The sequence below is a fragment of the Porites lutea genome, chromosome 6, assembly GCF_958299795.1.
Source record: "Porites lutea chromosome 6, jaPorLute2.1, whole genome shotgun sequence".
NCBI lineage: Eukaryota > Metazoa > Cnidaria > Anthozoa > Scleractinia > Poritidae > Porites > Porites lutea.
Genome location: NC_133206.1, coordinates 6,524,920 through 6,658,652, shown reverse-complemented (window position 1 = coordinate 6,658,652; position 133,733 = coordinate 6,524,920). Strand labels below are relative to the sequence as shown.

The 133,733-nt window shown below is 39.9% G+C and overlaps 2 protein-coding genes, 1 long non-coding RNA gene, 1 other non-coding gene and 1 pseudogene across 7 annotated transcripts in view; 2 read left to right on the top strand and 3 right to left on the bottom strand.

Moving 5' to 3' along the window:
- Positions 1 to 6,599: 6,599 nt before the first annotated feature.
- Trnar-ucg (transfer RNA arginine (anticodon UCG)) lies at positions 6,600 to 6,672 on the top strand. The gene has a single exon. It is a non-coding gene; the product is annotated as a tRNA-Arg (tRNA).
- An 8,630-nt stretch (positions 6,673 to 15,302) lies between these two features.
- On the bottom strand, positions 15,303 to 27,328 carry LOC140940864 (uncharacterized). Its single transcript, XR_012166375.1, has 6 exons — positions 27,156 to 27,328; positions 26,699 to 26,757; positions 24,564 to 24,647; positions 16,850 to 16,909; positions 16,371 to 16,441; positions 15,303 to 16,165 (listed from the first exon to the last, which is right to left on the bottom strand). It is a non-coding gene; the product is annotated as an uncharacterized lncRNA (long non-coding RNA).
- Positions 27,329 to 52,397: 25,069 nt separating this feature from the next.
- On the top strand, positions 52,398 to 114,083 carry LOC140940610 (polycystin-1-like). Its single transcript, XM_073389605.1, is given in 27 exon segments — positions 52,398 to 52,516; positions 52,626 to 52,674; positions 59,658 to 59,753; positions 59,756 to 59,815; positions 60,249 to 60,584; positions 62,882 to 63,150; positions 69,956 to 70,109; positions 71,164 to 71,486; positions 71,966 to 72,065; positions 72,938 to 73,564; positions 74,216 to 74,587; positions 75,226 to 75,945; positions 76,986 to 77,143; positions 77,833 to 82,994; positions 85,892 to 86,112; positions 88,060 to 88,448; positions 93,337 to 93,525; positions 93,807 to 93,944; positions 99,069 to 99,212; positions 99,468 to 99,713; positions 101,561 to 102,196; positions 104,092 to 104,316; positions 105,087 to 105,270; positions 105,635 to 106,854; positions 108,112 to 108,283; positions 109,169 to 109,399; positions 109,570 to 114,083. Coding segments are annotated over 27 exon segments (15,216 nt in total). The 5' UTR covers positions 52,398 to 52,468; the 3' UTR covers positions 112,317 to 114,083.
- A 1,889-nt stretch (positions 114,084 to 115,972) lies between these two features.
- LOC140940863 (enoyl-CoA delta isomerase 1, mitochondrial-like) lies at positions 115,973 to 120,208 on the bottom strand (annotated as a pseudogene).
- Positions 120,209 to 124,445: 4,237 nt separating this feature from the next.
- Positions 124,446 to 133,733, bottom strand: part of LOC140940853 (lipase maturation factor 1-like) — a 15,573-nt gene continuing 6,285 nt past the window's right edge. For 2 of the 4 annotated variants that reach the window (XM_073389819.1, XM_073389822.1), the window contains exons 3-9: positions 133,678 to 133,733; positions 131,119 to 131,286; positions 129,784 to 129,961; positions 127,985 to 128,138; positions 127,070 to 127,259; positions 126,067 to 126,180; positions 124,446 to 125,157 (exon numbers count right to left, since the gene is read on the bottom strand). The exon at positions 133,678 to 133,733 is cut by the window's right edge and continues 97 nt beyond it. In XM_073389819.1, coding sequence (XP_073245920.1) covers positions 125,098 to 125,157; positions 126,067 to 126,180; positions 127,070 to 127,259; positions 127,985 to 128,138; positions 129,784 to 129,961; positions 131,119 to 131,286; positions 133,678 to 133,733 — 920 coding nt within the window. In that variant the 3' untranslated portion in view covers positions 124,446 to 125,097. The remainder of the gene's footprint in view (positions 125,158 to 126,066; positions 126,181 to 127,069; positions 127,260 to 127,984; positions 128,139 to 129,783; positions 129,962 to 131,118; positions 131,287 to 133,677) is intronic. The other 2 variants (XM_073389820.1, XM_073389821.1) reach the window with 2 other exon arrangements.

Here is a 133,733-nt window from a genome sequence, read left to right as displayed (position 1 = left end):
ATATTTTAACCATGTTAACACAGACTGACTAATAATTTCCCTTTTAAATACCTTCATTGAAAAAAAATTAAAGCTCGGAAAACAAAATGTGAAGACAGACGAGTGGCTGGGTAACCTGTGCAAAGCTCTCAAGACGAAACACAGGTGTTCCTCACACATTTAGTCGGCATTTTTTAAAAACAAAACTACCCAAAATACATTAGCGATGTTGTATCGAAAATTCTTGAGGAAAAAAAACACAATTATCAGATGTTTTGTCTGAATTCGTGATCTTCCTGAAATTGAGTCTCCTTTGGTGAAAGTTGAAAATCTTTATTTCCAATTTTTCTTATCTTTCACCGGACCGATTTTGGCGGACTTTTAGTATGCTGTTAAATAGCCATCCAACAATTAAATGGCCTTGAAAAAGGTTCTGTTGCAATTAGTTTGATGCTAAACTACAATTTGACTGGACTAAACAACAATATTATAAGTTTTATTTGCATATAGATCCCGAAAGTCCACCAATTTTTCCATACGTTTGTTGCTTGCCTCAATACAAACGTCTGTAAAATTTTGCGACTTTAAGAGGCTAATATGTTTGTTCTTTTTCAACAAATCGTTCAGAAACTTCGGGCAATATTTTTCTTCCTTAGCCCATTTTTCACCGATGTCGATGGATTCTCACTAACTGTTCCAAGTCAACAATTGAAAAAATCGTTGAAGAGTCTATTGTGGAATGAACTTCCATTCGCAGAGCTAGTCGCTGATCAACTTTCATTGATATTTTTTTAATCGAGGCCGAAAATATTTTTAGCTAAAGAAGTGATAGTTTTTGTATTTAAACACGTTCGAATGTATTTGTATAAAGAGTGTACTAAGAATGTAACAGACACGCAGGTGTTTGTGTTAATGTTAATCCCTAAAAAAAGGGGTGTTTTTTTTTACAATCGATTCAGATAAACGACAGCTTGCGCTAGAACAAATAACCAATCAATTGCGACAGTTTTGTTAAAATAAAATACGACGGAGCTATTAAAAAAATTCAAAAGGTATAAAACAATTACTTTTTGACAGAAAGTGTCTATTATTCACCTTCTTTTTCCCACCCAATTTTGGTCGCGACAGTAAGGAACCTAACATAAAAAAAATTAAAAGCAATGTACCATAATTATCATACATTATCATACAGTCCAAGTTAAGATACAGTGCACGATATATGAAAGCTATACGATATATAACCGAAATATGAAAGTCTGAAAGTCAGTAGATGTGCTCACATTGTGGGTGGCACCTCCTAAAACGTTCTACTATTGGTGTAGGATGGAGCCGAAACAAATTGCGGACTTGCACACATTTTGGGCATCCTACTGATGAACAGTTACGACTTTTAGATATGTCGAGCAACAACAATTTGCCGTCTGTCCTCTTTGAATTGAAATGAATGGAATCATCGAAAGGACTCGGTAAGCGATAACATACTCAGAGCTCAATTTCATGATGATCCTATTTACACTGCCGCACTGTCCAATTTTCTTGTGGCGCACTCTGCAGTTTGCAGTCATTCTAGTTGTCGAGTTTAAATCAAAATTAATACCACACTATCCTTTTCTATTTGCTTTTATTTTACGGTTTATAGTACACATAACTCGTGAAGTATTCAGTAACCCATTTGATGAATCAACGACCGTCGTTACCTTATATGATACTTAGCATGTTTGAATAATTTAAAACGGTACCGTTGTTCTCCTGTTTACTCGGAATACCTTCTATCATACGTTTATCTAAAACTCGTTTGAAAATAGTCCCGCATTTTCAGTGACACGCAATCTTAAATCAGTTTTCCGAGGACAAAAATCATTTACTGGTTGTTGTTGTTGCTGCTGCTGCTGTGGTTTTTGTGTTTCTTCTACTTCTTCTTCTTCTTGTTTTTCATCTTCTTTTTCTTCTTTTTCTAGTTCCTCTTCTTCTTCTTCTTCTTCTTCTTCTTCTTCCTCTTCCTCTGCCAATTCTTCTCTTTTTTCTACTTCGTTCTTCTTCTTAGTCTTCGTCTTCGTCTTCTTCTTCATCATCATCTTCTTCTTCTTCTGCTTCTTCTTCCTCTTAGTCTTCGTTGTCTTCTTCTTCTTCTTTCTTCTATTTCTTTTTCTTCTTCTTCCTCTTCTTCTTCTTCTTAGTCTTTGTCGTTGCCTTCCTTTTTTTCTTCTTCGTGGTCTTCTTCGTCTTCTTCTTGTAATTATTATTATTATTATCGATTTCTTTCAATCGTTCTATTTCTAAAAACAGCCAACAAGCAACAGTTTTAATTACAAGCTTTTCTTGTTCAGCTTTCCTGTCTAAATCCGCAGTTGCCGGCAGTTCTCTTAGTTTTGAAAGGGTTTACGCAGTATGTCTATCATGGCTTGCCGAATGCGTCTCATCTTCCAACAGTAAATCAGTGGACTCAGAGAGGAATTGAGTACAAGCAAATTCGTAGCGTGGAGGTTTACTTTATATTCCAAATTAGGTCGCTCAATATCAATTATTTTTGCGGCAATATTGAAAGAAATCTGTGGTAGGTAACAAGCCACAAATGTGAGATAGACATAAAATACGCCGAATGCAGCTTTTCTCTCTCTTGCTGCATTTACCGCTTCAATCCTCTCTCCGCATTCAACTGGCACGTTTTGAACTTGGGCTGCGTGCTGTCGCAAGGCTAAAAAAATCTTGAAGTAAAACAGGCCTGAGATGATGAGACAAATGAACTGAATGGTAACAAAAAAAATGAAAATCTTGTTCTCTGGGAACCACCCAAGAAATCGAATCAGCGGAAGGACGGCACTCAAAAGCCAAAATGAAATGACCCCAGCGATGGCGCGTTTATGAGTTACCGCATCCTGGTACCGGAGCTGAAGACGTATAACCAGAAATCTGTCAGCACTCAAAGCCACGATGATAAAAAACGAAGCATACGTTAGGACGTTGCCCACGACTCTGTGCGCGTTAAATATAGCATCATAGTGATCAAGATCAACATAGGACTTAAAAAAAAATTTTATGTTGCTAACAAGGACATAAATGTTTAGTGGCTGCGCTACTAAACCAACACCAAGGTCGGAGACAGACATACTCAGAAGCAATGTTTTCAGAGTTTTTCTTGGCAAGGAAGGAATATTTCTCAGCGCGAGAATTACTAAATGTTTAGCACTGCGGCGGTAAAAGCCAAGATGGAACCCACGATGCAAGCGACCAGTGTGTGGTAAAGTTCCGAGGACATTCTTTATCTTGGAACCGAGCGCTCTTTTCTGTCTCCTCTATTAGTGAAAGTTCATTTTACGTTTCAAAGCGATGAATACGTTTAAAATATATGATTTGCTTGTTTTCAAAGACTCAGCTATTTGAATGCTTCGTTGTTTCTCCTTTTCACTTCCAAATGTTTGTACTGATACGCTCAAACGCACTCTTCAACGATGAAAAGCGGTTATTTTTCCCACTATGATTTGCTTGTTACTATGCCTTTATAGATGTCCCAAACCACGTGATAGCGCAGAAAAAAATGACTGATATGATTATTAATGATTATTTGATCTGACAAGAAAGGGAATGGTCTTCCAAATTGTCTATGATGGTCCACCAGTGAAAAGCGAGAAAAATAAGAACCGTCAATTTTCGGAGTGAGTTTTGTCAGCATTGGCGTTGGTCATACTGTTTTCCTCTGCACTTATAACAGAACTAGAAAATTAATTCGATGATAGAGGGGAAATTGAGCCTACATTTAATAGCGACGCCGAACAAATTGAGGTAAAGGATCAAATTACGACCACGTCGACACAAATTTCGCCCCTCCCTGCTTAGATGGTCCGGCAGGTGTCTTTTCTCCCGTTTAATGTAAAGAAAGAAGTTAATTTATGGAGAAAAAAAGGAAAGCAAACATTTTCGAAAACTATACGTGCCAGCAAGTTAACATGGCAAGGAACACTGCACTGCAGATAATGAACCCTCACCTCGATCGTAGCCGATGTTGACAGCATTTGCAAGAAACGAAAAAAAAAAACTGTCTCATTCACGGTGCAGAGTTGACAGAAGCAAATAAAGCTCTGTGTTTCTTCTCGGAAAGGGGAGTTATTTAAACTTGCAACGTTTTCTTTTCAATCATTAATGCTAAAGTTCACAAAAAATTAAAACTAAGATTTGCCATGTTTGAAAATACAGCAAATATCCAACTGTTGTGCATCTGCTGTTTACGGCTACATGTTCACCCGTGAATCAAACTGATTGTTTCTTTCACGGTTTCCTTTCTGATTCTGTTGAGATCACTTTGTGTGCATATACTAAAACAATTATTCACCTCAGGCTCAGTTAATATTCCCCGATTCTGATTGGCTAAAAGCACACGCATAATTCACCATAACCAGTTTCTGATGACCAAATTTGGCAGAATTTTGTGTTTAACGAGGAAATGACGTCAAAAATGCAGCGTTCGTGCAGGTTAAGGCACCGTTAACCGAGGAGACCTGGGGACGAGGTTGAGTTGTTTTGCTTGTGAACTTGAAAAATGGCGGACATTTCACTCGTTTCAAGAGTAAGAACTAGGCAAAAAATAACTAAAAACATGGCAAGAACAGCAAGAAGACAACTCGAAGGGCGACATCTTCTATTTGGAGAATATTTGCGGAGCTGGACAAACCTAAACGTGTACTATCGAAGATGAACTTAACATCGATGGATCGATGGAGGTACGGTAAGCATGTTTTAGTCATGTTTTTAAACTAGGAATTATTTTGACTGAATAACAAAACAATTATTGAATTCGGCTTTCGTATCATATGAAGAATTATGGAGATCTGGGAGGGTGCCTACGGCCTCGACGGATAACACCCTCCTCGATCTCCATAATTCTTCATAAGATACTCAGCGTCATTCATTAATTAATTGTTAAATATTGCTCCATACACTACAAAAATACAAAAAACCTTATAGTGGCCAGTAACTAGGGTGCTCACGATCACTAAAAGGAAAGCTGACTCTTGGCACGAGATTGGTTCCGTTCCACTTATAGAAAGAGATATGATTTTTATGGAACCTGCGTTATAAGTGGTGAAGTTATGCTAGTTTAGTTTGACAGAAAACCTCCAATCAACAAGCAGAGGTTTCGTTGAGGCCAGAGGCCAGAAGTAGCGTCCAGCTGTTATCGTATGTATTAGGTCCAGTACTATCACTTTCTGAAGTAAATTAATTCAGATGTTTTTGTATTTCTTTACGTAAATAGAGTTGATCCTTAGTTTTCTCACTTAAAATATATAACTCATCCGGTTCATCGGTCTAATCTCAAGAAAATTCCCATGGAAAGGGGGAGGAGCAAAGAAAGGTCTTCCCTAGAAATTTGTCCCTTTTGCAATCATCTGCGCGCCTATCTATACGGTACCCACGTCCGCTTGTTTCCAAACACCCTGAGCTCGATTTCGCCCCACATAAGGTAATTCAAAGGATTTCGGGTACTGGATTCCGGACTCGTTCCGGATTCCAATCGTTAGTGGGATTTCGGATTCCTTGAGCTGAATTTCCGATTCCAAAGTCCAGGATTCCGAATACCACGGGCAAAACTTTCCTGTATTCTGGAATTTGAATCATGAGGCGATCCATTCTCCTGCAGAAATCAGCTTAATGAACTGTGATCCTCATGCCGATCTAACCCGGCTTTAACCATTGATTTCCGGTAACATTCTGCTGCTGTCTCTGTGACTGCCGCATTTCCAAGACAACTTACGATAGTAAAAATGACCCAGAGGAAGACAGCGACTGCAGCGATGTTGAACAACTGGTTGCCACTCCCAAACAAGGACATGGAGAAAAAGTGTCGACGAACGGCTTTACTCCTCAAAGGAGTAAATTGGGGACCACAGGACACGAAACGGGGAAAATGAATAAAGGTTTTGATAATGAAGGGGAAATACCTTCCAAGAGTGATAATTGGAGGGGTACACCTCGTGTTACGTTTTCACGGCAGCCATAACCATGATGGAAAAGAGTTTGAAAATCGATTAGCAAATAGCGTGATATAAATGAATGAAAAGACGCTAACAACTTACGTCACAACGAACACAGAAATTCGCCACTTTCGCATTGCTCCGTAATAAACTTTTTGTGCCCCCTCCCCCCAGACCTTCCCTAAAGCAACATTGTTTCCAATTTCTCCCGGCTATTACAGGGGGGACATTACAATAGTCCGCTCCCTCCCCCCAAGAAAAAATGAAGACAGTGCTTTTGCAAAATTTGGCGTTGGGGCGGGGGGGGAAGGTTGAGGGGCAAACAGGGTGTATAAGTGGGCAATGCAATAGTCGCGAATAAACGACCGACATTTTCTTGTAAAAAAAAAAAAACCTTAGTTAATACGGCCAAATATTTTTGGCCCATTGGTGATCGTAACAACGGAGTTCCACTTTATCGAATGTACTACGTGTGCAGGCTGGAGTTATTTAGGTCACTAGTGTCCACACGCTGCCCATCGATGAAGTGTAGGCTTGTCACAGTGTTGACCTCAAACACAGCATAAACTGAAGACAAGTTAGAAAACATAGCACAGGGGGTATTTGTACTTTACGATTGTCAAATAATAAAGGAAATTCGACAACAAATGTCTTGGCCTCGTGGCCTAATGGATAAGGCGTCTGACTTCGGATCAGAAGATTCCAGGTTCGAGTCCTGGCGGGGTCGTGCACGCTCTTTTTCAATATTGGTTCTTCGTTTGACACGATGCATTTACTTTTGTGTTAAGATAAAAGAATAATTTTGGCGTGAAACTCATCAATTTACTCGAAAGTCGTAATACTGTTCAAAATCTTTTTTTCTTTTTTTCAAACTAGCTTTAGTCTATGTGCAACGTTCTGTTTGTAATCAATTTCAATCGTTTCCCATATTTCTGAAGAACAGCTCGAACAAAAATCAACCTACAAAGAGAAAATTTCAAGCGATATTTTCTAAAAGTTTTCTTCGCACTGATCTAAAGTTTTCACTTCAGAGCTCATGAAGACTTATTAACCAGCTAAACACGGAGTTAATTTCACTATTACAGTTACCGTAATAAGTTTTTAACAAATAAAATTTCCATCGATAGAAAATAAAAAAGCCTTTTTTAGATCCAACAAAATACATTCCTCACGGAGCATTGTAATGTGTACTGATTTTAATCAACATTGAATCTAATTCTTCGATGACTTAAATTGACGAAAGAAAAATCGTTAGGGATTTATTTTTGCTTTTTCGCAACTTTTAAGAATAGAATCAGAAACGGTACTTTTCTCCAGAAGTATCTCATTTGACAAGAGTCCTAAAAATCCTTGAATACGATTGGCTAATCGTACGTTTGTTACAGGTTCAGCTTCGTTTTGCGGTCGGTCCGATGTAATCGGTTGTCAGGGTTGTGTTTTCTCTTACGCGCACAGGATCCAGAGGAGTTTCGTGTGAATAAATGAATTACTTATTTAAAGTCTCACCTTGAAAAATGTCTATACCTGTCGCTTAGCACGATTAATTAGCCCAATGGGATCTTTATAAATCTACTGTAAACGATTTCTTCGCTTCTTATCTGACCCAGATCGACTTTTGAAAATCAATAACCGCAAGCCATATCCTCGCTGGCGCACGGCACGTCACCCGAAGGGTGACCGAAGGGCGACGGAGGCACGTAGTGCCGAGTAAAAGAAAGGACAAGGGAGGAAACTTGTACCACGTGACTTCGTTCGCCGTGAACCGCATCACTCGGTGACGGAAGTGAATGAGACCGGAAAAGCAAAAGCAACAGACCGCTGCTAATTCGAGAATCAAAACATCAGCTGCAGAGAGAGGTTTAAAGATCTCAGAGATCTATGCGAAGGCAACAGAGTTTTAATTAAAGTGAAGATCTTTCATGACTGGACATTTGTTGTACGTTTCAACAGTCTTCGATGTCTTAAGCAGGTTTTGCTTGTGCGAAGGCTTCCCAGTAGTCGCAAAACGCAAGAGGTAATATAGTTGGACCACCGAAGAATGGCACAGTCGTGATGATATTACCAGGGCGGATAAAGGTTGGGCGGTGAAAAGAGCGCGTCCGAGCAAAAAGGTGTGATGCAGTGGACTGGGACCCTGCTTAGAAATGTGGCTTGTTTTCGACTTCGGTCAGGGCCTGCGATGTGGTTTGACCATTAGACACTGGCGCTGTCACTGAATTATGGCAGCTTGATTTGTTTTCTTGCACTTCTTCCTCGTTCCTTTGTGCTGGTACGATGTCTCCGAGAGGCAAATGTTGCTATTTTTTGCGGGAGGTGTAGTGGGAGTAGACAAACATCTCTTTCAAAGGGTTTCTCTTACTTCCATGACTCTACCACTGAATTATATTTTCGTTCTACTACTCGCCAATGTCGATGTTATTCTAAAACCAAAACAACTAAGTACTGTCTAAAACACGAGGGAAAATCTCATCCATGTCATCCATGGCAAAACTAAAAGACAGCAGATCGTGTTTCATAACTAGATGGCGTGTATTTTATAAATGCGTGCAGCTCATGCAAGGTGAAATTATGCTAATTTCAATCACCATCATTTTTTTTTAATTTTGAAAAAAACATCTCATACGTCTTTCTGTTTCTTCGCAACTTCAAAATTAGTTTCCCCTCAGTTTTTACTGTTTACCTTGTTTTGTTTTAGAGAGAAAAACGGAGAAAAAACCTTACAACTAACCTCAATAAATTTTGTTTACATGCGGTTGCCGGATTTGCGACGCATTGCGCGAATCGCCATGGCGCGTTGCACCCGAGAAGCAAAGTTTGAAGCAGTACAACGCCACTATATCAAAATATATCAATCTAATTTTTTGTTATGTTATATAAAATTTGTCCCCCTATAACATATGTAAAAATTAAGGTTAAGAAGTGTTAAGCTTTTGCAAATGAAACGGCGAAAGACGATTAGGTGATATTTTGTGGAAGGAGGAGGTGTTCAACAGTTTCAAATTAAACTCAAATTTTAACATTACACCATAAACAAGTTTGACTTATAGGCATACAGACACAAGCTTATGAAACTGTTTATTGATATTGTTACGAAACAAATTTATCTATTTAACACTGTAGCCTGAAATTACAGAAAGAAAATAGGATTTCCGGTTTGCAAAAAGGAAAATTTCGCCGGTCTTCTAGCGCACCGGAAGCGCGGAAAGAGGGCTCGTGCCAGTCCTACTCCGCATCACACATTGGAAATGTCAAGTATCCACACGGGAAAACATACCAAACAACGTTTCAAATCCAAGCGCCGAAAGATCGTAAACGGCAAAGATTGCGTTACATTTCACAGAACGACCGCTTACCACTGTTGTCACTCCTTTTTTCGCTGGAAGCTACGAGGAGTTTTCATTCCGTCATGAGTGATTCTTGATCAGCGTTTCCTTGAAAGTACGACCCCGGACAGGTGATAACTGAGGACGTTTCGTCAAGACTCCTGTTGTTCAGTCTCAGGCTTTAGCAGGTGCGTAGTCAGGATTTTTCCGGAGGTACGCCCAACTTTTTCTACATGTGGATGTGGATGTGGTCCACCCAGTATTTCACGTCTCTTTTAAATGAGAGGCAGCACTTCTTGTTTACCGTTTCGTTATCAGACAGCGCTTAGGCTCTTAGCCTTTCATTTAATTTTGATCAAATTTTTATCATTTAGTTACTCAGTATACGTTCGATCCTGTCCTTGTAAACTTATACTTTTATACTTTAAGGGAGCTTCATACCTATATTAATTTTTTCTTCGTTTAGTGTCGTCCAAAAGACCCAGTTTTTTGGCATTTTTTAAAAAGGCAAGAAAAAGAGTTAGCATTATAACATAATTTCGAGGCATAAAACGTTCGGTGGTGTATCCTCTTTGCTTTTTACCCTTTTTGGGCCTTTTTTTATGAAATTGACCATCAAATTTTCCGCCATATTGAGTTTGTGTCGATTTGGTGACCATGTCTTGTTGTTTTCAGTCTCCACGGCAATGATGCTGGTGTTTCAGGCCTCCCGTACTCAGATTTCTTGTGATTTTTTTTTCACCCCACGGACCGACCCACCCAAAACCAGGAAACCTATTCGACGCTAAACGAACGAAAAGGGGATGACCTAAGCCTTATCGTTTCTTTTTGGGCTTCCTCACCACATTGCTTCTGCGTGTTTCTGTATACTTGTCTTTTGCTTTGTTTTGTTCTTTTTTGTCGGTAAAAAAAACTGAAACTGTTCAAAGACCCTCAATATTCCCTTTGGAGGTTCTCGAACGCGCATAAAAAAAATGAAAAACGCGATGATTTATTGACCGCAAGGGCAATGGGGTGGGGTTAGGGTTCGTTACTGCGCTCCGGTTCACTCGTACGCTGTCAAATGGTCCCGAAATACAAAATGAAAAATATCTTTGGACAGACTATTCACTTCTAGACATCAAGCATCTTTTAAGATGGCACTTATCGCCTCTCCCTGTTCATGGAGTTGATTCAAGGTGTTGACGTTAATTTCGTGATGCCCTGCATGTTGCCTGGACATGTTTCAAAAGGGCCTTTCCAAAGGTACGGAGTCCGCCGTCACCTTGTCAACCGTGCGAGAAATGATGTACTTCACAAAAACAAAGAGAAGTTATTTTCGATTTGCCCCGCTCCCTACCCCCGAAAGCCCCCGACAGGACCGCTTCAAAGTACTCCCCATGTGGTTGCGCGGGGGATAGTAACAGGTCTACCTAATTGCACCGTGCATCAATGACAGTTTAGCTCAATCAGAGGCCCCTTTTCCCTGGCTAGTTCAAGGTGTGTGCACCTCCTTTAAGCTGTTGTTTTCGGTTCTTACTGAAATTTTTGATTTTGAGGAAATTCACAACGACAGGAGCAGGTTATGGGCTTTTTTCCTAGCCCTAATCCTACATCACGGGAAATCCCTCAGGTTAGGCAAGAATTCGATAATCCTTCCATAATCATCCATTTTTTCACCGCGTGAATTTGGCATTTTTAGCTTATTTCGAGGAAATACTTTTTGCTTCAAATCCAGGGTGGGCTTTTAAACACATTTTTTAAGCCAAATGATTTTTGCGAGAATCTGCTTACCCGAACTTTTCGCATAAAAAACGACAAATACCCGAAAAAAGCTCATGTTGTTGGTGGTGGTGGCATATTTCCGATAAATTCAGCTCAATGTCTCGTGAAGAAGAGTTCAGATCCGTGCCGCGCGCCTCTCGAGGCAAGCGTTCCGTCGAAATGCGAGCCCAAAAACTGGTGGTAAGCGGTCAATCTGTGAAAAGTAACGCAATCTCCGTCGTTTGAGAGCAGCCGAAGATGCTCTTGCCGATGCTGTCCTTGATGTTTTTTATTTCCAGTATCTAGGAAACCCATGCTAAGGTATGAAACATACACTCGTAGGCATTATTCTGTCCGCTAAAGTCTAATTCCTGGACGCAGAAACGTTGTGCTTTTTGAAGTTTATTATTGTGCTTTGCCCTTTGACAACCTTACGTCACTCGTGCGTTTGGAAGCAGAAGATGGCTAAACTCTGCTTTTCTTGTTGGAAAACGGCTTTAAATTTTATCAGATCGCTCGATAAACACGTGTTGGTTTCTGATAGCTGATAACGTTAAATCACTGTTGTTCAAACTGATTTCTTATTGCATTTTTCTGAGTTTTTAGTATCGACCCGCTGAGTCTGGAAAGCTCAAATTTCAGAAAAGTACTACTAGTATTTTTTGGCCTCAAACATTTTCTTTTAAGTTGCCCGTAGTTTTGAAAACAGATTTTGAAAGAAGAGATGACGCTCTTTAACGTGGTATAAGACTCGTTACTGAAATCGAGGTACCAGTCGACGATTTTGGGCTTTGAAATTTGCCATTTTTTCATTGAACGAAAACGTTCAAAATATTGAAAATAATGAAAAATCTCCAAAATATTACACTTTCGTTCAAACTGAGTAAATGACCACTTAGAATGTGTGCAATTAAGTACTCTTCTGAATAAGTTATTTGTTGTCCGCATTAGAATGGATTTGAATTTTAAAACGATTTTTTTGCGACACATGGTCTCGGGCCTGGAAAACCCGGTCCGAGAGCCGCAAAACCAATAACCCCCCGTACGTGGAAAATAATTATCGGATCGAAGTAAAAATTACATTTATGTTCATAGCTTACCTAGTGCTACTAGCTTTGTGAATTTTTTTGAGAATTTTCGATTTTTCACTTTTGTAGACCTCTGGTCGATATTTACTGACATCCGCTCTTAAGTGTTTGCTATAGCGCGCGTTCGAAGTAATGGTAAGTGTCTCTGAAGATTGACGCAAGCCGAAGTAGTCAATGATAGTGGTCGAAAGTTACCGAAATTACCCCGAAGGATTGCGAGGGTGTTCACTAACATTATAGTGTTCACAAGTTGGCGATAGCGCGCGTTCCAAGTAATGGTATAGTTTTCTATGAAGATCGACGAAAGTCGAAGTAGTCGACGATAGTGGTCGGAAGTACCCCGAAGGATTGCGAGGGTGTTCATTAACATTATAGTGTTCGCAAGTTGGGGATAGCGCGCGTTCCAAGTAATGGTATAATTCTCTATGAAGATTGACGAAAGTCGAAGTAGTCGACGATAGTGGTCAAAAGTTACCGAAAGTACCCCGAAGGATTGCAAGTTTGTTTGTTCGCAAGTTGGGGATAGCGCGCATTTCAAGTAATGGTATAATTCTCTATGAAGATTGACGAAAGTCGAAGTAGTCAGTGATAGTGGTCGGAAGTTACCGAAAGTACCCCGAAGGATTGCGAGGGTGTTCATTAACATTATAGTGTTCACAAGTTGGAGATAGCGCGCGTTCTAAGTAATGGTAAGTCTCTATGAAGATTGACGCAAGCCGAAGTAGTCAATGATAGTGGTCGAGAGTTACTGAAAGTACCATGAAGGATTCCGAGGGTGTCCATTAACATTATAGTGTTCACAAGTTGGCGATAACGCGCGTTCCAAGTAATGGTAAGTCTCTTTGGAGATTGACGCAAGTTGAAGTAGTCAATGATAGTGGTCGAAAGTTACCGAAAGTACCCCCAAAAGATGGCGAGAGTATTCACTTTGACAAAGGTGTACAGCCATTTACGATAGCGCCGGTTAGTAGAAATGGTAAGTAAACATGAAGATTTAACGCAGGCCGAAGAAGTCAACGATAGTGGTCAAGCGTTGCCGAAAGTATCCCCGAAAGATGGGGACAGTGTTGATTTCACTGAACGCAATTTTGTAAAGGCATTTAAGCGTTTGGCATAGCGCGTGTTCGAAGTTATGGTAGGTTTAGTATATGAAGATTAACGCAGGCCGAAGTAGTCAACGATAATAGTCGAACGTTACCGAAAGTACCCCCCAAAAATGGCGAGAGTGTTCATTACAGTCATTTAAGCGTTTAGGAACACGAAGATTAACGAAAGCCGAAGAAGCCGAAAATAGTACTCTCAAGTTACCAACACTGCCCCAAAGGTTGGCGAGAGCCCATCATATATTGATAACGGCGACGGAAGGTTAACAAGAGCGCAAAAACATTCATGAAAATACAAAGTGTTAAAAAGAAGATACACCATTAAACAAATCGGTATAGATTTAGTTTACAACATCACGGTGACAGTTAGAGGCCCTTTATAGATTTACAGGAGGTCGGTTATGCGCGAAGCTCGCAAAGTCATTTAAGGGTTTGCTATAGCGCGCGTTCGAAGTAATCAGTAGCAAGTTTATAATGAGGATTACCGCAAGCCGAAGTAGTCAGTGATAGTGGTCGAAAGTTACCGAAAGTACCCCGAAGGATTGCAAGTGTGTTCATTAACATTATAGCGTTCAAAAGCTGGCGATAGCGCGCGTTCCAAGTAATGGTATAAGTCTCTATGAAGATTGACGCAAGTCGAAGCAGTCAACAATAGTGGTCGAAAGCTACCGAAAGTACACCCGAAGGATTGCGAGGGTGTTCATTAACATTATAGTGTTCACAAGTTGGAGATAGCGCGCGTTCCAAGTAATGGTATAAGTCTCTATGAAGATTGACGCAAGTCGAAGTATTCAACGATAGTGGTCGAAAGTTACCGAAAGTACCCCCCAAAGATGGCGAGAGTATTCATTTTGACAAAGGCATATAGCCATTTACGATAGCGCCGGTTCGTAGAAATGGTAAGTAAACATGAAGATTTAACGCAGGCCGACGAAGTCAACGATAGTGGTCAAAAGTTGCCGAAAGTATCCCCGAAAGATGGGGACAGTGTTGATTTCACTGAACGCAATTTTGTAAAGGCATTTAAGCGTTTGCCATAGCGCGTGTTCAAAGTTATGGTAGGTTTAGTATATGAAGATTAACGCAGGCCGAAGTAGTCAACGATAATGGTCGAAAGTTACCGAAAGTACCCCCTAAAAATGGCGCGAGTGTTCATTGCAGTCATTTAAGCGTTTATTAACTCAACAGTTGCAGCTTGGTATAAATTTATAGAATCAATAGCTGACAACCCACTATTCCTCATTCTTTATGTGGCTTATACATTATCAACTCCTTTACATTACATATTGGGCTTATTATTTATAACGTTATATACATTAACCAAATCTCATTCACGTTAAACGCAAAGCAAATCTCTACCCTCTACCCTCAAGGTAACCAAGACCACAGTTGAGGATCGAGAATGAAGAGTTACAAGATCGGATACGTTCGGCAAGTGTACGGAATCGCGAGATCGAAAGCGTATTAGTCATGGACATAAAGGTTACTAAAGCACTCTACACATAACAAAGCATAAAATAATTGATAACGGCGACGGAAGGTTAACAACAGCGCAAAAACATTCATGTAAATACATAGTGTTAAAAAGAAGATACACCATTAAACAACTCGGTATAAATTTGGTTTACAACATCATGGTGACAGCTAGACGCCCATTTTAGATTTACAGGAGGTCGGTTTTGCGCGAAGCTCGCAAAGACATTTAAGTGTTTACAGTAGCGCGCGTTCGAAGAAATCAGTAATAAGTTTATAATGAAGATTGACGCAAGTCGAAGTAGTCAATGATAGTGGTCGAAAGTTACCGAAAGTACCTTCTCAAACTCATTAATAATTCATTAAGAAAATACAAAGGAAATTAATGTTTAATGAGTGTTTGGAAATCGGATGAAACACTGCTTAGTATTTGCATCCTTAATTTCTCCTTCAAAAATGATTTTGTTTGAGAAGAAATATCAAACATTCGACACAGTGTTTCATCACCAGATGAAACACCTCGAAGTTCGTCAAAAATACTCCGCTGCGCGTCGTATTTTCAACTCTCTTCTCGGTGTTTCATCTGGTGATGAAACACTGCATCTCATGTTTGATATATTACCCGAAGGATTGCGAGGGTGTCAATTAACATTATATTGTTCACAAGTTGGCGATAGCGTGCGTTCCAAGTAATGGTGTAAGTCTCTATGAAGATTGACGCAAGTCGAAGTAGTCAATGATAGTGGTCGAAAGTTACCGAAAGGACCCCCGAAAGATGGCGAGAGTATTCATTTTGACAAAGGCATATAGCCATTTACGATAGCGCCGGTTCGTAGAAATGGTAAGTAAACATGAAGATTTAACGCAGGGCGAAGAAGTCAACGATAGTGGTCAAAAGTTGCCGAAAGTATCCCCAAAAGAAGGGGACAGTGTTCATTTCACTGAACGCAATTTTGTAAAGGTATTAAGCGTTTGCCATAGCGCGTGTTCGAAGTTATGGTAGGTTTAGTATATGAAGATTAACGCAGGCCGAAGTAGTCAACGATAATGGTCGAAAGTTACCGAAAGTACCCCCCAAAAATGGCGAGAGTGTTCATTAAGCGTTTAGGAACACGAAGATTAACGAAAGCCGAAGAAGCCGACAATAGAACGCGCAAATTACCAACACTGCCCCAAAGGTTGGCGAGAGCCCATCATATTTGTCGATCAACATTAAAGATATTTTGAATAGACCTATCCTTAATAATTTCAGAACAAAAGAAAAGCCATTGTTGCCCAGTAGCAGTCGTTTCCGTAAGAAGGAAAGTCCTCCTTCGAAAATGTTGACTGCTACTGTAGCAGAATTCTACAAAGTTTTATTTAGCTTTTACATTACTGGAAAATTATTAGATTAAGTTTCTAAAGTATTTCATCTTGATCGCTACATCTTCACTTTAGCGGTATTGTAAGACGCAGGCACTTCTTCTGATGTCCAACTTGAGAAACACGTCCTAAAACAGAAGAAAGTGCAATGTTTATCAGTAGACTGTAGAAAAGGAGAAATTTGAGTACTGGTCATTTTGTGCTCTTGTTTTTCGCGTTGGTTAGTTATGTAAGTGATTTACAGTCTAATAGCCCGCTATTTTTTGGACCGCCCCTGCTCGAACCCAGTTGTAAAAACTGGGGCTATCCAATTCTTCTCAAGAGATAACGTACCTTTCATTGTTGGTGTTGTTTCATCAGGTAGTACAGGTTCCACCAGATGACGATTTTCCAATCTTGGTACACTATAAAAGTGTAATTTGAAAAAGACCCTGAACTCAGTAAATATAACGACCAAAGTAAATGTCTGTTAGCAAAATATAAATAAAGCATCTCAATGATAAAAAATTCAGGTACTTCTCCCACACTTAACACCATTTTCGGGTTTAACCGTACTTTTTGCAATAAGCACATTAATAAGAAACTTATATTACTGATTGCCGTTTGCAATAGGGATAAATGAGTTCATTTCAGTCGTTCACTTCTTTGTTCTCTATTCTCTCACTAGCAAACGACGCCGGATACTACTCTTACAATGTTGTGCTCTTATTCTAGAGTATATCAATCCGACCTCCTCAAGCTCCTCGTGGTGTTCGATATGTAGGCCTAAGGAGAAAACCGGGGATTAATGCAAAGAAACATATCTATTATACCTGAAGCGTAGAAAACGCCTCCCCACGTGATGAACAAATTCAATCTAGAAAATAAAAAAGCTAAAGAAAAAGAAACAGGCGCTTAGAGGATGTTAGCAACAGACTTAAATTGACCTAATACAACCTATTTTGATTTGCACCGATAAGGGATATAGATAAGAAATGAAGTTTAACGCCCACTTAAAATATCTGACCATCAGCAGATATTCTTAGTGGGCCGAGACATAAAAAATCATACCAATAAAGACAAGTCGACTCTCACTGAACCCTCAAACAGCATTTTCCATGTAACAACAACTGCGCAAAATCGTAAAGTTACACTATAAATATAATAAATTCATTTCCCACGTCTCCACTTAGATATATATAAAGCGTCCAGCAAAAGCCTTGTTATAACCTGCAAAGATGTAACAGTGGAGAGTCAAGCACTTAAATAATTTCAAGGTTCAAATCTATGTTTACTAAGTGAAATATACAATTTGAATCATTACAGTTATTTTCTTTTTATGGTATCTAATAAACCAATGGTATATCAGTAATAATACTAATAACAATAACAATAATAATAATAGTAATAATTCTATTAATAGTTTATTTAACAGATCCATGAAGTGTCTCTTCCATGTCAAATGAAATTAGACGCAATTAAAAATAAATTAAATTAAAGTGAAAAAAGTTCTCTCCTCAAATGAAATGATTGTGACTGCAAATCCCATTGGCCCTAGTTAAGACCAGATATCAGGCAAAGACATTACGGAGTTCTCATATCTTCTCAAGTGGAAGCTTTCTAACGGTATATCTCATTGGTCCTAGTTAACAGCAGATTTAAGGCAAATGCAATTGGGTGTTCTTCTTCTCAGACTAGGAAGCTCCTGTCTCCCTTGCTTGCTGGGTTCGAATCCCAGTTTATCTAATTTTCATAGTAAGTAATAACTACGATAGACTGAAGTATCAGTCCAGGGGGCTCCTGTCTCCTTGCTTGCTGGGTTGGAATCCCAGTTTATCTAGTTTTAATAGTAAGTTTCATCTATTATTGACGGAAGTATCAGTCCAGAGAGCTCCTGTCTCCCTTGCTTGCTGGGTTAGAATCCCAGTTTATCTAGTTTTAATAGTAAGTTTCATCTATTATTGACTGAAGTATCAGTCCAAGGAGCTCCTATCTCCCTTGCTGGCCGGGTTGGAATCCCAGTTTATCTAGTTTTAATACTAAGTTTCATCTATTATTGACTGAAGTATCAGTCCAAGGAGCTCCTGTCTCCCTTGCTTACTGGGTTGGAATCCCAGTTTATCTAGTTTTAATAGTAAGTTTCATCTAGTATTGACTGAAGTATCAGTCCAGGGAGCTCCTGTCTCCCCTGCTTGCTGGGTTGGAATCTCAGTTTCTTTAGTTTTAATAGTAAGCTTCATCTGTTATTGACTGAAGTATCAGTCCAGGGAGCTCCTGTCTCCCTTGCTTGCTGGGTTGGAATCCCAGTTTATCTAGTTTTAATAGTAAGCTTAATCTAGCATTGACTAAAGTATCAGTCCGGTAGCTCCTGTCTCCCTTGCTTGCTGGGCTGGATTCCCAGTTGCCCTAAGTGTATATTACTTTGAAAATCAGTGATAATCTTCTTAGAGCAACAACTCTTTCCAAGAAAATCTGAAATTATACCTAAAATAACTGAGATTTTTTTTATTTAAACAACAACAACAAAAAAAATTTAAAGGCTTGAAAAAACCTGTTTCGTTACAGAAGCTGAGATATGGCATGACCTAAAGAAAAGGGTGTATGGCCTGTGCAGTATCCGAGACGCACGTGAGTGCAACGGCCATATAAATTGGGGGACCTCCGCTTGCGTCCAGACCGGGACACCTGGGCATGAGCGCTTACAACAGACTTGTTTCGTGACAGAAGCTGAGATATGGCATGACCCGATGAGCGGTACACCGCTACGGCCCGTGCAGTATCACTCGTAAAGCTCTGCACCACTGCAGAATGAGTTGATAAGCACTTGAGTGCAACGGCCGTTTTCTTATCAGGCGCCCAATACATCACCTGTCGGTCAGAGGCAACCACCCAGACCTCGGTGTAACTGATGGCTCAGTACCACTCTCCACGCGTAAGTAGACAAGCACCCTGTGGAACGCACGAAACCCTCCACCTGGCTTGAGGCCACTGTATTGGCAACAATAGGCCAACTTTGTTTTTGGAATCCCCTTTTTCTACTTACAGCTGCTACTAAATTTATTGAAAGAATTGCTGCTGCTCAAACGTAATAATACTATAAATAATAATTAAAGCTAAGATGTAATGCACTTCATTTAGTTCTAGAATTAAGGTATTAAAGGTTCCACTACATGCATAATAGACTGTCGTATCAGTCCAGGTATTACTTATCTTGCTTGCTGGGTTGGAATCCCAGTTTATCTAGTTTAAATAGTAAGTTTCATTTATTATTGACTGAAGTATCAGTGCAGGGAGCTCCTGTCTCCCTTGCTTGCTGGGTTGGAATCCCAGTTTATGTAGTTTTAATAGTAAGCTTCACCTAGCATTGACTGAAATATCAGTTCAGGGAGCTCCTGTCTCCCTTGCTTGCTGGGTTGGAATCCCAGTTTATCTAGTTTAAATAGTAAGTTTCATTTATTATTGACTGAAGTATCAGTGCAGGGAGCTCCTGTCTCCCTTGCTTGCTGGGTTCGAATCCCAGTTTATCTAGTTTTAATAGTAAGTTTCATTTATTATTGACTGAAATATCACTTCAGGGAGCTCCTGTCTCCCTTGCTTGCTGGGTTGGAATCCCAGTTTATCTAGTTTTAATAGTAATTTTCATCTATTATTGACTGAAGTACCAGTCCAGGGAGCTCCTGTCTCCCTTGCTTGCTGGGTTGGAATCCCAGTTTATCTAGTTTTAATTTTAAGTTTCATTTATTATTGACTGAAGTATCAGTCCAGGGAGCCCCTGTCTCCCTTGATTGCTGGGTTGGAATCCCAGTATATATAGTCTTAATAGTAAGTAATAAGTATGATAGACCAAAGTTTCAGTCCAGGGATCTGCTGTCTCCCTTGCTTGCTGGGTTGGAATCCCAGTTTATATAATTTTAGTAAGTAATAACTATTATACACTGAAGTATCAGTCCAGGGAGCTCCTGTCTCCCTTGCTTAGTGGGTTGGAATCCCAGTTTCTCTAATTTTAGGGTAAGTAATACCTATAAGAGACTGAAGTTTCAGTCCAGGGAGCTCCTGTCTTCCTTGCTTGCCAGGTTGGAATCCCAGTTTATATAGTCTTAATAGTAAGTAATAACTATGATAGACTAAAGTTTCAGTCCAGGGAGCTGCTGTCTCCCTTGCTTGCTGGGTTTGAATACTAGTTTCTCTAATATTAATAGTAAGTAATAACTATTATAGACTGAAGTATCAGTCCAGGGAGCTTGTTTCTCCCTTGCTTGCTGGGTTTGGATCCCAGTTGCTCCAATTTTAAAAGTAAGTAATAACTATGGTAGACTGAAGTATCAGTCCAACGAGCTCGTGTCTTCCTTGCTTGCTGGGTTCAAATCCCAGTTTCTCTAGGACTCTCTAATATCAATAGTAAGTAATAACTATAATAGACTGAAGTTTCAGTCCAGGGAGCTCCTGTCTGCCTTGCTTGCTGGGTTCGAATCCCAGTTTCTCTAATATTAATAGTAAGTAATAACTATTATAGACTGAAGTATCAGTCCAGGGAGCTTGTTTCTCCCTTGCTTGCTGGGTTTGGATCCCAGTTGCTCCAATTTTAAAAGTAAGTAATAACTATGGTAGACTGAAGTATCAGTCCAGGGAGCTCCTGTCTCCCTTGCTTGCTGGGTTGGAATCCCAGTTTCTCTAATTTTATAGTAAGTAATAACTATAATAGACTAAAGTTTCAGTCCAGGGAGCTCCTGTGTCCCTTGCTTGCTGGGTTGGAATCCCAGTTTATCTAGTTTTAATAGTAAGTTTCATCTATTATTGACTGAAGTATCAGTCCAGGGAGTTCCTGTCTCCCTTGCTTGCTGGGTTGGAATCCCAGTTTATCTAGTTTCAATAGCAAGTTTCATCTATTATTGACTGAAGTATCAGTCCAGGGAGCTGCTGTCTCCCTTGCTTGTTGGGTTGGAATCCCAATTTATCTAATTTTAATAGTAAGTAATAACTATTATAGACTGAAGTATCAGCATGAGGAGCCGCATAAAGTCCCTTTACTAATTACGCTGAGTGACGGTTGCTATGCTCAATTTCCTGTTATAATTTTACCTCCGATCTCGTGCAGGCTAGCATGGGTCAGACTGGCTGTCATCGATAGGGATTTTCACAGAGGCGATGAAACAATCCTAAATTTCGCAACTGTCTGGTAATATGGTTAAAACAGTATTAGCCGGGGTAAATATAGTCGAGCGCGGTCTATTCAACTATTCTCCGGATCGGATCATCCCAATCAAGCCATCATTGTATGGAGTATATGTGAATTCTTTTTTAGGGTATCCCGGTCGAGAATTTCTGTGTTGATTCAAACTCATTTCCCTTAGAAGCTTGTTGGTATTTGAAAGAAAATTTTAACAGATCGAACAGGTTAGCAGAGTTCCAAACTGAGATGGCTAGCCTTCCTTCGTCACATTGGTTCACTTTCAGAAGCGAGGCCATTTCAGCCTTAAATCAGTAGGTTTACCTTGCGACACATTAATTCTGTTTTTTTTTTATGACTTGCTTAATCGTAAGACACCTTGAAGGTAAGGACAATGTTCGATTTTTTTCCTTTAATTTATTTATTTCTGCCTCGAATATATCCGCGCCAAAACCTCCTAAATGCCCGCCAAATTTAATGTGGCGCGCTCGGGAGTGATCGTACAGTGTTTAGGAAGAAACAGGCCCAGCACAACTTCCACTGGAGGCACTTTTGTGTTACTGCAAGAAGTACCCTTATAAAGAAGTCGAAAAGCTTTTCTATTATTAATTTCGTGCTACATTTTCTGGATAAACAATGGAATGTGTTGAAAATTGTAGACATCCGTGTTTCATAATACACGTACACACGTAGCGGCCAAATTGCTACATATTTTATCTTTTTACCGCTGTTTTGCTTGTTGCCGAAGTTTAAATGCTACATCATGATCCAGTGCGATTTATTGTTGTCGTTACACGCTCAGATCTTTAATTTGTTTGAATTAATGAGAAAATTATCTTGTAGTCTGTAATTATGCGTAGTATTGCATTGTTGAATGCGTTCACTGCCTATGAAAACAATCGTTTTCCTAGTAGTATATCGGATAGGCCAACTGACTCCCACTGGTGGCAAATTGTGCTACAAAACCATAAATAAGGGATATTCGAAGTATAAACCTCACAAAAGCTTTTGATTTTGATCAACAACGAAATGAGTGACTAAAACGCGTTAAAAATAACACATGCTCGTGTTACAGAGAGGGGGTTGAGTGTTGCTCGTTATTTGTAAGTCTCTGAATCTTAGCAGCTTTCTTTTTCTTTTCTATAATTTTTACCGGGGAATCGAAATGAATTTTAGTTGATTGGTTGCGTTCATCGCGGTTCCCCCCTATTTGTTTTTCAAAAAAAAAAAACACCATTGCAAGAACCTGTACGGTCTCTATTATTTTTCATTAACAGCCAGAGAGCTTTAATTCACCGAAACTAAAACAGATTCATAAAATGTACATGGTTCAGGGTATTCTGTACGTGCCTTTTATGTTGGGTGTGTCGCCTGATTAAAAGCGAGCGATCGGGTGAGTCGCCTTCGCTTAGTGCAAGAAGACTTTGTAAAACGTGTATATTTAATGAATCTTTCTGTAAAGAACGAGGCGGCCTAGAAAGCTTGAAAAATAGTTTTTGAAACGTCTTGCCAAATATGTTTTTATGTTGTTTGGGGGTTGTTAAAATTGCGTTTCAACTAGACGCTGTAAAATTCGCAATTGAACTTATTCTTCGGATTCAAAACAATGACCAAAGTTCCGTCTGCACGTGTTCTTTTGGGTGAGTCGCCTGAAAAAGCAAGCGATCGGGTGTGTCGCCTTCGCTTAGTGCAAGGGAACTTGGTTTTTATTGGTTATGGCTCGCAAGTCCGTTTTGAACGAAATAAATGGTTTCAGTCATAATTAATGAACATCATATAGGTGACCTTACAAGTTTGTATTATAAGAAAAATATAAGAGCCTTTTTACGCCGCGAACAGGATGAAATAGAAAACTTCACCGGCCTTTTCTCAAAAAAAGGGAATAGTCCCGCTTTAAATTCTGCTCCCCAGAAAAAGCTACAATGAAAATTATTTAAATTTATAGTTTAAATTCCATTAAATTTTATTTAAATCGCTGCACTTCGTTCATTTGTGGTAAATAAATGCATATTGATTCTGAGGTATCCCCGGTTAGATAATTTGTGCAAAACTCCTCTACACCGCCACAAGTTTTCCGAGTGGTGCGCTGTTTCGGAGTGATTTTTATTTCACCAGGTTCTTTTCTTTAGTTGTGTACGTCTCATCAGCTCAGCTTTATTATTTCTGTAGTGTCTGCTAAAATGATCCATTGAAAGATATGTCGAATAAAGCTTCAGTAGGAGGTCACGAAAGGAGATTCGCATTTCACCTCAAGTATGGTTTCAAGCTGTCAACGGTCTATGCTTGGCTGAATTTAAACAATGGCTTCCTGGTCAGATGGGGGACAAATTTTCCCCCATATTTCGGTCGCTAAGGCTTGCGGCTCGCCATGAAAGGGAGCTCCTGTCTTCCTTGCTTGCTGGGTTGGAATCCCAGTTTCTCTAATTTTATAGTAAGTAATAACTATAATAGACTAAAGTTTCAGTCCAGGGAGCTCCTGTGTCCCTTGCTTGCTGGGTTGGAATCCCAGTTTATCTAGTTTTAATAGTAAGTTTCATCTATCATTGACTGAAGTATCAGTCCAGGGAGTTCCTGTCTCCCTTGCTTGCTGGGTTGGAATCCCAGTTTATCTAGTTTCAATAGCAAGTTTCATCTATTATTGACTGAAGTATCAGTCCAGGGAGCTGCTGTCTCCCTTGCTTGTTGGGTTGGAATCCCAATTTATCTAATTTTAATAGTAAGTAATAACTATTATAGACTGAAGTATCAGTAGAGGGAGCTCCTGTCTTCCTTGCTTGCTGGGTTTGAATCCCAGTTTCTCTAATTTTCGTAGTAAGTAATAACTATGATAGACTGAAGTATCAGTCCAGGGAGCCCCTGTCTCCCTTGCTTGCTGGGTTGGAATCCCAGTTTATCTACTGAGGTTTAATAGTAGGTTTTAACTATTACGGACTGAAGTTTCAGTCAAGGGAGCTTCTGTCTCCCTTACTTGCTGGGTTGGAAATCGAAGGTTATCTAATGTTTTTAAAATAGTAAGTTAAAAATAGTAAGTCCCATCTATCATAGACTAAGGTATCAGTCCAGGGAGGAGGATTACTTTCTGTGTGTTTTCTGTATAGTATCTGGGATAGAACCTTTGTGCAAAACCACTGCCAATGGGGAGAGTTTATTAACTTTATATAAATATTATGTATTATGTCATAGTTTAGGCAGCGCCTGTCTGCCATTTTTGCTGAGTCAGAATCCCAGTTGACCTTATAGAATCTGATGTAAATTACTTTTTATAAATATCAGAATTGTTACGTATTCTAATACTTCAAAAAAGATCCTTAGGAGCCATAATTTGTTAAGTCACTAAATAAAGATTGGGATTTGGGTTGTTACAAGCTCCAAGCTCTTACCGTTTTAAGAATATCCTGGTTAAGATGGGTCAGCACTGAACAATTAATGACTGTACTTCTGTTAGACTGTTATTAGATTGTTACCTACATGAGTGAAGAAGACAAAAACAATTAGTTGAAGCATAACAAAAACGACGAAGTCAGATATGATTTGTTGAAATACTCTTTATCTGGGAGTCAAAATTTTATTGTGATAGGTGTTTTAAATCACTGATTACCTATCACAAGTTAGATTCCCTAGCGTTAGCTGGTACATAATATTCCTAACCATGATTGCATTATCTAATTTAAAGCGAGGAAAATTACTGGCACATAATTAAGATTTTTCAAATCATTTTGTTTTGGGGGCCTGCACGTTTTAAACAACTTTAATATACCTGCACTTCTCTTAGATTGAGTTATCTACATAGAGTAAACAAAACTTACGTGCAGAGCAAAACAAAGTACCCAATAAAAAAGGAAGCTAACTCTCTCTCTCGGTGATTCACGCATAGCCCAAGTATTTAAACCATGGCTTCTTCTTGGTGTTATGTACTACCCGAAAGTGACTGAAATCCTCAGAGGGGGGTGCTCTTGGGAGTTCTTGGTAGGAGTGTGCCCCCAGTTCTCTAAGTCGTGACTGTTTTTAGACCAAAAAGGTGCAAAAACCAGTAATGCTCGTAAAACTAATTAAAGTTTGTATTCAATTGTTCAGAAAGCTGCTGCCTCCCAATTCTTTGCTGAGTATGAATAACAGTTGAGCTGATGTATATTTCCTTATATAATCAGACTTTGCATGTTATAGTTCAGGGAGAATGTGTATCCCATTTCTTTGCTGGGTTCGAATCCCAGTTGACCCCTAAGTATATATTATTGTTAAATCAAAGTTTTTATGTAAAAGTTAGAATATATCATAGGGCATCAAACATAATGCACTTGCATCCTAATTGTTGCTCTGACAGGTTTAAAACTGGAGTATTCCTTTGTATTTTTGAGAGGGGCAGCATTATGTCTTATGCCATTAATATTATCATGCAGTTTGAATTTTACAGTGTAGTTTGTTTTGACCTTGCATTCTGGTATCTTCTACACTTTGTTGCTATCTAGACTGCTTAAAGGAACAGTATCCCATTATTGCGCATGTACCAAACTTTGATTTTTGGAGAGGATGTTGCAAAATCAAAAGATGCGAGGAGATTAAGAGAACCTTGAAAAATCCGTTTGTATCGCGCTTGGCAGAGTCCAATACTACACTAAAACTTCTCAGGATTACAGATCAATGATATATTGTTCCCGTTAAGTTTCGATTTGGGCGAAATCTGGATTTTTTGGGGTTACTTTTACTGCCGTTGGCCGGAGGACCACATGATGGGAAGTGCTTTGGTGCCGATTGAAGGCTTATTTCTCCTGCTAGCTTCCATACAAGCTCAGATAATTATGAAAGGAATACACAGAAATGAAACAGCAACAATAAAGACTATAAGAAAGAAAACATTGAGACATTGATGTGACTGAGGAGATCTTGTGGAGGGGAGCTTCGTGAAGCAGAATGTTTTGTAACGACGCATTAGTAAACTTTTCAATAAACCTCCCTACGGCCGACAAAATCAAACACACAGGCGCTATATGTTTAGAAAAATTAGTGGCATGAAATCATAATATAATATTTGACTAACCTCTGCGATGATTCATAGCATTGAGATTACATTTTTATTTATGTCTTTCAAACGTTTCAGGCCATAGTTATTTCAGGCTAAAACGCAAACAAATCTGGCGATTATTAATTACTGGACTTGGAAAAATTGACCTCTGACACCAGTTTCACATCAGAAAAGCCGTTTTTAAAGTGAGCGGAACGAGATTTTCGGGTCGCGAGGCGGCCCTGCAAGCGATAAAATCGGGACGAGTCTTCGTCTGCCACGAGTCAAATTTTAAATAAGACGAAAGACTTCTTCGAAAGTCTAAAATATTACTTGAGAATATAAACAACAAATCTCCGTCGGCGGTGGGTCCAGAAGGAAATCTTGTCGCGTCAATATGACAGTTCTATTGTCTTTTGAAAAAAGAAACAGATGACGCTCGCGCGTGCGCATGATCGGGACACTGTCCCTTTAATGTATATAAACAGAATAAAATTATTTTAATATTGTATTTACCTTTCTGTTTCTTGTTGGTCAAATCTTTTAAATTGTGCCTCTGACCTCTTGGTATATCTCTAGGTGATAACGAAATGAACTTAATTAACTTACGGTCTCATACTTTCAGGAAAATAAAACTGAAGCCCTTGTAATTTCGAAAAGCCTCAAGTTCCCCTAGGATGACCGAACAGATACAAATTTTATAGCCCCGCTTAGAATGCACTTCTAGAGATTTAAAAGTACTGTAGTCTACAAGGTTCTCGTTAAGTGCCGGCAGCCGGCTAAAAACTGGCTTCTTCGAGTTTTGAGCCGCCTACTTTTTGGGGAACTACAGGAAGGTGCGAAAGATAAAGCCTGAAATCACCACCTAGTTTTACATCCTAGCCATCAACTCGATAATGAGAATTCTTTCATAATTTCAATGCAATTAGGAGGAAATCCGAATCCTTGTTGGGTGCCCCGTGTAAATATATACCTTTATGTCTGTCCTGACCTTCTAATTCTATTGACTTCTTTGGTATTTTGGTTTTTATACTGCAGAGTCCTTTCTTGAAATTTTTTTAGGTACTATTAAGCTTAAATTAGGTTTGCACTGCTACACTGCTGACTGACTCTGTGAGCGATGGAAGATCCATCCACGCCGCCATATTGGCCGGGATACCAGTAGACCCTGGGACGAGGATTCCTTCGTGGTTTATACCACAGGCTACCCACACAATCTGCTTTTTGGTAAATGAGTTCTTTACAGTAAGCTACAGTCTTGAGTAGCAATATATCGCCAACTATGTATACAGGGGCGGATCTAGGGGGAGGGTGCAGAGGGTGCGCATCCCCCCCCCCCCCGAGATGACCTGCGGTTTTCTAATACAACTGGTATTCTGCCAAAAAAAACTATGTGGTTTATTGGTGTTGAAGCAGAGCAAGAGACGAGTGCACCCCCTCCTAAAAAAAATCCTGGATCCGCCCCTGGTATATAGATTAATGTTAAATAAACAGTGTACTACCTTACCTAATGTAAATTGTTGTCTTTTTGCCTTCAAAAAGGTATTTTCAGCGATTTTGACTGATTTTGAGTTTGCCAGAATGACTGCGTAAAAAGTAAAGACGAAAAGAATTACCAAATGAGCCATCTTGCAAAGTCTGTCGTCTGAACTTTTGAGTAATCAGTTCACAAAGTCCCTAACAAAAGATCGCGATCGGAATTGTTACAAATACTTACCGTTATAAAAATCGTCCGATTTAGTTCAGTCCGCACTTAACAATTAATGATTGTACTTCTGTTACGGATTGTTCGCCTACATGAGTGAACAAGACAAAAACAGTCAGGAGTTGTAGCATAACAAAGAACTCTTTCAAGAAGAAGTTGGATACACAGTGGATACGATTTGTTTGAAATACTCTTCATCTGGCAGCCAAAATTTTATCGTAATAGGTTTTTGAAATCAGTGATTACCTAACACAAGCCGTGTTTCCTTAGCTAGTACATAATTCCTAACCATTATTGATTATCTAACTCAAAGCGAGGAAATTTGTTTTTGTCTTATGTGTTGGACTGAGAAAGATATATAGTCGTAAATTCATTGAAGTAAGTTGTAATTTGATTTCAAGGAAAGAGAAAGATGGTGGTAAGTTAAGGGCCAGAGTCGGAGGTGTTGTTACAGCAGGCACTTGCGTTTTAGAATCATTTCGTTTTCGGTCCGCGCGTTTTCCCGTGTAGCCCTAGTATGTAAACCGTGACCGTTTTTTGCATTATTTACTACTTGAAGAAAATCTCTTGGGAGGGGGGGGGGGGGGGGGGGAGGGGGGAGGTTGCTCCTGGGATTTCTTGTTGGGGGTTCGAGCCGCCCTCTTCTTTAACTCCTGGCCTTATATTACTGACCAAAAAAATGACATTTTCCACGCCTTTTTTTAGTCCTGGCCTCTAGGCAGAAATTATGTCAAAGAATAAGCAAATATTTCCTTTTCTTTCTTATTCATTAATTTGGAATTGAAACGACAAATACGTTCTTATACGGCGTTTTCTCCCTCGAAAACCATACCAAATTTCAAACCAAAATGAGCAAAGTGTATACCCGTTTTTAGACCGAAAAAGCGCAAAGACCATATCCTTTGTGGGGGCACATACCTATGTGGCTTACTGTGACGGTATTTAAGGGAATATTCCCCGGGAGAGAATCCAAGTATCTTAAAAATTATGTCCGCGGGCCTGAGTGCCCTCTAAATGTTTGATTTGTCCGAGACATGCACTTTGAAAAGGAAAGAATTGATTTGAAGGGATGATACTTGACCAAACAGTACAAAGGTAAATACAAATTTGGACGACTCTCCAACGAAAAAGAAATGATTTTCATTTTAGCAAATGGTTGCAGACTAAGAAGAGAACTTGTCACAATGTAATTTCTGCTCTTTATTCTCCAACACCCATGTCCCATTTTGCTCTTTTGTGTTTAACTTTCAAAAAACATTGAAGTAAATATATAGGTAATAACAACTTTATATAAAGCAGTTTATTTGCTTATAGGGATAATGCTAGTAAAACTAATTAGTATATTGTCAAATGTAAAATCGCTCAGGAGCAAATATTGTCCGGAGAAAATCAATCATACTTCAACTCTGTACCGGGTCTAACATAACTAAGTTATAGTGACCTCAGGTATCCTACAAAAATACTGACAAGTTTCCTATCACCATATTAAAACCACTTTTTTCCTTCTGTTAGTTTGCGATTGTCCTGGTTAAGGTGACTTTTTACTTGGATAGTTACCTCTACAAATCTCTTGCTGTTTTTATATCATAAACTGATAACTCTCTTCGTTACGTTCCTCATCACTCAACCATGCACTGATCATGAATGTTACTTCTCAAAACTGAGGGAAAAGAAAAAGGAAAAACATACAACTGTCGATTAAAATAAAACACTCTGAAAGGTTTCAGTTGAGAAAGAAGTTCACAGTCTAAATAGTGTGCACCTGGCAGCTCTTTGACAATTCGTTCAGACAAGAGAAAGGCAAGAGATATAGCAATAGCTGTAGCACTTACACTTTTAAATCAGTTCCATATTGATTCGCGAGTTGAATGTCTTCACTGTGTTGTTGGTACAGTTCTGATGTTATGCCATGCACCTTGCAATAGAGACGTGAACAGTTTCAGCAGCAGTAACTTTCATCAGGTATCGTTAAACACAAGCGATCCACGATCGTTCAGGAGAGACTAGCTCGAAACTACGATGCCGTTAAGAAATTTCAAAAATCATTTTGGGGTTATTTGCGCATGGGTGAATATAGATGACTCATTATTCTATTTTGGTTCTCGTAAGAAAATAATAAGAATCTAATGTATGTATTCAAAACACCTGTGAAGTATAATGATTTACATATTTGTTCCTTTTTTAGCGTAACGGATTGCGATCAGAACTATATGCAAATGATAAACCTTAAGAAACTTCTCGGGTGTTGGCCATTTCAAATCATTCAAAATTTTCGTAATAGTTCCAGGAGTTGTGCCATATTCATTTTTAACAAAACGTGCCCATCGTCTCTGCGCACTCTCAACAGGGGCACCCAACGAGAATATAGTTTAAAACCACTTAAACATAGCATTGTTAACCGTATTTTAGTATTTAAACGGTAGATATAGGCATATTTTTATCCCCTAAAAATTTTTCATCTGTTCGGATTTCCTAGCTGAACGTCTAGTGATCCGAAAATTATAGGGATCAAAACTTACCTTTTCGAAAATTTCAGCCAGAAAAAATGCTCCCGAAAATTCTAGGTGACCTTTTAAAGGTAAAAATCCTTTAAAAATGGGCAAATATACCATTTTTTAGATGTTCGAAAATCCTAGGAAAGGCAGGCAAGCAAGAAATTTTACAACAAATGTTCCGAAAATTCTAGATCTCAAATCGTCTTCCGAACAGATATTTTCCGAAAATTGTCGTTGGGTGCCCCTGTCTCAATGCCCTTGAATGATCATTTTTGTCCACCTAAAAGTTTTTAAAGTTTGTATTCTCGCTTTTTCGCACTTTTAGCTTTAGTCGTGACGAGCCGGTACAAAACAGGCTATTGTAGTCGTCGCATATTCATTGGTTTTGTCAAACTGATGGTGGTGATGAACATCACTAGGCGATCAAATGTTAGGAGTCAAAATGGTTCCTGTGCTAGCAATTCTTTAACGCTAGTTTTCCGTAACTTTCTTCGCTTTTATTGTCTACTGATAAGTTTTGAAAGTTTGTATGTTTCTTTCCTGGTACTTTTAAATTTAGTCAGGGGCTAGCTTGTGGTAATTCACACGGCTATAGGCCTTTTTAAAAAATAACATAATACTCTTTGTTTTCCCTCCAAAATTTTGCAATAGCATTGTTTTCAATTTCTCTTGGGGCGAAAGACCTATTGTCTACTCATTCACTAGCCAGTTTTGTCGAGTTTTAATCAAGTCGGCATTTTTTTTCTCTGAATGCATCTAATTCAAGCGTTAGTCTAATTTTTGATTGGTGAACTGAGTGCTGTTTTTCTCAATGCATTATCGAGTCCCATGCTTATCCACAGTATACTGTTTTCAACCAAGAGCTACGTTACGTAATTGAGTGAGTCGGCAATCTGTTTTCTTTGAATGTGACCAATCTATGCGTTGATTGCCTATTGCTGAACATACAGCGCGTGCTTTTCTCACATTTAGTTTCAAGAAAAGATTTGCCAAAAACATTTCTCGTACTGGTTGAATTTTAATCGAGCGACCGTATAAATGGAGACACCAATTTCCACTTGATTTAACTGTGTCTAAAGCCAGAAACCTTCGTATCTTGCATTGCCTTCGGAGCAGTGAATACCAAACTCAGCTAGCCGATCTCTGGTCTGGAATGAAAGTCAAGATTCTCTTTTACCTCCTCGAAAATAGCGGGTTTGTCCTTAGTTCAACTTTAACTTTTGGTTACGCTATCGTTTGCTTTTTTTTTTCTGTAAAAATTTGTAAGTCAATTTAAAGAAACGGTGATAAGAGTCCAAATTTATTTAACGGTTTTTGCCAGTTATTTTTGCTGCAGAAAGAAATTATTCTTTTTAGTAGACTTTAAATAACGGATCAGTTATGTCATAATTCTTTCCTCTGTGTGTTATTGTCGCCCGAAGTTACCTGTGAACATGCATAGTCCCCTCGTTATGTTGGTTCGACGAATGTTGAACTGGAGGGACAAAAAAGTAATAAAGGTTACGTGTAGTCAACAAGATAAACGCGAGTTGCGATTGTTAAGGTCAAATAGACCTATTTTGTTGATGTTTATGAGCTTTTATGTAGTTAGAATTTTTCGCTTTAATTAAAGAAGTGTTCACTTCCGTAGACTACACTTATAACATAAACTTCAAACGTTGGACAGTTTTTTGCTACTCTGACTCATAGTATATGCTTTTATATTTGATTAACCGCGACATTTATGTACGATTTAAAGGTATAGATTATGCAGTTGTTTTATGCCGCACAAACGCGATGCCAACAACCCAACTGTTGGCAATTTTGACGTAGAGTGCTTAGCTTGCACCGGGAGAGAATTACAATGCTTCCCGGGACGGTTCAAGCTGACATAAGATAACAGTCGACAGAGGGGCAAGACAGGTGTGAATAAAACGGAAGGTAACGAGAAACCAGTTAAACAAGAAAATAAGGTTAATTCGGAGTGCAATTCTTAACACGTAAGTACGGTATAGTATTTACAACAACAAATGACACTTTCCATTCTTTAACAGGTACTGCTTGACCACAAAGAAAACCTGAAAGATTTGCCTTGCAAGAAAGTCTTCAAAATAACAATAAAACTACTGCCACTGTCCTTAACAAGGATATGCAGCCAACTCATTTGTGTGTCTGTCATTTATTCAGTATATACCAAACCTATGGTAAGTTCATTTTTTGCACAGCTTACAGTCGTTTGGTCGGGTCTTCATGCAATTTCCATTGTTTTGAATAGGTTATTATTTTAAATAAAGTTGAACACTTGGTCGTTGAGGTGGAACAGAAGATCATTATTACAACTAATAACCTACTTTTTCAATTCAGTGACCATAATAATAACCTGCGGGTTCTAAAACTATGGAAAAGTAAGCCCTTGGTTATTATTTTTAATGAGCTGTATTTCTTTTCTTGTTGCATCTTACTTTCCAAAAATTTTGATGCGTGTTTTTAGCTCCTCTGACAGTTCACCTTCTGAGCGTCAGATTTCACGTGTAGTTTCACGTGACCTTTGACGACCTTTGTTGTAAACAAACCCGCAAAGTTCGGACATTCGTTCTCTGCCATATACTAAACTTGTACGAACTACACTCGCTATTTCAAGTTTGCGTTAGTTTATAAATGTTATTTCCCTTTCGCTGTTTGAGACTCGAAACGTTTAAGGTTCAAAAATGTCTGAGCAGAAGAATAAGAGCGATTTTAAGGCCAAGAACATGGCAGAAGTTACGTGTTAACATTGGTACGGAAGCCCAGGGGGGCCAGATAGTGATTTCGTTTTTATTTTTCACTTTCCGGTTTTTATTTTTTACGTTTCCGTTTTTGTTTTTTACTTTTCAGATTTTGTTTTAAACGTTTTGATTTTCACTTCGTCATTTTGCTTTTGGGTTTTTGTTTTGATTTTGATTTTTTAATTTTCCGTTTTTGTTTTAAACTTTTTGATTTTCACTTAGCAATTTTAATCTATATTATGAAAACCAAAACCAAAACCTTATTAGACCCTATAACATTTGAAAACGAAAACCAAAAACACAAAAACCAAAACCAAAACCGACTGCGTAGACCATCGTACTTTGCTGGAGGATCAATATGGCGGATCAAGGTGTCCATTCGGCGGAGTGCGGCTTTGTTGACGATGTTAGCCCAGGTAAATTATCTGATTTTACCTCCATTGATTGCTCTGAATCATAAATTGTATCTGTTTTCAACGCATCTTTTAATTTTTCTATTAAAGCTATGGAAATCGCGTTAATCGACTGGATCAGAAACCGATGCTACAATTGTGGAATATGTTAGACGGGATTTTGGCGTGGATTGGAGGTACCAACGTGGTGTAAGCTATTGCAGATTTGTCAAGCTTTCATTTACACTGGATCGTAATCGCGTAGACAGTGAATATCGAGAGGAATAAAATCTTTGAGCATGATGGAAGGATAAAAGTATGGCCATTGAGTTTTTAACACGTGTCGGCTCTCAATCATATAACATCAATATCAACGGCTCAAAACAATTCTTATGGATAAAACCTAGTTGAAACTGCTAAGTTTTATGTAGAAGTAATGAACAGTAAGCGACAAAAAGAGGGGAAATTTGGTCACGCGGTATACAAATGCACGTTTACCGTTTGTCTTAGAGGTCACTGTTCATTTATTGTTGTTCTTGTAACTCGTGTTCCATCGAAGCACTTACATTTATTACGTCCGTGCGTTCCATAATTTTAAGGAGAGTTGAAAACTGGAGAACCAGAAAAACTGACCTCCAGTCTCTGAGCAAGGGAAGGAACCATCAAACTTAACCCACGCCAGGATTTGAACCCGAGCTACATTTTTGGCAAGCGAGTTCTCTCTCTGCGTCTCCCTTGCTCGGAGTAGTATAAAAGTACCATGTAAAGGCAAGACAGTGAATTATTGTACTCTTATGCCTTTACCGTGACAAATCAGATGATAGATTTATAGATTTGTCACTCGTGTAATCATGCATGGACCTTCTTTTAACTGTGTCTATACAGAAAGCATATAACTGGAAAGTAGGCAAACAACTAATAATCAGGGGCACCCAACGAGAATATAGTTCAAAACCACTTAAACATAGCATTGTTAAGCGTATTTTAGTATTTAAACGGTAGATATAGGCATATTTTTATCCCCTAACAATTTTTCATCTGTTCGGATTTCCTAGCTGAACGTCTAGTGATCCGAAAATTATAGGGATCAAAACTTGCCTTTCGAAAATTCAAGCCAGAAAAGAGGCTCCCTAAAATTCTAGGTGACCTTTTTAGGGTAAAAAAAAATCCGTTTAAAATGGGCAATTATACCATTTTTTTGATGTTCGAAAATCCTAGGACAGGCAGGCAAGCAAGAAATTTTACAACAAATGTTCCGAAAATTCTAGATCTCAAATCGTCTTCCGAACAGATATTTTCCAAAAATTGACGTTGGGTGCCTCTGAATAATCACCAGGACCTGAACAATCGATGAAGTCGATAATCGATGATAATCGATAACAATCGATGACAATCGATATCAATTAATCGATTGATATTGATAATCGATGGACAATCGATCACGAAAATTATTGTGATTATTGATTATCATCGATTATCAATATCAATCGATAATCGATGGGAATCGATCAATTAACATAATAGATTGTTATTAATATGCAATATCAATCGATTACCTATTCAGTCAAACATTTCAATTGTCAATTTCACGAGTACTAATTAAGTTACACATTTTGATATCATTGCTTTTTATTTAAGTAAAAACTAGCGAGTAGCAATGCGTAAACTTGTTTATTCGCCCACACGTTTCGCGCGAGTTTAAAATTCATAGAAACGTACTACGGATTGGCAAATTAGGCAAGGTGTAAAATATTTTATGCGTGATGTGGGCGTCTGCACAGACATATAAAGAAAGAATAAGAAAAAAAAAAACAGTCAGGGCTTAATCGTCTTTGAACGACGACTGCGGCCCAGGTCAGTTGAATCTTTGCAATGAACTCCAAGCTAAATCGATCAAGTTTGTTCTACTGATAACGACATATGTTAATTGACTTAATTTATATTTGTGCTGTTTTTCACAGAGCCACATCGATGAACAATTTTCAAACTTTGCTACTGAGGTTTAAAAATAATATACGATCTGTGTACACTCCCGCGATACCTGAAGATACGGAGACATGAATTTAGTGCCAATCGATGTCAATCGATGAAGTTCGCGACCACCTAAGTGTGATTATCGATTGATCATCGATTGGCCGATGCTAATCGATGCTAATCAACAGTAATTAATCGATTGTCATCGATTGATCGATTGATTTTCCGATCATCGATTTTCATCGATTGTTCAGGTCCTGGAATAATGGCTCACCGAAACGGCATTCAGAATTTCTCTTTGTGACACCTGAACATGGCGTTTAATATTGAGGGCCTTCAAACGCCTGTTTAATGTACGTACACTGCAGTGAAAAAAACGGAAACTTTGTTAGTCCATGACAAAAAATAGTGTCTCTCGTCCGGATTTCTGTAAAAGATACACCGCAGGAGGACGTTTTTTGTTGTTGTTATTTCGGTTATTGTCAATGCTTTCTTAGAAATTATGTTACCCCATGAAGAGTTACGTGACTACCCAGAATGTACGCAGTGATGAGTGACAAATCTATAAATCTATGATCTGATAAGTCAAGGTACAGGCATAATAGTATAATAATTCACTGTCTTGCCTTTGCATGGTACTTTTATACTACTCCGAGCAAGGGAGACGCAGACAGAATCGCTTGCCACCAACGTAGCTCGGGTTCAAATCCTGGCGTGGGTTAAGTTTGATGGTTCCTTCCCTTGCTCAGAGACTGGAGGTCAGTTTTTCTGGTTCTCCAGTTTTCAACTCTCCTTAAAATTATGGAACGCACGGACGTAATAAATGTAAGTGCTTCGATGGAACATGAGTTACAAGAACAACAATAAATGAACAGTGACCTCTAAGACAAACGGTAAACGTGCATTTGTATACCGCATGACCAAATTTCCCCTCTTTTTGTCGCTTACTGTTCATTACTTCTACATAAAACTTAGCAGTTTCACCTAGGTTTTATCCATAAGAATTGTTTTGAGCCGTTGATATTGTTGTGATATGATTGAGAGCCGACACGTGTTAAAAACTCAATGGCCATACTTTTATCCTTCCCTTATGCTCAAAGATATTATTCCTCTCGATATTCACAGTCTACGCGATTACGATCCAGTGTATATGAAAGCTTGACAAATGTGCGATAGCTTACACCACGTTGGTACCTCCAATTCACGCCAAAATCCCGTCTAACATATTCCACAATTGTAGCATTGGTCTTGGACTTTCTGATCCAGTCGATTAATCCTGTATGGAGGCCAATTTTTCCTGTGGGGAGGGGGTCTGTGTACAGGCTATTTTGACCTTTCCTAGAAAAAAAAATGAAAACGAAGCAAAACAACTTCCAGGAAATTTTACAGAAGTTTGAATGTTTCATTTACATGAAATCAGTTTATTAAGTAAAACATATTACAGTCTTTGCGACTCAACAACATAGCGATTTCTTTCAAAGTCAATACCAGTGTTTTTGTTACTCTTCGGGAAATAGTTTTTGTTTACATCATGCCAGGCATGATTACATTAATGCAAAGCACATATAAATTGAACGCAGAACATGCTGTGAGTATCTATTTTCCAAGAATTTTGAGGTTTTTACTTCTCATAGATGCTTTCTTTATGCAAGCTAGCAACTAAATCGCCACTGAATTTTTGATTTTATGATGATGATTACTCAATCAATCAATCAATCAATTTATTAACGTCAATCAGGAGCCGATTACTGAGTAAAGTTGTTGGCCAATTTCTCTCTTTCTTTGCCATTTTTTTCTCACTACAGAAATATGCGGGCGTTCGCGACAACACATTAATTTCGCGGGAAAGCCTGTTCTCAAAATAATTCTTTACGGGAATCGGTTGACTCAAGGGTACAGCACGTATGGAGGCTCCAAGTAATCGGCTCCTGCGTCAATACGTGGGATGGGGTTGCCCCGATCATCCGAGCCAGAGGCTCATGTATAAAACGCATGACAATAAAAATACTAAGTCAATAAATATACAATGCACTTGAATAAAAAAATAATTTAAAATAATTTAAAAAGATCATAAATGTATGAAAACAAATAGCTTTGTGCATTCACGGATATATTATTGTTACACTCACCCGAATCCCACTGAATTAATTAAAAACTAAAAACGGTAAGAAAAAGTTTAAAACCGTAAGGAAAAAAAAACAAAAAAAAACAGATATAGTAAAACCGTAAGATATACAAAAATTACATTTACAACTGGCTCTTAAGATTAAAAGATCTTAAATGCTTACGATATTCGCTCAATTCAGTCGATCTCTTGATGTAAGAAGGAAGCTGACTCCACAAATGCGAAGCCTTGTAAGTGAAAGAATTGTGATAATATCGATTATTATAGGATGGTTGAATGAGATTGTGATCGCTGTTCCTTGAATTGTAGCGCAATATACGAGGTTCGAATAAATCAGAAATATAGTCAGGCCCATTTCTTTTATGCATTTAAAAAGGAGGGCAAGAGATTGATAGCAGCGTCTATGTTTCAGTGATTGCATGTTTACAGCAGACAATATGGAATCATAATCTAAGCTGTTTCCGAAATTTAAGAGGGCTTTTAAAGCATAATGATTTGCAGATTCAAGTTTCTCGTTCAAAGTTTTGTTAATCCCTAATAGTAATGGACTACAATATTCAAGGTGTGGAAGTATATAAGCCTTGTACAGCGTAAGTGAGATATCAGCAGGCACCAGCTTTCTAAGTCGTCTCAGAGCTCCAACATTGGCATAGACCTTCCTTAAAACAGTTGATAGGTGGTCTTTAAAGGACAACTTACTATATAGAAAAATAACTTACTTCACTATTTACTATCTGGAAAATAGAAAACCACTGTCTGCACATTTATGTTGCGGAGCCAAGTGTTCAAGTTGTGATTGGCCCAAAAAAACATAACAAATACTTTTGTCCCCACTTAAATTCAGGCCTTCGTTTGCAATGAGAGAAAAAATGTTAGAAGAGTGTCAAGTGACACACTAAACATATCAAAGAGGCAATGAAAAGTTAACCTGCCAATGGATGTCATGGTTAAAGGAAAACAAAAATTGTTTGCCAATACATGTCAAAGGAAGGCAAAGTAAAAAGCCCCACCAGGGGAGTGTCAATAAACTATTGCATTGTGTTCGCATCGATCCGTAAACGACTCTTGCTCGGCAATAAGAAAGGCGAACAGGGTGGCCATGATGAACATTTTAATAGGCTGTGTGAAGAGCACGTCTTCTACGAGTGATACCATTATGGACGAAAGCCACCGTACAGATTTGTCCCATCCGAACTCCATTCCAAAGATCACAATTGACGCTGATAAGAAAGGCGAACTGGGTGGCCATGATGTACATTTTAATAGGCTGTGTGAAGAGCACGTCTTGTATGAATGATACCATTATGGACGAAAGCCACTGTACAGATTTGTCCCGTCCGAACTCCATTCCAAAGATCACAAATGACGCTGATGTGCAAGTGGCGATAAATGCGATGACGTATGCTACGTACACGAACCAGTCTGGTAAAGCAAACTTCCTAGAACTCTTTTTCTTTTCCTCCCCTGTCTCGATATCAACTCCATCGCCCTCACTTTTTCCTGACTTCACTTCATATTGGCTTGCCTTTGGTTTGGCTTTTCGGAATATAGTCTCAATGATTAGACTTGCTGGAAAGACGATCATGCTGCTCATGATTGCAATGGAAACCTGCCGGATGGAAAAACTAAATCCCATAATCTTAATGGCGTTTTTAGGCGTTTCGTTCTCTTCCACTCGGTAAAACATGGCGTTAGCAATCAGTGTCGTTATGAGAATGAACAAACAGCAGGTCAAACGTTGCACGCGAGTAAAGTTACTTCGCAGCGGCCGAGCAACAACTGAAAACCAAATATGGCCGTCAGTTAGGTTCTTCCTCACTTCAGATGTGAACAGTACGTTAAACTTGGTCAGGTCTTTCTTGGAAGCAGGATACAGAATCCTCTCGATTTTGCCATCGCCTTCGTCGACAGGCAACCAATCATCACAGACGAACCACCATCGTTGATCGGTCTGCGGATCCTGAATCATTACCCCGAGGAGATTCCACGAAAAAAGAAAGAGAAAGTTATCAATTGCCTTATAGTCAACTAGATAGATAGATAGATAGATAGATAGATAGATAGATAGATAGATAGATAGATAGATAGATAGATAATCTTTAGATAATCTTTAGATAATCTTTATTTATCCACGGTACAAAATTCGTCAGCTTTAAAAATGCCTAATACTAATATAATAAAAATATTTAAATAAAAAAGCTGCTTTCCACGAATGTCGTGCCTTACAGTTCTTTGAGTAATCGTTTAAATTGCCCAAGGGACTCTGCTTCCCTTAAGTTACAAGGAAGACTGTTCCAGAGAATGGCGCCACTATAGCTGAAGCTGTTTTTTGTAATAGTTTGTGCCCGGTAATGGAACATTGAGTTTATTTTCAGAGTTCCTTAGGTTATATGCGACTTCTCGCCTTTCAAATTTAGAACTAAGATAGTTTGGAGCCAACCCGTGCAGAGACCTGTAAACCATCGTAGCTCTTTGAATTTGTTGCTGGCAAACTAGGATTTTCCACCCTAGAAGTTTGATAAGGTGACCAGCATCTACGTCATAGCTTGAGTAGGTCAAAACACGGGCTGCTCTGTTTTGTAGCTTTTGAACCTTATTCTGTAAAGTTATCCCACAGTTTCCCCAAACAATGTTGCAATAATCAAAGTGTGGTGTTGACCGGCTGGGGAAGCTTCCATCAAAGGAACAACAGCTTTCGAGAACACAACACTTTATTCTCAGAGCACATGCAGCCATCTTCATACAATACAACACGGCCCACGCGGAACACCGCTGACCCCTACTTTACCATGACAGAATTGTCTCCTCTCAACATCCTCCCTTTCAAAGAAAACTATTAACATGTTAATATGTTTCGAAAAATGATAATAATAATAATACAAGAAAAACATAGTAAGTCATTAACACTAACAAATGTGAACAGGCAATATCAGATAATAGTCAACATCGAGTACCATGCTGCACTCTAGTCTCCAGTTTCAAAGGTCCAGCCTCTTTGGTGGTCTAATTGGTCGGCCATAACGCGAGGTTTGCACTGGTGGAAGTGAATTCTCATTCGTGGACTCGGAAGTGGGGTTAGGCACTATGGTTTCCGCAGAATTTCCGACATCCACACCACTATCTATTACTGGTTGTTCTGGCAAGGGTTGTGGGTCACATGAGACCTGGCGCTCATTAGGTCTTAAGTGGATCCTGTTCCGTCTAACCAACCCGTCTTGCGTTTTTATCACGTACGAGCGTGGTGTTACTTCGCCCAAGACTTCGCCGTGACCCCACTGCTCACCATGGTGATGGTCATTTGGCCTGGTGTACACATACTGTCCAGGCGTAAGAGGGGGTAAGTCTCTGCTGGCAGTTTTGTCATAATGAGCTTTGGCTTTAGCTCGCCTACCCAGATGCTCGTCACGGACTACGTTTACAGGTGGTACAGATTGGCTCAACAATGATTCAGATGTTGGTAAGTTAGACCTTGTTCGTCGGCAGAGAAACCTTTGTGCCGGAGAGTAAGACATACCCTGAGGCGGAGTGTTCCTATGGTCTAAGAGACCAGTGCAGAGGTCTGACTTTTTTAACATCTTCTTGGCCTCCTTAACGGCAGCTTCAGCTTTACCGGTAGCTCTAGCATAATACGGTGACCGGGTAATCAACGTGAAACCACAGGTCTTGGCAAAATTCGAAAATTCCTGAGAGGTATACTGAGGTCCATTGTCGGACAAAAATATATCTGGTATACCATAACGGGCAAAGTGCGCCTTTGTGACTGAGATAACATGGGCAGCAGTGATGTCTTCATTCAACAGATCGACCTCAAACCAGTCACTGTAGTGGTCTACCGTAACAGAATACCAACGCCCACCCTGCTTGAATAGGTCCTGCGAGATAAATTTCCATGGACCTTGTGGAATTTCATGAGACAACATTGGTTCCTTTGGGAGGGCTGAACCATAGCTAGCACACAATGAACATTTGGCACTCTCTTGAAGGATTGCAGCTTGCTTTCCAGGCCAGTACATTACTTCTCGAGCCCGGCGAATCATGCTTTCACCGCCCTGGTGACCGCGGTGGAGTTTTTTTTCAGCATATTAAACTGTAGCTTCCCGGGAATGAGGACTTTGTGTGACTTGTACAATACACCATTGTATACCGCTAGCTCATCCCTTAACGGATAGTAATGACGGAGTGCTGTGGGCACCTGTGATTTGTCGGAGGGCCAACCATGGGCCACGAACATACATAGGACTGACAGGGTAGGATCCGCCTCGGTTTCAGCTTTAATTTCCTCCAGGGTGCTACGATACATGTCAGGGGAGTCTAGTTCCATGGTCTCCAGTTCTACCCGGAACATCTCTAGTGCGTCCTCTGAGTTGCACTGGAACACCTCTTCTTGTGGGTCTGAGGGTGTAGGGAGGTTCAAGGCGGCTCTCGACAGTGTATCAGCCAAGTACATGTACTTGCCTTTCTTGTAAACTACTGTGAACTTGAACGGCTGTAGCTGAAGCATCATCCGTTGAAGGCGTCTTGGGGCTCTACTCAGGGGTTTTTTGAAAATCGTTTCTAACGGCTGGTGATCAGAATGTACTATAACATCTTGTTTACCATAAAGATACTGGTAGAACTTTGTACAGGCTACCTTGATGGCCAGACAGTCCTTTTCAATAGGTGCATAGTGGACTTCAGTTGCTGACAGCGTTGAACTTGTAAAAGCCACAGGTTGCCCATCTTGCAGCAGGGCACCTCCAAGGCCTGTGTCACTGGCGTCCACTTGTAATACACATGGCTTGTTCACATCAAAGAACTTCAACGTCGTGGCATTTGCAATTAAGCTTTTGGCTGTCTTAAAAGCTTTGTCATGCTGGCAGGACCATGACCACACTGCATTCACATGTGTCAGCTCAGTGAGCGGCTTCACAATTTCTGCAAGGTTTGGGGTGAAGCGTGACAAATAATTGCACATGCCCAGGAACCGCTGAACCCCTTTCACATCTTGTGGTGGGGTCATGTCCTTAATAGCCTGGACTCGATCTGGATGTGGGGTGATGCCATTACTGCTAAGGAGATGGCCCATCCAAGTAACTTGTTTCACTTTGAACTGAAATTTCCTGGGGTTTAACTTGAGATTCACTTCACGGCATCGCAACATTAAGTTCCACAAGTTAATATCGTGATCCTTCTCAGCCTCCTCCATACTATCTCCACTCCCAAAGACCAAAATGTCATCAGCCTTGTTCACAACACCAGTCAATCCTTCCAGTGCTTCATGTTGTCTACGCTGGTATTCCTCTGGTCCTAAACTGACCCCGAACGGCATACGCAACCAACGGTAACGACCAATTGGAGTATGCATGGTCGTTAGGAATGAGGAACTGTCATCTAACTCAATGTTCGTGAATCCCTTGTACACGTCCACACAGGAAAAAATTTTGGCATTGTTCAACTTAGGCAGTAACTCATCAACTGTAGGAATGGGGTACTTTGGGACTTCAATGGCTTTATTGATCGTTTGGCTAGGATCAATACACACACGTATGCTTCCGTCGGGTTTCTCTCTATAGACGCTGTTGGAGATCCATGCAGTCGGCTCAGTAACCTTTTTCAGGATACCCTGTTTTTCAAGGTCACGTATTGCGTCAGATGCTTTTGCTTCCTTTGCTACAGGGCACCGATGTGGATGAGCTTGGATTGGAGTCACATTAGGGTTCATGCTGATGTGCAGGGGCGGCCCCAAAGTTCCTAACCCTGTGTGGACATCCTTAAAGGCATCCATGACAATGGCTTTAGTCAGTTTTCTCCAGGGGACAGGCACATGGGACACACCCACCTCACTAGCCATGCTCCTCTTTGGACGAACGTTTTCTTCTCTGATGACAGCACGATGAACTACACTAATATCCTCACACGTACCATGTGCTGGGGAGGTGCTGGTGGTTTCCTCAGTCACATTAATCTCTTCTGTTGCACTACCATTCAGTGAGGCGGGCCTGACTTCCTGATCAGGAGTTCCACTTTCCTCCACTCTTCCTCGCAGAGGTCCCGAGTTAAGCTGGCACACTTCTGAGGCACCCCCTGTTTGGTTGTTACGATCCCAGGAGCAGGTGTTTCCTCTTATCTCAACCAGGCCTAATCTAACACAATCAGATCCACTTAGAAGAGGTGGCTGTGATCCCATGACTTCCTTATTTAACAGCTGAAACTGAAGAGTGTGAAACTTTCCTTGAGTTTCACAGACCAAGTCTATTTGCCCCACTGGCTTTATTACACCTCCTCCATAGGTACGCAGGGTGGCAGAGGAGGGTTTGATTAGGCCATGGATATCAACTCCTGCTGGACACATGCTCCAGAGGTCCTCCACTGCAAGGGTGTTGGTTGTTGACGCAGTATCTAATTGCAAAGTTTTCCAAGTAAAAAATTTTTTTGCTGCGGATAATTTGATTGCCGCGAAAAACTTTTTCCCCTTCTGTACAGATACCGATCTCACAGAGTGAGTGTCCAGAGTAAACAAATGATATGTTTCTTGCCCATCATCAGAAACTGAATCATCCAATGCGTTCACATTCTGAGGTTTGCTCAAACATTTCCGAGCTATATGCCCTTCTTTGCCACATTTTCTGCACTTATACTTAAGGAGAAATGCACGACACTTTTCCTTTGGGTGACTCGGTGTCGCCCCACAGTAGTTACACTCAGACTGTTTTCTAGACGACTCTTTGCCATTGCTTTGGCTTTGCGAACGAGTGCTGTTTTGCTTTGACTGGGAGGCTTTTTCGGTCCAATTTACCTGCTCTTGATCGCCACGGACTTGCCTCATAAGCCTTCGAGCGTCAGTGGAGGATTCATAATTCTTTGCTATTTCAACTACAGTACGGAACTCCACAATGTTACCATCCTTGTCACGATGACCATTAGTATTCAACTTTCCTTGCAAAGTCTCGTCCACCAAGCCAGCAATAAAACGGTCGCCGCATGCTTGATCTTCAAAATCCCCATATTCACAATATCTGGCTCGCTCCACCACTCGACATTCCCACGTACTAATGGATTCTCCTTCGGACTGAAACATGCGTCCCATTTTCGTTCGCTCAGCTTGAACACTGACACTGCCTCCAAAGCGCTTAATGAGGGCTTTGATAACTTTCACCGGGTCACTCTTATCTTCTTCGGATAGTCCCAGTGTTTTGTTGTTTGGATTAATCAATCTCTTCATCTTCGAAGGCAGAGTTGCTCGAAGTGTTGACATACAAAGGTTTTGTTTCTTCCATTGTTTTTTCCCATCCTCGCTTTGATCGTCATATTTACATTCGTCTTTCCGCTCGAACCATCCCATCACCGTGCAATAATCAAGATAATCCAATATGAAACAGTCTAGAGCTTCTCGCTCATCTAGTCCCTCTTGCATTTGAGGGACAGGAAAACCCACTGGAGCGGTGGTCATGATAACAGCAAACACAAACAATTTATACGGGCACCAGCTTGATAACATCCGAAAATGGCGGGAACGATTCGTACAACTCCCACAGTTCGTTCTCAAACATAAACTGTACTATGGACGAAACTTCCTGACTTGAGGCGTGTGTTCGTCTACTTCTGACACCATGTTGACCGGCTGGGGAAGCTTCCATCAAAGGAACAACAGCTTTCGAGAACACAACACTTTATTCTCAGAGCACATGCAGCCATCTTCATACAATACAACACGGCCCACGCGGAACACCGCTGACCCCTACTTTACCATGACAGAATTGTCTCCTCTCAACAGTGGCTGTGTTAAAGCTTGATATATTAGTTGTAAGGTCGCCTGAGGGACTACGTGCCTTATTCGTTTTATGGCCCCAATACCAGAAGCGACTTTCTTTGTTACTTTCTCAGACGGACATCTTTGCAGTGGCCGGCGCTATGTGACCTGTGACGTCTTAAAGACATGCCTGTCTTATAGAGAGTTAACTAAAAGGAGGAACGAAAGGCAAGGGGCAACCCTAGGTGACCGTTTTGGCGAGGTTTGAGGCGTCTGTCTTAGAGAGAGAGTTAACTGTATGTTTATTCAGGTAAATTCGCCTTCATCGACTGGAACAAAAATATGGAATGAAATACCTTTGACGCTAAGGTCTCTAGCATGACCGTGAGATGAATCGCTTCGTATCAATATCAAACGAGAGCAAGGGTTATCAATCGGTAAAATCCCTCACTCATAACGACTGCTAAAACTAATTCAAAACAAATGAAAAACAGTTTTTATCCTTCGCATACTATTCTCAGGCAATCCATACAAGGTGAACAACATTTTATGAAGTTGACAAGTGATTATCCTTCTTTAGCTACGATACTGAAATAGTGAAATCTCTAATTAAAATAATATGTATACGTTCTCGCGCTGTGAAACTGAGCGTTCGCAAATGAACTACGGGAGACCCTCAGAAGAGCAAGATTTTTTAGTCTTAAAAGGTTTGACACGTTGGTGCTTATTGTTCTCTTTTTTATTTTCCTGAACTAAATTTAATTCTAATTCTAAATCTAATACTGTGCAAAACTCCCACATGGGGTATATGTGCTCAGATCCATGTAATTCAGCAAATGAATTTCTTCCGTGTATTTGAAATCCAAACAACATTTGACTATAGATTTTAGCGAAAAAATACAAACCTGTTTTGAAATTTTTCCTGTTAGGGTCTTTCAAGACACGTGGCTCGCTGTCTCCAAGACTTCCACTTAAAACAATTGACACTTCAGCGCTTGTTCCTGCACCGCGCGTAAATCCTGTGTGGACGTGTATCTCATAACAGTACGTATCTCGAGAGTTATTGTGTGGTAGTGGGGTGACTGCAGTCTTTCAGTATTCAACGACATAAAGGGAAAATAAAAGGAAAGAAGTCAATAAAAGCAAAACAATACGATAGCTAGGGCAGGCGAGTGACCTTCTACCCGAGATATGTGTTCCCCATATAAATAACGCGTCCCTTGTAAGCAGGCTGCAGTAGATTGTTGTTGCAATAATGTTGACAGTTGCAGTTTATTGTCGAGGAAGGGAACGCCGACGATAGATATTGTTCACGATAAACGCCATCTTTGCATGCGGCCGCCTGAGGACTGATGGTTTCTTTATGATCCCTTGAGAGACCACGTGATATCGTTACACTCCAAAAATGGGTCTTCGGCAGTAGGCAAATTAAAAATTTTCGTACTAAAAATTGTGGTAGAAATGGAAAAAAGTACTGAGAATAAATTAAGTAATTTCAAAACTCAATAATAATTTATAAAGAAAAATTAAAGAAAAGAAATTAGTGTTTAATGCGTGTCTTTATATCTGATAAAGACACGCCTAAACTTTACATCCAATTTTTTGGACCAAAATAACCCCAAATCTAAATATTAGTTCAAGAATGAGTTGATCTATATCAGAGATTTTGAAGCCGTTGAATAAACTTGCAGTCGTGTATTATCAGGTGTAAAAAATCTCGGCTTCGCCTCGAGTTTTTGCCGTGATTATAAACTCCTGCTCGTTTTTTAAACAGTACATAAAAAACTAAGCTAAAATATATGCAATATGTCTAAGTGTTTTAAGTTCACGGTCGGTTTCAAAGCAGTACAAATCGTTTTTTTTTTTCTTAAAAGCCTTTGCTGAAGGAACAGTTCTGAAATCGACGGGAAGTGAGCCCCAAAGGTTTGCTTCCGGAAAAGCAACCTGGCCAATAAAAAGCCGATATAGCAGATTAAGCATTATTAACGACAGATCGAGGTTGTCTATTGTGGACCTGCGATCTATAGGTGAAGCAATTCTTACGCAAGTCTCCAAGATGGCGGTTATCTAAAAATTGATCTATTGCTCTACCTATGACAGCCTACCTGAAGCGCATCCTTCTTATCTGCTCTTCTTGCAAAAATAAGACATACCAGGTAGAGGCCCAGGATCACACAGACAAAAATCAAGGCGTGTGGGCTATCCAGTAGCTGCTGCACGCTTAGCTTGTCAAAGTTGATCTTGTTTGGTGGAACGGAGAAGCTGCTTCCGAATGTTGTCAGATGTGTTGTTAAGCACTCGGTAGACATCAAATTAGTTTTGGGACAAACAAAGGCAAAAATTGATGAATCGAAAATAAGCTTAGTTTAGGCCAGTTCAGTTAGTTTTCGAACCGGTAGTAGCTCAGTGTTTTTTTATGTTAGTAGGAATGTCTTCTCAGATTTTGGTTATGGCAAACTAAAATGAGCGTTCGCAACAATTTGACCTTACACGTAAGACATGAAAATTAAGATTTGGGGCATATCTGGTATTGTGTGAGTGAATATCAGGCACCTTTATGAGGTTGATTTTTGAAACCGACTTCAGGTATATTGGCTTCATTTTGTGGGATTTTTTTGGCTAGCAAGCAGGTTTTAAGTTAAAAAATGTTGTATATATTGAGCATGTCTAGAAGTTTGAGGTACGGCTAAACATTATGCAACGTATACATTTATTTAATCATTCAATTAAGTAAACACGGTATTTGACAGGAATTTCTTAGAATGTCTGCAGGTCGATGTAAGTTCTTTTCTATGATTGAGTGATGACATTTCCGGGTTACATATAATAAAATATTTTTTCCACAGACACAGATTACCTTTTTTGATGATATTAGAATACGATCAGGCTTGCCTTATTTTACACCAATTAATTTCATAGCTAATTTCCATGTCTTTTAGGCTCCTTATGAGCTTGCTGAGCTCCGTTGTATTTTTGTACCCTTCATTCCTGAAGGAGCAAGTGTGGTTTCTCTATGTCTGTATGTATACATATATTTTTTCTGGCAAATAAACAAACTGAAACTGAAACTGAAACTTAATTGACGCATTTTTTGATTGAATGAAATCTTGTCTAGACATCTAAGAAAAAGGGCGTGAAGATATGGACGAAACACAATGCTTTCAACCATACCAGACTGCTCCCTTAAGGAGACCCTCGAAACAAAATGAAGGCAAATTTACACATAGAAGGAAAATAGTACTAAAACGCAATATTGTCGATCATGCAGGTGCATTTGGCTCATCTTGCTTAGGACGCTCTTTTTACACCAAAACGAGGCTCTACCTCGAAGAACACTAAAGAACCTCCCAAGCAGGAGGAAACCAACAGGCTCCAGTTTCTATATACTGACGACCTGTACTTTTAACAATTTTAGAGTTTATGTCGGCCCCCGTGCGGGCGGACCGGTGTGGGTGGGAGCTCTGCAAAGACTCTGCTCCAGTGGCCTATATGTGAGTAGGGGTAGCAGGGTCTCAGGCGGCCATTTTTGCCTGTTTACATTTTTTAGTTTTGTACCTTGTTACAACAACTGTTCGAAAATCGCTTTTAAATTTGCACAGATATACAACTATCTAGTTTGGACTGTTACTTTTGAGGTAACTGCCCTAAAGAGAAAAACGGGGAGGGGGGGTTAAAGGAGCCATATCACGAAGATACTGAAGCTATTTTTATGGGTCAATTCTGTTCTTAAATCATTACTTCGTGCACTGAACCATGACACAAAATGCTCCTGTAGAGTTATGAAGAAGATATAAAAAAAATTTCATCAAGGAGCACAAGCCATAATATTTTTTAGAGCATTAAAACTTGACGTTGGACCAACTTTCTAAAGTTTCCATTCATTTCCATCCTTGCAATCCATAGTCTGCTACACAGCCGGTTTTAGTGTCGTCACGCAACGTTCCTCCCCACGAACGGCTGCTGAGAATCGAACCACATTCCTTTCCCTTTTTCCTTAACCCTATTCAGACTGGGGGGGGGGGTTTCGAACCCCCCCTCCGGCAAAATCGTGATAACTCCTACACCGAAAGAGCTATGACGTTCAAATTTTCTGACTTTTCCTAACATTTATCTAGAAACATTTTGGCATAATTACCATGTCCATGTGATTAATCATGTTGCCATGGCAACCAGTTTCTGACACATAGGTTTTGGAAAATTTAAAAAATGGTGATTTTTTTTGTTTTAAGATCGCGTTTTGACACTTATAGTGCTTTTTGTTGTTAAAATGGTCTTTGCTTGGGACTAGTTTTTGAATTACATCAAAATGTTTCAACATCGAATATTTGGGGGGAAGGGGTGGGGTAAAATTTGTCACTTTTTTGCTTTGACAAATATGCTGCTCTATTTTCCAAATAACACTTCCAAAGTCATTTGTTTGGGTAATAAACATTAGTTTGATACTTCTTTTATACATTCTGAGCTTTTTCCCCTTTGAAAGTTGCTTTAAATTATAATTTTAACAAAAAAACGGAAATCCAAGATGGCGGATCCAAGATGGCGGACAACCATATGTATTTCTTGGCAATTATGACGTCATTAGCACCTTTAAAGTATCAAAACACATGTCAAAGTGTGTATTTTATATGCATATATGTTGTATATTATATTAAAGAGATGACTTTACCAATATTATTGATATTTTACGTATCTAAGTGGAAAATCGGAATATGACGTCACTGTGACGTCCTCATCGGGCGTGGCAAGTCAAAACTGGGTGTGGGGCTTCTTTGTACGGAGATGATCATTGTGTGTAAATTTCATGACCCTAGCATTATTGGTTCCAGCGATACAGGGGGGGGGGTCCGAGGAGCCCCCCCCCCCCCCCAGTCACAGATTGACCAAAAAAGCCCAGTCTGAATTAGCCTGCGAAAACATCCGTTTCTCCTCGCTCTTCGCCGCTGGGGACGTTTCGCGAGGAGGAACGTCTGCGACTCGGGGGCAGAAATTCCATACTGATGACGCAAATCAATGTTTACATAATAAATCCGGTAGTCATGGGGTTTCAAATACAAATTTGTCCAATTTTACATGTCTTCTGGTCGATTTTGGTTAAGTTTTGAGTTTATCTGCCAACGAGCTCCAGCAAAACTCAAACGCTTCCTCTAGAGAAGAGTATATTCCACAAATATTGACTGTTTTGCTCTAAATTCTTCGCGTTTACATTTGACCTTTGTGGCCTTTTGTCTTTTGTCTGTCATTCGTAAACAATAGCTAAAACAATGTAACTACTCCGTCGACCTATAAATGCTTCTGACCGGATTCCGGACAGATTTTACGTCATCAGTATGGAATTTCTGTCGCTGAGTCGCAGACGTTCCTCCTCGCGAAAAGTCCCCAGCGGCGAAGAGCGAGGAGAAAGCAAGTCTGAATAGGGTTAAAAGTTTGCTTGAAAATTAGAGGTCTTTCAATAGATAGGGGAAGTGTGACGTCATGTTACCATGGTAGCAAAATTTTTGGATCACAACAATAGGGAGCTTAAGCGGTGACGACGGCGACGGCAACGAGAATGGCAAAAAAGCAATTGGTTAAAATTAGCACAAAAAAAACTTTGCACTTTGTACATATCTTAGCCGTCGTTGCACAACTGCGACATGAAACTTTCTGATTTCACCCGCCCGCTTTATGGAGTACGTGAACTAAACACAAGTTTTTTCCAAACTTAGATACGGTCCTTTCGAATCTAACCCAAGAAAATTTCACCAACATTGGACACATTAAAGAGCGACAAAATTAAGTTCGAAACAGTGCGAGTTCACTTTTCACGTGACGTTTTTGGTTTGTTGTCATCCAGAAATTTTGCTACCTTGGCAAAGTGACATAACGACTTCTCCTCGCTATTGAGGACACTGAAAAGAGCTCGCAAAAAGCACGTACATGAATTAGAAAATCACAAAATCAGTAGATGCTCCGTTTTTACGTACGTCACCGTTTTTAAACAACCTACGTTCAGTTCACCCGTCCACACTAAAGACGTTTTCAAAAGACGTTTCAAACAGTTTTCAAAAATGTTCGTTTTGATCAGCGTTTTCGGGCGTTTTTGTGTGTATGTTAGACGAAAACGCATAAAAACGTATGCGTTTTCAAGCGAGCACGCACTAGAGTGGATTGCGCTGAGGGCTAGTTATCAAAAGGTTATAGATTCGGCACCTGTTTGGAACTTTTTTTCCTAATGTCCTGTTTCACTGTAGAGTTGACCTATTTCGCTTTTCTAGTAAAGAGGTAATGCGCATTTTTAATCTCATGCGGAGATCTGAATATTGTAGTTTGACACAACATCAAGATATAGTGTACCAGTACAAGCTATGTTACATAGGTCGTTCCAATAAAAGGAATGTGCTATTTTTATTTTAAGTTCGATGATGCAAAATAAGATACCGTTATGGGTACAATGGAACCTAGATACCGTAAAGGAGAGGAAAAATTTGTTCGCTTTAACGAGGTTTCGTTATATCGAAGTTCTTTTCCATATATTTTACTATTACTGGGGTAAAGAAAATAGTTAGTCGAGCTTGCTTTAGCAAAGCCGGACTCTAAATATGCAAGCCTTTTTTTTCCGTCTATCCGTCACTAAAAGGGGGGCATACTCCCAGGCGTTCCTAGCGGAGACTGTGGGAAATGGGGATAAGAATCGTGACGACTTTCATTGTATGCAAATGAGTCTTGTGATGAGCATGAGGTTTATTTTCGGCGATGACTGAAATGACGCATGTAAGTTGAACCTGTTTGGCAATGATGTAATTTTCCCCGAATCGAGGCCCTTGATTTTCGCGTAGCTATGCACGCATATTAAAAAGTAAATACCCCGAGTAAAATTTCTTTTCAGTTAAAAGGCAGCTGCCATTTCAAGTCAAAGTCTTCAAAAATAACGTTAAATATTGATGCCCTGGTAGCCAATCAAATGGCTTTTAAATATATGACGTGTTAGGGAGGGTGTATAAGAAATTTAATACTGTCACAAGATAAACGCAAGAAAAAGGAACTTTTATAATGAAGCTCACTTTGCCCACCTAGCAGACACACTGAACAACACTGAGTTGAATGAAATATAATGGAAACATGAACATGAAAGATTGAAGCGCAATGCATTTTCCATCACAGTCATCATTCGTGTTTCTTTTCTTCATCACTGTAAGTTTGTCACAGGAATTTCTCTCGAGTGAACTGGACATGTTTGAACCTTAATAGTCTTTGCTAGATATTGAGGCTGCTAACTTAATATTTAACTTTTTCGTTGCAGCTAACAAAATTTTCTTTTGCCTGTGAAAAGTGGTCCGATCATGCTACAGGTAAGCTTAGGTATTTTCCATTAAAAGGATAATTATGTAGTGGGAATTTGTCAATGCTTTGCTGAAAAACTGAAGAACTCTGGTGACTTTTTCTAACTTCTAACTTCCTCTCACCAACGATGATGTTTTTATAACAGGCACGCATTTATCTCCTCGCTCGTTTTTAAAATTTAAAGCGCCGCTTCAAATGGCGATCGCACATTATTTTTAGAACGGCTTGTTAACTTTAAAAGGGTTTAAGTTTGGGTTAGTATTCAACGATTAACCGGAACATTAGAGAGATTAAGATTCACGTTAACAGCATACGGCAAACGGCAAACGTCAGTTGAGAATTTCTCAGAATAGAAAATAAGCAGCTTAAAACAGTCCTGAGCGATTCTTATGAATAAAGCTAGCATAAAACTACTTATTATATGGCTGAGTCTGTTTTCGCCATGCGATTGGTCAATTTGCGGTCCGTAACTTGCTATACGGACCAAAATTTTTCAAGAAAATGTTCATTTCGGAGGTCTAAATCTCTTTACCTCGAAAAAAATATTTAAATAAAGTTATAAGACGCCTGTCAACCTTGAGGACGTGGATGTTGACTTTGGCCTTCAACATTTTAAACTGTGTTTATTTGTGAACGAAGGCGATGAAGAAACTAACTCGTAATCTTATCGAAGAGGATTCTAGTCAGTGTTTGAAAATTTTATCCTAGTACACAGTTAAGAAGACGAAAATCGACTAGCAGAGATTCGAGATGTTTTGCCTTAGAGAAAATAAGTAATTCCTTCAACAAATATGATAACAATCATACCTGCACTTGATCACCTTGACAAGCTTTTTTGCCGTTTGCAGTGTTTTTTCAAAGACCAACGAAAGAAAGATAGAAGCGAGTTCGAGCCAGACACAATAATGTCCAGTTTTCAAAAGATTCCAGCGGCACATTAACGAGTGAATACTTACAGTGCCCTTAGTTTCCACGGAATAAACTTTGAAATATGTCTAAAAACCCTAAGGACTGGGATGTTGACTTTGCCTTTCCAAATTTTAACCTAGCTTTGTTTTAATGAGAACGAAGCTGTTGTAGAAACTGAATCATAACCTTACCGAGGAAGAGAATTCTAGTCAGTGTTTGAAAATGTCAACGCAGATCACAATTGAAGACGAGAATGAACTGGCAGAAAGAGAGGTTTTCCCAAAAACAATTAACGAGCGAATCCTTCGACAATGACAGTAAACGTACCTTGAAAAGCTTCTTTGCCTTTTGCAGTGTTTTTTTCCCAAGGACAAACGGAGCAAAGATGGAAACGACTTCTAGACAGACACAGTGTCAGGTTTCCAAAATACTCCAGCGTTACATTAAAGAGCTAAAACTTACAGTGCTCTTAGTTTTGTTTCGTGCGCCAATAAAAACTTTCTTTTTTGACACCTGTCAAATGACTGTCATTTCGTGCGTCTTGCACTTGTTTCCGGTCCCCCAAACAGGAAGAAGCCATATAATAAACATCTTATTAGCCTCGTTTTTTCGGTCCGTACTGTAAATTACGGATCCTCGTTTTTTTCCATCGATTAATGGCCCAAGCGCGAAGCGCGCGGGCCATAAATCGATGGAAAAAAACGAGGATCTGTAATTTACAGTACGGACCGAAAACTCGGCTAATAAGAAGTATTTATTTTTGTGTAGTAGCAGTAACCAGTAAATGAAAAATAAGCGGAAAACTTGGTCACATGGTACAAATTCCCGTTTGCCGTTTGGCGTAAACGTGAATCTTAATCTCTCTATCGTAATAATTTCTATTCGGCCATAACTGGTTAACAAATAAAAATTAAGAGTTCACGTTAAGAACAAACCAAACATAAGTAAGGGAAATTGTTTACTTGCATATATAATATTATCATCAAAATAAACTGCTCGAAAGCTCTTTGATGTAAAAATTGAACATTGTTTTTGAAAATTTGGTCAGTTTTCGAAGTGTGGAGAATCACTGAAGAATATCAATCGCGTATCGATAATTAAAAACCTTGGACTAACGAATACCTATAATTATTTTCACGTTTTATTTCAAGGTGATGTTCCTTCCATATTCCTCGGCAAGATTAAATTTGAAAACAAATTTAAAAAAAAACGATATCATGGCAGATTTCCCTCTTAACGTTGCAGTTTGGCATTTCCATAAAGTTTTGACTTTACTGCCGTTATTTGCTAGATGAGGAGTATTTTGTAATTGCAGCTATCGGTGTTTTTACCCGATCTAAGGGTATTCGTTCTTCGGCCCAATGTGCAAGATTCTACTTTTGCTTAAATTCATGATTCGCTACTCAACTGGTATTCATGGTAATCAGTGGGTCATTCCCGACTCCATTTGCACCTCATAGCCGTTAAGACAGGACCGCAGATTTCGAATTATATCTTAATCATGTCGAATTAACTACACTTAAAGGAAGAAAAGATGGAGCGCACAGGGAGCAAATTGTCCAAATTCAGCGAATTTTGCCACTGGATTCTTAGCACGCGTTCTCTCGAGGTAAAGATTGTTCAAAAAATTACGTAAACGTAGTTTTAAATCGAGAAGTTCTTAATATTTTTCCGCATCCATTTGTACAACCGTAATTTACATTTCATTTCAGAGAAAAAACATGTTAGGTGTTCCAACTGCGAGCTGCCATAACTATCTTGACAGCATTTCAGTTCACCAGGGAAACGAATAGTGAAAAAAAAGGTCACTTACGTATACTTGGGATATCTTAGCACCTACTCGAAAACTTAACATATTTACCGTGTCTAGATATATTAATGCATTAGTGGGTGTAAGCGCAAGATAAGACCCTTATCGAAGGATTATCTTGAAAATTCGCTGAAATACGTTTACAAGATAGAACGGCGCGAGAGACGCTTCTACATTTTTAATATTTTCAGCTAGAAAGGAGAAACGTTTTGAGTCATTGCCTTCACAGTAAACCCTAACAGCAACTCTACGTCGGAATTAAAACAAAAAGCTTTACTCGCACCCGTGGAGGGAATTTGTGCCAGTATTATAAACTCTATCCCAAATGAAATTAGTCTATTCAGGAACCAGGTCTGTTATACCACCTGTCTAGTATCTGAATTACAAGCTATGTCATGCAAATGATACTAAAGCTGCATACAAATTCATCGGAAATGATACTGCCTCTGCAAAATGTAAACATAACCTGTTCTAAAGTAAACGAAATAAATTCAAAAATGTGCCTTTAGGTGCTGGAGGGAAACCTTTTAAATAGAAGCATACCGTATAATATCAATTTTCAACATGTGGTCACATTCATAGGTAACTAAAGATGACTTGGTTGGGAAATTGATGGTTGAAAACTTGTCAGCTTATATTCATTCTTTCATCTACCGAGTGATTTTATTAAATTCTCTCTATAAGTTTGTATTGGGGATGTTTGTCTTAGAATTGTCCTTAGTTACCAAATCACCCGCATATTGGTCAATCTTAATATTAACATCTTAACTTGTCAAATTTGCGTTGGTATATGACACCCCTCTCTTAATTGTATAAGCAGGAAGTTCCAAGACTCGAAATATCAGTCATTTCATATATTTCCATTCAATCTCCGTTTCTCTTTTACCATATTTCTTGATTTGCTGCTTCAGTGTAATAGCTACGAGAAGATTTAAGTCGATAAAAAAAATTTTCTTGGTTTATTAGGTTCATTGTTTTGGGCCCTCTGGTTTATGAAGACTCTTCTTTTTCAGTTTAATTTGAAATCAATTAGTTATTCAGGCGAGCCGTAAATCGAAATTCTCCTCACTCCTCGTTTTTCTTAAGAAAAGCGATTTTAGGTAATTTTTGAAGAATTACAAAAACTTGCTGAAAATTATAAATTAAAAAATGCTGTATAGGTGCGTAAATGAAAAGGACTCTGTCCTATTGTTTGCTGATAAATTGCGTCAAAATCTCCTGTTTACACGTCCCACTTAACAACGACTGATGCACCTGTTGGGGAATAGCTAATTAACGCTGAAAAATTTGCATTACCATGCACTGGGATACGGAATTTTAGAAGCATAAAATCCATTTTATACCAGCCTCTACTTTCTGGACTGGTTTTCGCCAATTAGCATAGAAATGGCTAAAAATGAGATTTTCGACATTTCTTTGAATATTTTTTCTTGCTTATTAGATGTAAGGGGACATTTTATCTGGATATTCAGAGTAGTAGGTGAATAGCAAAACTGGCAGTGGGCTTTCAACCAAAATGTTTGTATGGGTTTTGGGTAACTCTGGCAGTATTGGTCAGAATTTGCAAAATGAGTTATCTGTGCAAAGACCTGTTCTTCCTGAATTCGTTATTTATACTAACTTGATTGCTTATTAACTGAAAACTAAGTCGGTTCAGAAAAAGATAATCAGCATTGCTCCATATCGACCAGAAATGACTCGATCTGTAGCCAAGGGGTTAATAAGTTCCTTACAGAATGATTAACTGACACCAAGGAGTCGAAACGAACACACTGCAGTGAAATCTTTAGCGTTTTTATCTATCAGATATGTGCGTGTGTGTGTGTGAAAAGTGAACTTTTTCGGCCTGTGTTCTTTACTTATTTGTATCGTCGTAACGGTTAATAGACCCCTTTACATATATTTTTTTTTATCTAAAATGTTGTTAGAGCAGTGAAATACTATGGATACCATTGTTGATTATCTTCTATCGACGTTTTTTGGAATACTGCTCTGAAAATGATTAAAATGTACAGTAAATGAGCTGAAAGTTGACTTTCACACCTGGTTGAAAGATTAAAAAATAAACCTTTTTATAGAGAAATTTTGAGGTAATGTATTCCATAAACGCTATCAAGTGTTAGTTTTTTCCCAAAAGTAGATAGCTAATGAAATTTTCCTTGGAAACGTCTTTCTCAGTTTCTTTTATTACCGAAATGGAAAGCGCCCGTCATTTTGCTTTCAGCTCAAGAATTCAATGCTTTCTGCTTTTTCTTTAAATCGCTGAAAGGGATAAACTTAGGATTGTGTTTGTTAGGTGTTAGCCTAAGGAGTCAGAAAAAAGAAACTTCTTCCAACCATTTGCAAATGGTCATGGGGCTTATATTAGTATTGACGTACGTTGTTGCTTGATGTATAGAGAGATGCATATGTCCGCGTATGGTAGTTCACCAGATGTAAACATTCACTCGAAGCAACGACATTCTTCGCCGGATAATTTTGGACCGTATTTTTATTCCTTATCTTAACTGGTCTTGAAGTTCATTCATAAAATGAAATGAAATGTGTGAAACGTCTGTAACAAGTCGTGCTTTCATCGTTTTCAGCTGTATCTATTGATAACTAATAGTTATTTTTCAATTGTTGACTACTTCTAACTAAAACCACAACAGGATTAGCTCAGATAGGTAGAGCGCGCACTTGACTGCAGAGAGGGAGGGCGATTTCCAGCACCAACGACAAAAGAAATGCAATTTAGTAATCCAAAAATTCTAAGTAGTGAATAGAACGCTTTTTAAAATTGCTTTTTCCAAACGTTTGAGAGAAAAAAGGAGAAACGCGCTGAGTACACATAAACGTGTCCAATGCATTTTCTGGAAACTTTTCGTTTTTTGTATTCGACTTCCTCAGTAGAATGATTTCCACATTTTCCCAAAAGTAGATAGCTAATGAAATTTTTCCTTGGAAACGTCTTTCTCAGTTTCTTTTATTACCGAAATGGAAAGCGCCCGTCATTTTGCTGCTTTTTCTTTAAATCGCTGAAATGGATAAACTTAGGATTGTATTTGTTAGGTGTTAGCCTAAGGAGTCAGAAAAAAGAAACTTCTTCCAACCATTTGCAAATGGTCATGGGGCTTATATTAGTATTGACGTACGTTGTTGCTTGATGTATAGAGAGATGCATATGTCCGCGTATGGTAGTTCACCAGATGTAAACATTCACTCGAAGCAACGACATTCTTCGCCGGATAATTTTGGACGTATTTTTACTCCTTATCTTAACTGGTCTTGACGTTTATTCATAAAATGAAATGAAATGTGTGAAATGTCTGTAACAAGTCGTGCTTTCATCGTTTTCAGCTGTATCTATTGATAACTAATAATTATTTTTCAATTGTTGACTACTTCTAACTAAAACCACAACAGGATTAGCTCAGATAGGTAGAGCGCGCGCTTGACTGCAGAGAGGGAGGTCGTGCGTTCGATTCCCTGAGCTGAACCAACACTTAGGGTTCTAAAATAACTGAGAAATGAAGCGCTACCTCAAGTTTGTCCTGCAAACGGCTATACCTTCGCGTGGCTCGTAAAATGGCGCTGCCTCCCTTCTCCTGTAGGAGGCATAAAAGTAGTGTCCTCAATAATTACTTTCAACCTGAGTGTATTTTTTCACACGTGCACCTAAACGGTTTATGGAAATACTTGTAATGAGTCTTAGCAAATTGACAAGTATGCCAAGTATGCCTCTCCGAAGAAATATTTTATAGAAAACGGTCGTTGGGTGCCCCTGCAGGCCAAACGTCGAACTTTTCAAGACACGAACTAAACTTTAATTTGGGTCGACCTAACTCAGAGTAAACTTAAATTTAAATCTTCTTCAATCTTGAGACGCGTCGAACCAATCAACTGAATCTGATCAAAGAGAAATTTTAATAAATTCTCCCGAAAGAGGCTAAATATACATTATCATACAAATTTTTAATTTATTAGTTAAGTTTGTCGCATGTGAAGATTGACGTTTGTCCCGGAGACGATTTTCAGACGTTCAGTATTAGTCTGATACAGATGGATAGAACGTGTTGGACGCTCCAAACTCATTTAGACTTACTCAACTGAGCCAGACGAAGAACTTTTCTTGAACTTAACTCACCAAGTTTGATTCGTCTCATAAAAAGTTTGAATGCTTTGCCTAGGCCTAAGATACCTCAACAATTTCCCCCCTGAAACTGTGTTAAATAATATCCCGCATAGTTCAGATTTTATGTAGTTGAACGATATCTGTTTCTGTTTTAACAGATGTGATCAAGCTCCTAAATGTCAGCCTAACATCCGAAGCGACCAATGATCCCGGAAAAACTCCCTCCACGAACGGCTTAGCTTACATCACAGTTAATGGGAAAACTACGCACCAAAGACTAAGGGTTTCAATGTAGCTGTTTTTGACCATCTTTCAGGTAAATCGATAATCAAAGAATATTGCAAATAGAACACAGGAAAACAGCATTTGAATTACAGAATGATTCCGGGGCCTTAAAGGCTGGAATTCTCCCAACGGCGTATCCTTTAGGCCCGTTCTTAAAAGGGCGTAATAATATGCTTAGAAACTGTCGCATACTAGAATACGTTTTCTTTACCTCAGGCTTGTGAGTCTTCCTGTAGATCATGAGTGGATAGAAAGCTACGGCTGTCACTGTTTGGGAATTATGAGTTCGAATCCTTTCAGGAATTCAATATTTTGTCTCTCTCTGACGCTCGCGAAATAGCAATATTTACATCTTTTGCTCATTTATTCATTTGACAGCGAAACCTAAGCTAAAGATATCCACTAGGTAATAAAGTAAAAAGTGATCAGTAGTCTTGACATCTCTCATGTCTTCTCCAATGCAGGTCGGTTTCTAACTTCAGCTGCATTCGATTGTGCTGCCAGCCAGGCTAAATGCGATGAGTTAGGTACCTTTGTAAGTGGTCTGCCCCAGGATACAGTAGTGTTGATTGCAATACAAGAGTCTGGTTTAGTAAGCGGTCGAAGTCTCCCCACTAGCCAACTGAAAGAGGTGGGAATACAGTCAATTTCCACTCTTGGCGCCAACAGTTCCTTCACTTCCATTGGATACAAAGGAAAAAACGCCGTGGATTGGAAAAATGAAGCGCATAATAATGACAGTGCACGTTCCACCACAATTGCAGCACTTATCCCTATCAATTGTTCTTACGTGCCATCAGGTTAGTTTCGACCTTTTTATCTACCTAATTTTATTGTTTTAACAAAGGATACTAGTTAAAAGCCTTTTTTGTGTTATTTCTGCCCTTTTTCTTCCAAATCTTGCCATGATTTGAGTCGTCCATAGTTCTCTCGATCATTACGTTCCAGTGTCCAAGAACTGCTTACTGTGCCTCTGAAGACTTATGGAGACCGCCGGGGCGTTCGGCACTGGTGTGCCAAGGCTATGGAATATTTTGATCTCTGCATTAGAAAGTGGCCTTCATTAGCTATTTGAAAAAATGAAAACAAAAATCTTTTCCTCACTGTCAATTTATCTTGGTTTTTTTTTAGAGTTTTATAAAGGAAATAAAGGGAGATATAACGAATCGACCATAAGAGGACACAGAAAAAAATCTGAGCCCCAGATGGGATTCGAACCCACGACCCTCCGCGTTCTAGATCGGATGCTCTAACCTCTGAGCTACTGAGGACTCGTTGGCGAGCAAGGGTGAGCTTTGCCTGCGTGCAGACGTCTCCTATTTCCTTTGTTGCATGCGGAAAAGGGACGTCTGCGTAACGCCGTCGCTAATCGTGTTCCAGCGTCCCGCTGGCAGGGTATTCTATTTCGCATAAATTGTGAAATAATATCCGGTTGGAAATAAGAGTTGACAGGCCAAACATAACATCATAAGCTCGTGATAATGCGAAACGTGACCTTGAGAGTCTGCTTAAACAGAGGTTTTTCTTCTTTGCTCTCTCGCGCGAAGATTACTAGCACTACACAGTGCATGTAGCATTCTAAACTTTGACTGAGTAAATTTCCTTTTTGTCGCACTAAGTCTTACATTTAGAGGTCATGAAGCAGGTTTGTTACATGCATACTGAGTAATCATTTCCTGTGGTTTATGCTTCTGTGGGTATTCCTGATAGGATTTGATTTCAGATGCAGTTGTAAAGTGTTTAAATTTTCTATGGCCTCTGTTTGTTACGGCTAAATAAAGATTTTACTTTCTTTGGCTGGCTTTCTCCGAAATGCCTTCCTAGTGCGAAGTCCACGCCGCTTTTGTAGTTTTCTCAGACACTTTTTACAAATGTGATGTGATGTGTCATGCACAGTAAATTGATCTAAATTGTAAAGAAATAATTTCCTCGCACACGTTAAATTTTCCGGGACCTCGCACAAGATTTCGAACGGTCTGCACACAATGGCACATGTTTTGATTTGTTTTGGCTGGAAAACCCCGATTACATAAATCACCGCATACATTATCAGACCAGATTCAATAACAACCAATTAGCGTTAAGTCAAACAATGCGAACTGTGTGTCAGCCTATCACAGCATGTTCCCAAGATCTTGGGAACCCAGCGGGACGCTGGAACACGATTAGCGACGGCGTTACGCAGACGTCCCTTTTCCGCGTGCAACAAAGGAAATAGGAGACGTCTGCACGCAGGCAAGGGTGGGCTCGAATCCCATCTGGGGCTCAAATTTTTTTCTGTGTCCTCTTATGGTCGATTCTTTACATCTCCCTTTATTTCCTTTATAATATTAATATCAGTGGCATAGGTTGGTTGGTTGGAGGCTCCTTCATGGGTGAGACATTTCTTACTATTAATGTGACTGTGTGATACAGTTAAGCCTAAATGTGTTGCTTGTGTTGGACTGTGTGACTGCGAGATGCGGTTCGCAAGTCCAACCCACAAAAAATGACCCTTGCTCGCCAACCAGTCCTCAGTAGCTCCGAGGTTAGAGCATCCGATTTAGAGCACGTAGGGTCGTCGGTTCGAGTCCCATCTGGGGCTCAGATATTTTTCTGTGTCCTCTTATGGTCAATTCTTTACATCTCCCTTTATTTCCTTTATAATATTTTAGAGTTTTAGAGTTTAACTTTTATTTCTTCTACACGTATTGATATTTTCAAGCTCTGTAAATTTATCCTCACTGGTATTTTCAGCTTTTATAAATTAGTATCATTATATTATTGAGATATCGATCAGTAAAAAAATGGGTCCATAAGGACGGTAGTTTAATTGGTTATATAGATGTTTGAAAATTTTTAGATGAGTTTTTGAATGTTTTCTAATTAATAAAAATGGGGACGCGAATGTTTAAAACTTAGAAAAACTGAAAAACATTGGATTTTTGGGTTGTTGAAAGTTAAAAAAACGAAGATCATCAATTACCAAACAAATACCAGATATTCCACCACCTCAACAAGGTGTCTCTGAGCCCATAATAAGAGAACTAACTGGTTTATATGTATGCTTTTTCTACCCTAATTTCTTTCTTGACTATAGTTTCTTTTATTTTTGTAGCTTCCACAGCTTGCAGTCCATTCAACGTAGCTTCGCAAAAGTACGGTGGCAGCTGTATGAATTCAAGTAATGGTGACTGTAGACATGCTACTGACGGCAATTCTACTACGGGCTGGGAATCTTCATCAAGCGGCGTTATCAATTTCTACTTAAAAATTGGATTTCATACCAGCTTTACTGTAAACAAGCTGCGAATTCAGCAAAGTGTGACTACGGGGCAGCAGATTCAAGAGATTTTGCTGGAGTTCAGTGACTGCTCACACGAGAAGGTTAGTAAATCCTGACTATTTTCAGTGGTAACCTTTTGAGTTTTGCTTTTCTCGGATTAAGACAATCTAGACATTTTTCGTGACATTTGAAATATTCAAAGTCTTATTGGAAGGTTAAAATCCGTCTCTATGAATAAGTGACGTTACTGCTAGCTCAGTTGTCGAAATATGAAATTTGCCTGAATAAAATGAGGCAACGTGAACAAAGTTTTGGCTCAACTTTAAATTTTATTTAACCGAATCGTATTTTATAACAAAATAATTTATTGAGTTGTAAAGAAGGCACTCAATGACTGTCCTTCCTCTGCTCGGCTTCCTTAAAAAGAATATTGGAGTTCAGCACTGTACGACCAACCCACGATAGTCAGAAGCAGTGGTCCAAATGCAAAATGATAAATAATAATGATAATAGTAATAATGATAATAATGGTAATAATGATTATCATAATAATAATGTTAATATTATTATTATTATTATTATTATTATTATTATTATAAAAACAAACAAACCCCAAGACATTCCTTGGTGGTTTACGGGCGGTAAGACATTATTAATTCCGAAGCCAGGTCAATTTTCCAGCGAAAATCAGCGCTCGATTACCTGCTTAAACACCATCTACAAGTGGTTTAAAATCAATGAATCATCACCTTAAGAAGTATGGCTTGATGGAGCGAGAGCAGCGAGGTGCGAGAGAGAAATGCAGTGGAACTTTTGACAACCTCGTTATTGACCGAATGGTGTGTCAAGACGGTCATTGGAGAAAGCGGAATCTCAGTATGGCCTAGGTAGATGTTAGAAAGGCCTTTGACACGGTAGGTCACAGATGGTTAGGAGAGGTGTTTGAGCTTGATCGATTCCATCGGTGGTTAGGCGTAGCAATACGGCAATTGAGTAATAGGTGGAACACTAGAATTGTGGTTAAGACGAAGCAAGGGACGGAAACGTCAGAAATGATAACTTTCATCGAGATGATACGCTTTATCCAAGTCTCCTCAGCTTATGCCTAAATCCTATAGCTTAGAAGCTCAAGGCAACCGAAGGGTATAAGTTGTCCAAACCGATCAGTCTGAAGATAACAGATCTGTTGTACATCGATGATTTGAAGGTATCTGCAGCGTCGGAAAGTAAGCAACGGAGAGTTCTAAGATCTGTTAAGGATGACATGGAATGTGTAGGTTTAAAGTGGAACGAGAAGAAGTGCGCGGTTGAACATGTGAACATAGAGTGTTTGATTCAAGAGCGGAGAACTTGGAGATTGACAATGCTAAAGCAATGAGTAGTTTGGAAGAAGGGTGCTCTTACACGTTTCTGGGAGTATTGGAAACTGTGAAACAGGAAGACAGAATTTTTCCTCAAAATGCAGCGAAGGTGTACTTGCAAAGGTTATCTATTATCTGGTCTGTCCCTCTGACAGACTACCACAGAGTGGCTGCGTCGAAACAGTGTGTTTTACCAGTTTTAACGTATTCATGTGGACCCAGACATGGCCACTTGCCGACTTACAGCAGCTGGATAAAGAAGGGCGTAAAATTATCGTGGACAATAATGGGAATCACCCCCTGGGATCGATAGCACAACTCTACAATTCAAGAAAGAACGGTAGAAGAGGCCGTAGATCATGTGTTAAGCGGAGTATAAAAGCACTAAGATCAAACCGGCTGTAAAATTATTTGAGAACTCAGATACGACCATGAGCGCCGTGAGGAAGTTTGAAGAGAACGCAGTGCAGACCGGGTGTCAGTCAATCATCAAAGATGCTGAAAAGTGTGCCTCAGAGCTACACTTAACTCTGACTTTACAGCATCCTAATCCAAGGGCTACTACGAAGGATGGTGACGAAATAGGAGGAAAAAAACTTAAAAGACCACTCTTGCCAAGGCACAATAGAAAACTTTTTGTGACACACTGGGAGAAGAGAAATGGAAAGGGAAACTGGCTCGGCCCTTGATAATAGCAGCAGCCACGCAGGAATTGTACCAACAGATGTTTCCAACCAAGTTATACCACCAAAGGCAAACTGGAAAAGGGAGTGGAACTTCACATGTCATGTGCCGAATGTGTGGTAAATTGCCTGAAAATGTGTCGCACGTTTTGGCGGGGTGTGGGACACTCTCTCAGACTAAGTATCTCGCGAGGCATAACGCAGCTGTTAAATCCTCTTCTTTGAGTTGCTGAAGGACCTTGAACTTATTTCAGAAGTGTCTCAATGGTCAAGCAGTAAAGGAACTTGTTGGAGAGAAGAGTGCCACCATCTTACAAAGAATGCAGAGATCAGTCATATCGAGTACATTAAACATTGCGCGCAGTTTCAAATTCTTGCTCAAGAGGATTCTTGCTAAAGTGCTCTGTTTTAGAAAAAAAAATTTTATTGAAACTTTTATGGAAACTTTTATTATGATTTTGCCATATATCTTAAGCTAAATAGAATGGTGGACAAAATTTTAGGACAAACGGAAACATCTCTATTTTTTATTTAACGTTTTAATATTTTACAAGAGCCGGCTATGATATTCTTAATATTTCAATATTTAAAACATAAGAAAGACTTCATGGCGCTCTCTCCAGCTATGGCTCAAATAGCATCTTCACCAATATGAGCTGTAGAAATGTAAGGAATTCATACCGCATCGCTCGTCGCGCGGGTCAACAAGGAGCGCGAGGAGCGCGTCCCTCAGTGAATGGTCAGGGTGAGGTCGAAAAGTTGTCTACTGATCTACCCTCTCAACCTGCAGTGGCGGCCAACCCATCTCTGAGTCTCTCTCAACAGGGTCCTTCCACACCAGAACGGGCAGGTACCAACACAGATAGAAGAAACACCAGACACAAATGGACACGAGAGGATTACATTGAAGTCATGTTCTGCTATTTCAAGGCAAAGGCAGACCCCAGTGAAGGTGTAACAAAAGATACATTCAGAATATGGAGGGAAAGAAACCCAAATGAAAGGCCCAATCTAACAGCCAATACACTGATTAACCAACGTAGATATATTGAAAAACAACACAAACTAACAGAAATTTAACTAGATAACATCAAGCAACGGATTGAAAATGAATTGAATGAACAAAACAACCAAACAGATAGTGTAGTGGATGATGTGTTTGTAGAAGATGCCAACAATTGTTATGAGGACTCAAATGAAGATGAGGTAAAACCATCACAAAATCCATCTGAGATCGAAGACCTAGTTAAAGAAATTAAGAGGGCAATAGCTGAATGGGAAAACATCAGGATGGCAGAGAGGCCCCCTCTACCCTAGATATCAATGAACAGAAAAGCTGAGCTGTTGATCAAACAAGCAAACCAAGCAATTCAATTGGTAAAAGCAGAAGAGGCACCCAACCTCAATAACATCAATTTGTTACAATATGTCACTGCGTATGTGATATTTGAAAAGATGGGTAAAACGCCAAAACTCCCAAAGACAAAGAACAATAAACGGCAAAAACCAAAATGGAGGACAAGAATAGAGAATCAGATTAAAAGCATGAGAGCTGATCTGTCGGTACTAACGGACAAGGCACAGAAAGGTGAAAACCAAAAGATCTCCACGAAAAAGCAAAGAATTAAAAAGAAATACAAAATAACAACAAATCAAGAACTGCAAACAGTAAGGGAATCCCTTAAAATGAAAATTCAAGCAAAAGCCCAAAGAATCAGGAGATATGTAAAAAGAAGTAAACAATTCAGTCAAAACCAGGTGTTTGCAGATGTTATCAGTTGAAAAACCACCTAAGAAAGAAGCAACAGAAACATTTTGGCGTAACATCTTGGAGAACGATAGAGAGCACAACCATTCAGCAGAGTGGATAAAGAGGGAGGAGCAGAAATATGCTGATACAGAATGCCAACCATGGGAGGACATAAGCCAAGATGAGTTGCAGACTGTTTTAAAGAAAGCAAGCAAGTGGAAGTCACCCGGCCCTGATGCAGTTCCTAACTTCTGGCTAAAGCACCTCACAGCACTACACCAACACCTACTGAATGCATATAACCAAGCAATAGAACGCCCAGAAAATCTGCCTGATTGGTTCACTACAGCACAAACATATTTACTACCAAAGAACAAAGACACAGAGAACCCCTAAAACCATAGGCCAATTGCCTGTTTATCAACATCCTACAAGGTGCTCACATCGATTTTAACCGAAAGAAGCTACACCCACATCACGAAGAATGATATATTGCCGGAAGGACAGAGAGGTTGTGTCAGGGGTTCATATGGATGCAAAGATCAGCTCCTAATAAATAAAATGATCATAGAAGACTGCAAAAAGAAGAAAAAGAACCTGAGTATGACTTGGATAGACTACAGAAAAGCCTATGATAGTGTCCCTCACAGTTGGATACTGAAGACCTTACAGATGTACAGATTTAATGAAAAACTAATGAAGATCATGAGAACCTCAATGAGCAACTGGAAAACTACGATGAAGCTATCTTACAATGATGGATGCATCACAACAGATCAGATCAAGATCAAAAGAGGGATCTTTCAAGGAGATTCATTCCCACCTCTGCTATTTTGTCTAACCCTTGTGCCTTTAACATCAGAGCTGGCTACATCTGGGTATGGTTACAAGATCTTAAACACAAGTGCTCCAATCAGCAATCTGTTTTATATGGATGATCTAAAATTGTATAGTAAGAACGAGCAAGAACAAGTTGGAGAACTGAAAATAATGAAACAATTCAATGATGATATTGGTATGGAACTTGGACTTGAGAAATGTGCCAAAGCCAGTTTCAAGAAAGGTAAACTGGCCTCAACTGGAAACATAGTAATAGATGATGACACAGAAATACAAGAGTTGGACCAGGAAGGAGTATACAAATACCTGGGTGTAGATGAAAGTGATGGTATCCAGCATAGCAAAATTAAAGAGAAGATAAGAAAAAAATATAATAGGAGAGTAAGATTAATGTCTAAGATCTGAGCTCAATGGAAGAAACAAAATAGAAGCTATCAATAGTCTTGCAGTCCCAGTTGTGCAATACAGTTTTGGCATCATTGACTGGAAAATCTCAGAACTGAAGAAGATTGACACAAAAACACACAAACTATTGAACATGCACAAGATGTTACATCCTAAAGCAGATGTGGAAAGACTGTACATCCCAAGAAAAGATGGAGGTAGGGGCCTGATTGATGTAGAAACAGCATTCAAAACAGCAACAATAGTGCTTGATCACTATCTGAAGCACAAAGAAGGGCAATATCCAAAGCAGCTGCTTGAACATGAAAGATCTAAAGCCAAAAATTCAATATCCAAGAATGCTACTAAATTCAAAAGGGAAGTAACAATGCCAGAGGTTGAGAACAGAGAAGATAAATCTGCCTCTGAAAATGCTAAAGCACTGAAACACGTGTTTAAGTCCAAGATGAAGTCAATGAAAGAAGAAAAGTGGAGAAACAAAGTATTGCATGGCTAGTATCCAAAGATCCTAGAGAAGCCTCATGTAGACACCGTCACCACCAACAAATGGTTGTCAAGTAATTTGAAAGGAGAAACGGAGGGACCACTTGTAGCAGCTCAAGACCAGGCAATGAACACCAGAAACTACCAGAAAGTAATATGTGGCCAGCAAGTGGAGAGCAAATGCAGAATGTGTTCGCAACATTAAGAGACAGTTGACCATATTGTATCTGGATGTGTGGTATTAGCCAAAACAGAGTACATCTCCAGGCACAATAATGCTGCAGCATATCTCCATTGGAGCATCTGTAAAGATCATGATATAGAGATTACAGACAAATGGTACGAACACGAGCCAGAGACCGTGATGCACAATAAAGATAACAACATCACCATCATGTGGGACATGCCAGTCAATACTGATAGAACTATAACAGCGAACAGACCAGACATCATCGTTAAAGATTCAGTGAATTCCACCTGCAAACTGATTGATATGACTGTTCCATCAGATAGAAACATCGCACTGAAGGAAACTGAAAAAAAAAGCAAGTACAAAGACCTAGAACTAGAAATACAGAGAATGTGGCATATGAAAACCGTAGTGATCCCTGTGGTTATTGGTGCACTTGGTACGGTGAAAAAGGGTATGGTAGAAAACATCAAGAAAGTATCAGAGAGAGCTACTATGACAGAGATTCAAAAGATCTGCGTGCTGGGATCTGCGCGAATCGTCAGAAAGGTGCTCAGTGTATGAACAGAATGATTGACTTGACTCACGCTGTAGGTGCATGGTTTGCGCCCGGCTAATGCACAAAAAGAACACCAGCAAAGACTGTGATAAAAGAGATAATAATAATAATAATAATAATAATAATAATAATAATAATAATAATAATAACAGCAACAACAACAATAATAAGACAAACAAAAGACTTCACAAAGCCTCATGACTATGCTAACCTGAGATCAGGCACAATTTGAGTGGTTCTCATACATTCTCTCTAACGGCTACCGCTAAAATTGGGCTCTCTTTTCGTTTCGCCATGCCCACCAGAATGTTATTTACAAAGCGAAACGAAAATAGAGCCTGATCTCAGGTTATGACTATGCTTCCTTTCTGTTAAGAGCCTGAATGGAACAAGAGAACAACAGTGCGTGTGATTTTCACTCTTAACACTAAGTATTTAGAGTAAACTCGGACGTCATTTTTGGTGACAGTAGCTACTGCTCTCAGTCCATTGAATTTACGGGCTTTAGGTCACCTTCCAACGCATTATCGATATGTAACGTATGTGGTATATGTGAAGTGAAAACAGAGGTGGAGCTATTAACCACGTTTTGGTCAAAACTAGGGTCATTTTGATACTTTTATTGTGTTTTTCAGTTTACACTAAAGGCGAACAGTTCCGATTTTGAAGAGTTAAGTTTTCTATCTCGCCCGGCAAAATGGATAAAGTTTACAGTCAAGAAATTATATGGGGCTAGCGGCGGAGTTGGAATCCAAGAAATAGAAGTTTACAATGAATATTGTAATCAAAGTAAGTGATTTTTAAAACTGAATAGATAAACACAAAAGGAGCCAACAGACGATTCTGTTAATTGGTAAAAATATCCTCCATGTTTGAAGGGAAAGATATGTTGTATATAACTTCATTAAAATTTTGATCCATTGTTGGACCTTGTTGGTGTTCGGCTATGTTTGTGAAAAGTGCGCTTCCTAGGGCTCTGAGAAACTTTGCCTCGAATTAGCAGTTTAACCATCTTTGAATGTTAAAAGATCAATACTGAGAAGAGCGGCACGAAATCTTTGAAGAAAGTAATACACAGCTTGATTTTGACTACAGAGTGAAGATAATGTGAACTGCGGGAATTCAGATCTACATGAATTCATCTTCATTCCAAGTTTCATTCGTTCCGCTGGTGAAGATGAACTCAAAAAATTGGCCTGCTCCCAATGTATGGCTCTTCATAGATCACTTAATTTGGTGGAGCACTGCAGTGCTAATGCAGAGGCCATTAGTTCGCATCCCGTTCAAAAGCCCAAAACTTTTTTCGGACTTAAAATTTCTTATATTGCAATTACAACTGCGGTGGTCATACTCTCGCTTTATTTAGATTTTTACATTGATTGTCCATGTATGCGAGTTTTCCTTTCAGGATAGTGTGCTATGGAGTGCTACTAACAGTCTCTATATCGTAGTTTTACTCTAAGTTCTTGTCAGAATTCCTTTTGCATTTTCTATAAGTAAACAACTTATAAATTCATATCAGCCTTAGTTCCTTTTTTCATCTATTAGGGCAGCGTGGTCGAGCGCTGTTCATGTAACCCTGACGTCTCGCCCTGACCCCTAGCTGAATTTGTAGTCGGTAGTCAAAAGTTTAAATTCTCCGCTAAGCTTGTAAAATCGCCTCTGGCCAGTTAGGATTCTTAACCATATTTTTTCCATTTAAATTATTCCTATCTGAAAAGCCCCATAAGGGGAGAGGATAATAAAGTATTTATGACACAATCCTTTACCAATCAGGGCGAAGGAATCTCTGTTATCACCTGAGTATTTAAACTAAAGTGAATTTGAATTTGTTTGTTTTTAGAGTCACTTTGTGACGCTGTCTTCCTAAACAGCAACAACCAATCATCTCATTACCGTCTACACAACCGAAAGTTTCAATTCATGATTGACGCCCAGAGAAAAGTTACCGTTCTGTTAACAAGTGGATCGCTTGTCACTAGCTCGCGTTATGAGATAATCATTGGGTCTGCGGAGGATAACCAGCTCAAACTAAAACGTATCAAAGGCAACATTACTGCTGATTTGTTGGTGAAGCACGTTACGGGGCCATTAAAGGAAAACGAGATGCGGTCATTCTGGATTGAAGTAGAAACAGACAGAGTAGTGTTTGGTTCTGGAGAAGTGGTATGTCTTACAGAGTATATGATTAGTTTCTTGCAAGAGAGAAACTACTTGGTCGATATTACTTATTTGAGATACGGCTGTTGCGACGCGTTCCTCGCACGACCCTCGCCATACCCTCGTGTATGATACGTCTTTGAGTCTTAGCGTGTCATTCCCCCTTCAACCTCTGTTATTTTCTTGTCAAAGATCATCGTTATTGTTATCCTTATTTTCAAACGCTTAGTAGACTATGGCATAACATAAAAGTTCAGTGGTTTAAGGTTTTCTTCATATTGGGGCTAAGTTCAGCAGCTGAACCTCTTTTAGGCGGCCACATTGGAAGTAACGGTAAGTAGCCGCTTAGTATAGGATTCACTGTAGTTGATGTTTTCTCTTAATTATCATGTAGCACCTATTTATACCCCAAGTAGACTAGATGACTATACTTTTCAGAATCATATATTGATTCACTGTCTCAAATGTTATCGTTTTTTCAACAGCTTTACCTGTTTTGGAGAGATAGTGATCCAATTAACGTGAAATACGTGTTCTTCTCTACGACCACATCAACGGCAATTATTCATGTGTGTGGACGTACAGGTAAAGAACTCATTTTTAATATCGCTGGTCACGTTCTTATACGTTTTAAAAATTTCCAGTTTATCAGGGTAACTGATAATGATGATTTTCTGTCGTTCAATTCAGGAAAAGGTTACACAGTTTATATTTGGCGGGTGGGTGGATTTGGCGTATTATATGACGGAAATTTGTTTTCCTCAACATCGCTTTTGCTCATAACTGGAGGGAAATTTATGTGAGTAATTTTCCGAAGACATGTAATTAAGTATTGGACCACAAATTTCAAAAACAACAGAATTAAAATTCTAATTTAATTCATATGATAGCTGAAAAATATAGACTATGTTTGAAAGCGCATGTCCAGGCTTGTCTTGTACACTATTTCGATAAATTGGTATTTTATAGCAACTCTCAGATAAGTATCATTTGATATAAAGCATGTAAAGAGGATCCTATTATGGAAAGGTTATTTCTTTTGGAATTGGAAATTAGGGAAATTCTAATTCTTTGATCCAAAGGGACTTATAAATTGACGTAGGCTGCGAAATCAGCCGACATTTCGGGACTCCACCAACGGTTTCTCCGGGAAAAGATGTTCAATGGAACGACAACAGAAATTCCATACTGATGACGTGTCACACCCTGATATAGGTAGTGCTTGTGATTGGTTGAAAATTTGCTCTAACCAATCAGAAGCACTACCCAGAACTGGGTAGTAACACCTCATCAGTATGAAATGTTTGCGCTCGTTCCTCAGAGATCATTTCGCGGAAAAACCGTCAGGGACGTTGCTAAATGTCGGCTGTTTTCTCGCTTTAAAATTGAGTCGGGGTGGGGGAAGGGGACTATTTTCGCAATTTTTGCATAGCATTCTCATTGCATGCTTTTAACAGATCAATGTTATAAAGATGCGACTCACTACTGGCCACTGGACAAGCCTGTTTTCGTAAAGGACATAAACAACGGCAAAATCGGAAAGATTCACGGTCCATGGATCACAGAGCGCGCAGCCGCTAAAGCTGACTTTTCACCTCTGGCGCTCTCCATCGACAGCTCTGCTTCCTGGGTAGACCTTAGCGACCTTTCAGACAGCTGCTTAAGCATTCCTTCCAAGTGTCCCAATGGATTTTCTTTAAGCTTCAAAGCCAGTATTTCTGGAACTGGAACCGGCTATTTGCTATCCCTTGGCACAGTAAGCATCTTTTATGTCGACGAAACCATGTATTTTACTGTTAAGGACACACACAAGGAGTGGGAGGTTAAAGGAGCCTTTAAGAGGAACACCTGGCAGACATTTTCCATTGGGTGGAGCTACCCAAATGGCCTGACTGCTGTTATAGTCGGTAATGCAGCTACTGTGTTGTATGATTTCAGTGGCAAGACTGTCACGCCTTCAGCTCTGATAAACGGTTCTTTTACGATTGGTCGACCAAAATATTTCAGTGGTGCAATCAGAGATGTTGCAATTTGGAAACTGGAAATAAGTGAGGAAAGGATGAAAACACTTCATGTATGCAATGGTGAGTCCACTTTTTATAACTTGTTTCAATAGGTTTGTGCAGATCAACCATCACTGCAACATTACGATTGTCAATAATAAAAAAATAACGAAACATGCAAAACAAGTTAACATCATTTTGCCAGAGGTAGCCTGGGATTTTGGGGCTCCGTAGTTGGGGAAAAGGGGGGACAATTCGCGATCAAAGCTAGCCGATCAGACCGAGATATGTTATGAACAGTTAACACGTGTTTAACCTTTGTCATGAGGATGTCATATAGTTTCATCTTTTTTTCTGGAAACGAAGAAGGCGTTTGAAAAGCTCACGTATTAGAAGAAGCACCGTATGATTATTTCAATGTGTTCATTTAAGATCAAGAAATGCTGTGCCTGTTTATTCCCAACATAGTCAAAAATTCTATCGCGAAAAAGGAGAAAAATAATGAGGTCAAGGGCCATTACTGATTCCCAAAAAGACTCACTGTTAAAGCGAGGCTAAGTGCAAAAACCTGTCCTGTTAAAATGTGAATTATAATAGAATTACTTTTGTAACAATTGGTTCGCCTCCAGCCTCGCTTTGAAACAGAGGCTTGGGACGTGAGATAAAAGGCCTAGCTAAGTGCACTTTTCTCATGAGCTGATGAGCAGTCACTCTTATCTATGGTGTTCACAGATCCAGACTCCTGCCCCGTGGGCTGGAAATATTTCGATGGTTCCTGTTACAAGGTGTCGCCTTCAAACCTCTCAGTTTCCGCAGCTCGTGAAGCATGCGTTAGTGAAACAGCTGATCTGGTGAAGATTACATCAGAAGAAGAAAATGCTTTTGTTCGTAGCTTGCTAAAAGGGGATGCTTGGATTGATGCTTGGATTGGACTTGAACGAGAGCCAAACGATGAATTATATTACTGGACAGACGGAATGAAGGTCTCTTATGAGAAATGGAATAACGGATCATCAAGTGGTGATTGTGTTGTTATGGAATCGAGTGGAAATTGGAGCAAAACTTCGTGCTCATCGTACACATCGAGATACGTCTGTGAACAAGGTAATGTTTCAAGCTCATGATAAATTTTCAAACGGCCGTTTTTTCGCTGTTGATTAAAATCACTCTTTTTTATGCCTTGTGCCAAGAATTTCTTTTAAACATTAACTACATTTGAGGACTTTTTACCCGTCAACAGTGCCTCATTATAAACGCAGAGCAGCTAGTGTTTCGAGTGTCTAATAAAATCATATTGCTTTCAATGCGGCACAGCAAATTCCTTGGAAAATCATTACAACTCACTGGAGGGACCTTACGATCCAAGGACGAGGACGGCAGCGAAAACGTCGCTGAAAAAGTGAATTCGCGTTCTTTTAATCTTCATCGCGATTACGCTTGTGTACGTCCTCTATAAAACGTGAAGTCAGGCATTTTCAAGTCGTAGTCGTGCAGTGACGGCAAAGAAATGTACAAAGTCAAAAAGAGTAATGCACGTGCAAAGTTCTTGTTTTGCTTATTAAACCTGTTGCTTTTATGACTTTTTCGTTGCCGTCCTCGTCACGGGAGGAAACTAACGGCCAACAATTATTCAGTTTTGCGTTTGCGTTCCATAGTCGATCAAAGTGATTTCAGAAATTGTTGATCTTAGTCTCTCAGTTTATCATTATTAATGCCTTAATGTTTATCCTTCTTCACTACAGTTCCTTACCAGTACTTGGGTTGCTACAAGGACGGTGACACATCGCCAGCTTTTGTTTTTAACCCCGGTGGATACAAGCCAAGCAGCATGACCCCAGGTCTCTGCATGCACGAGTGCGGCACTTGGTACTACAATTATGCAGCAGTAAAGGGGGGAATGCTGTGCTTGTGTTCTAACTCCACTTCCCCAGCGGCTGAAGGTGCCGCTGACATGTGCTTTTGGCCCTGTTTTGGTTCTGGAAATCTTAAATGCGGAGGAAAAAGTCACATTTCTGTTTTCAAGTCAGTTACGGTGTGGCCTCGGAGGCTAGATATGTCCTTGGATTCCTCTGTGTACACCTTCAAGGCTTTTAACATAACATTGACGCCGACGTTACCAGCAAATGAAACCGTTGAGTCCTACACGATTAACATCAGGGATGGTACAACTCATTACACCACGCATTCCCCTGCAACCATAGCAATTCTGCATCCCGGAAGTTACTACATCAAAGGAACAGCAATCGTAAAACATAGTAAAACAGGTTATCGATCAACAGTTGAATCTCTTGTGAAGACTAGGAGAGTAGTTTCTGAATTGACAGGTCTTAATATTTCTTGCCAATCCTGTGCTCCTGTGAACGTTTCCGCCGGTTGTTCTGTGATGTTCCGTTATGGTTCTAACGTGAATTATTCAGTGCAATTTGGGGACGGAAAAGGTCAAGTCAGTGGTTCACTGCCTGGTAAGTGTTAACACCCAAACATTACTACAACTTTGCTGCACTAACTTCTGTTAACAGAGACCTTTAGATTCTAAGACGAGGACGAGATTTTCTCAGTACGAAGTGTTGCGCATAAGTAAACCAGCATCATTTTAGCTGGAAAACGCGATAGCAGTCGTGACCTAACTACGAGTTTTTGCGAGTATCTCGAAGTGGTACAAAAAAGTTGTCAAATGTTCGAGGTTTTATTTTCTTGCGATCGAGAGAGGGCGTAACCTTGAGACATAACGGTGCTAACTTTCTTGGTGAAAAATTGTCCTGCTGTCTTTTTTTTGACAATACGCGGAAAAAATTACATCAAATTTCGTTTTCGTAGTTGTTTTTGTCCTCGAACACTAAGGTCTCTAATGAAAGAGCAAATTATGATGATTGGAATCTTTTGATTGATAAGCCAGAAAGTGTATCGTGGTAGGGGGATTTAAATGGGGTCAAAGTCTTCTGCGTCTTATACATTGCATTCCCCACTCCCGCCCTTTTTTGGTTTCCTATAGCCATTTTTCGATTGCGACATAGTAAGCATTCTCATGCAATTTCCCCTTGTTTATCCCACTTTCCATCCTTTTAAAACTCCTACCTCTCGCCCTTTCCTTTCCCACCTCTTGTACCCCTCCCACACACTATTGTCCCAGGCTCCTACTTCCTGTCCTTCCCCACTATGATATTCAATTAGTATAACTATATTTCGGACGTGCAAAGATAAGGATTCTGGGGATAGAGCCGGCCTAAACTTCAAAGTGAGAACCTATCAGCACTTGTTCATATTATCTTGTTCACAGTCTTAATCCACCACTGTGATTTCACGACGAATTTCAGGTCAAAAAAATACAACATTTAGTCGCCTACTGGGTGCAAATATATTTTCAGGCGCAAATTAAGCCGGGCAAAGCCTTAACCAGTCCTAGATGAGATTGGTCTTAAAACAGGGTCATATGATTTTCCTTCATGCACTACTGCTGAATTTGCTGATTATGCAATTAATGGACCTGTTTTTCAATCCACAGATGCAGCAGTACTGACTGTGGGCACACCAGCTGGGGAAGCACACTCGCCAATTACATCTGACGGGTTATATCTGATGGCGGGTACGGAAGTCAAAAGTAAAGGAGAAGCTGTTGCCCTGGAAATGGATGTTGAGACAGGAGGGTCTTTAGAAATCATGGTACTCTTCCAATAGACTAATGATAAAGTGTTTTGAAAATAGAACTCATTGTTCATCTTTACTTTACAAAACACCACACTGCTGGTTGATGTAAGTAACCAATAATAATGAAAAAGCCACGGAGATAAGAGTCAATCACAGAGCCCGAATGCAGAAAAGATCCAGGTGGGATTCGAACCCAGGACCTTCCGCACCCTAGTCGGATGCTCCAACTACTGAGCTAGTAAAGACTGAGGTGAGGAAGAGTGATTTCTGGGGGGGGGGGGATGACATACTAGCTGAATCAAACAGGAATCAAAACAGGGCACTAAGGAAGAGGTTTCATGCAATTCTCTTGGAACTTCGTTGCCCTGTTCGATACAAGTGGCAAAAAAGATAAAAGAAGTCAACCCAATACATTAAATTGCTACCTATATTTATAAAACTGATGCAGTAGTAATGAAACGTTGTGAGAAGAAACTGTCGCTAGGCATGATCATCTCAGGGCAGCAAAAGTGTTGTGAGGAACGGAAAATTGCAGTTTGTAAGAAAAATCGCCCAGTGCAACGAGATTGTGATGCAAATGTTACTATTGGCTGCCAGTTTTGTAACAAAATTTTATTTGTGAGTAATTTTGAAATAACTGTCATCCAAATTTCCTGAGCAATGTTGTAGTTTTTGTAGTAAACACTAATCACTTACATCGCTAGGTTTATCGACCAACGTGCACGGATTCTACTCAACGATACTGTCCATCAACCAAGACGTGTATCAGCGACATCACTATGTGCACAGGCAGTGAGAAAAAAACATGCGACAATGATGCAATCTTCAGTTTCTCTGACGGGCTGTGTGTCGTGCAAAGTGTGTCGCGTTGCAAAAACGAAACACTGCCTTATGGAAACTTTAACTACCAACAAATCCATAAATACCTGGTCTACACAACAAGTGGTCCCAAGCGTATTTTGATTGAAGATGAAAATCAGAGATTTCAGCTTCAACCTGGAGATGTCTTTGGCGTGCGTTTTGCTTCCTCGGGACCGACAGGGGCGCTAAAAACCAGTTCATCAGGGTCCTCTCTATTTTATTCCAGTGCAGTAATTAACAAAAATGGTTCGGGAATTCTTCTTGGTAATTACCATCCATTTACAGAGGACAGTCCACAAAATCGTTCCATACTCCCTGCAATCGCTTTGGTCGTGTCCACTGTTTCTGAATCCCGTGTAGAAAGAGTGTATGAAGAGGGTGGACACAAGACAATCGCCTTATCAGTCGGAAACTCCGTTACAAGAGAAAATGTTACAAAATCGATTTGCCTCCAGGAAATTGTCACCGAATTGCAGCTAAATATACCGGAAGTCTTCCCTTCGGCGGAATCTGTAAATTTAACCGGCTCTATAACCAAAGGAACTAATGTTACTTTCATCTGGGATTTTGGTGACAACAGCAACGACACGACAAAATTACCATGGGTCACGAAAATATTTGACAACACTGGGGAGAGGACCCTCGGCGTCTTGGCAGGGAATAAGATAGGGGTAGCTGCACTCTGGTGTCGGGTGGTCATTCAAGAGAGAATAGCTGGCATGAAATTTAAAAACGATTCTTTGAAAACAATAGAAAACGGGACCACAGCTAGCATTGGCTGGACATTGTTCAATGGATCACACGTTGAATTTAATGTCACCATCACCTTCCCTGATGGGAGTATGGAAACAAAGAATTTGACTGACGTCAAAGTGTCAGGTGCAAGGTTTTTTGGACTCTACAAAAGTAACTTTACAATTGTTGGTTGGTACAGTGTAGTCATCACAGCCACCAACAGAGTTAACAATGAAACAATTGCAAGGAACCTCAGCGTACAATATGCAATTCATGGTGTGGCGGTTGAGCATCCACTGATCCTAAAGACCAACGAAACGTTCAACTTCACTGTATTGCCTCATCTAGGAGACGAAATGGCCCGATATACCTTACATACCATGGATGGAAAAACAACGAACAGCACTGATAAAGTTATGCCCTATACATACACCACAGCTGGTAGATACAAAGTAGTATTGATCGCATCCAATGATGTCAGTTCAATGCTTGTGAACTGCACAGAGATTATCGTCCAGGACGTAATCGAAGGCTTCAAATACACTAGCGCTAATCATTCCGTAGCAGTGAACGCTCCGGCAGAAATACACTGGAGGCTTACCCAAGGCTCTGAACTTCTTTTTTCCATTGACTATGGTGATGGGAGTCCAAAAATTGTCAACAGGAGTCTCTCAGTTGGGGATATTTTTGTAGCAATTAGTACGCACAATTACACTAAGCCTGGGGAATATCACGTGGTCATTAATGCGAGTAATCTTGTCGATAGGAAAACAATTAACACCACAGTATATGTGGAGACGCCAGCAGAGGGCCCGGGACTCGCTATATGGCGTACTACATATTCTAAAGCCCAAGAGAAACTGTGTAAAAAGGAATTGTACATTGCTGCTAATGATTCTGTTACGCTGAACGTGACAATTTCAAATGGCACCAACTTAAACGTGGCGATAAATTTTGGAGATAATTCAAGTGATGAATCGTTGTACTTCCCACGAGAGTTTCCGACTTCGGGATGGGGCACCAATCATTCCTACTCCATTGCACGAAAATACAACATTAAGGTGACATTCTTCAACAGAAATCCTTCAAATGTCAGCTGCACTTGCCTGCTGATAGTCCAGGACGTAATCGAAGGCTTAAAATATACTAGTGTTAATCATTCCGTAGCAGTGAACGCTCCGGTAGAAATACACTGGAGGTTTACCCAAGGCTCTGAACTTCTTTTTTCCATTGACTATGGTGATGGGAGCCCAAAAATTGTCAACAGGAGTCGTTCAGTTGGCGATAGTTTTGAAGCAAATAGTACGCACAATTACACTAAGCCTGGGGGATATCTCGTGGTCATTAATGCCAGTAATCGCGTGGATAGCAAAACGATTAACACCACAGTATATGTGGAGACGCCAGCAAAGGGCCCAGGACTCGCTATATGGCGTACTAAATCTCCTAAAGCCCAAGAAAAACTGTGTAACAAGGAATTGTACATTGCTGCTAATGATTCTGTTACGCTGAACGTGACAATTTCAAATGGCACCAACTTAAACGTGGCGATAAATTTTGGAGATAATTCAAGTGATGAATCGTTGTACGTCCCACGAGAGTTTCCGACTTCGGGATGGAGCACCAATCATTCCTACTCCATTGCAGGAAAATACAACATTAAGGTGACATTCTTCAACAGAAATCCTTCAAATGTCAGCTGCACTTGCCTGCTGATAGTCCAGGACGTAATCAAAGGCTTAAAATATACTAGTGTTAATCATTCCGTAGCAGTGAACGCTCCGGTAGAAATACACTGGAGGTTTACCCAAGGCTCTGAACTTCTTTTTTCCATTGACTATGGTGATGGGAGCCCAAAAATTGTCAACAGGAGTCGTTCAGTTGGCGATAGTTTTGAAGCAAATAGTACGCACAATTACACTAAGCCTGGGGAATATCTCGTGGTCATTAATGCCAGTAATCGCGTGGATAGCAAAACGATTAACACCACAGTATATGTGGAGACGCCAGCAAAGGGCCCAGGACTCGCTATATGGCGTACTAAATCTCCTAAAGCCCAAGAAAAACTGTGTAACAAGGAATTGTACATTGCTGCTAATGATTCTGTTACGCTGAACGTGACAATTTCAAATGGCACCAACTTAAACGTGGCGATAAATTTTGGAGATAATTCAAGTGATGAATCGTTGTACGTCCCACGAGAGTTTCCGACTTCGGGATGGAGCACCAATCATTCCTACTCCATTGCAGGAAAATACAACATTAAGGTGACATTCTTCAACAGAAATCCTTCAAATGTCAGCTGCACTTGCCTGCTGATAGTCCAGGACGTAATCGAAGGCTTAAAATATACTAGTGTTAATCATTCCGTAGCAGTGAACGCTCCGGTAGAAATACACTGGAGGTTTACCCAAGGCTCTGAACTTCTTTTTTCCATTGACTATGGTGATGGGAGCCCAAAAATTGTCAACAGGAGTCGTTCAGTTGGCGATAGTTTTGAAGCAAATAGTACGCACAGTTACACTGAGCCTGGGAAATATCCCGTGGTCATTAATGCCAGTAATCGCGTGGATAGCAAAACGATTAACACCACAGTATATGTGGAGACGCCAGCAAAGGGCCCAGGACTCGCTATATGGCGTACTAAATCTCCTAAAGCCCAACAAAAACTGTGTAACAAGGAATTGTACATTACTACTAATGATTCTGTTACGCTGAACGTGACAATTTCAAATGGCACCAACTTAAACGTGGCGATAAATTTTGGAGATAGTTCAAGTGATAAATCGTTGTACTTTCCCCGAGAGTTTCCGACTTCGGGATGGAGCACCAATCATCACTACTCCATTGCAGGAAAATACAACATTACGGTGACATTCTTCAACAGAAATCCTTCAAATGTCAGCTACACTTGCCTAGTTATAACACAAGATTCAATCCAAGGACTTGAAATTATCACTGAACATACGGAATATGAGAATCAATCATGCTCAGATTTTACTCTTCGCAAAGATACGTATCCCGCGGAATATGACGTATCTTTTAAAGCCTTTATCACAAACGGTACCAACGTAACTTTTACCTGGAATTTTGACAACGATGGAGACAAAAGTTACCCGAATAAGACCTTCTTGCATAAGTTCGGTACTTGTGGAAATCACACCATTCGTCTAAAGGCACAGAATAAAGTCAGCGAGATGACACGTAATGTTACAATCACGCTGATGAAGAGCATACTCGGTGTTAACCTAACAGACGACGGGCCTACAGTACAGAAAAAGCCAGTAAACTTTACTCTCACAGTGGGTCAGATGGGGCATAATCCCTGTTTTCTACTTAATGCACATGGCGCTAACTATCCAGAACAGTATGAAGAGAATAAATGTGGGAGTCTGACGAATTGCACCGGCAATAATTGTACTCAACATTTTAATGTCACGTATGAAAACGCCAGGAGTTATACTGTTAATTTTAGAGCCAACAATTCAGTATCCTGCATAGATTTAGAACGAACAGTGCTAGTAGGGAGGGGATACTGCGAAATACCCAAAATTAGAGTTCCTGGATTCGAATCCGGTAAAACAAATACGTTCACACGTTCAGAGAAGATAACTATTGAGACTGACAACGAGATTAAGTGCTTCAATGATACTACCGAATTCAGGTGGAAGATTACAAAGAGATGCCGCACTGATGAAAAAGATCCGATGCCAACTGAATTCACCACACCATTAGCCAAATTGGACTTTCCCGCGAGGAATTTTAGTATTTGCGCAAAGATTGAATTTCAGTTTTCCATCAGCATGACTTGGGCAGAAGGATTTTACAATGAGAAGAAATTTTCTATTAAAATTGTCCCAACTCCTCTCGTGGCAAGTATTTTGGGCGGCTCGAAGAGGACTGTAGGCAGTGACGTTATAGTGCAAATTGATGCTTCTAAGTCAGTGGACCCAGATGAACCAGATGAACCAGATGAGCCAGGAAGCAATTTCGAGTTTGCTTGGTTCTGTAGCTTTAATGGTTCCAAGTTGCCAGAAAATATATCCTCTACTGAGACAAAAAATCCCTTGAGTAATGGAAGCTGTTTCGGATATGCTCCAGGTCAACTTACGGATTTTAACGAAACAAAAATAATAAAGTTAAATACAAGCATGGCGATTCCTAACTCAACATATACTATCAGATTTATCATGGCAAAAAGTGGTCGACAGTCTTTTAAGGATCAAAATATTAAACTTGTTCCTGGTGATCCTCCTGATATGAGCATCGAGTGAGTATATCATATCAATTTTTATTTATACTATGAACTTTCTAAACGTTGCTTATATCCCCCACAAATTTGCACTTACCGGCTTTCTTTTGGCAAGGGCGCATTTTTCATCTTCTTCTTTCTGAATATGCCAACCAATTCCATAATTTCACACATTTGAATTTTTGTGACGTCACACTTCTCCTCTCTATATCCTCTATCTAATTTTCCAACATTAGTTCAAGAAATAGCGCAATACTGAAACCAACGGAACATGATCAGACAAAAAAAGATGTCAAAGCCAATGAATTTAAATGTGTGCCGCTAGCGTTGTTGGACTAGGAGTCCAATGGGTTTGTTTCCAGTTTCATACTAGTGAGGGTTGACGCTAATCTCGTACCCAGATCTCTTGATGACGAAGCCGAAGGCGAGATCAGGTCATATCCGATTTGTACACATGATAGCCTGTCAGGAATGTTACAGGCGATGAAAGAGCGCATGCTCTAAATAAATCCTCAGTTTTAGACGTGTTAAAGAACGAATTTGATAGAGCCATGATGTTTTCTCTAAAAAAAAAAAAAAAACGTGGTTATACGCATATCTTAAGAGACTGGTAAAAAAGTATGGGGGTGGGCTAGAGCAGAGAGGGGGTGGGTCATGAGGTTTTGAGCCTCGTGCAAGGGGTGGGTAGTGTAATTTTCAGCTACCCTTAGGGGGTGGGCCAAAGAGAATATAAAACACAGCCAGATGGAATTATTGTTAAAAATATTCTCAAACTTGTTGCGTCCTTTTTAAAATGCAATTTTAATAAAATGCATGATTTTTGTTTCTTTTTTTTCACATTTCAATGCTGTTTTAAATCCTGGTACCTTGGTGTGGTTACCCGGCCTATGTTGTTACATATATTCTAGAAAGGAATCAAAGAAAGAAACTCGAAAGAAATACGTATCAATAATAAGCAGAAATATTAACGCAAACCTAACAAATGTATTCAAAATATCAGAAACTTTTACATAGCAGTATTAGATGTATCTCGCTCCTGTCCAAAGACTCGTTTATCTTAAGAAAAACTAAGTGGACTGTACCAGCGCCCTTCGGAGAATGATCTTGGCTGACGCACAGCATAAATCTCCATTCATGAAGAAGGTGTAGTCTAAGCTACAACTCAAATCTGAAGATCACACTATCTCGCATGAAAATTCAACATCCTGGACACAACATTTTGTAGCTGAGCGCAGGGCTTAAATATAGCAGGAAATAATCACATTCAAGGACAAAGAAACTACATGCATGTAGTTATTCAGTTCTAGGCATTTCGAAGAAACCAAAGACACTATGAGTAATATACTACTGCATCTGAGATCAAATCCTATCAGAAACACCTACAGAAGCATAAACCACAGGAAATAATTACTCAAAGTGCTTGAAACAAACCAGCTTCATGACCTCTATTTGTAAGACTATTTAGTGTGGCAAAAATAATATCTACTCAGTCAGAATTTAGAATGTTCCATGCGCTGTGTAGTGCGAGTGACCTACGTGCGAGTGAGAAAAGAAGAAAAATCTCCCTTTTTCCCAAGCAAACTCTAAGGACACGTTTCACATTATCACGAGCGTATGAGTCGTGTTTGGCCTGCCAACACTTTGTTTCCAACCTTATGAAGCAAGGCAAGAGGCTAGAGACTTATGATTTTGTCATGCACAGAACGAGGTTTATTGGATTATTAAGAGGAAACCAAAAATCCATGTTTTAATACTCGGGGGTCGGTCATGTAATTTCCACTCTTGCTTTGGGGGTGGGTCAGTCATTTTTGTGCCGAAGGGAGTGGGTAGGACATTTGTTTTCAATCAACCACACTTGCAAATGTTCCGGCCCACCTTCCCTGTACCTTTTAACCAGTCCCTAGGTATGAACCAATTAAGTTGTTGTTGTTTTTCTTTGTAACATCAAATTCAAAGTGACAGCTAGTTAGGTTAAATTTTATTATGATCACTCGCGCTAAAAGCTCAAAGCAGTACGCATCAACTTCTACGCGAGAATTATTTTTACCCTTTTCAAAACTCTTAATTTTGATACCGAGAGAGAGTTCTAAAAAGTCTTTAAAGATGAGACAAAAACGGATTTTCAAGTTATATCAACTACTTCTTGAGTGAAAACATTTATTTGAGCAGAACTGAAGACTTGCAAAGAATGAATTGCACACGCCATAGCGCGTAGGAGACGACACTCACGTCATTCGCTCACAATCTAGCCGATCAAAAAACTTAAATTTCCTTTCTTAAACAGTAAGATCTCGCCTTGGGCTTCGCAAACAAGAAATCTGGGTCCGAGATTGGGTCGACGCGGCAAAAAAAAAGCATTAGAAAGTGATTTTAAAGGAAAGAAAACGCTGACCAAGCCGAGTGTTTCATCGTTTTTTCTGCTTGCTTGCTTGCTGTTGGCAGTTTGAAAATTTATTGTTTGATAGCTGATGGTAATATTGCTCTTGTTTGTCAGTTGAATGTAAAAAATATAGTTCATATTGTCGCTTTTTAAGGCACAGTTGCATCGTAAAGGTTGCTGGGAAATTGTAGCGCGGAAACAAGGCTATAGTGATTATAAATCAACTGGAAGAACAACCACCAACAATGAAAGGAGTTCTCAGTGTTCAGTTTGGTACATTTGGCAGTTTTACTCTTCAAATTTAAGCCATTTTGTTTTGATGTCTTTTGAAGTCTTTGAAGTTGTATCTTCCGCTCATCAAAGATTTTGACTATGGTAAAGGAGAGCGATTTTCTTCTTTCTCTTTTTTTTCACTAACATACTGACTTGGACTGCGCCAAATTCCAACTTTACTTTGTACGTTGCTCTTTCAATATCTAACTTAATGGTGGTCACCCTTCATGACTTTTTCATCGCTGCTTGCTTTTAATTTCAGGTGTGTTAAAAACTGCAAGGAAAAATTAAACCCATCGGAGAAATTTTCATTAAAAGGAAAAGGGAAGTCCAGAGGAAACCGAAAGATACATTACGAGTGGAGCGTTAAAAAAAAATGTACATCCGATGGCAACTGTTCAGATGATTCTATCCCACAGCGTTTCCTCGCAGTGCCAGATCAGACGTCAGAGACTTTGGTCATAAAGCCGGATTATTTTAAAGGTACTTACGAATTTTGGTTGTGAAATGTGGTTCTTTCACTAAAATGATCTTTACTTTTGCCGACGAATTTATGTTTTTCTTTTTATCGGAATAGTTTAAATTTGTCCATGACTCTTACTCAAAAAGCGCAGGGGGTGTGATAGAAAGAAGACTGCAGACCAGGGAAAATATGGGGTTTCAACATCGACGACGGCAACGGCAACAAGAACGTCAAAAACGCAATAGCTTTAATTGTTGGCTTCACACTAGATTACTCAAGTATAATCCAAGTGTACTTGGAACCTTGTTTGAGTGTGAAGGGGTAAAATGTACCTATTTCAAATTTACTTGGTGACCATGGAAACGTTTGAGTTCAAAGAAGCCGGTGTTCGTTGCCAAGCGGTGGCCTACACCACACATGACCAATTAGAAAAGGAAGCTATTCCGCACGATGTGCACGAGCAGCGGTTTCAAGATTCTAATGAACTGGACAGATGCACATTCATGTCTCGGTCTGTGAAGAGCCTTTGCGGAAGGGGCCAAGCCCAGAACTTATCTCGATCTTTTTTTGCCAAAAAAGCGTTGGTCAGTCATTCTAGTGAAATGATGAGAGAGACTTCGCTTGTTTTTTTTTTTTTTCCTGCCGTTTCTAAGTACTTGTAAAACATGAAGCACATAAGCATCTCTTTTACAGCTAAACTGAAACCCTTTGAGTTGAATTAAAAACTAACGAAAAATAAATACTAAACAACAAAAAGCTCTTCTTCTGAGCAAAGGCCTCATAGTTTTAACTTTTGACTCGAGCAATCACGTTTGTGATAGGCATAAATGATTTTAGTGCAAAACATAATTGACCGCTTGTACTTCAAGTAAATATACTTTATTAACAAGTATGAAGCCATGTTTTCTGCAGAGCGACCTAAGATTTTTAAGTGCAATTGAATCAAGTGCTTACTTGAAACTAACTTAGCTTCTAGTGGTGAAGCCAAGTAATAAGCCAAAACAACAATTCTGCGCTTGCAGCACACTTTTTGGACATTTCTTTGCCGTCACTGCAGTCGAATAGAACGTGAAATTCCCTGCCGTAAATACACCACGAAGAAGCAAATTTCAGCAAAATTTGTTGCATTTTACATTTTACATTTTAAGCCAGTAGTACTTTATGGAAGATAATTTACTGCATGCAGGATATTTGTAGTTCCATGTTTTAACCAAAGGTCTTCGTATATCCTAAGTAACATAACATAGTGCACACAGCGAAAATAGAGATCGGAGAATGCGTCAAGTGGTCGCTTACAAGAGGTTAAAAAAGGGAAAATCATTAACCGTTAGGCTAAAAAAGTGGTGACAGTTGCTTAAAGGGGGTGGTCGTTTACTAGAGGTTCCAACTTTAAGGCTTTGATTGGGAAAACTTTTGTGTTGTGGATGGACGGTCGCTTATCGGAGGCGATCGCTTACGAGAGGTAGTCGCACGTGGAGATTATAAGGAGTTTAGTCTGTATTTACTTTCGTCTCAGTGGGTTCTAGTCCTCGCTCATATTCTGCCATAATCTGAATACCTGTTCTGACAACCAAAGTGTGGCACAGAACCTATCCGATATGTAACGTTTCACTTTCCAGATCGGCACGGCGTAGCTTTGCTGTAGTTAAAGAAATCCCTCCGAATCACTGGAGCAGTTATGTCTGAACAGAAGCCCTATCCGGTATGGTTTTGTGCCGGCACGAGAGTTGTCCGGTGTAGAATGAACATAGGCTTTTAAGCCTATTTGGCTGTTTTTCCCTTCCTATGGTTTTCACCATCTTTAGTAGCCACAGCTCAAAAGTTACCCGCTAGCTTTTCTGCGCATATGACAGGCATGTAAATTAGAGTTATGCAGCAGTCCTAGCCGGATAACCCTACTTTTTTTATCTACAGGAGGCCCTTTCCTTCGTGTTTCTAATCCTTTACCGACCTTTTTTCCTTGATAGATGATGCAGAATACACGGTTACACTGAGTGGAAAAGTTGCCGGTGGAGCAACAGGCAACAGCAGTTACGATGTTGTGGTGAACAAGCCTCCAGAAAAAGGCGAATGTAGTGTATCTTACGAAGAAGGGGAACCGCGACCGCTAAAAACTCTATTTACCATAACTTGTAAAGACTTCAAAGATCCAGAAGTGCCTCTAACGTACACATTCTTCTACAAGAAAGCCGTAGGAGGTCCTCTATCAACTTTAGACCAGAGCCTTAGTCCCGTTGTCAAAGATTTCCGCTTATCAAGTGGTCTGGAAAAAAACGATTACAAATATCATTTTGTAGTGAAGGTAACGGACAAATTAGGAGCATCTGTCGATTACGAGATCCCCGAGACTGTTAAGGTGGGTATCGTTATGTCAGTCAGGCCCTTATCTTTCTCAATATTATTTTTGGAAGGCCAACATTTCATGGTAAATTAGGAGTTAGTGTTGTTGACTATGCAACATGCGACCAAGACTTATTCCACTCTATCGCGAATTTTGTTGTCAAAGAGCCGTCGAGTTTATCAGATCACAGTCCTATAATGACATGGCTTAACATTACTAAGGTATAAATACCCACTTAGCTACAGAAAATACCAATGATACATTAATTCGTTTACCCAAACAGTTTATATGGAAAAATGATTCATCACAAAAATTTAAAACAGCACTGCAAACAAGAGACATACAGAGAATGATACATGATTTTCTTGTTGACAGTAGGACAGACAAACACATTAACTCTTCTCTCGATGCAGTAGAACGGATTCTTTTTACAACCACAAAACATTGTTTGAAAATTAAGAACGTTAAAAGACGATATACTAGATTATCTTCTGTTTCGTCTAACAAAAAATGGTTTGATAAAGAATGTCGTCTTAAGAGACACGAATTGAGGAAACTTGCTAATCTAAAACACAGAGATCCCCTCAATATTACTCTTAGGGAAAACTATCACACTGTCTTAAAACAGTACAAAAACGTTCTGAAACAGAAGAGAAAAGAACACTATCATACTAAGATTTTGGAACTGGAAGACATGATAGATAACTCAGACAGTCGAAATTTTTGGAACTGCTTGAAATCTATGGATGATTCTATGAAGGAAACTAGTACCCCGCCAATCTCAGAAGAAAGTTGGTTGTCTCACTTCCAGTCACTACAATCAAACGGGCCTCTTAATTCACACCAAGAAGCCATTATCGATGAGTTAACAAGATAAGAAGACGCAACAACAAAATCGCATGCCTTGGACTACCTAATAACTGAACTCGAAATACGCACAGCGGCTAACAAACTCAAAAACAACAAATCTTCGTATTCAGATAGAATAAAAAATGAAATGATCAAATCCAGCTTAAATGAACTAATGCCTATTTATCTGAAGTTATTTAACGCTGTTCTGACGTCAGGCACTATGCCTCAAACATGGTGCGGTGGCCGTATAACACCAATTTTTAAAAGTGGGACTAAAAGTGATCCCTCAAATTATCGTGGAATTTTTATTTCTAGTTGTCTTGGGAAACTATTTTGCTCTATTCTCAATCAAAGACTTCTCAAGCAAATTCAGTCGCGTGACATACTTCATAAATCTCAAATAGGTTTCTTAGCAAATAATCGAACCGCTGACCATGTTCTTACACTACGAACATTAATTGACAAATACGTTAACTGTCACAAAACGAAAGTATACGCATGTTTTGTGGACTTTAGAAAAGCATTTCATTCGGCGTGGGACGATGGACTCTTATACAAGCTGTTACAAATAAATGTCCGAGGAAACTTCTATAAAGTCATAAAAAGTTTATTCTCAAATTCTACCTGTTCTATTAGGATTGGAAATAACCAAACACAACCTTTTCAATACACTAGAGGTGTGCGTCAAGGCTGCATTTTAAGCCCTCTTCTCTTCAACCTATACGTCAATGATCAAGCTTTTTCATTCAACAATATTTTATCTGATCCGTTTGTGCTACCAAATGGCACCAAACTCAATTCTCTTTTTTATGCTGATGACCTTATTATATTTTCACGATCGAAACTAGGATTACAAAATTGCCTAAACAAATTGTCTTCATATTGCAACTCCTGGATGCTTAAAACCAACCCCAAGAAAACGAAAATAATGGTTTTCCAAAAAGGCACAAAGAAATGTGATTATGTTTTTCCCATAGGCAATGAAATGATAGACATTGTAAAAGACTATACTTACTTAGGGACTCGCATCTCGTCTCCCGGAAACTTTACACTCTCACTTGAACATCTTCGACAAAAAAGACACCGTTATGACGACATCATAATGGGATTTTATGACAAGGCATTTGATAATGGTTTGCAGGCCAAGGCGGCAGGTTCCAAGCCTATCTTATTTCCAGCCAATCAGAATTTAGGGCGTTCCGGACTTTATCATTCTTAGGGGCGCTTTTCCATGTGCTCGCCCCCTTTCGATCGCTCACCATCACGTTGTTCACATCGCTGGTTTGAACCAATTTTCAGCATTTTCCACCACCTCCCCTTCCGCCTGCCTGCGAATTAATTCCTAGTCTGTTTCTCTTTCTTGTCTTAGTGGGTGGCGGTTTTTTCCCCCACCTTTGCTGAAGAGATATTTAGTTTATTATATATTGGCAGATCTTGAAAATAAAGTTCGTCACCTTTGGTGGCCAAATTTTCTCCAACCAAATCCGACTCTGTGTTTATCTCCTCAGCAAACAAGCGCGCCGCCACGCAGAGCCCTTGGTCACGCAATGCAAGGTTTTCAGCGCCATTCTTACCGAAAAAATGGCTTGATATAAAAGCCTTTCATGCTCTATTTAGTCTAAGACGCCACACTGATTTTAGTAAACTGAAACCCTCCCTTGCAAATAAAATTTTTAACACAATGATCTCACCGATTTTAACTTACAATAGTGAAGTTTGGCGTGCCTTTGTGAAATCAGATTTTAAATCATGGGATAACTCCGGAATCGAAAAAACTCATTTACACTTCTGTAAACGATATTTAGAAGTCCATAACAAGTCATCCAATGTTGCATGCAGATCTGAACTTGGCAGATTCCCTCTGATCATTGATATAAATAACAAGATACTTAATTACTTAAACTATCTCCAAGAAAAAGATGAAAATTCCATAGTTAAACAATCTTTAAAAATATCTGTTGACCTTTATCATAGTGGTCAAAATAGTTTTTACTCCAGTCTTAAGAAGATGACTGACCACTATGATTTCCCAGGCTTTAATTGTAATTTACTGAATAAATGTAAAATTAAGCAATACGTAGATCTTATGCAAAAGAAATATATCACTTACTGGAATCATACCCTTCAACATTCACAAAAACTTAACTTTTATTATAAAATCAAAACGAAATAATAGCCCTTCTGTCTACCTAGATTTAACAAGAAAGAACCCTTCTAGGAAAACATTGGTGAAACTGAGAATAAGCAGTCACAAACTTAGGATTGAGACAGGTAGATACGACAATCTACCACGTGGCGAAAGGTTATGCAATCTCTGCAATTGTAACAGAATTGAAGATGAAACTCACTTTTTATTAGATTGTCCAAGTTTTTCTTCGATAAGAGATATGTTCTTCTCTAAACTAGAACCTAAAATACCGTTTCTGCGACTACAATCACAAGAGTCCTTATTATCACATCTGATGAATTCTACTGACTATTTCATTAACATCCAATTAATTTCATTTATATCAACTTGCTTTGAATTGAGAGACAAACTTATCTCCGGAATAATTAATCCTACTGATGGTTAGAAATAAACAATGATTAATAAGTTTCAAATTATTTTAAATATTTAATCTACAAGGAATCAATGAGTAATTTCAAGTAGCTTTTGCAATACTGTAATACTTTGTTATAGTCATGCAAATAAAGCTTATTGTTGTTGTTGTTGTCGTTCTAATTGATTGACATCTCGTTCTTTCCTTGTACCAAACGGCGTGGGTGGCTCCAGCCAAGCGCTAGGCCAGCTCGGATTGAACAAGCCTAAACCATACTGTGAATCGTAACGTCGCCAAGAGTCTAGACTAGGTTTGGTGTTTTCTGTCCCCGTATACAAGTATCCGGATGAACGCATGCAGATTCTATCTATCCATTTTCAAAAAAAAAATGAAAGAAAAAGCGTCCGCTCGTAGCGTTTTCGAATGATTTTTGCCCGTTCACACGGAAACACTAAAACGATGACAGAAACAATAGCATCCCTCACAGGAGATGCGTGATGCTAGTGGTCTATAATATTCGAGAACCTCGCTCGGATTTCGTCTGCCTTTACTGCGAAAATGAGAAGCTAGAGTTTTCAAAACGCTCCATTCTGGAGAAAGTTTCTGAAAAGATGCGTTTTGTGACCGTTTTTATCTTACCGGGCACGTGTGGAAGGTATGCTAAACCGGAGGAAAGATCTCTCTTTTCAAGCAAAACCGGACACAGTACGCGTGGCCCGGGGGTACTCATATGTACAGGCCATATACATTGTAGGTATGTGCCGCCACCAAGGGTAGGGTCTTTGCGCCGTTTTGGTACAAAAACGGGTATATAGACTTTGCCCATTAAGATCTGAAATCGGGTACGGTTCTGGAGAAAACTCGAAGGTGTGTATGAACGTATTCATCGTTTCTGATTGATCATGAGGTAGAAAGAAAGAGAAATATGCGAATTTTTTTGTTCTTGTTCTAATCTAAGCAATCTAATCTTATCATAACTATCACGGTTACATTTCCCCAGTTAATCTATACCCAGGCATTTACAGCCAAAGTTATCGTCTGCAGGTTAAAATTTGCTGAATTTTATCAAGTGAGTGAGCAGTGAGGCTAAATATCACGTAAATGGCTGTACTTTTCGTACCACATACCCTACATTAGGTGCGGGTATACTATACATTTTACTCATGGAAAATTGGGCTGTTGCCAACGGGAAAGCACCTTTTTGAGTGTGAATTATTTTTCCTAGGTTAATTAACTTTGGGGAAAATTTCGTTGATACTTCAAATAGCCCACGTTCGATATATCAAAATTCTAACATAACTCCGAGGCTTAAGGGATAGGATAAGGTTTTCAAACTTTTCACCACTCCATTGTCTCGCAATTCCTCGAAAAGACTTGAGCGCACAGAAAACCAAACCAAATATACAAATATGACCAGAAAGCCCCGGAGTTATGTTAGAATTTTAGTATATCAAGCGTGGGCTATTACCCAGGACAGTTCCCGAGAAAGAGCTTTGATCTTTCTTTGACAGGTTATGCCGAATAAAGAGAAAACGACTGCTGAGGATCTTACAAAACTATTAGACGAAAATCTGGGCGAAATAGCTGCTGGTGGCAACTTAAACTTGAAACTGTCTTTTGTATCAAGTTTTGCCCAAGCATTAAACGAAGAACAAGGTACTGAAAAGCAAAGTGAAGAAGATATCGAGGCAAAAAAAGAGGTAATTACGTTTGTTTGATGTTCTGTTATTACTAATATATATATAGTATGTTTGGTTTTTCAAAGCGTAGTAGTTTCCCACGGGTTAGTTTACATTTTTGCACTTTAAGGTAAACCCTTCGTTTCCAGTGGGATATATACAACTAGCCAATTTTTTATTTCATGGACATTGGTTGGTATAATATTAAGCTTTGCAAAACTACTGCGGGTGTTTACTATAGGTCTTAAGTGTCTTTTGGAGATTTGGGGATGGAATAAGTATTTTATTTTTGCCTTTTTCAGTTCGTTGACAAGCTTGTTTCTATTGCACTTGACAATACTGAAGTCAAAGAGGATATGAACTTGGCTGATGTGACTCAACTGTCCGGGACTCTCAGCGATGCTACTTCCGTAGCCAAACAGAATTCTCCCAATGTGATCGTAAGTAAAGTCAAAAAATAGATAACATGATTCCATGCTAACACGGACTGACATATCAATGATATACAGTAAGAACCTGGTTTGAATCTGTTAGGCTAAACTTTGCCAGTTATAGGCCCGATCTAAAAAAGAATCTGTTTAGCCTAAAATCTGAAACAGGTTCTTATTTTATAGAATCTTTATAAAATCCTGTACATTTTAAAAAATAAGATAAGCCAACATTCATGATCCATTTTGGAGACAAAGGTGCCTATTACAGTCCAACTGCAGTATAATAGTATGCAGATTTTATAAAAGGAATAAGCCGAATGCGAATAATTGCTCTTGGCTACAATGTGTTTTTTGTTCTGATAGACTGTTCACAGTCCCCTATTTTTTCGTGAGATCGTTTAGATATACCGCGTCTTTTACCGTCACGGCTATCTTGATTTTCAAATGCACGGATCGCGAGGGGGCGGGCGTCACTTCGGGGATTATAGCTAAGGTAGTTTTGACACTCATGCAAGATGGGTAGCCCGTGACGCGAAGCTCTCGATCTCGATGATCTTACGGAAAAATGGAAGGACTGTGAACAGTCTATGTTCTGAAAACAAGAACCTATTTAAGAACCTAAATAGCCTAAATTTACGCTCATTACCATTTACGTAAGAACCTGTTTAGTCTAACTAGGGAAAATACAGGTTCTTAGTCGCGGGTTTTTACTGTATTCACTAACGGCTTAGCCTTGTCAAGAACCTACTGGGAATAAAGGGATTGGAGTGGTTGGAAAACTTTGCGATTCGTAAGTTGTATATCTTAGCATGTACAACTCTATATTTGACGACCGACTGTAAAGATAAGCTTTTAACAATTGACCTAGTTGTTTGAAGGCCTATTGACGCTCAGTGTGAAAATGGTGAAGCACAAGTATTGAGTTTTCTGCTGATGGACTGGCAATTGCAAGCTAGCTCATGTTAACATGATGGGGTCTCTGGGTAGTGTCCTAGATAAGCTCAGAATAACCTGATATCAGGCCCAATTTTGGCAGTTCTCATGCATTCTCTCTAACGGCTACCGCTAAAAGTTGGGCCTGATACAAACTCTCACAAATTTGTGCTCACTGCGGCCAGATGTTGGCCGCAACGCTGATTGGTTGTTAGAACAATGTCACAAGATCTGATTGGCTGTTGGAATCAACGGAAGTTCGAAAGCGCTTATTCCTCGCGTGGTTGTCGTGAATGATTCGCCATCGGCGGAGAGAAGGATCGATTTTGCCGTCTTTTTTTATTGTTTTATGGTCTTATGGTAGGAAAATATGCCTTAACATGTGCCATGACAATTCAGAAAATTCAGATGGTTGTTCATATCTTTTCAGGATTTGCTTTATTTGCGAAACTAATGTGATTGTATCGCGGAGTTGAATCCCTCCGCAAGTTGTTGACCGCGAACAAGGTGCCTTTTGATTTACCAAATCAACAAGCGAGTGCAAATCAAAATACTGTCCATCTTAAACTTGTTTCATTTGAAAGTTTAGCCGGGAATGATTTCTGTGAACGGGGTACGTATACGCAAGCGGAAGCTCACTGCGAAAGCTCGATCGCCAACTGAGAAATATTAGACCAAAAATATCGCACCGCTGTTCAAGCACAGGCTGCCCAGACGTAGTATGTGTCAACATATTAATATTCACATGGATAAAATGGAATGTGTCGTCGAAACTCCCATGAACTAAAATGGTCCAAAAGTCAAAATATAACAAAATAAAAGCTAAGATACTTTTAACTGAACGACTCCTCCTTCTTCCTGGCCGGTTAAAGCGGCATTTTGTTGAGTTTTGCAATCGTAGGTACTATCCACTAAAGAAGAATTAAAGGCTGGCTACAAAACAAACGGACCATCTCCACGCGCCTCCACGCGAAGCAAATCCGCCCTAAATTGCCATCGGCTAATCTGCAGGTAACGGGTACTCCGGCTTCTTGTTCGCACGATAATCGCTCGCTCATCAACTAACACTGTTGACCTTTACGTTTCGCCATGACCGCAAACTGGCAGGATTACTACGCGACGTGAATATTCAAGCTTAGCGCCCGCGTTGGCGCGACAATGCAGCACTTGCTATGGGAGGGATGATACTATTGCTTCTTGCTCAATCAATCGGGAAAATAATATTGAAGCCCTTGTAATTTTCAAAAACAACCCCATCAATGGTGGTTCAGCAAGTACTGGCAGAAACCTGTGTCTGCCTCGTGTGTTACAACTGCATTCCTGCCAGCTTTTAGGGTTAAAATGTCTGATCATTTTGCAATAACAAGAGTTGACTTTGCCGGTCCAGTTCACCACAAGGAGAAGAAGTCTAATACTGGTAAATCTTACATTACACTATGTACGTGTGCCAGTACCCGTGCAGTGGACCTTAAGCTCTTTTGTGATTTCTCTTCCATTGGATTTCAAAGAGCTTTAAAAGAGTTTATTGCCAGGGGTGGATGCCCTCAGACCATTGTAAGAAAGACGTCTTCGGCCACTGGGACGTGGTTATCTACCCTCAAGAAGGATCATAATCTTGCAAGTTACATTGGAGCGCTGAACGTAAACCGGACTAAGTTTAACATAGCCCAAGCCTCATGGTGGGGAGGGTTCTTTGCGTGCTTCATATTGGTATCATGAAGAGGGCCCTTTCAAAACGCCTTGGCCAAAGCTTCCTGACCTATCCAGAGTTTGAAGATGTCTTGCTGGACTTAGAGAACTGCATGAACAACCCTCCTTTTCTTTATCAGGGGGAAGAGTTTGAGCAACCAGTGCTTACCCCAAACACCTTGCTGAGGGGAAAACCAAGCCCAATCTTGGAGGAAGATTTTCAGGAAACTGGTGAAGACAAAGTAACAAAACGAATGAAATTCTTCCGGAAAAGCAAGGAGCAGCTTCATAAGACGTTTCTAAAAAAGTACGCGTATGCCCTTCGAAAAAGAAAGAGTGAGGCCGCTGCAAGCAGTGCAAAAATTCAAGGTAGAGGATCAGTGGTGTTAGTGAAAAGAGAAGCAAAGGATAAAGCATTGTGAAAGTTTGGACGAGTCGTGGACAAGATTATTGGCAAAGATGGAGTATTTCACGGATTGAAGCTGAGAAGGGGAAATAGATATGTTGTCGAACGTCCTTTGCAACTTATGTACAAAGTGACTGCTATTTAAGTTAATGAAACACTTAAATGAGGGGAGGGTGTTGAGATCGTTGAGAACATTCGTGACTACTGTATAAATTGTTTTGTTGTAGCCTCGTTTAGAGTATTTTTCGCAGCATGGCCAGAAATTCCGGACAAAATGGCGGAATTTGAGCCCGCGCAGCGGTATGCGGCTTTCTCCATAATAATAGAGAAACAAACATGGCGAAATCCATGGCGAGCAAAAAGCTGCTTCTTTGTAGTAAACCATCAATTCTTGCGCAGTCTTCCTTAATTTTAACGCCGTATTCGTCAATCATGGCATTCAAAATTTCCACGTAGGAGAATTGACACAACAAGCCCCCCTCCTCTCGAAGGTCACGCCAACTTCTAAGGTGCTCGTTTGGAATGTTAACCGTAAAAGCAATGTTATCTCCATCAATACAATCTTGTTTCACGTAATTCAGGCAATGTTCAGTTGATAAAGAAATGTTTTGTTTGAACTTACTGAGATCATAACCTTCTAACCGGTCCGACATTTTTTTTTTTTTTTTGGTAACGAAATCCAAAACTAGAACGTAAACGTACGCGCGCAAAATTCCCGCTCTTTACAACGCTGACCAACCTGATTGTTTAACCACTCTCCCCATTTCTCAACGGAGTCTGAAGGCCTGGTTTAAAGCTTTATTTTGATATCAAAATGGCGACCCAACGAAGCTGGCGAACGCCATGAAGAAGTGAGTTTTTCGCGTAAAAAATCGAGCTACCATGAGCTCATTTTCGCAACTTCACGGTTGAGTGATTCTGCTTTTGCAGTTTTATATTTATGTGTTACTGTGTGTTTTCATCGCCAAAAAGGACGCTGTTAATCGTTATCAATCGACCTGAAAATCGCTGTGTTTGTGGAACATGATTTGGACTTTGAGGAATGAACTTGGCAAAATTAATCCATCCCACGGAAACATGGCCAGCTGCAATGGAAGACTGCTACTTCTGGAATTTTCCGCGTAAAATAGAAGGCTAAAGAGAGCGGGAGTAGCGCTAAAATCGCACCAAAAAAGGACGGTGTTAACGGTTTGGTGTAGATTTGACATTCACAACATGGGATCACGGTTGTTTCTTCTAACGGATTCCAACTTGGGAAATGTTACAGGTACGCCAGAAATTATTCTATCCTCAATTATATTTTTTCGCTCCATACATTTCTTTGTAAACCTAATCGCCATGTTTGTTTCGGAGATATGAGATAGCCGCTGCCGTTTCGCGGGCGCCACGTCCGGAATTTTTGGCCATGACCTCGTGGTTAGGAAAAAGACCTAACGGAAGCGTTTTTACTTCATTGCTGTTCGGATTTCTACTATTTCTTACTTGTGCTTGTGGATAGGATTGTGGACATTAATCCTGTTGAGATTTTCTGTGATTTATTTGGTGTGCACTGGATTTCTCCCCCCACACAAAAACTCTGTTTTTGCTGTTTTTCACAAGACGGGGGGCGGTATAAAAGATAAAACATCGTGATTTCACTATTTTCAACATCAGGTCAACAACCACAGATGAACGACGATAACTGAAAACAGACTTTAGCCTTCACACTGATTGTGGAACCGCGAACGTTAGACGTTGCAATTGACAGATCTGTATTCTTAGTTGCTTGATGGCTAGGTAGTGCTTGAGTACCCAAGTTTACAATGTTATAATTTAACCACGATTTTGTTTTACGTTCTTTTTTTGGCCATTAACTTAGGTTCTCTTAAATGGGTCTCTTAGTGAACGTAAAACATAATCGACTAGCGCATTTCTATGTGAGAAATCTTTGTCTAAATTTTGGGCTTACTCTTAACTCATTAAAATACCTTGACCTTTCTGTAAATACAGTATCTGCAAGAACGATCAACCCTCTTTTGGCAGGAGTGAACTTTATCGAATTAACTTTAACTTTACGATTAGTACTTTTCCAATGTACTTATATTTTATGCTTCTTTTTCAAACAGAACAAAGTTTCTAATTTCATCAAGAACGCGGGGAACGCAATTCTAAGCCAAGCCAAGACCGCCTCGAGTACAGCTATTAAGAGTGCTTCAAAGTCAGTGGTCGGTACAGCAATAAACGTCATTTTGACCGACTCTTCAAACAAAGTACGATCTGCTACTACTTCTATCCCTAACACTACCACTACCACTACTACACACTTATTCTTTACAACCTTTTTTGTCTTTTGCCTGTCATTAGTAAATACCGATATAGAGGGAGCGATGTCTTTGACGAAAAAAATAAAAGAGAGCTCCGCTATGATACAAAAAATAAATCATCGTCCTCAAAAGTTACATGTAAAGAGTTGACCCCAAAAGAGGAAAAAGCCTCCGAAGCTAATCACAAAATTTTGTTTGTAGGATTCAGATGGCAATAACACGCAAGCAGCTGTCGGTACAATCAAAACAGTTGGAACAGCTATGCTGACCACTTTGATTGCTGGAGAAAAAGAAATAACTATTGAGGAGAAATCTTTAGCCCTGGGAGTCCAGAGATATAACGCAGAGGACACGGGCAATAAAACCATCACTTTGAATGGAAGTGAGGTCATTTTGCCTGTAAATTTTACAGCCTGCGGCAATCAAAATTCAAGTGTTAATCGAATGGTATGTTTTGCCAATTTCCTTCAAACCATTGTTTTGTAAACTTTATCTTCTTCTCTTTCTTACCCTGTCATGTCCTCGAGACCAGGTTTATTTGGCACCAAGATGAAAGGGTGTTACAGTGAAATGGGCATTCCGCGTTTTGGGCAACCCCATTAATAAAACCCTGGTGATATGCAGGGCATCCCCTTCTCATATTACCCGCCTTAGCGATTTGGGTTAGTGTTAAGGGAAGGTGTAGAGGTGATGCCCATATCACTAGGATTTTGGGAAAGAAGGTGCTCAAAACGCGAGGATGCCCATATCCCTGTGACAATTAAGGGGCACTGAAAACAGGTTCAAGCTTTGAGTGTAGTGTTTTTATGATCGTTTGGGCTGACGTCGCTATTATTGGTCGATGGTATTCAAAGCAAGCCGGCATTAACCAATCATATGTAACGCTGGGATCCCAGAAGTCGTTGCGTCGAAAGTTTCTACCCATTTGGGGGACTGTGTGCAGCGAAGGTTCTTTATTCCCGGCTTTATGCAAAGGGAACGTATAATTGAAACTTCGTACACTTTATTAGGCTCAAATCCGAAGAAAAAATGCACATCATTTGAGAAAAAATAATCAAGGCTGAACTGTTGGAATCAGGCGTTTTTTATTCTCTTTCAAAACAAGGATACTGTTTTTCATCTGGAGTTTTATTAATGTTTTTACGCCTAATGAATCCATTTCCTCCAAGGTAGTTTGTAGAATTTAAAGCGGGAACACTATTAGAAGGATCAATTGCAAAGCCCAAAAAAGGAACTCTTCGAATAACAGAAGAATCTTGATAGCAGCTATATTTCAATTTATTTATGGCGGTAGTGGCGAGTGGAAGAACACGAATAAGTAAAAATTTGAGATGTCCAAGATTTTTCCCTGTTGTCCGCCGTAAGAGCCTGCATGAACTAACAGACAAACGCAGTCATCGATGAACCTCTTTGCGACACTTTCCTCGAGAAAAAGAGGCGGCAGTACGGAAAGACGATAAATAATTTTAAAACTTAACTGAAATGAAAAGAGGCTTCTGCAGTTGTCGGCAATTCGTCTGTCGGCCAACAAATTTCTAGATGCTGCATAAGTTTTCACGCATGAATTCACCTGTCAAAATTTTGACTAAGAGGGCAAGGGGGAGATAAGGTTGTCCCTAGAGTATGACCAAAACCGTGACCAAGCAAAAAGCAAAGCTTTAGAATTATATTTCCAAAAGGTTTCTCTTTAGCCGACCACAAGAAACGTCAATCTAGATTTTTACTCAAGCACCTCTGTTTTGTTACCTCGAAAATGGTTAATTTTGCGCCAAAACGAAAGGCACAGTATATGTCTGGGACTCCCTTCCCTACCCAAATGAGGTTTTTTTACCTCTACCCCCAGGGACTTTACGAGCAACCGAACGGTGAACGCTGACGTCATAAGCAAGTTTTCTGGCATCAGGTTTCTATTTTCTATAAGCCATGGGGCTGCGCTGCGCACGCCTCGCTTCGCGTGCGCGGACGCTCCGCTATTCCGCGGCACACACCTGTAACGTATGAGAGTACCCCTGGGATTTCATCCTTGGCGAGGCTTTTGTCTTTGATAGGTCAAGTTGAAGGTACCCAATTTCCATGCCAAGGGAAACCTGAAAATAGACTTCTCTTTGTTATAAACCAGGAATAAAGATACGATGGTGGACCTACAAATGAAAAAACAAAGCAAAACAAAACAAAGAAAAGAAAAGACAAACAATGGTCAATAAAAACCAGCTAGCATCTATTCTAAGAGCTCGGACGCTTTTACAAGTAAAAACAATAGGAAAATTTATTGGGTGAACCTTTTGTTTTCTCAGATCCTAGTATCCAACGAAAATCTATACTCAGGTGGTGAGGGAGGAGGTCAAGTAACAGACAAGATTGTAAGCTTGTCGTTTACCGGGTCAAAGGATGACGGAAGTGATGACGTTGATGGTGCTGAGTGCGAAGTGAAAGGTCTGGAGGAGGAAATCAGTGTTATGTTACCAAGAAATAATACCGCTAAAGATTCTCCGGTACAAGAAGGAAGTCTGCGCTCTGATCAGTACAGTATACGTGAATTTAATTTAACAGAAAACGCATCTGCTGTGACTTTTCAAGTAGCTTGGAACATCAGTGTTGCGGTGCAGATTTACATCAAAAAAGGAAGCAGACCGAAACCAGAAGAAGGTGTTTACGACTTCAACGCAACATTTCGTTTAGGAGGGCGCTATAGTGATCACTCGACGAACCTCTCTCGTTGTGAGCTTTTTTTATCCAATGATGATTTAAACTGGACTGCCGCTGGTCAGTATTTTGTGATGATGGGATATACGAAAAATGACTCTCTACCTCTGGAAGAGCTGAAGAAGATTGGATCTGATGACACTGTACCCTACAATTTTTCCATGTATACGTCCAAGTGTATGTTCTATCACGAAAAAAAGAACGTGTGGTCAACAGACGGGGTTAAGGTAAGGTTGAGGAGGACTATCAAGTATTCCTATTTCTAAATATTACACGCCATCTGATTACAGACTTGAGAATAAAAAATAATCAGCGAAAAACGTTTTACACAACGTTTTGATGTGGTTATGACATCATTTTTAAGTGGAAAAATAAAAAAAATTCTCTTAATATGCAGGGAGGCAAGAAAAAATAGCGTAACTCATATGTTTTCGCAAGGTTGGACAGTGTATCTAACCAAACAGTCTTTCGCGGTTACACAGTTAAGGCGTAAAATATAACAATGGCGTAACTCATATGTGTTAGACAGTGTTTGAAACAGCTTTTTTTGCGAATGGAGTCCCAATGTGTGTTCAAAGTAGGCTTTCGGTTGTAAGGTTGAATTTGGTAATTCTTGCGTTAAGAATAAATTGGCGCAATATGCCTTTGGAGCTTCATGTTATTACTCTTAATTTTCTGGGTCCTTGGGGTCAATATTTTTACCTCCTGAGTCCCTAGGCCAGGCTCAAAAGCTGTACCTCACAAGAGCCGAACTCAGTTCATGTAACTAAGCTCTCCAATAATAGCAAGCGAGGCGAGGGAACGCGCGAGTGAGAGCTAGCCCATCGCACTTACGTCTCCTTTCCGACTTGTGGTTCTTGCACGACTTCTCGCGACTCCCCCAAATAAGGAGCCTTATTACTCGCAGGTTAGAGAAGTGCAGTTTTTAACCTATTTAAGGTCGGCTGATTATATTTTGGTCGGCTGAGACGTTGTTCACGGCTGAAGAAAGCGTGACAAACCACTCATCCGATCCAAAATAAAATCAGGCTCAAACACGCTTTCAAATGAACCGAACTTAATTTTAATTAATTTGCCTTGTAAAGAAGCTGAGAAAAACGACCGGTCGCGTGCTTTTAAAAAAAAGTGACTGAAATTAGTTCGACAATATTTGAGCTGACGGCGAACTTAATAGTTATGGTCAAACCAAAATTTAGGTATTGTGCATGCGATGTACAGCGCTTGAACCAGGCCCTAGTCTTTATTTCGTTACAGATGAGCTAGCACTAACTCTGCTCCAAGTAGGTAACAAATCAGCTCACATGTACAACATAAATGCTGGTGAAAGAATGAGAGATGGTAAATTTTAAGCTTGGTGAGACAAATGTGAAAATGAATAATCAGCATGTCACGAGCGTGGGACAGAGAAAAAATCTGAGTCCCCGACAGGATTCGAACCTATGATCACCTGTTTAATATTCTTTGTCCCACGCTCGTGACATGCTGATTATTCATTTTCACAACATAAATGTTGCTTTTTCACAGTTTGGGTACCTAATCATTAGTAGTACCATTTTGCTATAATTTGTGCGAACGTTTGCCATGAATGCTGGGCAATTACACATTGCGACTGTCACAGACGTCAACTCGAAAGCCTTCTAACACCGATTTTCAGTTTTCAGTTTATTGAAATTGTCCTTAATTTTTGATGGAATGTGTTATCTATGTCTGAAATGTAAAAATTGGCAAGGGGGTCACCGAATTTGGTGCGGAGACAAAATGTCCGAAAAATCCTTCTAATTTTACCCGGCGCTGATGTGGCTCTGATGTCTGTGAATCTAAACCCAATGCAACGAATCATTAAAATGCGATTTTATTAGCTTAATCTGCTAGTAAGCAAGAACAACAGATTTTGCATAGTAGCATTTTAGGTTCGCCACAAATTCAACGTTTGAGCCGGCAGCTGAACCGGGCGCACACGCTAGGTGGATGACTTGAAATTTTGTACTGCGCACAAAACAATTAGAGTAAATGTTTTTAAGATAGCATTACTGCTCGTTGAACAAAGAACACACCTACGATTTTAAGATATTAGAATCATTAGTGATGTCGATTTATTAATTTTTGTTTGAAATTCCTCAAGGTGGGTCCTAAAACTAATTTGAGGTCTACCGAGTGCTTAACAACACATCTTACAACATTCGGAAGCAGCTTCTTCGTTCCACCAAACAAGATCAACTTTGACAAGCTAAGCGTGCAGCAGCTACTGGATAGCCCACACGCCTTGATTTTTGTCTGTGTGATCCTGGGCCTCTACCTGGTATGTCTTATCCCTGCAAGAAGAGCAGATAAGAAGGATGCGCTTCAGGTAGGCTGTCATAGGTAGAGCAATAGATCAATTTTCAGGTGACGGCTATCTTGAAAACTTGCATGCTAAGAATTGCTTGAATATAGATCGCATTTCCACAGTACTTTTTAAGCAACTTCGATCTGCCGTTAATATTGATCTCAATCTGCCATATTATCGCCTTTTTAGAGGCCTTATTTGCTTTTCTGGGAGCAAAACGTTGGTGCTCACTTCCCGTCAATTTAAGAACTATTCCTTCAGCAAAAAGGCTTTTAAGAAAAAACTATTTAAACTGCTTTTAAACCGACAGTGAACTTAAAACATTTAGACACCGTAAATAGTTTTTTTTCATTTTCAATTTTATCACGATTTTTAGTATGATAGTTTTTCATTTACCCACTTTTGTACATCGCTGCTGAAAAGCCCTCTGTAGGAAGCGCAATAAATGTATGTATGTCACGTGGTCTTTAAAGCGATAAACAAACCATGTGACATTACGTTCATCCCATGCACATGCAAAAATAGCGGTTATCTTGAACAATGTCCAGCTTTTGCGTTTCTTTTCCTGACAATAAACTACAACCGTCGGTATTATGGCAACAATAATCTACTGTAGCCGGCTTTCCTTGCGAGTTATTTAAGCCCCGTTTATATGAAGAAAACATATCTTGGGTAGAAGGTCACTCGCCTGACCGAGCTATCATCTGGTTGTGCTTTAATTGATGTTTTTTTTTTTTTTTTTTTTTTTTTAACACGATTTCTTTCCTTTTATGTCTTTTGAATACTTGAAGACTGGAGTCACACCACTTCCAGACAATGATTCTCGAGATACGTACTGTTATGAGATACACGTCCACACAGGATTTATTCGCGGAGCAGGAACAAGCGCAGAAGTGTCAATTGTGTTAACCGGAGGTCTTGAAGAAACCGAGCCGCGAGTCTTGAAAGACCCAAACAGGAAAAATTTTAAAACAGGTTTGTATTTTTTCGTAAAATCTAAACTTAAGTTGAACGATGTTTGAAGTACATGCATGGAGCTCAGAACGAAAAAAAGAAAGGGAAAACCCTATAAACAAGCACCAACAGGTCGAATCTTAAATCTTGCTCCTCTTAGGGTCTCCATAGCCCAGTAGGTTAAGCGCACCCCAAAGAACCTAATCTCGTCAGTCCCTGATCTCAGTTGTGAATATTCAATTTCCCAACTTGAGAGCATACCTTCAGAGGTTTCACCGTTTTAGTCGTAAGTAGAGACGTGGAATCATTTCTTAACTTCATAAAATGTTGTTAACGTCGAGAGATTTGACTGTAAGTCAATTGATAACTTTCTTACGCTTTTCAGGCTCTGTGGATCCCTTCCTACTCACTGTGCCCCAGTCACTTGGCAGCTTAAAGCACATCCGGATATGGCACAATAACGGTGGGAATTACCCCTCGTGGAATCTCCTCAGGGTAATGATTCAGGATCTGCAGACCGATCAACGATGGTGGTTCGTCTGTGACGATTGGTTGGCTGTCGATGAAGGCGATGGCAAAATCGAGAGGATTCTGTATCCTGCTTCCAACAAAGACCTGACCAAGTTTAACGTACTGTTCACATCTGAAGTGAGGAAAAACCTAACTGACGGCCATATTTGGTTTTCAGTTGTTGCCCGGCCGGCGCGAAGTAACTTTACTCGCGTGCAACGTTTGACCTGCTGTTTGTCGATTCTCATGACGACGCTGATTGCTAACGCTATGTTTTACCAAGTGGGAGAAAACGAAACGCCTAAAAATGCCATCAGGATAATGGGATTTAGTTTTTCCATCCGGCAGGTTTCCATTGGAATCATGAGCAGCATGATCGTCTTTCCAGCAAATCTAATCATTGTGACCATATTCCGAAAAGCCAAACCAAAGGCAAGCCAATATGAAGTGAAGTCAGGACACATTGAAGGCGAAGATGTAGATATCGAGGCCGGGGAGGAAAAGAAAAAGAGTCCAAAGAAGTTTGCTTTACCACACTGGTTCGTGTACGTAGCATACGTCATCGCATTTATCGCCACTTGTACATCAGCGTCATTTGTGATCATGTATGGAATGGAGTTCGGACCACAAAAATCTGCACAGTGGCTTTCATCAATAACGATATCTTTCATACAAGACGTGCTCTTTACACAGCCTATTAAAGTGTTCATCATGGCAACCCTGTTCGCCCTTCTTATAAAGGACCCGAAAAAGGCCGAGCAAGAGTCGTTTGCGGACGCAAACACCCTCGCGAACGATGAGGAGTGGCTACAGAAAAACACTGAGGATCTCGATCCCGAAACGCAACAAACCCTCAAGCAACTGATAAATGATAAACCTCCAGACGAGGCTAAGCTAGAGATAGAGCGCAAGTTAAGAATGAAAGAAAGACAAATGGAATCCATTATTCGGGAAATTGCATGGTATGTTATCTTCCTACTGGTCCTCCTGACAATCGCTTATGGCAACCGAGATCTGACAACTTCCAAGGTGACTAAATACATGAAGGACACATTTGAAGATAGCGTTCATGGAGAAAACGTTACATACGGAAAGGTAAGTGCTTCTAAGGCTCAGCTCATGCTATACCGAATAGCTTTTGGGCCAACACGAGAACCATAACGGATAGGGTTTCTATTCACACATAAGAACTGTGATTTCCAACCGCATTTCTGTAACGTAGCGACGTTGCGCCGTGCCGCGCCGCGCCGATCTCGAAAGTGGAGCGTCGCATATAGGATAGGTCCTGTGCCGTACTTTGGTCCAGTGTGAACAGATATTCCTTATAGCTGGAGTGAATAAGCAGCTAGCGAGGACTGGAAGCCACTGAGAGGGTAGAAAATATTCGAGGGTAGCGATTAGGATTGATCCGGGGGTGTACCAAACCCTCTTGGCCAACCACTCCGACGCGATTTTGATGTGTGTAAACGGTTTGACCCAGGCCTTTGCTGTTCATACCATATGGGATAGCTTTTATTGTCGACACGAAATGCTCTCCGGTAAAGTGTAGACACAGCCTAAGCCTTTGCACCTCGGGAGCTCGTGGGTTTGATAACAGAAGCTGGACTTGTCCTAAGGGCCTTTAAAAAAACTGGGAAGAAGGTAGATGTTGGCTTTTCACTGCTGCACATGGCTTGTCCTTCGCATTGCAGTAATCTCGTAGCAATAGAATAGTAATTATGTCACCATCAGGGCCGAGTTGTTCAAAGCTGGGTTAAGATAACCAGGGTTAGTGCGAGATTTGAATTAAGATTTGAAAGCTTAAAAAACATGTCAGTTTTATTTCTTTTAGTCTGCAAGATGATGATTGGAAGTTCTAAAAATAACAGAGAAAATTATCCGAGAAAATGCTTTCGAACAAAAGAAAAAGAAACCAGGGTTAAATTTAACCGCTAGTCGGCCTTTGAACAACTGGGCCTAGGAGTTACATAAACTTTGTCGTCTGTAGCACTTGATGCTAAATACATTCTCACTTAGCTAGTAAAGTCAGCTAGTATACGTAAAATTAACAATATTGTTACTAGTGACATTTTGTGGCTGCCGGAGCTGGCAGGCCTTATTGACGGAACAAAGCCGAGAACAATCCAAAAGTATTTATAATAAAAATTCAAGGAAGTAAAAATTTGGCAACAAATAAAATACGCGTAAACTGGTTTCAAAGATCACTCGGGCAAAATTTCCTTTAAAGGTTTGCATCGGTTTCGAATTTCATCAGTGAGGGCAATTCCTGAAGGATAAAAACGATCACATCACGATCACGATCATGTTCGTAATGGCCATTGATATTTATGTGTTTAATTCAATTGGTTTCAGGTGCACGAGATTAGCCATTACTGGACTTGGATTAGAACTATATTCATACCTTATCTGATGCCTCGTAAATACTACAATAACAAAACAGATTATGACAGAAGATTCCTTGCAGATACTCCAACGGCCTTCCTTTTAGGCGTGGTCCGACTCAGGCAGCTCAGAATCAAGAAAGGTATGGACATGTGATTTGATTTACTTTTTTTACTAAAAAAAAAGATAACCATGGGGGTTAAGAGCGGATTCTCCAGTTTACCCACGGCAGTATTTATAGCTCAGATATTTCACTATATTTGCCAGTGGGGCCAAGCAAATAAATTAAAGCAAACTAAAGAGGGTGAAAACCCCCGTGAACTGGCCGGAGGCAAACTAGTTAGCTATTTACAAGCGTAGCCGGAGATTTGAACTCGGGACTAACATGGACTGAACAAATCCAGCAAGTGGTTAGGGCGAGGCTTGAACTCAGCACCTCCAGATTTCAAGTCCAGTGCTCTAAACGTCCAACCGGGCCGCCTACACTTTAAGACCATCCTTCCTCCAAGGTCTCTCTTCTTCTGGCGAGAAAGATTTAAGGCCTTACCTCCAGTTGTATGTCTTATCTTGTATACAGTGCATTTTCCCAACGAGTTTCATTTGGTGGATGGTATCTAATACGGAAGCCCTTGCTGATAAAGGGGATGAGTAAAAAATTGCAGTCTTATTTATCTTGTCAAGAAATTACTTATAAACAAGAAAACCTCAGCCTCTTGAGAAACAAGACAGTATACCAACCTCGTTCCCAGGGATCTCTCCTACCCGTCCCTACGGAGGGTAGGGAAGGGATAGAGAACAGGATAGAGAACCTGGAAACCAGATTGGACAGTATACATCTTAATATCTACAGTTAGATTTAAAAAATATAGATTTTGAAAAGGTTTGTTAACTGGACAGGTCTCAAAAATCCCAATTGCAATCCACTTTTCCCATCCGTGTTTTTCAACTCAGTCTTGAATTAAATACTCGTTTTTAATCTCAATCTTCTTGCAATGTTTTCATCTCGGGATATTGATCTCTGTTGCAGATACCTGCGTTTTCAAACGTTACTTTTTGTACTTCATCCACGAGTGCAATGATTTCTATAGCATTGATGAGGAGGACAGAGGCTCATATCTACCTGGCTGGAAAGTCAAACCTATGACATCAAATCAAAGCCTGCTTACGAACAGTAAACCAGACCCTTGGATGTACCAGACGGGCTCACAACTGAACACGTATCCGTACTGGGGTTACAAGGCGACATACAGCGCCGGGGGTAAGATAAGGTTGTTATGGTGTGGTAATTAGGGAGCTTAATTAGGAAGCAGGAGGCTTCCAATCTTAGATCCGACACTAATATTAATATTCACATATTGAGAAAAGGCGCATAAATAAATTGATAAAGTACACTTCAATGTTGCTAAAGCTCGTTCAATTTCACTGCAGGTTTTGTCCAGGAATTACCCAATAACGATAGCGAGGCCCTAAATGCAATCCAAAACCTGAACGACACTAATTGGCTGGACCGTTACACTCGAGCTATCTTCTCCGAGTTTGCCATTTACAATGCCAATACCAACTTGTTCAGTGTGGTGACTCTATTATTTGAACAACTGCCAACGGGAAGTCTGACGCCCTACCCAAGCATTCTAACGCTCCGTCTCTTCCGGTATGTCGGTGGTGAAATGTACTTCGTCTTGACCTGCGAAATTGTATACCTCTTGTTTTGTATATATTTTGTATTTAAGGAGATAAAACAGTTTGTAAAGAAAGGCAAGGAACATTTAAAGAACCCGTGGAGCGTACTGGAAATCTTCCTGACATGCCTTTCCTTGACTGCAGTGGGCTTGTACTTTGCCAGGCTGGCTTTCACCAAGCGTGCGTTAAAAGCAATGAATAATAATCTTCGAACAAGCTTTGTAAGTTTCCATTACACTGCGTTCCTAGACGAGTGGTTCAAGTGCATAATCGGGATCATCGTTTTCCTCTCGTTCCTGAAAGTGTTTCGTTTGCTGCGTTTCAACCGACGAATGTCAATGCTTCAGCAAGTTCTAAAGCGATGTTTCACCCAGTTGATGTCTTTTATGATTATGTTTGCCCTAGCGTTTCTCGCATTCGCATTGCTTGCAACCCTTGTTTTTGGGCAGATCATGGAGGGTTTTGGAACGTTCTTGGATAGCTGCGCTTCTCTAATGGACACATTACTCGGTAAGCCTGCATTGAAAGAAATGTCTCAAGCCAATCGTATCATTGGACCCATCTTCTTCTACAGCTACACAGTGTCAATAGTGTTTATCCTCATCAACATGTTTGTCACCATAATTAATGATACTTTTACTGAGGTTCGCAGTGATGTAGAAAAGCAGTCGAACGACTATGAAATAGTAGACTTTATGGTTCACCGCCTGAAGAAAAATATTGGCAAAACAGTCGGCCACGCCATTCATCCCATCTACAAAGAGCCAAAGTCTGATCTGGAGCTCAAGTTTGACAAAATCGTCGACGACGCCGACAATGTCATCCATTTTATGAGAAACATTACATTTGAAGACTTCCGTAAAACTCGATGGTTCCAAAACGAAAAATGCACTGAAAAGAAGAAAAACCTGATACGATTGTTAATGGAAGTGGACTGGGATTATTATGAAGATGAGCTCTGTGATTCCATTCCTGTTTTTGAACGGTTTCTTAGCGAACGTAGCGAAGAGGAATTGGAGGCAATGCTGCAGTCCTATAGACAAAAGCGTATGGTGGAGGATCTGGTATTCGATAAAATCAATGGTGAAGATAGCTCCTCCCAAAGCGACAGTGACAGTGATGATTGCAGCGACGGCCATGATAATACAAGCGACGATGAACAATCGAGTAACGACGAAAATAGATTGGAAACTGAGCCTTATGCCGAAAGTGACCGACGCCCGTCAACTTCAACATACAGTACTTCATCAACGAGCTCAGCTAAAGTTCCAGGAACTGCAGCTAGAGTGTTGACTCCTGCTCTAATAAATACTGATGTGAGACCAGAAACTGTAGTGGAATTAGAACAACATGTTGAGGAAAACAGGAGGAAAAGTTCATTTGCTGATCAGGGAGTGTCTGACAATGAACTTTTGGCAATTCTTGAGGACGTACAGCGCGATGTACAAAGTCGGTGCGCCACAGACGCGGAGTTGGACAGCATTTTATATGAAGATACGTTCACTCCACGGAGATGCGACAGTAATCCAGAAACCTCCTTCGCAGACAAGAAAACGAAAAAGCGAAAGAAGACTGCAGAATTGCCAGTCGAAGAAAAGACGATCAAAGAAGCTTGGGTTACCGTAAGTCTTACCGCTAAAGAACCCGACGACGCATACGAAAATACAACAGAGGGAATGGATGGTGAACAAAATGCGAAAGCTAAAAACAAAATGGGAACCGAAACTGCTTCTGAAGTAGAGGAGAAACAAAACAAACGCGTAAAGAAGAAAGGAAAGCAAAATGGAGAGGACCATATGAGTGCCGTAGAAGACGGCGAAAGAAAACTAGACAAAACTGAAAAGAAAAAGAAAAAGGGTCAAGATGGAGTTGATGTGGGTGCCGAAGATAACTTGCAAGAAGAAACAAGAGACGGTGGAGGAACTAAGAGGAAAAAGAAGAGCGCAGCTTCGCTGAGTTTAGAGGTTATTGGCGAAAGGGATAAAAAAGAAAAGACCGGACCTGAGGAAACAAAGAAGAAAAAGAAAAAGAAAACCATAGCTGAAAAAGCCAAAGAAGACAACGGCGAGAATGGCAGCGAGGAGGAAGTCGAAAGAGAATCCAGAAAGGAAAGCATGGAGATATCCGCAGCAGACGAAGAGAGACCGAGAGAGGGTGAGAGGAGGAAGAAGAGAAAAAAGAAACAAGAAGCTATGAAAGAAAAAGGAGAAGAAAAGACAAAGGGAGACGTCGACGAGGAAACAGAAACAAAGAAAAATTCGAACGAGTTCAGTGAAATGTTTGAAGAAGTGTTGGGCTCTAGCTGCGAAGATCAAACCGGGCTAAAAAAGATAAAGAAAAAAGGCAAAGCAAAGAAAAAATTGGTCTTGGAAGGGGAAGACGGGTCAAGTTTGTTTAAATCTGGCGGCACTAGTTATGGAACAGGGGAGGAGCAAAAAGAAAGAAAGTTTTCGTTGGACGAATCCAGTGTTGAAAGGAAGCAAAGCGTAGCATGAACATTACTGTTTAAGTGACATAAAGCAGAACTTTTCAAGGCTTCAAACATAGCGTGCGTTTTTTTAAAGGATTACATCTCGTGTTTTTTCCTTCTTTTTAATTGTTATTTAACTAGCCTTCACGCCTGTTGATGTTCGCGCGAAGGAAAATGTTCTCTTTTGTCTTAAGCTAGTCAAGCGTTCCTTGATCGTAGCACCAAAACAAAGGCTTTACGTCAGCTATGACAGACTGAATTTGCTTGTGAGCAACGTTGCTCCAATGAAATTCATGTGACGTCCGATTCCCAAGGGAATGTTTCCCCACTGAAAACATCACAGATGGAGTTTATTGGTAGCATACACGTATATTAGAAATTTGTCAAGCACCAGTTTTCTAGCAGCTTTTGCGGTAGGCGCATGGGGTATGCGATAAGTCAACTTTCAACTGTAAACTGACGGGAGTTAAAGTTAGAATTTAAAAAAGGCGATCAAAAACACTCTGGAGAAAGCTATTGGTCGTTTTCACCAGATTAGAATCATCTGTCTCAGAGAGAAAATCCATCCATTTAAATAGACGGATTAACAAAGGGATAAGTCGGGCAGGATATTCGTTTAACATCAACAACTTCCCCTTTAAGATCGATCATCCACTCGATATCACTGAGCGGACATTTGCAACTTTTTGCAAATGGGTGAGGCTGTTCATATTTTTTAGCCTGTGCCAGGCTCTCAAATAGTAAAGTGGGGACGTTTTAAAAGGAGCAAAGTTAAAATAAGACGCCCGCGACTTGGGAAAGGGGGCAGTGGCGGCGGGAAAAATGGCTGTCTCTCCCCAGCCCCCGCGCGTTTTTCGCATTTCTTTTTACTGAACGACTTTTCACCACTATCTCGGAGCCTGGAACAGGCTAATTTTTTTTTACCCTCTGAACCGCTGATTTTCTTAATTTTGAACCGAACAGTTGTCGTACACATGACTTTATCAACGTTGTAAAGAGGCCCGCGTTTTGAAGGGGTGTTTGTTTTGGGAGCTTATAGAAAACTTTATATGAAACAAGGTACGCGTTAAAAATGTGCCAAATATACACGTATGCTGCAAATAAATTAGGCTCAAGGTGTGGTAAAACGGGCAACAAAAACGTGCAATTTGTTTTGAAACATTGCTGCAAAACGAGTTGAGAAGCGACGTTGCGCGTTTTATTAGCCACGTTCAAACCTGTCCTGCAACAAATGGTTGCAAAACTTTGTTGCAGAAAGTAGGGAATACGACCGTACCTCTACTTTTTAAAACAAAACCTGTACTGATGTTGCGCGTTTTAGCTACCCCGGAAAAACTTGTTTGACAGCAAGTGACGCAACTCCCACGTAATCTTAACCAATCAAATGTTTGAACGTGGGTGGTAAAACGCGCAGCAAAGCTTTTCAACTCGTTTTAGCTGCATGTTGTAAAACAAGTTGCACGTTTTCTTTCCCGTTTTACTAAAGCTTTAGTTGAGATCATCAAGCGAAGCAGTCGTTGCTTTAATATACACCTCATTTGTAAAAGAATCCGGTGGAAAGTACCATCAAGGAACGATATGAAGCTGTTTTTTCTTTTGTAGAAATGTATGTGGTCAAAATATGCCTAGTGTAATGATAACAGAGATCACTTAAATGTAGAAACGTTATTACGACAAAAATCAGATCTTTGGCCAAAACCAGAACTTTCATAACTTACGTAGAAGAGAAGATTTCGCAAGACATTGTAGAAACAGTTATTATTAGAGTAATTAAACTTAAATAGAAAATATATTTACGCGTGTCTATCTTGTTTTAATTGCTTTAAAATTAGAAAAGTTTCAAATAAGGCAAGCACATTTTTCAGCGACATTCTCACTCACTGCTGTCGTCGCCGTAATGCACCTATCAATGTAAACCCCGTGTGGGGGGGGGGGGGGGGGGGAGTGAGAGCAAGGGGTGGCGATTTGACAAATTTTAAAATTTTTCGATCAAATTCCCCAAGGTGGGAAACGAAAGGTCAATCAAAAGTGTCAAAAAAGCCCCTACCCCAGGGGAAAAAATCTAAACAAACAATGCTATAATACTATGTAAAACGAATAAAAGAACATTTCAAACACGTTGTTACTACTTTTATTTACGGTTAACGGAAGTTCCATTAAATTACTCGCTGTAATTAAGTATTTTCTCTCTCCACTAGCATCTCTTATCTTGAACAACAAAATCACTCCAGGGAGATTGACCGTGCTATATAATATTAATAAAACGTAAAATGCTTTATAACATCTGCTCAACATGTCGCAACAGGTCGGATCAGTGACCCATAAAAAATCTTCTGACTTTCATGGTGGAATTTGATTCCAATCGAGTTTTACAATCAGATGGGAACTTGAAGATAAAAACTTTCTCAAAATAGACATTATCTGTTTAGATGACAGTGTAAAGTATCGGATTATGGCGATTAAAACAAATGAAAACTTCATACCTTTCTCCAACAGCGTGACTTTCAGGAAGCCTCGAGGGACGGACTGGGTAACTGCTTCTGAATTGATACCAGGCTTCTGTCGGTCAAAGTCAAATGTCCCGACCCCGGGGTCGCTTCACACGATCAAAAGCCCGACAGCGGGGATAGTCCCAGGCATCAAATCCCCTCCCCCTGCCCGCACTCCTCCCCCCCCCCCCCCCCCCACGGGATTTACATTGATAGGTGCATAATAGCTTAGGCTTCGTCGAAACGAACTGAACCGGGGCAGCCGACACTTTGCATGGAATTCTCGTTAATTTTTGAATGGCTAACGAGATTTCAAATGTCGATACCTTTGAAATGCTGAAAATGTACTAATAGAGGCTCTCTTTTCGTGATATGTACTGTGAGCTCGCAAGAACATACCACGAAAGACTAACTTCTTCTCGCAGGGTGTTTTACGCAAATTTGTGACCGATTTGAGACAGGATTGGTCGAAGAGCTTGACCATGCTAAAAGCAAAGCCCTCGAAAGTACTTTTACAAGTTTTTTGTCCTACGTTAGACACAAGAAACTACAAGATTTTTTACCGGAGCCACTGCATTGGTTGCCTCTAGACTGGCTAACTTTCCGCAAAGGAAAAAGCAAGCCTAAGTTAGATAAGTTCCTTCACCCTCCCTTATCGAATCTCCCCTCCCCTTGCCCCAGAGTCTACAGAGACGGACGGAATGGTTTCTATTGATGTTTTTAGCAATGCAATGGGACTTTGTTGCGCGCATTTCGTGTGCGGAAGCTCTACTATGAACCCGACAAGGTAGGAAACGTGGAGTGTTATGAAAAATTCTATGATTTTATTGCTTGAGTTTGCACTTAGTATTATGAGTACGAACATAGATCCTGGAGTGCTTTTATTTGCGTGACACTGGTTTATCGACAAAGCTCTAGCTAATGCTTACGTCTAAAATACCCTTCAGGTAAGGACAATTCAAAACTTAATTTTCGTTTGTTTTTGGTCCAGCAATGTATGGTATCTGGACCGGCAAATTTTGCACAAGTTAGCCTTAAATTCATGTCCAATTTAAAAGTATTCTTTGCTCCACAATAAAATTTACCTTCTATACCAAGATAAAACTGAGCCACGAAATATTTTAAATACGTTGACTAAAGGCTTAGTTACCAAGGAAAGCATCGGCCGTAAGCAACTGGCTAGACTGCAAAACAAACGTTATTTATTTATTTTTTTGCTCAAAATCAGTTTTTCAAAGGTGAGGGACCGATATGTGACTTTTCCACGAAGCACGCAAGCTTCGTTAGGCGAGAAACTTTTTTCCGTTTCTCCCCAATCTAACACTCCGTTTCACCCCCACCCTAAGATTAACTTTCGTTTGACCGCTTGCGCTGTCTTGGCCTACGCAAAAGTACAGACTGTTCTGCAGTCTAGCAAAGGGGAAATACGTCGCCTACACCATCACTTAATTTCACAGAGCTTCCTCAGGCCCTTACAGGACATAATTTACTTTTTTTATGCAATTTTTCAACTTGAAGGCCTATTGCTTTTTGGACTTCTTCGTCCATTATGGAGTCAACAAACTCTTTGATGTCCTCTTCGCGCCTGTTTTCCAAAGCCTCCACGGCATCTTTACGCATAACCATCTTAGTCAGTTGCATGTTCCTCCCTGCATGAGGAAAATTAATGAAGAACAGTAGAAGGAATATGCTATTTCCGCGAGTAAAGAGGAGAGTGGAAAAAAACGAAGACGTATAACACAAACTCCATACAAATATTGGGACTATCGCCTATTTTTGCTTTTAAATTTCTCGCCTGCTGCTCTTTTTCGGTTGTTTCTTTAGTTAAAAATCCGGCAACATTATTTTGTGTCGAATGCTTTAAACCACCTTAAAAATTTCATAGAACTATTCAAAATGGTGTCACGCTGGTAAAACATGGGAATTTTAGTCTTAGGTCATATTTTTGTGCAATAAAATCGTTTCGCTTGCTTTTACTTTAAACTGTTTTAAGAACATTTCTCACCAGAAAACACTGTCAATTCATTCAGTTGCGATTTGGCTTCATCTATCAGCTTCTCTTTCGGTACAACTTTGTCCATCATTCCAATATCTAGGGCTTCTTTAGCAGTGTATCATCGCTTACTGCTTAAGATCGCCTTTTCAGCAGCTCCTTTGCCAACAACAGCTGCAAGATTGTTAAAAACCCTAAAAATAAGTAAATAAATAAATAAATACTAAGTACAGTTTAATAAACAAGCTAGACAATTTTAACAAGTTTAAGAACAAAAAGTAGGCTATTGTGTACAAGATTTGATAAAACACAAAACGCAAGATCGATGAAAATCTTCACGATTTTCCTCTACTCACTATAGACCTGTTCAATACCCCAACAATCCTTGGGTTTTGCAGAAAACTTGGAGCTTAAAAGAAGCTAATAAAACTCTACTTTTGTTTATTTAGTCTTCATAAAATATCAACACATGCACCCCTGGACCACACCCTTGTACCACTTATGACGTCATCAATTTTAAAGCCTATGGGAAACTTTGAAAACCCGACTTGTGCAGAGGGGTGAGACCTTGCAAACAATACTGAAATCAGTGCGATTCTTTCAAACGGGTCAGAGAAAGTGAAAAAAATCATGTCACTTCGACCGGAAGATTCCGATGAAAATCTTATTCTACTTCTCACTTGTACTTCCTTTGAAATAATTTCACGATCCTCGGAGCTTTTGCGAAAACATTTTTTCTTTTTCGCTAGATGTTGACTAGAAAACGGCTTCACTAGTGTGTACTTGCCATTACTGACAAACTTACCAGAAAGGTGGCGGAACACCCTAAAATAGAAAACAAAAAGTTGAATAAAGTATAAAAAAAGTATTGTGACATTCGATAAAATTTTTGGCCACTAGCAGGCTACAATTTTTAGCTATGGCGGGAGTAATATCTTAGCTCCTCCCACCTGGTCTCCCCACAGCAGACAAAAGTTAGTAAATGAGTAAATAACAAATGAAAAAAAAAAAAGATAAGATTAACGACTACGATAGATAAATAAAATTAATCAAATAAAAAGATTAAGAAATTGCAAAAATAAAAAAAATAAAAAAACATGATATCAGTCAAGAAGTAGAAAGTCAAGGACAACACTTTGTCTCACACATGTTACAAACCAGGTGATAAAACTCATGTTAGATAACATAACTGCTAAATTGACCAATGTAAGGCAATCCAAGACAGCCTTGGATTCTGCATTTCACACCGTGGATTCTGGATTCCAGATACTTGATTCCAGTCTTTGAAAGTTAAAATTGGATTCTGGATTCCAATTTTCCGTGGGATTCCAGATTCATTGAGCAGTATTCCGGATTCCAAAGCCCAGGATTCCGGATCCCACAAGCAAAACGTTCCCAGATTTCGGAATTCGAATTCCCTTACATGGGGCGATGCTAAAATAAGCGTCAGTACAAGTTATTCTACATGTTAAACTAAGCCATCAGTTTGTGTAAAACTCACTGCCTCTGTCTCCACTAGTCCAATTGTGGGTCCTTCAGCCATGATACGGTAATCACAGGCTAAACTCAAAACACACCCCCCCTGCTAGTGCATGTCCCTATCAAAACAGAAATGCCACAATTATCCACTTCTCTTTTATTTTTTTTTTTTCTTGTCCTAATGTCATACAAGTGAATTCAAAATACAACAAGGGTAAAGAAAAAAATAACGATAGTAAGTAGGCAGTAAATAACAATATCACATATAATTCTAACAGTTTTTGCAGACTACATCATAGAGCTTTGATCAAGAACCATAATGACTTAGACCTAGACATAATGACTTACCCTAGAGTGACTTTTTCTTCTATAGTCAATAGACCATTTTTACAGTTGTATACTGTTTTTGCTTGCCCTTACTGGAAATGGCCCCGCTTTGTTTGGAATGTGACTGATTTTCGATGAAAAGCATCATCACATTATGCGTTAGAATGCCGAGGCTTTTTACCAAAACAAAGTTACTGCTATATAGCCTGTTGCTTGCACCCAAAGGCCATGTTACTTAAAAGCGCAAATGTAAAACTGGACGTAACAGCAAAAAAATGGCTGTTCTTAACAGAGTTAATTTCCCGCTTAAACTAAATAATGTCTATGAGATACACTTACATTTATTGCAGCAACAGTGAGTAGTCTTGAGTCATACACGCGAACCACATCTCCTGGAAAGCTTGCCAAAAAGTTGAAAGTTGCTTCTCACTAGAAGGCTTGTAAACTTCTTTCACAAGATCAAGGCCAGTAGAGGATACTTTGGGAAGGCCCTGATTAAATATTGATTTTGTCACTGACAAAGGGTGGTGGAAAAAACACTGAACCTCAGTCCATGCCGAACTACCCCCATGGACTACTCATATGGACTACCCTAAAATAGACTTTTTAATGCCACTGACATTTTGTAGTGATTAAAGCTGGTGAGGACAGTGAGTGAATCTGGTTTCACCAGGATCATTACTGGGAAAATTGACCTGAAACTTGATTCACGCAGTTTCCTAACACTAATGAATAAACTTCAGTGGTGTAGTCCATGCTTAAGGGCGGGTGGTCCATATGGGTAGTCCAAGGACTGGGGGGTCAGTGTTTTGTCCATCACCCTGACAAAGGCTCCATAAAGTGCTATGTAAGTGCAGCTGGTGGCCACTCTCCACCAACTTCCCCAAGCTTTATAGCTTATGACTGAAATTATTTCCAAACTCTTTACATGAAAATTTTGAATTTTGTCATGTATTCTTAAGAAGCAAGTGCTGGCACACGGGCTGGAGGTTTCAGCTTGTAAGTACCATGAGGAGTAAAATAGCCGTTGTAACAATTTAAGTTTTGAACCTGCCTGACTTGTCGGATCTGGCACAGATCTTCAAAAATACTGTAGCACCAGGGAAATACATTGTAAACCCTGATGATGGAAATTGCTTGCCATGCAATGGAGCACTGTTTCCCCCTTTTCACCATTATGACTGACCAAAATGAACTGCATCATTAATCACAGAATAGAGCATCCTTTTCACTCACCTCAAAATGTCACACAGGAGAAAAATTTTAACTACAACAATCTAGAGGTATATATCAGGTTGGAGAGACTCTTTGTCGTCAAGTTTAATCACCTTAAATTAAGATCTGTCATTGCTATCTATAGTATTACATAGACTTTACTTGGCTACATGTATACTACCTAAATTACTAATTGGCTTGTTATTTGACTAAATGTTACTTACAGAGGTGATGATAATTCCACAGCAGTCTTGATCATTTTCTATTTGATCCAAATTTTCATTTATTTCCTGTAAAAAGTCTAAACTAAAGCTGTTAACTGGCTTTCTGTTCAGCTCTAGGACAGCGACTTTCCCTTGTTTTTCAACATTTACAAGTGATGACATTCTCCTCACATGATGACAGCCCATGCATAGTACTGCAAACAAAACCAATAAAAAAGGTAATTTGCTTCACACAATGAATATCTCCTTAAGGCCGCCTGAGTAGATTTGCCTTGCAAGTATATAGAGGATGTTGTCACTTTAAAAAAAGTTCTTTGTATCTTATAGGCTGAGTAGTGTAGTATTATATACAGTGAACAAAGAGATCAGTCTATGCATTGAACAGCTACTTAAAGAGTTTAAAAACAATGGAATACACGAAAAAAGGTTAGAAAGTGGTTCAAGTTGCTTATAAGAGGTGGCTGTAAAATTACTAGAGATTCCAGTTGTATACATGTACATTTAAAGGGCTACGACAATTTTGGAGTTTTAATATGAGCAATGGTTGTGGGAGGTTGTGCACACAAAAAAAACAAGCTACAATAGGTTGGTGAGGTCAAACCCAAATCCACTGAATGATTTAGGGTAATTTGTATATAAGAGCAAGTGAAGTGAAATAGACATGTATCGCTGTGGCTGTAAACGCAACATTTCCTCAAAGTTGTTTTCCTTTTGAAAGCATAAATTCACATGAAAGAATTATGATTCACAAAAAAATATAAAATGAAACAAAGCAAATCAAAAAGTCGTAAAAGAGCCAGGCTATTTTAGTTTGATGGAAACAATAGATAGCAGTAATTTGCATACTGATCAAAACAACTTCTAGCGCAATTTAAAACCATTCAACTTCACATTTGTTTTTCTGGAATTCTATACATTCCGCTGGCTTAAATACTTAAAATATTTTATAAAGTCAAAATAATTAACAAGTTGAGCGATTGCATTTCCCAATAAAAGGAGACAGTAGCACAAAAGCTTTGAATTATCGATTTGCTTAAGTTAACTTTGCATCATGGAAACGAATAAGCTAACACTTCACTGAGAGAGTCAAAGGACACGAAATGCCGCGGCAATCCTTTGTGAGCCCACAAATAGTCATGGGAACTGCAATTTTACCGTTGACGAAGATCAATAGAAAGTATTCTGTAATGTGAGGGGTCCTAAGGTGCTGGTGACCTCTCCCCTTCCTCTCCCCTTGTTAATAAAACACCATACACAGCACGTTATAGCAGATCAACTGCAAATAACTGTCTCTCATTGCTGGACATTGTCTATCTGGAGTTTACCTCCATGCAGTCAGGTATAACTAATCATACTACAGTTGAAACTCCTGTAAGTTACTTCAAACAATGCTTTCTGATCAAAGCTTCCACCTCTGCCAATAGCAGCGAACACCTCCCCCACAACAGGAATGATATCAAAGAGTTTGCGGAACATTTTTGAGCGACGCTCATCAACTGCAAGTGGACTTTTTGCAATCTTGGGCATGATTTTGAGCAAATTTTCTGGCCAAATTATCTCTATGAGAAAAAGACACTTGGGAATATTTGCAGGTAGTCTGTACTTGTAATTAATCGCTTTTCATTTAAAAATAAAATTTGTTGTTGTGGTTGAATACAAATTTGGTAGCATCATGTCATACTAAAAGGGAAAAGGCTTCAACTCACTTCTGATTGACACGTGTCACTCAAAAAGGTGTTTGCTCAAACTCCCTTTTTATCAGTGCAAGACCTTTCTACTGAAGTCACACAGAACGTTCCTGCAAAGACCTTCTCCATTGGTTGGATTGTTAAAGTGAACACACTGAAACTGCCAATTAAGTTTCATGTTGCAAACATTCAGAGATGTGAGTATTCAAACTTACCAATATTCATATATTTAAAAGAAATTTATGGTAGGGGACAAATATGCCCCCTCCCCCCTCTGTATATATTTGTACGTTTCTTTAAACATTTGGGAGCTCAAATTTAGGGCAGTTTAAGGCCAATTTTTTCAAACTTTTGAGACTTACAAATTTCAGTCTGGTCAATTGGTCTGTGCAAGTTTGTATGAGCATATTAAATTACAAAACGTGACTGTTGTCAGAGAGGTTTGGGGCGAACATTTTTCGAAAAAAGAAAAGGGATACTATTAATAAATAACTTCTGAAGCCATAAACAAGATTATTGATATTAAAAAAGTGCAATACTTGAGTGGTTTACCTTTACCTTTAGAAAGACCTTCACGAAATCTCACGCCGCAGCCCGGGGGGAGGGGGGTTACTGCCATACATGGGCTATATAAGTATGTGCCGCTGTGAAGGGTATGGTTTTCAGGCAGTTTACTCTAGGATAGGGTATGTAAATCAGAGCGTTTGGGTCTAGAATAGGTTATCATTTTTCAGGAAACTGATCAGTTGGTTGAAGATTTTATCTAGACAAGGGAAATAGCTACTCTAGGATAGGGGGATTTGGGGAGTTTACTCTAGTATAGGGTAGCAAAATTCAGCTGAACTAGCTCTGGTATAGGTTAAGGGTTCCAGGGTCCCAGCGGCACATCCCCACCCAGAAATTCCTAAAGTACCCCCCCGGGCACCGCAGCCATCCCTTCCACTTGCTGTTCGTAAAGGACGCATGGGGACTGGACTCTACTTTGCCTGGTTACCTGATTACTACTGACCGCGGCAATACCGCAGTCAAAAAAACAAGGTACACGAATTGTCGACTCCCGAAATCGAGAAAAGTTTAAGTTTTCGGGAGTTCAAGTCATCGAGAGTTCAAAGCAGATGACCGGAAATATTAACGGAAATAAGCAAGTGGATGGGCAGGGAATGCAAGTGTCGTGTACACTTCACTTCAAGGGCAGCAAAAGATTGATATTTTGAAAAAAATTAAGCAACAAAGCTTGATTATCGACTTTGGTTTAGCGCGAGGGTTCGAGTTAGCGGGAGAGAGCGGTTTGATTTAACAACTGTGGTCAAAGAAGCAGGGGCGGATCTAGGGGGAGGGTGCAGGGGGTGCGCACCCCCCCCCCCCCTCCCTGAGATGACCTGCGGTTTTCTTATACAACTGACCTGTTCTGCAAAAAAAAAAACGATGTGGTTTATTGGTGTTGAAGTAGAGCAAGAGACGAGTGCACCCCCTCCCCAAAAAAATCCTGGATCCGCCCCTGAGAAGAGAAAGTAAACGACCGTTTGATCCTGGCCGGTGAAGCTAACAAGAATGGTGATACATCTTCACTGCGACAATAATAGCCACTCATTGCCAAGGACCAGAAACCGGCTGTGTAAAAGGAAAGCAATGATGGGGGAATGCTTATCGATAATAGCCTACGTGCAACCGCACCCAGCGTCTACGAATATTGTCCGAAATCGTGTTATATGACGTCACTCTTTTTTTGCAAGAAAATATACAATAGCTTTTCATTGCCTGCCCGTTCGATCATTTCTCGTGATTTCTGTCGGAGGCGCTCATTGGGTGAAATGTGAAACACTGAAGCACATGGTAAAATTCACGGGAAAATGGCGGCGAGATTGCTTACTTCGCAAATGAAAGAGACTTAGGAAGCTGCTTTGAACCAAGTTTTTTTGGAACGTTCCACATTCCAGAACTGCCCGAAGAGCAACTGTTTTTTGTTCTCTCCGTTTTTCCTTTGTTGCGGCTATACGTAGGTTATTATCGATAACGCGGCGTAATTTCGTGACCAGCTAGCATTTCAGGGGAGAGGAGGGGAGGATTGAATTCCAGTCACATCCGCCCCAGGCCGCCACTATGAAAGCTGTTGCACTATCGCTGGAAAGATTTTTCCAAACACATACAGATCTAAGTTACTAACAACATTAACCTGAACGGAAAGCGAACGTTGCAAAAAAAAAAAAAAAAAAAAAAAAAAAAACCAACAACAACAACAAAACAGAAAGATCAAGAACTAAAATGCTGCAAATCAAATCAGTAAATAAATAAGTATTAAAATAAGAAAGTAAATAAATGAATGAGTGAGCACTCGGAGGGCTTATTGAGGGATTCAGTATGCTACAGACTGTAGATGAGTCGGAAGTGAACTTAGGCAAGTACAAAAAGCACCTGTTATACAGTAAAACCGAAATCAACCAAGCCGGGATAGGCTCCAACTTCCCCCAGTTTACCCGCCGTTTAACTGCGCGAGCTACTAGGATGCCTCCCAGTCCCCCCCGCGGGGGCAAAAACGTGACATTTTTTCTCAGAGCCAGCTTAATACGGACACCCAGACAATACGGACACTATGGAATGCCCCCTTTGTGTCCGCATTAACCGGGTTCCACTGTATACCAAAGCTAAGAAGTCACGTGATTGACGTTTTCATTAATCAAGTGGGTGTTATAATCAGTTGGCCATGCAATAGACGATGACGTGACTGGTTTTCGTGACAGATGGCGCGACAGATCACGTGGACATTTTCATAACCAGTTAGCTGGTTAAGTTGATGTTTTTGCTAAATAGACCCATTGACTTTTTTTTGCCGTTCTCGTTGCCGTCGCCGTTTAGACTGAATTATACGATTTTATTTTTTGCTTGAGTAAACTACAGGTTTATTGACGAGAGTTTCACTTTAAGTCCTGGCTAAATCTATGTATTCCTGCCAGCGCCTCATCTACCAAGCACAAGTTCCGTTGAAGACGCGTAATGCATCCTTGATCCGACCATATTTTTGCTTTGCCCGACCAAAATAATGACTTGGTCGGAGCTTTATGCAGCTCTGTAAAAGACTAAACTAGACACTCCAAAGTAGAATGCAAAATCAACAAATTCCTGAAAGAGTGGTTTTTTGTTCCTTTTAATATTCTAATTACGAAGTGTATACCCTATAATTAGGTATCCTTCTGTTGGCTACCAGCCTTTTTATAAACACTGTTGCGATCTAAATTGCATAATATTCTTAGTTCAACTTTAATGTGAACTTTTACGGTTTTTCTTTAGCTTAGGCATTTTCCATCCATTAGACCTGACGTACTCCCTGACAGCTTGTAAGTTAATTGGTGGGAAATAAGAGCCTATCTTTGTGCGCGTCCACCAATATCCAGCCCTAGCTTCTCGGCTGCCAAGCGTGGTGAACTTGTAGAGGTAGTGTTCTCCCCGGATAAATCTAAAAGACAAGAAATGCAATACCAGTTGAAGTCAACCGTTTTAATGCCAATCACTAAAAAAAGGCTGGCTTTCACAATGACGAAGTTGGAATCTGAAGAGCAAAGTGTTATGATCTAGTGAAAACAGCCTTCCGATTAACAAGCACGGTGACTGGTTTACTCTAGTTCCGATGATTACTGGGACCGGAAACTGTTTTGTTTGCCTTCAAAATCGTCGTTTCCAGTTTTGTTTTCCCAAATACAGGTCATATGATAATACTCTAGGGAACTGTTTCTTTCAAATTTCGTCTTATTCACGTGCATATGTATGTACCCATAATTTTCGGAAAGACAAAGAGTCAAGTTCCCCTGGGCTGTCTATTGGGAAAACAAAACATACAATAGAGTGCTTTCACATGACGTCACGTCGGCCATATTGGTGTCCCAAAACAATGAAACGGCGGCCATGTTGGTGTCCCAAACCAGTCCTGTGGGAGATGAACTCTTTTCTTATGCAAATGATTTCTTTTGTTCCAAAACATTTGCATAGATGCTGGCCACGTGAGTGAAAACACTCTATCATGGAATGGGGGACCCCGGTCTAGTGGGGTAAGTTTCTTTTGTTTTGTGTCTCCCAGAGCGTGAAAACAAAAGAAACCAACCCCACTAGACCGGGGTCCCCCACTCCATGTAAACAGACCCTAAAGAGGTCTATTCAAAGAAGTCATGAACGGAATTGAAAGAAAAGGAAACGGTCTGATTCCTTCTACTCCGGTCGACTCTATCGAGCTTATGACACGTCACGACGAATGGGAAGATAGAGATTATGCAAAAGTTAATATGGAAACTGGCGTTTAGTCCGAGTCGACATGTAGTACAAGTAGATAGAAACCCCAGCCTTGTGATAAATAACCTGAAAAGAAACTTACGTTGGAGGTGTACCCATTTATGAACGGGTTATGAGCGATCAGAGATGTTGCTTGCTCATCATTAACAAGAAGCTTGGTCGCAAAGTGAATCAGCCAGGGATTGTATTGATAATTCTGAAAACAGACAGTTCATTGTACCTGTATAAGGTTTGTTTCGTACTACTTATAAACCAAGGAAGGACTAGCTCATTCGGTAGAGCGCTTTACTGCAGAGCGGAGGTCACGGGTTAAAACCCCGGGACAGGCTAATATACAGTGTCTTAAAACACCCTAGAAACGTAGGTACTACCTTTGCCCTGCAGACAGCTAGACCTTCCCGTGGCCCGGATGACCAGGTATGAATGGTGCTCCCGTGCGTTTAAGCGCAAGATAAGTAGACGTCCTCGCAAAAAAGGGTTTTGCTATTTACTATACTACTCTAAGGAAGATCAGTATAAGAAAAACACCCAACAAACGGTCAAACCTGTGGCAAGACAAATAGTTTTCTTATTGTGCATTCTACATCCAGTGGAGTTGATTTGGAAGATTAAGAAGATTAAGGGTGGGGCCGAGGAGGGGGGTGGGTTTAGGTCTCAGAACTGGGGCTAGAACCAATAAAAAAACCGACCCACATTAAGCTTCTCCTCCCTGATGCAAACCTGGTCTCGATTAGTCGCAATAGTACTTACTCGTCCTCAACCGTCTACCCTAACGCGCATGGAGGGGTGAGAAGTCATCCCGTGCGCCACTATGCAGAGACTAGAAACGTCTGGGACTGACACGTCAGGCAATAATACGAGGCGAGTATTCTTATCACGAGCTAAGCCACCCGTCCTCCAAGGTAACCAATCAAGTCGACCGAACGGTCATCTCGCCAGCAGATATATGTCGCACAAAACTAGAGTTATGTCGCCCAAAATGTTTAGTCAGTTGAAACTCTCAGCGACATAACTTCAGAAGAGACACATTTCGGGCGACTTGACCATAAGCCATGTGCAAGTAGCCTCATTAACAGCATACTGACCTGAAAAGCTGCAAACCACGTTAGCCAGTCCAGTCTGTAGTGATATGGTGAAATAACACATGGCCGCCTTTTTGGGTCACCAGGTTTACACTGAAACTGATTTTCTTCCCAAATGCCTCCTTTATGATCGGGAAAAATAGTTAAGTTTCTTGTTCCTTGAAATATCACTTCAGTTCTCTCTTTTGTTACGCTGGAAAAGCAACGTAAAAGGTCAAACAGTGCATTATCCTTTTCCCTGATCACACGGATGTTGGGCCTTGTTCCTGCGATAAATCGCGTGAAGTTCAACATTTTAAACTTTACTTGCGCTTAAAGCAGATTGACAGAGCACAACTGAAACAAACAAACAAACAAGAAATATTAAAGTAAGGAAAATTGTACTCGTAAATATTTGGAGCCTGAATGCTAAATATTGAAAACAATCAGAAGTATATATCGAGTTAGCCTTCAGTTGATTCAGTTAAAATTGAGAACTAGAGAAAGAAGGAAATTAGATATAACGAAATCAACAAATTGCTTGCTTTTCCGTGTAATTTAGGTAGATTATGGCAGCATAGCGTGGACACTGAAACTGGAGGTTTGCAATCACGTTTCTCAATACTTTGCGCGTGAACCAGCGTCATTCTGGCAGGAAAACGTGACAGCCGTCGCCATTCTACCACGAATTTGAGCGGAAGGGAGTTAAGTTTTAGGTCTATAACCTCCTTCAATAAAAATAGCCGTGTCAACTTTTCTGGTGAAAAAATAGTAAAATGAAGCTTTATGGGTGTCTATTTTTTTAGAACACGCGAAAAAACTTTAAGTTAAACCTCGCCCTCGTTGGCTAGTACTCGTCTCTCGTCTCTAATTCTTTACTGAATTCAAAATTGTCGAAGATCATGCAGAGTAAGCTGCGCGATCTGTTGCTTCCTTTACCTTCCAAAAGCTACGTAAGTGTTCACTATTCTGAAGGAATCAAATGAAGTGTTCATGGCCTGGCGAGATGAAAGCAGGTTCTGCACCACCGGAATACTTAAATACGCTACCATGATACCAAGCATGACCTCAAACACACGACGAACACAAAGACCTAAAAAAAAGATAACACAGGTTCTACAACATAATCGTGAAAGTCACAACTCTCTGCTGAAAATACACTAGTTTAACCATTTAAAAATCTAGAAGTTTACGTTATTGTACACGGATCTTTTATAGCCGATCACCCAAAATTGAAAAAGGTGCACTCTTTTGGCTATTAGAAGAAGTTTTAAGGCTTGCAGTGTCATTATTTATATCGAGTCGGTAATCCACACCACAAGAGGAGTACAAAGTGTTTATTTTACATGGGTAGCTCAAAATAGTCATCACCTTAAAGGCTATGTTCATACTATTTCACACAGCTTTTGGTGTCGACACGAAAAGCTATCGGGAAAAGTAAGAACAGCATCGGCACAGAACTTGAACGAGTCGTTCACACACATCGAACATCGTGCCGGAGTAATTGGTCGAGAGGGCTCGACTATTTACCTCCATCTCAGTGGATTCCAGTCCTCGCTCATACTTAGTCAATTCTGGTCAGCGGAATAACTGTTCACACTGGATCAAAGTGTGGCACAGAACCTACCCGATATGTGACGCTTCTTTTTCGGGATCTGCGCAGCACAGCTTCGCTCCGTTACAGGAATCGCGCCGAGTGTGAACAGAAGCCCTATCCTATAGGATTTTCGTGCCGGCGCAAAATCTGCCCGGTATAGTGAACATAGCCAAAGGACAACGGTGCGCTCATGACCCCCACCCTTTCTCTCTAATACTGCTCCATTTTACGGGTATTTTTAAAAGCTACTTAAAGCTACATTATATGAAAGGAAAGAAGTCGAAAGAAGGATTAGAGGTCACACGTGGGAATCAACCGACGGACCTCTCGCACAAGAGGCCGCCCACTAATCCTTCCTCCTTCTCAAAGGTTCAGCTAATGAGCACACATTATTTGGGAGCATCCCAAAAGGTACATAGGCCAAATTAGATATCTGAAATAAAACGTGGTGATGAAAGAGCGAACATGAAACAAGGATAAAGCACAGTTGGTTAGTGAGCCGCCCCCTCTATGCGGAAGGTCCCGAGACCGATTTCCAGGTGTGAGCTCAAATCCTTGTTTCGACTTCTTTCCTTTCCGTGTAGCTTTAAGTAGCTTCAAATACCCGTATAACAGAGTACTGATGGAGAGATAAGGGGATAAATGAGCGCATTGTCGGTCTCAACACATCAACCGGAAGTGGACTTTATGCACACTCGAGCGGTGATTTTGAAGAAACGTTTGGGCAAAGCGTCTCTGTAAGAGTAAAGAACCTTAGCCATACAAATTTGGTGGTGTCAAAGCATTATAAAAGATGAAAAAAACTCACTTCCGGTTGACGTGCATGGCTCACGTAAAATAAGGAGCTTAACTTTCACTGGATCATTATACGTTTCAGGAAAACTGCCCACCTACCCATCCCCTAAACCAACATTTTGCTTTAAGTGACACAAAAGTGTTAATGTTGGCTTAGGGGAGGGCTAGGTGGGCAGTTTCCCAGAAACCCACTTCCATTAGGGGTTACTAACAGGGGTGGTGTAGCATTATCCCATTTGCACAGGTTGTAGATCAGACACGTGTAAAGTGGGTGCTTATGGGAGGTAAAAACCAAAAATGGTCGCTATCTGTTATTAATTTGGTAGAATAAAATGAAATTCAGTACCCCATGTGGGCCTTGGTCCAGCACCAGCCTTTTGAAATTGCTGTATTTTAATGACATCGTTCTTAGCTGAGGACGAAGAAAACAGAAAAGCCAGACTCTTGTCATCAAAGCTCATCAGGCTTGGTACAATGGTCAGCCAGTTTAAAAAACCCAAGTTACCACTGATTATTAAAATGACCTGCAGAGAAATGCAGTTACAATGAGTACTTCACACTTGATATTAGGGAGCTTAATAAGTAACAACCGAGGACGGCAACAGCGACGGCGACGTCAACAAGATCGTCCAAAAAGCAGAGATCAGAAAAACCAAAAACTTTGCATGTACATAACGTTTTTTCGTACATTTCTTTGCCGTCGAGATACGACTAAGGCGTGAAACTAAGAGGCCGGGAGCTGTTTACATGTTACCGGAATTACTTTCATTCCAAAGCGAGTTCATGCCATCTCCATATATTTCTTTGCATCTGTTCACATGATACCGAGAATAAATTTTGTTCGCGTACAGGTCATTCTGGAATGAGTTCATTCCGGTTTTCATTCTGGAATGAAACTCACTCTGGAATCATATAAACAGCCCCTAAATTTCACTTTTTATGGAGGACGTGTACGCAAGACTACGATTTTCTTTTTCTTTGTATAAACTTAGATACAGTCCTTTACAATTCAATTCCAGAAAAATGCGCCAACATTTAACAAGTGGAACGAGGTGGAGTAAGAGCGATAAAGTTTGAAACAACGCGAATTCACTTTTTTGAAGTGACGTTTTCGCGGCCGCCGCCTTCGTTGTTGCAGCTTATTTGGTGGTACTGGAAAGGAGCAGATCGGGATGGTGCGTGCTGTAGAATTCTATTGCTCCTTGATGCGTCAAAGTTTAGAACATACAGTTTTCTCCCGCGTACAGTCAGTGGCCGCATTGCAGAGGGAGCATAGATGTAAGGTTGGACGTCCGCCAGTTAAGGCGCACTATGGAGCCGAATCAGTCAGTCTTTTCGTCTCATCTCGCCCACCCAGACCAATGACGACACAGGTCAGATAGAATCATTGTCACGGGCTCTTTTACGTCCTCTCAGATTAACTGATGCTGACATTTAAAGACAAAGAAGACGCTGAGAACGTGGTTTTAATCGCAGCTAGCATGTTCTCACCAGTTTAGTGTAAAGACCTAGGTTGTTGGTCTGGCCGGGGTTTTAACCCATTATCACAGCCTCGCTTTCATGAGATCGGCACGCCTTCAACTGAGCTAACCGGGCGGCCGTTAAGGTATGTACGATGGCGCAGCGTTATATAATTAATCAAAATGTTGTGAAGAGGCCAATATTGTTAAAGGATCCTTACCTGAAATAAAATCTGCAAAATGCCACATGTAATTCTAAACGGTCTTGTAAGAAAAATGAAACATGGAACCACTAATTCTATGAAGTTATTTGTCAGAGTCTCAAATTTATGGAAAATCTCAGGAGACTGGTGCATAAAGTAACTCATAGGATTTGGTACTGGCTGAGTCTAAATAAACAAAAAGAAACAAAACCCAACGATCAACGACCTTACAGATGTCCAACAAACACTCTCTCCTCAGCAAAGGCTCCTGCTAGGTATCCCAAAAAAGCAACAATCGAAAAATAGAAAGCGCGCCTATCGTACCCCGTGCGCTCTCTTTTTCCATTCTCCCATCCTCCCTTCGACAAAAGAAGGCCTCTTCGGAGGAGAGAGCCACAAGCATGCCATCACAGCAACATAATCCTGTAATTCATCTGCCATCCACAAAGTTCTTAAAAATACATTGGCCTTTACTTTGGCAGTCAGGGTGGGCAAGCCAGGGGTACTGCAATGCAATGTGTGTATGTACATGCATAGATAATAGAAAGACTGGGTCTTTCTATTATCCATGGTACATGTAGGTCTGTTAATTAGTTTAAATCACAGACAAAGACCTTCGTTTCAACTACCGCCGAAATAAGACTTATCATGAGGCTAAGATTTATCACAACCACTATACATTTAAGGAGTTTTTGTTGCCTATGCATGCACCTCATGCAACTAAAACTATAGATAAACCATCAGCTTGAAGCTTTTTTTTATAGCGGAGCTCTCGTGCGCGAAGCGCGCAGCGGAGCACCATGGGTAAGAAAATGTGGTAATCTACCCATCTGAGAAAATTTGGTAATCACGTGACCGTACGCCCGACCGTCCGTCCGCACCACAGGCCTACCAATGTAAAATAACTCAGTCAACAGGTATGGCGACCCAAATGCAAATCGAGGTTATTTTGGCGGGAAATCGCATAGCCACCCGCGTCTTGTAAAGCAGAGGCAGCTAAAAATTCAATAAAGACGAAAGCGGAAATTGTTTCTGTATCCGTGTTTTCTAAAGTATTAAGCTTAAATTAATTGTCATGTCCACAAATTTGGAATATAGAGCCAGAGAAAGACAAAAAAAAAAAGAGAAAAAGCGGCAGGCCAGCGAAACTCAACGAGAAAAAGGGCGACAGAGATCTAGAGCGAGAGATAAAAAACAAAGGAGAAATTTTTTTGTTGGAAGAACAACATGAAAATTTTGTAGCAGCGGTGACAAAATGAGAAAATTAATGCTAGCGGCCACCAATGCAAGAAGAAAATGAGCGGCAGTGAAAAAAAAGTGAACGAGAACACGTACGACATTTCCTCCATAAAAACGTTTTTGGAAGTTTCACGTTGTAGTCGTCCAAAACAACGGCAAAGAAATGAACAAAAAAAGTGAGCTGCACGTGCAAAGTTGCTTTTTTGCTAATTAGACCTATTGTTGTTTTTCACCGTTCTCCGGCGTTGCCTTCGCCGCTTAGCATTACACGATTTTATATTTTGTTTGAACAAACTATAAATATTATCGAGAGCTTCGCTTTTAGCCCTGGCTAAATCTATATAGTAATGACTTTGGCTCAAATGGATTTTTAAGGGAGTATACTTCCCTACTTTGAGTGATTACTATGTAATCAAGGGTCCAAAAATTTTGAATGCAAATTAGTTTTTTGACAAAGTTGTGTCTGTGTATATGAAACTTGAAAACAATACCATGAGGAGGCTAACTTGAATACAAAAAACTGGCCGGGGGGGGGGGGGGATTTGTGACAGTTGAAGCCCCATTTAATTGTCTTCCTTATTTTCAATGTCCCTGAAACTTGGAGGAGATGTAAATTGATGATTAATCTTGGGATTGTCAAGTTTTTTTAAAAAAATTATCAATCAGTTTTTAAATTACCGTGAAATTTGTAGGAGAGGACAAATTACATGCTAAAATGGTAAAGAAAGCAGTCAAACTTAGACTAATCAAATTCTCGCAATCGGCCATAGTTATCCCCCCTTTTTTGTCCACAGTTTTAGATGGAATCAAACCACTATGAGACGAAACTGTATTGTTGATTGCATGTTTATTTACTGTTTTTTGAACCCTTAACATTTCAAAATATTTCCAAAACATCCTCATAGCATTTGCTCAAATTTTGCCATAATCGACCCAACCAAGGGAGGTACAAGCTTCTTAAAGGGATTTTTGAAAAAAAACTCCAGGTACCGAGAAATACAAACGAAAATAAAAAACGTAATGGCATCATTATGCTGCCAGAACAACTCCCGTGTCAATAAAACATGGATCATACAAAATTTTCATCTTACATACAGCTGTGGTAAACTTTTTCTGATACATTTGTTAATGCCGACAAAGAAAATGCTTAAAGGGGGGAAGTATACCCCGTAAAAAACTCAGTCAAACCATACCTGTAACAAAATAATGACAATTAACCGGCAGAGAATTGCCGGTCAGTGATAATGAAAACAAGATGCCATGCAAGTGCTCATACCAGCTGGCAGTCAAAATACACAATCACCTCCATCTTTACATGCATAATATAGCAGAACTTACAGCGCTAATCATGATACGAAATATAACGAAGCCATCTGTATCCCCAAATGACAACA